We start from the raw sequence: 144,179 nt of genomic DNA, 5'->3' as shown, positions 1-144,179 counted from the left end.
TACCTACTAATTTTTAGTTTAATTTTTTTATATAATTCTAATTAGTCAAGGCTTCTATACATTTCTCTTATATTTATGAATGCTTTGAAAACATTTTAACAGCTTTAAGCGGCTTTTAATATTTCAGACTAATACTAATCTTATTTAGAATAATTTATACCTATCGAACTATATTACTTATGGATAAATAAATAATTGTTATCATAATAAATATATTTATATTATTTACTTATTAATTTCGATTTTATAATATAATAATTGATAAAATGTTATTTGGAAATATGGTGGATATACCAACTTCGCTCAAAATCGTTTTTTTTTTTCATACAATGATTTTTCATAGAACATTCCCCTACAGTCTACATAGTAACTAACTTAATAATACGTTACAATCGGCAGCTATAATATACGTACCTACATTAAGTTACTTATCCAAATGTTTAAATTGGCATTTTTTCGTTTATAATATTAGTATATTGTATCCTGTATTTAATACTATTTTTTTTTTTAGGAGTTAGAAAAGAGTTTAAAAGGAAAACTGGGTAAATTTTTTTACGTTAAAGTGGATTTATGTTCGGAAGAAAACATTTTGGAAGCTTTTAATTGGGTAAAGAGAACATTAAAATCTATCGATGTACTGATTAACAATGCAGGTGTTATGAAACAAAGTGATTTATTAGGTAAATTGAAGTACAATTATACAATGATTAAATATATCTACAGATATTTCAGTCATCATAAGCTAAGTTATAGTAGATATTTATTGTTACAAAAATTCAAAATAATATCATTTAATTATTTATATGAATTTTATTATCATAAAATAAATAACAAATCATGATATCTGATATAATTTGATTAAATACGTATTTGCAATACTTATAATATAAATACAATATAATAAATAATTATATTTTGAAATAATTTTTAATTTATTTATAAGTTATTTAATATTTAAATATTTGTTGAGAAGTAGATATCAGTTATAAATTTATGATCGGTAGTTTTGTATGACCAGTATCAATGAACTAATTAATTATAAAGTTAATAAAAATTGTAACCACCATAAAAATTTTCAGGAAAAACAAATGATTGGAAGCAAATGTTTGATACTAATGTCATAGGTCTCAACATTTGCAGCAGGGAAGCCATAAAAATTATGGAAGAACTCAAAACCAAAGAGGGCCACATAATAAATATTAACAGGTAAATTTAATATAATCTCAGAGGCGGGCTAATAGGTGAACAACCGCCCCAGAGAAAATTGTTAAAGTAACCAGTATTAATCTTGTTCATTTGTACAATAAACGTATAGGTATGTAATCTTATACGTATATGAGTGACCTATACTCATTTACTTATAAAAATAAAAAATAATTACATTTAAAAATAATAATTTATTGATTTATTTTTATTTAATATCATTATTTATTCTTAACATAAAATATTTTTCATCAATGAATAACTTTCTTTTACTTCATTTAGTATTTCATCAAAATCTACATCTTTTAGAAGTTCTTTTATAAAACTCATCGTCAATAGAAATGCTTCTAATTTTTTTTGTTCAATAGAAGAACATAATTATTTTTAATTTGCTGAAGCTTCTTTCACAGTTTACAGTTATATTTACGCCACTGTATGTATTATTAATAATTACTTACCTTTATTGGCGTTGTAGTTAAAGAAAACTCAACTGACAACTTTTGATCTTTAAAATACAGTTTTTTTTTTGGTTTCGGATCATTTCCAATCATTTTAAGTTCTGCTGCACGTTTTGATTTAATTTGTTCGGCACCACTTTTCACTTTTTTAATACTAATTTATTTATATTAGGTAAAGAGTAAAAAAATCAGAAATTAAAAACATTACAATGGTACTTATCATTGGATTCAAATTTAGCACTCCTATATATTATAATAGTGATCCGTACGGCACATAATGTACAGTTGAGACACTTGACCTCGCTTTTTTTATTTATGTCATTGTAATTTCCCTAATATTATATGTATATCATTTCGATATTTCTTTTTTTTTTTTTTAATATTAGGATCTATGAGACTCAGAAAGATACCTAAACCTCCCTAACTCTCGTGACCAATTCGCCTCTGTATAATCTTATGCATTAATGAATATATAATCGTATAAATGTTAATATTTTTTATAATAAACAAAATCAAGATTTATATGTATTACTCATATAATTCAGAATTTTAGTGTTATTAGTTATTATAGTTTACATTTAGTTTCAAAACAATAATATATGTATTATTAACTTATGTTATAGTATTGGAGGTCATTACCAATTTCCATTTATGAAAGACATTGCAATTTATACCGCTACCAAACATGCCGTTACTGAAATTACAGAGTCTTTAAGAGAATTGTTAGGCATGAAAAATTTGCCCATCAGAGTCACGGTAATTTCTTAGTTTTTAAGCTTATTTACGCTGTATAAATCGTTATACGTATCTTATATCCCAAATATTATGTCTATCTATTTAATCTTAATTATTAAAATTTAAAACTCAATGCTATATAATCGATATAAATAGACTATATTATTGTCTATATTCATTAATTGGTTGTAAATTATTTATTGGATACATTCGTTAGTTAGATAATATTTTATAGGTTGCGAGTGGTGAAATTAATTATTATTTCGTGATGGGCCATATTTATGATAGATATGTAGATGTATAATATTTTTTTTTAATAACCATTAGAAAAATATGAAAGTAATATACATAACTTTATTACATCTAAATCATTTTAAATTTAAAAGTAGCATATTCAATTCCCACAGTATTTTTTTTTATTGTTTTAATTTTAATATAATATCTGTAAAAATTACCAATAATATAAAATATTCTATTTAAATTCAAAGTGAAAAATTAATATAAAAAATAATATTATACATTTTTAAATACATAGTTTTAGTTGAAAATGTTTCTTTCCAGAGTATCAGTCCGGGTGCAGTAGAAACCGAAATGATTGAAGAAGTGAGACATTTAAAAGAACAGAATATGTTGAAATCTACTGACATCGCTGAAGCTATCATGTATGCGTTGAGTGTACCACAACGTGTTAACGTAAGTCGAATATAATTGTTTTTTTTTTTTTTTTAATTGTTAGTACATAAAATATTACAATAGATACTATATTTTTCGTTCATCAACTAATCAGTGTGGTTAAATTATTAATTTTGAAATACTTTTAATTCTATTAGCCCATTTTATTCACCTATATATTTAACTTAACTTATTATGAATATTAAAGTTAATAGTTTTGAATTTATTATTTATTATTATTATTTAATATTAGGTACCAGCACCTACTTATTAAATTGTATTGTTTTATGTAATCTTCAAAAATAATTTCCATTATATTATTATTCGAATTACACGGAGTATGTATATGTGACATCACCATCTCAACCCCACTCATTTGAAAAGCTAGAAAACTTTATTCACAAATATTTGGAAGAAAACCAGAGAATTTGTTTGGAGTGATATTATCTCAGTTCATTCATGGTTAATTATTTTACATTCATAAGATATAACTATTTCATCTACAACATACTCGTAACTTAGCACTTAATTTGTATGTATTTGTACAACAATGTTCATGATATTATATTATACGAATATATTTCAGTAGAAATTACGTTTTATAAAAAAAGACAGTCATATCACTCCCAGTCATATTTTAGTGTATAATTTTTATGAATTTACCGATCCTGATATTTGTATTCCACATCTTCGGTTGTAAATATTCGAACCCCCACCAGCATGGATGTTTTATTCTAGTTTTTTGTTTCCATAATTTAGTATAAAAAGTACAGATAAGTGATAAGTAATTATACCGAATATTATGACCATAAATTAACATTTGATGACATCTTTTCTCCGCTCAAATGAATACTCTTATACATCTAATAATTTTCTTAGCTCCTATACTAAATGGAACCAACTATAATAGGTTGTTTTATTCAGTCCCAATATTTAATACATATTTTCATATTTATATGTTTTGATTTTTATAGATCGCTGAAATCATCATACGACCAACAAAAGAAAATACATTAGCTTTCATGAAGAGCACCATGTAAATATGATTGATAAACATCTATATATATATATATATTATGAATAAACAATACAATATGTAGTATGTATTTATCGTATGTATAATTATAGTTATAATTATATGTACTTATCTTCTTTATGGATATGCTTTAATACACCTGGAAATTTTATAAATGCCGAATTTCTATCATACTAACTTCACTTATGCCAGCTATAATATCTATTATAACACTTATCACACATTTTTATTGTATGTAATAACTTTGTGCAACAGATTTTTGTCTGTCAAAATAAAAATAAATATGATATAAATATATTCAATATAATATTATTATATTATTTAAGAAACCTATTAGACTAAACAAAATATTGTAAACAATAAAATATATTTCAAACAAAATAATTAAAATTGTTATTTTTTGTTCATTTAAGTGCCTACCCGATTTTGTCATTATTTAAACATTAAACTAGAAATATCTATAAACAATTTGTGATTACCTGTGTATTTTTGACATATTTATCTTTCTGTGAGTTAAAATTATTAGAAGTCTTGCATTACATTTTCAATCTTTTACTAATTATTATATTAAAATTGAAAAATTGTATGAATTAACTCCAGAATAAATTGGGAATTTTCGAGATTTTGAATAACTTTGAATTAAAATATTAAATTATGTCTTTAAAGTTTAGACTTGAATCTGTTATAGAATTGGTAACTACAACTACAGAATATAGTTTGATTATGTGTCGTGTTTCAAAGAATGTGTATAGTAAGTAGTGACTAGATAACTCTAGTGAGAGTTATTATATGCAATATTATATTACATTATAAAAAAGATTTTATTAAACAATATTGAACTCAAATTGCTCCAAAAATACACTTATTTGTTAAATATATTTAATTTGTCTTGAAATGTTAACATTTTATTTTAAGCTCTTGATACAACTGCAAATTTTCCATTCTACTTTTTTATTCCAGTTTTAAAATTTGTTCTTAATTATAAAAGTGTTAGAGCAATACTTATTGATGGCCAAACAACGACTGAATATCAATTCTGAATAAATCTTATTGCTCATAATTGAACTAATTCAATGTCAACCCAACATTTATAGTTATTTATTGGTCGTAATTAATTTATAGAACGATTATTGATGTTCCTGTTATAGGTACATACTTATTGTTTTGCGTATAACGATCTAGCAGAATCTGTGGTGTCAAGTCACGTCCGTTAAGAAAGGCATAGGTTAGAGCCATAAAATGTGCCCAAATGTTCAAAGCAAAACCGTTTAAATCTATCATCGTGATTTATGATTGATATCACATTTAAAGTACCATGTAGATACTAATAATCAGGTAATATTCAGGAGAGTAAAATTGGTTTGAAATAATAAATAGATCTTTTTAATTATTAAATACAGCTAATGTTTTACAACAATATTTTATATAATAAAGGTTATATGATATTAAATATAATATAATATTTAAAATCATTGTAATATTCCACCCAATTTTTTAAATTATAAATTTACTATTAATTAATTAATTAAATGTACCAATTAAAATACTTCCATTTGAAACATATGCATTGATAACTAATACGCGAATAGATTTAAATGTTTTCTTTGCTTAATTAAAAACTTCTAAAATATTTTGTTCTTAGCATACATCAACTTTAATATAATAAAATATATTCAGTTTCATTTTAAATCGTTTTCTAATTTTTGTAAAAATATATTAGATCACTTACACAAATTACATGTATAGGTACTTAATTATAAATTTAGTCGTTAGTTCTAAAATATTATTAATTTATTAATTTGGAGAAGTTACTCTAATATATACGAGTATTATAGCTGTTGACTGTAACTTATCATTGAGTTAGTGAATTATAAGGGAAGAGTTATATTTTAATTTAATGATAAATTATTGTATACAACATTACAACAGTATCTATTGCTATTATAGTAATTTATTTTCCACGGGTACCTAATATGCTAAGTTTAATTCATTTAAATAAATAAAAAAAATATAACATAACTACTGTATATATAACTATATATAACTGTTTACTAATATTTTATACAATATAACTATAAGTTGCCATGAACTTATAATTAGTACGTACTATGTATACAAGGTAAAAATAGTTTTAAATACATTTTTATAATTTTAAAATGATTATAGTACCTAATGTAACCCATTGTAATAATTAAAAGACTCAAATTACGTAGAGAACGTATTACATTTTTTTTTGATTAAAATTCAAGTAAAATATCTAAAATCTTTATACTTCGATTAATAAGAATTTTGTCAAATATTATTTTGTGTAATTTAAACATAAAATATCTTTACAGAATTTATGATAACGTATGCATTTTGACATAATTTATTTCTCTGAGATAAAATTATGAGGAATTTTGTATTACATTTTCAAAGTTTTGCTATTTTAAAATTGAAAAAACTATATTTTCAACAGCAAAATAATTTGCGAATTTTTATGATTTTAAATAATTTTGTCAGCATTAAAATGCAAACCCTTGTGAAAAATTGTGTTTATCAATTATCAATTTAATTTATCAATAAATAAAAATAATAAAAATTATCAATTATACATATTATTCATTATCAAACATTTTACCCAGTTAGGTTAATGGATTTTATCAAAATTGAAAAAGCTTTCATTGGCTTTAAGAAATTTAAAATTAAGTAAAAAAAAACTGTATTAAGTTTTTTTACTGCTTTTTCAAAACACTAAGTTATTATTATTTTTTTTTAATTGCAAAATCTATGTTACTCATAAGTTATTTTTAAAACTGGTTTAAAAGCATATTTTTAAAAATAAATTGTTTTTTAATTTACAGGTTTTTATAAAATATAAAATACATAGTATATGATATATTGTGCAGCATGAACTGGAATTGTGCTATTACCAGTGACAGGTCACAGGTAATTGCTGTATTTCACCAAAGCTAATTTAAATGCATTCTCTCACGAGCTATATGCATACTTTTTGATATCACGCATCTGCCTCGTATCGATATCATCGTGGTAATGGTTATATAATTACGAACTTGGTAATTAGTGTCTAATTATTGCAATTAGTAACACACTTATCATGACACTATACGTTCATATATATTAATCCGTTTTGGACATTAACTTTTAGCATCCATTGAATAAAGGACGGAAAACACGTTTCTTAGAAAAAATATTTACTATTCGATGGATGAAAAAAGATCAGTCATCGCATGTTCCAACGCTTCGACCGACATCAAAATTTACAATTTTTATGCACTCTTGACACATATAGGTACAACTAGAACTTATCATTAAATAGTAATAAATACCTACATAATTTTACATTAGCCAAAGTATCCAGTTACGTACACACATTATTATTGCACTCAGTAAGTTAATCAAAAATGTCCATTCATTTGCATCCAGTGAAAATTCAACTTTAAATCCAATACACAAATTATGTTATGTATAACATGCGGTGACATAAAATCTGGTATACACATCCATTATACATTAAATCGTGATCATATTATACTTTTTATAAAACGCCATTATATTCGGTCGTATGCGGTTAAATAACATTTATTTTATTTTTTGGAAATGGGACAAAAAAGACAAAAAAATACCAAATACCGTCGAGTCAACAGTTATAAATCCATACGATTCGACAAAATCGGGTGACCTGTCATTGGCATATTTGTTTATCCGCCAAAACGTTCAGCATATTTTTACATATTATTGTCGGCGACGAGAGGCTGGACAAAAAAATTATAATAAAACTAGAATTTTTTGACCATTTGCCGGGTCCGATCACTATATATTATTGTTATGGTATCTAGCGTTCAGACTGTGTGGCTGACGTCGAGGACTCGCGGTAAAGGGGGTGTCCGAAAAATGACCCTTTTTGTCACGTTCACAACCCTTTGCGATATTTCTGAACACTATAATATATATATGTATATAAATAATAATAATAAAAATACACACGCGAGCGTCGCGTCAACTATAAATCGGTTGTCATCGACAGCGTGGGGAATTTCGGAGAAAAAACACTATACAAAATACTATATATTATGTATATATAAATTATAATCTATGTACGATAAAGTGTATTAAAATGTCAAATGTCAAAATATAAAATGCATAACATATTAATCATCGATTTAATGTAGCGTGCAATACCTACATATTATGTTTGCAGACTCGAGTTAAATTATGTACATTTAGTTTTGTTACACCCTTCTAAACGTCGTAATTAGTATTTTTCAGAATCGTGTAAGTGCTGTTTTATTTAATGTTTGTTTACAAAGATAAATGTTTTCAACATATTTTATTAACTTTATTAATATTTCAATCTAAATTTCAGCTAAACATTAGAGAACAAACTGGATTCTCAATAATTATCACTTATCTATTATCAATTAATTAAATTCATAATCATAAGCTATAGCTATTTCATTATTGCCTGCTAAAACATTATATTATGTATAAATAATTGGCCTTAAAATTTTAAAAAAACTCAATACACTATGTATAAAATAAAACACTATAATAATGACTAATTTTAAATTACCTACTATGTAGGTAATGTGTGACAAATCTTAATTATAACAAATTCACTTGCAGTATACAATATACATGTTTTAGTAGCAATACAAATATTATATTAGAAGCGATTAAACAGCTATTATGTGATCCAAATTTATTTTTTCAAACCGGCATTTTAATATTACAATCTAACCAATGGCTGAAATTGATTAATTTAGGTAAGTATGAATTTCTATGAAAAAAAATATATATTAGTGCAATAAATTAATCAACTAATTTTAATCAAAGTAATAAAATTAGTAGAGTCTTTCCTCAAAGATCATACTTTTGCATAGAAGATGAACAATATTAAATCGTCTCCACTTAATGTCTAAAACCCCTCAAGGATCTTGCATAATTATCTCCATTTCTTTTTAGTATCTACAGCAAAGAAATTTGGAGGTACAACAATTGATATACAAATAACCTATATTTTTATGATACCAATTGTTCTTTTATTCCAACAAAAGGAAAACCAGATAAACATTAACATATCTTGTTGGTTAACTTCAAAAATTTGTGGCGGTACTGCAGTTTAGTTAAAATTTAAGTGTAACACACCCATTTTATTGCCACTTCTATAATAGTAGTGTCACAATTTGTATTTTGATGAATTGGCCATAAATATTTGGAAAGCCCTTGCACTATCGACATAAAGGCAAAATAGTGTGAGTCTTATATTATAGCCTCTAGTTGAAAATAAAGTTTCTTCTTCAGATATTATTCTATATCAATAACTTTCAATTTTTTATTTATTAATACTAACACATATAATATAATTATTGTTTTGATTTAGAAAAATCAAATTCAAATCGATAAATTATTTTTGCTTTCTATTGGCAGATTCATCAGTAGTAAAATATAAATATATTATATTGTTAGATATTTATTACCTACACTAATATTTTTTTTTATTTTTCTCAGTTGAAAATTCATGAAAAAAAATTAAAATCAAAAAATGCAAGGCGAACAAGATGGCACTGGACGGGTAATTAAAGTGAGTATACTCTGCAGGGCTATTATAATAATAATATTATATACCTATTACCTATTTTACACATTACGAGTAGTGTCGTTTTAGAACATTATAATTTGTCGAGGCACCGGGATATTTGATTCGAATATCGAACGTATCACGTGATCCCTAAGTATATTATATATCTACGTTCTATACATAATATCGTAATATATGCAGACATAATATTACGATATTAACAATAATAATAGGTACCTATATAGTATTATTATACTGTATACCTAGTTAGCGGCCGGGTGTTTTACATGCGGTTTAGCAGTGCAGCAGGATATAGCGCGCGGCGTAGGGATCGTGGGTATGCATAGCAGGAGATCTCTTGGCGGGACTATTACAATACACATATATTATTATATAGTCGCAATGCACATATTAATATATACGTATATTCATCGTACGATAATATAATATACATGTATATAATAGGTACCTATATAGCCCTATGCGCGGGATCGAACAATAACCGACAAAAATGTATATATATATATACCAACTGCAGATATACCTATATAATAATCTATTTAACATTATACATTATATATACATATACGCATAATATCGCACGCGTATACATGTCGCCTCGTCGGGGGATATATTATAACTATATAATAATAATAATAATATATTATGTCCATATACATATACACGTAATGTGTGTGTGTATAGGCATATACTATACTTATATATGTATATATAATATTATGTACAGTATATGAGGTATATGTATACAATATATATAATATACTTACACCGGTGCACCGCAGGGGGGAACTGGGTGGAGTTTGGCCGGGTAAACGCGGTCGGTGATTCGACGTGGCCCCCGCCGCCGACTTACTACCCCGCTAGACGTGTATACGTGTTACGGTTATTATTATTATTATTATTATTATATCATTTCAGTTTAATAGTCGCGTATATATATAGAATAGAGGTGCGTGCTTTACATTATACGCCTATGCAATATATATATATATATGTACTGCTCACCTGAAAATTATTTTATATTATGTACGGCCCGCGAGCGTGTGCGTTATTGTTCCGCCAAAATACAAAATACGAATATTATATACGTATATAAAGTAATACAATGATAATAATAATAATATATAAAATTATATTTACAGTGTGTGTGTGTGCGTGTTTGTGTTTGTAGAGCCGCCGCGGAAGAGGTATATATGTATACTGTGTAAGAATAAAATATACGCGTGCTGGCGGGGCGGGACTTTGCGGCGTTTCGAGAGGAGGAGCTCCGGGCCCGTCGCCGCGCCCGCCCGACCGACGACGACCGCGGGTCGGGCCCGAGAGACTCGACGTCGCCGTCCGGGTGCTGTGTGCGCGCGTATCCGCCGGCAGTAACGATGAGTTTGCCCAGCGGTGTGGACATGACTGCTGCCCTCATGTCGCAGCATCCCGCCGTACTCGGAGGCCTGTCTCCCGCGTTCTTCTTGCAGCGAGCGTCCGAGCGGTACCAGCGAACGCCCAAGTGTGCCCGGTGCAGAAACCACGGTGTCGTGTCCGCCCTCAAGGTGAGTGTTGTCGCTTGTACGCCTACGTCTAACAAAATAACCGTATAACGTTAAACATGAAGTGCTATACTTTGTGCGGGGCGAACGCAGCAAAAAAAAAAAAATTTTCGAAGGGGGTAGAATGTAGACGGTGGTCTGAATCCCCCCCGCGTTTAACGCGGACTATGTGTTATAACGTTAAGAGTGCATTTTTTATTTCCCCAAAAACGAGTGTATTCTTTAATTCGTATATTATATAGGTAGAAGGTACACGACATTAAACTCACTTCATGTTTTTGAACACGCGTTGCTCCTCGCACAGTCGCACGTGTTTACGTTTGTTACAATATATTTTCAAATAATTGTTTTCGACATTTAAATTATTATACCTAATAATTTACGAACAAAAAAAAGACTATTTGAGTTTTAATAAAAATGAAATACAAATTGTATTTAATGTGTGTAGACACCGAATTAAAAGTCAGGATTGATAATGAATTATACGATACCACTGTATATAACTCGCATATTGTATATATATATTATGTCATGCGTCCGATTATACCTTCATTACAAATAGTACTTTATATTTTTTAAATATATGTGATTATAGTTGCGCCAATAATTATATTATATACTTCTTATGCGAACAAAATTTTTGATCATGTTGGTGGTCTTCACTAATTTATAAGAGAATTCTTTCTCATCCACCGTTTTTTTATAATAATACATTTAAATAAATTTTAATGATTGGATTTTTAATCATACTAAAATGGCAAATAGTATACCTATTATTACTTAGTTTTTTTATGATGTTGAAAGAGTGTTCAAACAAAATAGTAAAATAGTATATGATGTACAATAATTTTTTCAAATGAAAACTGATTATTACAAATTGTTAAGAATATGATTTTATTGAATATTTTGATATTTATAATCGAAATCCATATAAGTATTTTCTGAAATGTTAAACTTCAAGTACTTAAGATAATTAGCCATGACATATCGACATAATACAGATTAAAAGGTATGTTTAATAGATTTAGGTGTTTATAATATAATGGTATATTAATATTAGTATTTCATGAATATATATATATATATATAATATAACCACTACTGTCTAAGGGCTATTATACCTATTACACTTAGTACATAAAGTTTAATAACACAGAAATTGTTGTAATTAATCTTTTTTTAAGTGAGAAGTAATTGAAATGTACTAATATTTATCTATGTATATATATATATATATATATGTATAAAATCCTTATAATAATATTATTGTAGAAAACATCATAATTATATATAAGAACATAAATGTACTTTTAAAAAATATAAAAGTAATCTTTTCAGAGCTAAACTTTGAGTTAATTTATTTTTATTTTATTATTGTTACTCGTTATTCGACTAATAGCAGTTAGTCTTTTGGCAAGTTTAACCGTTTATTGATAATTTACTCAATATCGATATGTATTGGTTACATTGTTGCATATTTGCATAAATTAAAACAATTAATTTTGTAAAGCTATCCATTGAGGTTGGTAGTTGAGTTATTAGTGCACGTGATATAAGGTGCACACCACACTTGCGTTTTGTTATCATTCAGTAATTAATACTCATAATTAATAAAATAATAAATAAGATTATTATTAACGAATAGTATATAATATCGTATATATATATATATATATATATATGCATACATATATATATATATATAATATATATATATATATATATATAATATAACCACTACTGTCTAAGGGCTATTATACCTATTACACTTAGTACATAAAGTTTAATAACACAGAAATTGTTGTAATTAATCTTTTTTTAAGTGAGAAGTAATTGAAATGTACTAATATTTATCTATGTATATATATATATGTATAAAATCCTTATAATATTATTATTGTAGAAAACATCATAATTATATATAAGAACATAAATGTACTTTTAAAAAATATAAAAGTAATCTTTTCAGAGCTAAACTTTGAGTTAATTTATTTTTATTTTATTATTGTAACTCGTTATTCGACTAATAGCAGTTAGTCTTTTGGCAAGTTTAACCGTTTATTGATAATTTACTCAATATCGATATGTATTGGTTACATTGTTGCATATTTGCATAAATTAAAACAATTAATTTTGTAAAGCTATCCATTGAGGTTGGTAGTTGAGTTATTAGTGCACGTGATATAAGGTGCACACCACACTTGCGTTTTGTTATCATTCAGTAATTAATACTCATAATTAATAAAATAATAAATAAGATTATTATTAACGAATAGTATATAATATCGTATATATATATATATATATATATATGCATACATATATAATATATATATATATATTTATTTTATATTATATTAGTAATTTATTATTAAATTATAAGTATAATTACTAAAATAAAACTGAATGTAATTTATATGAATTGTCCATGTTTTATTACTGATGATACACGATATAACATAATATACATATGCATATTATATAAATCACTTAAAGTTATAAAACATACAACTTATGTAGGTACTCATATACTTTTATACTCTATAAGTGTGTATAAGAGAAAAATATAAAAACAACTCTTCAGTGTGAATACGATTCTAGGAACATAAATTAGAATATTTTTATCTCACTTTTATTAGTGCACATTTAATTAACTTCAAAGAACCACCTATTTATTTAATTGTATTGAAACTAAATTTATAATGTTCTGTGTTTTTTTTTCTTTTTTATTAGCTTTTAGTTATACTATTACAGCTCAACAATTATAAACAAAAAAAAAAACATATCTAGATAACAATAAAATATTTAGAAACAAATTTTTTTATTTAATTGTATAATAATTTGCAATTATAAATCATTTGCTTTTTTTTATATGTACATTTAATTATACTGACAAAACATATTTTGGTTAATTCATTTAATATGCATAAAACGTATGGCAATTTGACGTAACACAACTTGTAAGATTACATGTTTTATAAAATTATCATGATTTTGTACATTTATGTTTTTAAAAAACTACGAGTTGTCTTTATAATAAAAAAAAGTTTATAAATTACAATATTTGTAAGTTTAGGTTTTATTAAATAATTATAAACTTACTTATTTGCGTAGGTACCTACTGATAAAAATTTAATTATTCTTGATATTTTAAATATATAAGCAGAATCATTAATTTAAATAATGTATACAGGTATTAATTTTATAATAATGATATACTTTTACTATAAAATATGGTAAAAAGTTATATTAAAAATATATGTAGATTACTATGCTCAAATATTCTTTACAAGAGGTAAAATCCTTTGATGTAAAAGTATAACTTAGTTGATAATAAAAAGGTTTAGGTAGTCTCTTGAATATTTAGATATTAATCTATCTGTTGATCTTTCTTTTTCTGAACACATTTAATTTATTTATGCCAACCGATGCGTATCATACTAGGGTTTTTATCAGGTTATGGCGATTTAGTGAGTAGTGACTTACGTTGAATGTTCGATAACTAAAAACGTTTCATTGTTCATTAATGAGTTAGAATCTAGAGTATATGAGTCTATAATCTATCCATCTGACCTCGGTCAAATTAGTCATTTAAAAATTACTTATACAGATTTATATTTTGATATCTCACTTATAAATTTGAAATGGGATTTTCTGTAAATACTAAAGGAACTTATTTTGAAACTAGGTATAGGTACACATAAATTTAATTATGCGAAATTCATTTTTAACATTTTAAATGACAATGCTAAAACCCCAGAGAATAGGATGGTGAGTTATTACTTTTTACGCTAGGTTTTAGACTATTGTATAGTCATTTCTTTTACAGATTATAATTTAAATGAAACAAAAAGTTGAATGTTTCGGATGTGTAATAATGTCATAATGTAACTTAAATAATTTTGACTTCAGTTATTGTAATGAATTAAACTTCGGCGCTTATATTTAAATGTTTAATAATAAATATTAAATTATCTACTTATAGTTATTTATAAATATTAGTGACAAATATATCAAAATAATTATTTATTGTATAATGTTCAAACTCCCAAAAGTGCATTGACAATCATATTATTATTATTTATTAGGTATTCACGCTAAAATCTATTGATAATAAAAATAACACTTATGAATTCGTTAATCGTTTGATCTATAATATTTAACATGCATATTCATAATAATAGGTATGGAAATAAAGTAATACCTATAGAATCAAAAAATACAAATTACAAATACTATATTTCATTAAATTTATAATACTACAATATTATTACTTATATACGATATATGTATTTTATTTTATTAAATGCATGTTTTCATGTATATGAATGACTATTGGTTTTTAACCAAAAATGAGGGGTTACAAAACAAGATGGAAATATGGAAATATAATTGGTGATTGCTATTTTTTAAGTTTCTCACATTGGTGATAATTTCAAATCATTAACTACTGGTGTTATGTTTAATAAAATATATTATTACACGTCATTACTTAGTGGACTAATATTGGTTCAACTTTCCATACAACTATTTAAATACTAAATGTATATAATAATATTGCATAACTAATGTTTACTTGTAAATATAGAAAAAAAGTGTTTGCATATTAATATAGTATAGACAATTTGATTATCTATTATTTATAAATTCTGTTTAAAATAATGTAATTACTAAGTATATAAATATGCTTTGAAAAAATTCTTGCATATTATTATATAGATAAATTGTTTTATTACTAGCGGTATATTTTGTACACGTTTAAAGTATCTATACCTATTATATTAAAAGATATATAGATGAATAAAATTGTATTTTTTGAAATTCGATCAATCCTGTGTTTTATTAGTGTTAGAAGTATTACACATTATTGATACTATCTTACTTTAAAATTAAAAGTAATTCGATTTTTAAACATCAACGCATATTATTATGTCTATATGAATTATAATGTTAATACATACTATTATTTTATTATTTAGGGACATAAACGCTACTGTCGTTGGAGAGATTGTGCCTGCGCAAAATGTACTTTGATAGCAGAAAGACAGAGAGTTATGGCTGCCCAAGTAGCTCTAAGACGACAACAGGCTCAAGAGGAAAACGAGGCCAGGGAACTTGGATTGATATACCCACCACCATCGTCGTCATCTTCAGCTGCTGCTAGATCAAGTCCAGGTAAAATCATACAATCTTACCATATTCCTAAACTAATTTCATACTTGTTAGTCGGTAGAAATTTATTGATTATTAAGCTATTGTATATATTATATTCTTAACTTATCCAGTAATATTTTTTATTTTATACACACTTTATGGTATATTTCTAATAACCCATCTTTTATATAATATAATATAGTCGTCATTATCAGTTTATTTTGATAAAAAATTACATATCAAGCTAATAATATAGTATACTAAGTAATTGCCACACATAGTTTTTATAGAAATTAGCAAAGGATATTATACTATTTAATCATAGGTTATCATACTTAGTAAAATAGAAAATAAAGAAAACAATTATACGTAATGTATTATGTTTCATTCATTTATATGCTTAACATTATTTAAAAATAAATATTTACGTGGAAAAATAAGTCAATATCAATGGTCCATAACTATATTGGCCATAAATTTTGTTTAGAAATTTACTACAAATGACAAAATGATAAAAAGAGTGAGAGTCCATGAACCATAATTTTATATTATGGCGTATTATGTGCAGTTTTCGGCTATTCGAAATTTCTAATTACATTACATTTACATACCTATATACGCATTACGCACAATGGTATACAGGATAAAGGAATATATTACTGTTTAATTGACGTCTGCGATAATATTTTATGTTGCCAACCGAAGGAAGTATATAATAATAATTATGGGCTCCGTCGATAGCGAGGGTGGCGCGAGGAAAACAGAAGACCCTGTTTATGACTGTGGGTGATGTATATGGATGTACACACGCCGCACACATAATAACCACTAGTAACATTATCCGAATTCCTCTTTTATTGCCGCAGAATTCTTCTTGACCTCAATTGCTTGCATTATTATATTAAGTATATTATTATATACGATTTTAACTCACCCCTAATCGTCTTCATTGTTTAGGGCATATTATTATATAGGTGTGTGTACGTATATATTATATTTATTTATGTATGTATGTATGTGTGTATATTATATTATTTATAGGGAAGGGTGTTTCTTATTAAGAGGCGCGTTGTATGTGTACGTTCACAATGGTGGCTAAGAGGTTATTATAAAACAACGCACACACAACTTAAACACAACTACCAATTAACCTCTACTCTTTACCCTCCTTAACTCACTTTAAACTTTTTGTTAAACAGATAACATTGTATGGATATTCCAAAGACGTGGTTTTACACAATGTTATCTTAGGAGTTTAAATGCTTGAGCAGTTATTTGTGGGGTGGAAAGGATTTGCAAAAAGTGGTAGCTAAGTAATTGCTTTTACAGACTCAAATTTTGGCTTTCCGCAGATATTACATGATAAAACAATAATATCATTTGAAATGCACTTGGTCACAATATTTACCCACTGTATTCTTCGCCGAGATAGTGTTTTTTATTAAAACTAAAAATAAACGAATTTAAACCGTAAATTTAAACAAAAGATGGGGAAATTATAAACGTATATATTATATTAATTGAGTAGTTGAATATGCCAAGGGTGGCGTTACGTTTTTTTAACATTAAAAGAGCAGTTATTTAGGGTTAAAAATCGCAGATTAATAGAAATGTTTACGACTACGCAAACGCTATCTCGATTTATTATTTTTGTTAAAAATTATTACTTAAAGAACACTTGAAAACGAAACATAATATATTGTAATTAAAATAAAATACCTAATAACTAATATAATAAGCTAGTTTAAGTATGTATAAACATATAAAGTTTTAAATAAAAGTTGTACGCAATTATATTTGTGATAATTCTATGCAACCATGTTATATTTTGTTAATCCGTATTTCGTATAACTATGATATATACCTAAAGTTTCAATAGAAGAACTACACGTAAAGTTTATTATTTTAATTATCAGCATTGGTATCTCTGAAATTAATTTAAGAGAATATTTAATTAAGAAATAGTTCAAAATTAATTAAGTATAAAGTCGTGATTTTTACTTAACTTTTGGAAAATAACGTATTAAAGTATACTTTTATTTTAGTCATTTTATTTTTTTTTGCAAATTGTTTTCGCTGATAAATAAAAAAATACATATATAATAGGCATATACATAACAATAATGTATAATGTAAGTTTTCTAATAAATTGTGTTTTATATTTTAATGCACTTTTTTCGTTTTAACTTGGTTCTGTAAACACTAAGGTACATAGCAGTGGTAATAATAACGGTATAATATTATAAGAACCGTTTTTAAAAAAAAATAATAACTTTCAAGGGTGCGTTAAACTCGTTAAAGTGCCGTTAAATTTAAAGTTAGGTATATGTATATATATGTATATAATAATATAATAATAACAATATTGTAGTCTCGATGGTACAGTATATTATATAATGTACTAAAATACGGTAGGATTGAAGGAAGTTGGGTAATTGGTTGTGATTGTAATGTATTATAATTTATATAGTTTTGCGTAAACAATTGTATACCGCCGTCGAGTGTCCCCGCAAACGACTGCACCACCGTATATATACATGTATATAGTTATATATATATGCAAATTGTACATGAGCTGTTGTGACTTAGTGACTTATGCATATGTTTATAATATTATATATAAACGTGTACATGGTGGTAATTCACCTTTGCAATTAATATACTTAACTATGTATACATAATAGTATATATACATGTATATGGTTGTGCGGAAAACAACTGCAGCGCAGGTACCTATTTAAACGTTTCAATAATAACGAAATCCCGCAGGCGAGTTTGTACAATAGAGATTTTGTATATTATGATGTACTCGGGCGATTCACTCCGCACTTATGCGGTATACTGCACCCGCGGTAAAGAGGGTTGTCGGGCTTTTAAGAGCGCGATCGCCATACTAGACATATTATATTATAATCCAGCCACCCCCGCGTGTTTAAATTGATCTCCCTCACTCTCTCTCACTCTCTCCTTTCTCTCACTTGTGCCTCCGTCCATCCATTTCGCGCACTATTCGCCCTCATATAGCCCTTCCGTTATACCTCGTCGATGTGTTATTTTTTCAGCCGTAAAAAAATAATTGCCGCATTTTATACATGGCCTATATATATACATATAAATACAATATACATACATATATATACATGATTATACACTCGAATATCTTCGACGAACGTTGTATTATTTAAAATTTTATTTTCCACCACGTACGCACGCATAATATATAAGCCTCGAAACGATACGTATTATTATTATTAATTTTTTTTTACCATTTTCCAATAATATAGTGTATATAGGTACACGTTATATTATATAAATACAAATGCTACGAACACGTGATTAATGATTCGTCAGTAATAATTATTATTTTTAACCACATGTATTATAATATACGAGTACCTATGTGCACATAAATGTTGTACTCGTCCGTATAGACATTATTGCATGTTATGTGTATACACTTTGTTTTTTTAAAGTGTACGTGTACGGGTCGATTAAGTCGTACTCTATTATATATAAGTATTTGTTAACACAGGAAAATTAAATAGAAGTAATAATATAATTTTATGACCGCTGTTTGTACAGTACGCCATATTATGGTCTTGTCACATAATGATATTGCACTTTTCATATGATTCTTTCCTTAACCTTTTATACTCACTTCCGAACTCATACACCACCGAATTAATTAATTGAGCGATTTAAATATTATGCCGATTTTAGACGAGAAAAGAGCACGTCTCAGTTCGGAAGAATCCATTACTGCAAAACACGACCAAACGATTGGAACACAAGATCAAAACACTCGAAGCCGGTCGTCCAGCGTGTCTCCGAACGCCCCTACCCAAGTAACATCTACACAGTTTGCCGCAAAATTCAACAGTCCAACGAGATCGGAGGTAAGTTTCGATTTTTGTTTATAGTATAATATCTTACATATAATAGTAATAAGTTATTATTAATAACTATACACTATGTGGTAGTTGCGTTATGACATCATGTCCTTGTATAAATATAGATAATTATTATTTATTGTGATTATATATGTATAACATATGTTCCTTTCATTGGGATAAAATTTATACGATAAAGTGACAAAACTTATGTTAATGTGTGAAAGGCGGTTATTTAGAATGAGTATTTTAAAATAACAGATTATGTTTAATTATTGATAATCATTCATCATTTTTACTTAAGCTTTTTATCGAAAAATATTTTTTATTTGAATTAAAATGTCCTTATATTAAATACGGTCATTTAAGTATCCTTATCCTTCTATGAGGGTTTGAAACAAAATCATAGTAATCTTAGACAGAAAACTGCTGTCTCAATTTTTTTAATATAACTACACATTATTATTTAAAAAATAAAATTATAAGTGTTGTGTTTATGAATATTCTAAAATTTAATATTTAATTACCCCGTCTATATCACTATAATATGTTATCTATATACTTAAATATGATTTAATAGGTGGAAAGCAACGAGAGCAGCAATGAAGCTGCACCGGAAAATCTGTCGTTGCCCAAACGAAGAGATTCCAGTTCACCGACCGAACCCGACCGTTCTCGGTTGCCATCGAACTATCCAAATTTTTCCAGTTTCCTGGAAACGAGCGCCGCAGCTGCCGCAGCAGCAGCCGCCGGAGTTAACTCCGCTGGACGGTCGGCCGTCGATGTCCTCAGGCGCGTTTTTCCGTACAAGAGACGAGTGGACATCGAAAACGTGCTTCAGAGGTGCAACGGCGACGTATTACACGCAATAGAACTCATGGTAAGTACCGTACTCATAGTATATTATATTGTAGGCAGCCGTTATAAATGACACTGAAATTCTACTTTAAATTTTGGGTTAAATAAGTGTTGTATATTGCATAATCAGATAGAAATTATTTGAAAATCAACACCCTATACCGGCAAAACGAATATTAAATTATTTGAGCGGTAATCCATAACTGACCGTCCACAATGCACGTCCTGTGAATACTTTCTAAGCATATACACAACATAAGATAATATGTGCTCAAAGGCACAATTAAGTTTTAAATGCATAACAAATTAAGAGGGAAATATTATAAACTGCAGTATAATAGAGTCATGCGTAAAATAGAAATTTACTAGTTTTAAAATATTTACTCATTATATATTAAATTAAACACATAATGTTATTGATATTATTATTACTCTTTTAACAATAATTTTACGAATTTTTTAATACACTTAGAAATAATATAAATCGCCGAAATTCCACATTTAATGTCAAATAACTCCTATTTTGTTTTCAAACCCTTTATAAAATTCATTCACGATCGTTAAACATTTATGTTTCGGCATAATAGAAAAATATGATTATGGAAAACGTTTAGGCGTTGTTCAAATTTCATTCGGAGTTGTAGAGTCGACCATAATATCAGTAGCTGACACATAAGTATTATAATAGTAAAGAAATTATGGGTTTGTAATACAATAAATAGTTTTATCGTCATCGCACAGTAAAAGAAATAAATCTATACGAAAATATAAAAAATGGAATTGATCGAATTTGTTGGTTTGTGGACAAGGGCAATAATAATAATTTTACCAACTTTTATTCTGCGTGAAAGATTTGCTGTACGGTAAAATAATAAACGTTTTCTAATTTTTAACATTTAATTTATCATAATTTTATCCGAGAGATAGTCCATTCAAACATTTTAAATATTATTTAAAATTCATATCATAGATAGGTATAATGTCCTTTGCAGTTGCATCAGCGTTATATTTTTTGATGATCTGTTATAAACTACAACTTACAATGTCATTTAATTGAAGTAGAATTATAATAATAAGTCAAATGTCTGATGACGCGCCCATAATAATATTGGCAATTATCGTGTTTTACCATTCTAATAGCTTTCGTCCTATAGTGATGTAAATGCTCACAAGAACCCGATTTTTGTCGCTTACTCGAGCAGTCGAACATAATATTATATTATTTCATTTTTATTTACGGTGTTTTCGAGAAGTTCCCGCTCGTACCCTTTATATTGTACACGTCACATTATGATATATTATTTACATTGTCAATTCTTACATATGCGTACCTATCCCATACGGTTTATTTTTTTTTTTATACACGACACAATAATATTATAATGATGTTAAAAAAGAAAACGCATTTGGGGTCGATCCCTTTTAACTCGAGGCCATATTGTAAAAAATATCAGTTCCTAAGTTTAATGTGTACACACTATACATGGTGTATTATATTATTGTCGTCGTATTCGCTCGTACACAGTTTTACTCGTGTAAAACTGCACGTTAGGTTAGGTTAGGTTTTTTAAGAGATGGAGGATGGATAGATAATAATTTAATATCTACTACGGCCAATCATAAAAAATGTGACAGCCTTTTTCGGGCCTTATAGGTGAGTGGGTGAAATATTAAACTCGTCTATAATCTCCTCTTAAAAATCATTAAGGTCGCCATATTACCATTGTGGTTAATGGCGGAAACCATTGTGTTGACTTACAGATTTCCATACGAAATCGCATCTTTTAGTACAGTGTTTTTCAAACTTTTTGCAATGGCGATCCATAAATTTGATCGAAAAAAAAATCAAGTATGCCATAAATAATTTAAGGCTAAAATAACCGTAATCGTAACCACGAGTCGCGACCCATCAAAAATATTCAGCTTACGGTTTGGGAATCGCTTAGTTAGTTTAACATCGACTGTTAGGACTTTCTAATCACTCTTTGTCTGTCTGTCTCAACTTTCCACCCACAGACAGTACCGATAGGCGCTTACCGATATGTCGATATGTCACGCATAACACACCACCCGTACGTCGCGTGTTTCAGATGTGTTCTTCGGATCAGCTGCCGTCCATGGCGCATCCGTCCCTCATGGACTCGCACTCGGCGTTCTCGCCCATGTCCGCAGCCGCAGCCACGGTGTGCACGGCCGCGGCCGCGATGACGTCGTTTCACCACCACCACCATCAGCAACAGCAACAGCAGCAGCAACAGCAACAGCAGCAACAGCAGACGCCGCGTTTCCTCGCCGCGCCGATTCACCACTATCTACAACCGCAACTACACCACCTCACCACCGTTCACCCGCACGCCATGACCTACCAGTCGCATCACCTGAACCAAGCGGCGACGTCACCGCGGTCGCCGTCACCAGGTTCCGACAAGACGTCGTACTCGGACTGATGCTAAACGCACATGTAGCAGCGCAGAGTCCGCATCGTCGTCACCCATCCACACACACACACACATCCATAAATTTATCCATCCGACCGATCCACTAAAGCGTACGTTAATGTTACGACTGAGGGCACGTAAGTTTTTGACGAGAAAAAAATCCGATAACAATAATAATGTTGTTATTTCCGGGGCGTGAAGGCGATGGTAGAGTCTCCGGAAATCTACTTCCTCCTTCTCATTCGCCTTGTCTACATCGATGCGTATACGACGTAAGTACGTCATTTAACAACGCGAATAATATTCATCTATTTTATTTAAAGATATATCATTCGTGTATTTTCGAAATCACTTCCTTACGTTGCGTATAAAATCGAACGCGTATACTCCGAAAGCGTTATAAACGACGAACTGCTGCCGTAGGGATGAATGCATTATTCCGAGTCGTTCGAGTATCGCGTAAAACCAATTACGGTCTCTGAATAATTTCAACGCGTGCAAATCTTCCTCGAGTACCTACCTTTTATATATATATATACATGTATATTACAGTACTTATATTACGCGTTTTGTAAAATACATTTTTAACAAAAGTTATTACATTTTTATAACAATTACGTCGTGTACCTTATACCTAAATTGCATTACATATAGGTATATGATTGCTTTAAGAAAATCGTTTTTATAGTTTTAGTGTAACTATATATATTTATATAATATATAATGTATAAAGAAATAAAAATCAGCTAAATGTTTGTTGTACATGTGTACGTAATATTATAGAAAACCAGTTGTAGCGTTCAATTGAAATATATTTGAATAATTTAAAATGTTCGCCATCTCATTATATAAGATAATTCTTTCAAACAATATTATTATCAAATATATTATAGCTATATGTAATATAAAATAAAATAATATGTACATTTATATATTATTATATTGTATGCTGCCACACACACACACACACGCTTGAAGTTAATTGTTCAAGTCCGCAGTGTTGTGCCCTGTGTTGTGCGTATACCGACGACATCATAATAAACTGTGTATTGACGTATTACTAATATAAATGCACAAAATATAGCAATATCAATATTATGTCGAATGTAAATAATTACATTATATAAAACTCAATATAATTAATATTATATACATTTATAAATTTAATATTATTTTAAGCGCCTATTATTATTAAAAATCGTGTTCGGAATTTAGCCGTAGCACTTAAAAAATATTATTATTATTATAGGATTCTACTATTTCTACGTTATTTTTTATTTTATTTAATGAATACAAATGTTTGCTTATACTGTGTTTAAAAACTGTTTTAAAATTTAAATAAAATGTAGTATTGACTATTGACGTTTTTTTATATTCGTCCCCGTCCCATTTGAAATCCGATTCCGCTGGAGTGCAACACTGGTCGAAATCGACGTTGTTATTTTTATATTGGTTTACTACCCCGTCGTTCATGTCTACACATCATATTATTATTTAGTATGTTTCGTATATAAGTAATTGTACACCGACATTTTGAGTGTGTCACAAATCATCAAATATATTAAGCACTCAAATACGAAAGCGACGTTATTAAACAGTATAACTGATACAGAAAACTTTTTTTTATTGCAAACATTCAAATATCAATTTAAACAACAAAAAAAGTCAGTGTAACAAAATATCGAGAAGGTGTCGATTAAATTTTAAAATCGAAAAAAACGGATGATCAAATACGGTGAGTTTAAAAGTTTATTTTCAGTTGATTATAATATAGCGTGTGCGTTATTCGTCTGAATTCTGAACAAAACGTTCAGAACAAAAGTCGAGTGAAAATAATTCAGTGACGTTTCCAAAGAACGGGGCAGCCGTATTATTGTATTATATAATATATAATGAGGACACGTGCTCATTTAAAATTTTAGGTTTTCATCAGTCATCACAATTTCATATCTTCGCACAATGATTTGTATTAAATTCAAAAATCCAAATGAATATATAATATAATTATTATATTATAGTTGTATTATAACGAGAACCCTATAGTCATAAATCGTGTGTAAACTGTCATATCTTATATTAACGATATTAACAGAAAACCATTTGCGATAAATTTTATAGTGTTTTATTATAAATTTTAAATTTTAAAGAGTAATCATAAAATAGCGCGCAGGTTGTTAGGGTAAGAATGTTGACTGCTATGTGAACTTTTTCCAGGTGTACACAATTATATTGATAATACATATTATGTAAAAAAAAAAATAGCATTGTGCGTAGTGCGTACAACGATATAATATGTATACTTAATTTTACCATTAACATTTGGTGCTAAAACAAATATGACAGTTATAAATCATAATATACATTCAGATATCCTTTGCGTAAAGACTTCGAAGTACATCTAGTCATTAAAGTATTATGATTCGTATAATAATTCAAAATTTATAAACAAAATTATTTGTTTTATATTGTGACATTATATAAAGTGATTTACGCGTGCGTTCTAAACTGATGTACTTATGCATTTTATGGTAAGATCAATTAAATAAATGTTACCACCTCGATCTGTCTTGAATGATTTTCAGAACAGAACTTTATAGTTTAAATAATAAAGTAGTAAAGTTTAAATGTGAAGGTACTTGAAATGTTCTCTGACTACTCTACCGATATGTCTGCGCATTCTGTTTAAGTGTCTTATCCAATTTGCGTAAAATTGAATACCCCATGAACAGTATAAGTTGGTTGGACTAAAATGTTCAATATCGACACTTTTTAGTACAATTTTTTTTTTTTTTTTTTGGAGGGGGGAGAACTATTAGAACTGTCGTAACACGTAGGTGGTAGGTGTATGTGTGGCATAGATTTGTTTCTATAACTCCCCGGTGGTCAGCTATTTGGAACTAGCAACACTGGTCGTTGCTTACACGCAAAGCGTGGGCACAACGATAAGTGTAGACATCGCGCCACACCAAGTCACTAATACACATATATTTAAAGAAATTATAATTATATATATATATTATTAAATATTTGGCAAAATATTAATATATATATAATATATAAATATTTTTACAAAAAAAAAAAAAAAAAACGATTTGAAAGATAACAAAATCGTAAATATTTAAAAAATAATAATTTTTATTAAGTTGTTGGATTCCTGTAAAATTTTGAACAGTTATTGAGTTAATATAACTATATATTAATATATTATGCTCTGCGAATAAAATATAAAACGTATAATTTTACAACAGTTTTGTTTCATAACGCTTCAAACACAACCAAAAATATTGTACATATTTTTGAAATCTATTATTATACTGGAAATAGTTATTACTTTATTATAAACTAATAAAATAAAAATGTTTAAAATTTGATTTAAAATTTTGGAAATGTAATACAAGATTCAAAATAAGTTGTTTTTATCGGCATTTAAAAATATTAAAAGCACATGGGTACAGTTTTAATTCATATTTTTTCAAAATCATCAAAATTTTGAAAATATTTTGTAATTAAAAATGTATAAAACGTTCAATTTTTATAGTTAAGGCTTAAAAATGTAATACAGTGTGTTTCTAAATTCAGCGGGGACTTGAAATTTGTAGGTATATTGTATCATTATTATGTTTTACTATACTAAAAGACATTTTCAAAATACATAGATTCATTTTAAATTATTTCTTATTTATACCGTATTAATAATATTAAAATAAATTACTTTAAAAGTAATGATCATTGCATTTAAATGCATCACATCTATTACAATGACTTACTCGATAACGATGTACACTCGACATAAATTGTGCAGCAGAGAGGTTATCTAGTTTTCCATTTTTTTTTCAGTTTTAAAGATGACCAATAAAAACAGCCAATTTGATTGTTACACTGTATGCTGCAATGAAACATAAATTTGATCATTTGAGTATCATCTGTTTACGTTAAACCACATTTTAGTATAATAAATATTATTTTAGGTTCCGACTTCTTTTACTGATGTTCACACTGATGTCTTTTTCTCTACAAACTAACCATAATTATTAAGTCATTTTACACACCGTTCTCCCTGTAAATTTTAAAATTTTAAATGTATGCGACTCATGTTTCATTTGTTTTTACCGTGTACGTGATAATGGTTGAGATATATAATACGTTTTTTTTTACATTACGTATATATATACAACCAAACTAGTATATATTATTCTGTTAAACAGTATTGTTAAATTACTGAGTATATATAGTGGTAGTGTGAAAAGGGGGCGAGACATTACACGTTTGCAAAAGCGAAAATTGATAATGACAGGGTGGAAAAACCGGAGGTGTTATCTGCCAAATTAATAAGGTTTCTACCTTGCGGCGCGGTCTATGAACTGGATGTTCCAATTACACCACAGCAGACTTGTCAAAGAGTATCCACAGACCCTACCCTGCGGGGCAAATAGACGTGTCAACCGCAGTGGAATATCAATTTTCTGGGTACATGCGATTCAATTTAAATCTGATTAACTCGTGCACCTCTCCCCCGTCCTCCGTGAAATACATTTTGAAAATACCCAATGTACTATATATATTATATATTATACTATATCGGTGACGAAGCAACTTCTCTTATTTTTTTCCTCGCGATTTCCATTGTTATCGTGATACCGTTTTTCAATTTTCCTCGACACCTCTTTTGTCAACATTATACAATCTCGCACCAATGATGAAATGTTTAAGTGGTAAATGCGAACTTATCCCGACTTATACATATTGTAAAATAAATTTTAATATATATATATACATATTTCTCGGTCCGTGGGTTTATTTTTGAGTTTGTCAAAAAATAAATTAATAAATTAATATAGGACTAACCCATCGTCGGGAGCTAAATGGGAATCGAAAAGACAAATACCTAATATTTTCTAAGTGTATTTCGTATTATATGTATTTTCTAAATACTGGTTTAAAATTTAATATTTATAAGGTATTTAACTGTATACAACTTATAACAATATATATTATACATATATAGATACTATACATGTATTTAAAAGTGCCATGATATCGATATTTGTTTAATATTTATTTAAAATCATATTTCCCAAATAAAAAAGGTACTTTTTTTCTACAAACAACAAATGCACAATATTTTTTATGTAAGCTGAATATATCATAAATAATAAATTATGTTTAAAAACTCAATTCTATAAAAGCCTGCATTATACGCTGTTCGTTTGTTCAAAATAAATAACATTTTTTCAGAGTCCATCGGAAAGTATACACATAGTTATAGTAATATCACTTGACTAAAACAATTGACTAATGGATGGTTATAACTCCTATATTACCTGTTATACTTGAATAGATGCCTCGTTGTTATTACATAATCCTACCATTGTGCTTTGGTTCCGTTATTATAGAATCTCACTGAAGTGTATTTAAAACTAACATTGAACCATTCAATTTATTTATAGAACGTATATACTATTTAGAGAAACTTAATGTGGCCGATATATAGGTCATAATCCACCAAAAGTGTAGGTTGTAGATACCTTCTCTTTACCAGCGATTGAGATACCGAGTGATAGTATAGATTCCACCAAAACAATAATTATAATATTAAACATTATGTTTAGTATATCTACTACTTAACTACACAGTTAAATATTCTATTTTTTATTATACTTTTATGTGTGAGTATAAAAAAAATATTTTCATAAATAATTTCGGTACTAAGATACTGTACATTTATGTTCAATGATATAGTTTTAAATTATGACACAGTTAACTCAATTATATCGTTTTTGTTTTTAATAATTTATTTTATAATTGATGAGCTATAATAGTTTTTACTGAAAGGTAGTAAAGAATATAAAACATATACGAGTATATGCTTATTAAAGATTCATAAAATGTAGGTTACCTATACTTAATTAAAATAATTATTTTACCATGCAATGTTTTATTTTATTGATTTAAATTACACAATTTCTAATTTATTATCATTTTTATGACCTCACAATTTAATACAACGTTTTATTCAAAGTATTCTTCAATATTTAGTTATTTTAACTATGGCTAAAAATCAAAAATTCACAAATTATAACAATCATTCTAAGTATTATATTTGTAAAATGTATTTTAAACATGGTTTTTACTATGTTTTAATATTTTATTTCTCAGACACTATTACACGAAATTCATAATATGTATTTATGTCGTAATAGTTGACATTTTTATAGCTACTAATTATTATTTATGTGAATCTGAGTCGTTTCAAACCAATATTAATTATGTGTTATCAAAGTATCAAATATATGATGAAAATAAAGGATTTGCTTTATGAATCTGATATTACTAAATTATTTAACTTATAAAAGGAAAAATAAGTTAAAAATTCCAAGAAAAGTGTATCATTTAATATATATCATATATTATTATAATGTAAATATATACAAATATTTAGACTATCGTGGGAAAGATTAGAATCAGATTATTTCGATAGTTCAATAAACACATTAATAATTAATAAGTACCATAATGTAATAATTAAATAAACATAAAATCATAGTAAGATTTAAAAAGAAACAAATGAATCATCATTATTATATCTTATTTGAAAAAAGTTATGTACTTATGTTCTGTCGACAACTATTTTGACCGTTTCAATTAAATATAAATGATAATACAATAAAAAACTCTACCTAGAATATTCAACTCTATTCAACTCTCTGCTCCACTCATGAGAGTTTAAGAATTGAGTTCAAGAATGAATTTATGAATAATTATCTAATTTTATTGACATAATTACTTTATCTTATATAAAAATACAACATGATATTTTGATTAAACTTGTAACAAAACATAAATATATTAGTATATGACTATGTATTAATTAATTAATTAGAGTCAAGTATGAACTCTGAACGAGTTCTTTTTAACTTTTCCTAGTAAATATACTAATTTGTTCATGAGTTAGAACTGCATAGCCAAGGATCTATAACTGTAGCTTCACAATACAGATACGTAGTAGGTTTTCAATTTAAGTGGTTGTTTTTCATAAAAAAACGTATTGCAGAACAAATACAAAATTGATGTCGGTAAATTATCTCTCTTAAATAACCTATAAATAATTTATTTAATAAAACAAAAACAACAAAAATATGGGATGGGATGGAAACCCGATTTATGTGGGATAAACATGGTGTTTCTGGACAAACAATAAAATATATATATATTATATTTGCGCGTGCATTAATAGTGCTCGTACACCAGAAACTTCAATAGCAGGACAATGGATTTAAAAAAAAGATCGGTTGAGACGATAAATCAGAATTTAATTAATCTTAGATTTGTGTTCACAATAATGTAGTGTTATTGTTTGTTGTGTCGGCCACGTGGCATGGGTATAACAACGTAACTGCGACGGACGTTAAGTCGCATTTAAATCTATCCTTTACTACTTGAAAAATTCCTATTCAAAATCAAATCACTCTGCGTGTGTCCTGTGTCACAGACATTCACCCTTCCCTTATTTCATCGTGGCAACGGTCTCCAATTAAAACTAATTTTAACCCCTTTCGGTCGGTTTCGTTTGTAATAAGGTCGAAGCGTATATAGATACAATGGTGATAGGTGATATAGGAGTGATCATCCCCCCTCCTCCAAAATTCAAAAATAAAACTTAGTATAAACTCATATAACGCATATAAACAAATACGCCGTTACTATTGTCGAAAATCTTATTTATCATATAAATTTATCTTTCTTTAAAATGCTATTTTCGGATGAAATATCTACTGCGTTTTTTGTACGAAATCGCTACTATACACAATATAATATACTCACTTTTAAAATACACTACACAGTATGGAGAGTTACATTCATATTATGTGTTTCATCATACAGTCTAAACATTATGGACTATAGAGGAACATGATTATGCGTTAATAAACAGTTGTAGACTGCTGTATGCAGCTATAGTGCGCTACTTAATAATACTTAACATAATATATATTAATATATTAATATAGATATATACATTGTTTGTCTTCTACAGTACGCCGCTCATGGGTAGGCACGGGTAGGTACACGCCTTAATAGTGTCTAACTTTCCTTAAAAGACCACGGGAATAAATTAAAAATGATTATGTATACATGTTTTGTTTTTTAATACACTGTTTGCTCGCCACTTGGTTACACTTGGTTACTCTGCAGCGGACGGCGTTAATGGCTGCGCAAACACGCGCGGTCCAGCGCTGTTTACTCAGGTATATACACACACACGGCGAGGTTTAGAAAATGTGTTCATTTTTAAGCAAACGCGGTACCTACATAGAAGCAGCAACGGGTTTTTTTTTTTTGTAATTTTTTTTCTCCTCAAACAATACAAGCAGCATCCGTATGGAGATCGATCGGGGCTTATTACGTACAGCAGTCGAAGACCATCGAAGATTTTCACAGTTGTAAGCGTGCGTTAGAATAACTTTAACTGCGCCTTGTACGTCATTACTTTTCTGAAATACTTTACGTATCGTTTGAATAAGTGTAATGATTCATACCTAGTCATAATAAATACAGATGCATTTTCTCGTTCGACAATATACAGTGTAGTATAACCAGTGCGATTTTTTAAGTCTAAGTAAATTATGATATATATTTATTATCTTATACGACCACGAGCTACACGACCATTGTACGTGTTGTTATATTATTCATATTATACCAAACACATTTTAAACATTTGCAATAATATGTATCTTTATTCGTTCCAGTATTAATTAGCGTCGACTTGAAAACTAGAAATAATTATTAACAATACCACTCGTATAAGTTTCGAGTCATAGAACTAATAATTGTAGGTTTATTTTATACAAAAATAAAATAAAATGTGCATGCGTCATATTAAATTAATAACCATAAAATGTACGTGTGTAATGTGTATAATAAAACTTCTGACGTTTTTCAACTTTGAAATTGCATTAGTCCCAGAGAAGGAAATAGCGACAACCGTAGAATACATATATTATATTGTAAATAAAACATTTAAGTATCTGTACAGTTGCATACACGAACAATGAGGAAACTTGTTATTTTTTTTTTTCAAATGTTTTCTATAGGGGACAAAAGGCTTGTCGTCGTGTATATTTGTGGGTAGGTACACCTCCTTATAGACTATGGTTAAACGTCTCAAACATATATGCACGCGATATAATATTTTATATCATAAAGCATTTTACAGAGGGCAAAAAAGAAATCTCCGGCACAATAAAATGAACACACTTGAAATGTTATGGATCGCTTGTATAATATATTATATACGTGTATACTGTGCATCGTATGTGTATATGTGTCATCGCTAACAACCAAGATAGATCTTTTTGAGTTCTTTTTTTCCTCCCCTCGTCCAAAATGTAATTGGAGAATGTACTACATCGCATACGTCTACTAAACATGCAATAAACGTCGGCGGTCCTTTTGGTAACTTATACGCCGAAAAACACAATATTAAACCATTTGTACTCAAATTTTGGAAAAATATATTATATTGTGACTGAACGTATTTTCCTTCTGCCGCTTCGTTTATTTCCTTCTCGTCATGTGGAATCATTTTTTTCTCGGTTTGAACACATTTACCCTATATACGAGCATATCATTATATGTTCATAAGAACATCTGATAATTCCATATTATGCACACATATTTTATTTGTATACGTCTGTATATTATATAGTTATGAATATATAAAAAAAAAAATGAGTGGCAGATGAACTGACGAAGGTCATTGTGAAACAAGCAAAGTTTTAACCCCTTTATTTAGAGTGGACAAAAAAAAAAGTACAACGTAAAAAGGGTGCACTGTGTGTACACATATCAAATTATATCGTGTATGTAGTTATGGTTTCTAATGGTCAGATATCATCTATTTTGTAGTGAGTCGGTACTGCCGACGTTCGTTTCAATGAGTATCTGGATAAATATTTAAAAAAAATTACCTTTCTTATTTTCAACTAAACCATTGTGGTTTACCTATAGAAATCGATTTACCCAGTGTCACAATAATTATGATATGCACTAGTTAATCGGGTGAGAAAAATTCTTATGATTAAATATTAGGGTTTGTGATTATTTCTAAACAAAAGCGGATAATAATATAATATAATATGTGTGTTGTAGTTAAATTATAGACAATTAACTATATTATTCAGTGTAAGAATGTTTTATTCGTTTTCAACCAGTTATGACGTGTTACATGTCTAATCGTACGTATAATCTCCAAGATGGAACTAAACGTCTTTGTTCGTGTGCGGTTGGTTGAATAAATTTTGTAAACAAAAAATAACGAAATAACAAAAAAAAACATTTCTATAAAAGTCTATCAGCAAACGGTATCCAGATAATGAATTTCGTAAAGTAACAACAATATTTAACTACTTGTTATTTATTTGTGCAAGATAGAAAATTTATATAATTTATTGCTACAACATACTGTTTGTCAATATACATTAAATTTAAGAAAAATCGCCTCATATTACGTATGTATCGTTGACCACAATGCAATGAAAATTGAGCTACAAAATCGTGTAAAGTGTAAACCTTAAAAGTAGTATTATAATTAAAGAAGAAGATTTTCACTTATAATCTAGACAAAAACTGAGCTTTAATTATAATTATCAACATCGATCGGATTGTACGCTCGTACTATACTTTACTCTTAACAAAATTTGTTGAATATGGCAAAAAATAAAAATAAAAACTGAACAGAATATTTTAAGCTATATTAATAATTGCGCGTTCTATAAGATCTATACAGTTTTGACGGTAATGCCACGCATAACAATATGATCACGAGCTATAATAATAATATTATAGCTTAACATTTGATTGACATACGCGAAAACGAATAAACAAGAATTAACGTTTGCCAACTGTTTAAATTCGTCGATTACACAACGAACATCGAGAGTCACAATAATAATTATAATAAGTATGATGCCAATACGCGAATTTAAATACAGTGCATGTGTTTGTACTGTGTAAAGGGGTAACTCTCGGGGATGATAATATAGCTCCACCGCATACGATTATATATATTATATCATTATTATTACTATTAGCAGTAGTGATGATCGTTAATTTATTGTACTTGTATATAATAATATTATATACTCGCAGAACAGCTGCTCGTTATATCATCCCTCTGCTGCGGCGTGCCGTCAGCTCGCCTACCCGCCACAGTGACATCGGCAACTGGAAATGTTTCATTTGGATTTTTTTTTTAAATTTTTTACACACCGTCTTTGCGCTGCGATCGCGGGGCAGAGCGGGAGGAGCAGAGACACTCGAAAGAGCAATCACGCGTATGTGGGCACGTTTTTTTTTTTTTTTTTGATACTCGGACAGAAACTTTTATAACGAGCGCACTTGAACCCGCGCACACCACATTATACTTGTATCTCGCCTTCACGTATATATTATATATACGCACACACAAAACGTATATAATAATACAACGTGATATTATAATGGTTGTGATGCGTGTAGTATTTATTTATATATGTTTGTGTGTTCGTATAATATCTGACCCTCAGCGTAATCTGTCCTATATATTATTATGATATTATATTATAAAATAGTGTGTACGTCACGAGTACCCATAGGAGCGCAACAATATTATAATATATAATATTTATATTATTATTGTTATTGAAATGTTCGTTGCTGGCCCGAGTCGACGGCGGCGGTGGAAGGGTCACTGCGTATATGTATGTGTATTATGCGACTGTCGGTGGCGGGGATACGATGTATATAATATCGGTAGGAGGAAACACGCCAATTCAAAAATCCGCGGTGGTTTGTGTGTGTATTGTCGAGTGTCCCAATAAAACGAGATGATGATGATGAATTGCGGTCGTGGATGACAAGCGGATAGGTACTTAAATATGTATAGAGGTAAAAGGGTCTCGTTATAAATATGTGTGAGTGTGGTGTGTGTGTGTGTGTGTGTGTGTGTGTGTGTGTTTTACTTCCAAAAGACACAGACCCGCTAATTTTTACACGACTGTATAATATAATATTTTATAAGTACCTTAAAAAATTAGAAGCTTTTCGACTAAGAAGATAAGTGAATTTTAAGAACCGGAAAATCGTCTTAGCCACGAGTAGCCACCACTACTATATAACGTAAGACTTTGTGCTCTGTAATGATCTGTGACGACGTTTTCAGTAAGGAGAGAGGTAAAATAACTTTAACGATTTGTAGAAAAATCGTAAATACTATACACTAAACTGTTAGCCCGACTTTACATAAAATTAGCGACTACCTTTAGGTACTAAAGTTTAAAATTATGTTGTGAATTGTATACCATATAATAATATCATTCATGTAATATTTTACAGATAAAAATTCCACATAAGCGACCATGCAGTATAGTAAATATTAATAGTACATAAAACTAATTTCCAAAGTTAAATTATAATATTTATTTTTGCGCTCTATTCTCGTAATTTGTATAAATACCAAAATGTTTCGATTTTGTAGTAGTTAATAAATTGTTTTTAACAGTTTTATGTGTTTGACGGTTAACCTTTTTAACATTTTAACCTGACTTTTTACTTAAAAAACGTTATAATGCTTAAGTCAAGAGTGAAAATATCAAAGCTAAATAGGGATAAATTACAATAATATTGTATAATAGACGCTACGAACCTTTAGTTGTTACCATGTGTAGCCCGATTCAATTTCATTTGATAATAATATTTACTCGGAACTTCATAAAAGCGTTCTTAAGTAGCCATTAAAGTTTTAAAATATTTTCTTTTACCGAATCAAAGTAATTTGAAGAAAACCGTTCTTTTGTTCAACGCTACATAAACAGGTTTAATTGCACAATAAATGCCACTCTATAAAAGTTACACGGAAACGTTTATCGGTGGAAAGCGTCTCAATTGAAAAATGAAAATAATAATTATATTCAAGTATACTAATGTACCTACTCACGTACTGTAAATGGTTTATTACAAATACAATATTATATGCACATATAATTATTTAAGCGGCACGCAGTAGCAAAGTAAAAATGGCGAAAACCCGTTTGATATTTCTTGCGATAAATTAACAGACTTCCACTCTGTGAAGGCGGGAGCAGGGATTATATTTATAATTTAAGGCTCCAGTTACTCATGTGAACGGTATATATGAACAATATTATATTTATATAAATATACATGGATGGCCATTGTGTTTTTCGGTTTATATATATATAATAACCTGACACAGAAAACTAAAAAAAATACTGTAATTTTCACCCCATGTAGAGCGAACACAAGAAGGTTTGGAAAATATGAAGATAATATAAAGCAGGAGAATCCTAATCCTAAAATAATAATCCAACCGTTGAGAAGATCTCATTTGCTTTGGTAGTAGGTATAGTGTGCAAAGAAAAAAGTCTCAAAAATGCATCCAACGAAAGTTTAGCAAGGAGGAATGAGATGGACAGAGGAAAATATATTTGAATGTTTGGTTTAAAGGCCGTAATAAAAAAGGGAAGAAAGTAGGTGAACGCTCTGTTATTGTTCTTAGAGTATCGAGTAAATCTCGTCATTAGAAGTAAGACTAACATACTCACTGCTTTATAATAATATATGTGTTAAATTTGTATGAAATTTGTATGAAATGATTTAAATGATAAATCGTTGCATACGAAATACGGTTCTGGGAAAAAAGGGTCTGTCATCACTCATCATCTAGTACTGTAGTATATAGTATATAGTTATGATATATGTTTATATTGTTATTTAAGTTATTTATTTTATTTAGTACAATACAGTTAATACAATTTTTCCGAAAAAAATGCATTTTAAAATGTCATTGTTGTGTATATAACATTATATGTTAAAACTTAAAAGTTTTATCAAATTCATATGAATATTTATAAATCATAACAAAATAACTAAAATCCTCATTCTTCGTTTAAGACAAAATCTTTAAAAAATTATTCCTTGATTTTTAGGAAATATTGAAATAAATTTTTTGTGAAAATTGCATGTATCCCCCGTTATTTGTTTTTAAATTTAAACAAAATATCAAAAATCAAAATTTGATTGATGATAAATAGTTATTTTAGAGTTATATAATATATTCAATATCGTAACTTCAAATGCTAAAAAAAATTATTATAATTTTCTAATAAACTATTTTTTTATTATTATTATAGGTAGAAAACTTATAAAATCTTATATTAACTTTTCAAATTTTAGATATAAAAAGAAAAATTGTTATGAATTTCGATTTACAAATAAATTTGTAATTGTTCTTATTGTTTATTTATTTATATTTTAAATACTTCATTAGGTCTAAAAATACAAAATAAAGCTCTAAGTGATGTAATCTCTAACAAAAGTTAACCTTGAATAATTTGAAACCTTTTCAAGTTTTTTCATCTTTAACGACCGATTTAAATAAAAGATCAAGTAATAATGGTCTTGTAACAAAGTATTCAATCAATATTTTATATGACGTGGTACGAAAAATACCAACTTTACCTTAATTCTTCCTACCAAAATCGACTATTAGAGGCCATTGATCATTGATAAAAACTGAGCATACAACAAAAATTTAAATCATACAAATACAGGACTCGATTCCTTAAGGATTATTTTTATGAAATTTGTTTTGTGATAGGTACGGTTTTATTCTATAAGGCTCATTGTACAACTTGATGCATTACTTACATAGTATAATGTATGTACAATAATAATCCAGTCCTACTTTTGGCGGTGACATAAGCAGACCACATGTAAATGACCCCGGACCGCCACCCCCTCGTCTTATATAATATATAATAATATGTACGTAACGCACCAATAATAATAATAATAATATAAGCTCGGTTCTCTGTGTCCGCGGTGCAGTGTATATATTTATACACCACGGCGTTAAGTGGATGCATCCTTTCGGAGAGGACGAGAGAATCGCGGTGTACGTATATACGTATATATATATATTTACATAAACACAATAATATATTATATATACATATAATTTAATACACACATATACATATAACATAATAATATATATAATATGCATATATATTATTTGTGCACGCGCGCACGCGTGTGTGTGTGTGTGTGCACGCACGGGAACAAAGGCCAATAGGAAACCGTTTAGAGAGAGGAACACAGTTTAATATAATACAAAACACAATGCTGCTGCTGCTGCGGCGGCGCATTCAATAGAGTCGAACACACACTATGCTCCTGGCAGCCACTGTTATGAATCACTCCATATATACAAAATTTATACCCTGGTCCTGGTTCACGGGCGGGTATTATATAGTTTAATTCTAAAACAATCCGAGACAATGGCAGACCTAAAACTGGCTATATGTTCTTGGCACAATAGCCCTCCCTCGCCACACCGCCGTCACCGCGCTCCCGTTTCTGTGCATATGTATATAATATAATATATATATATATTATTATATTATTATTATTATTATAACCACTAATGCCCAGACCCGCTACATAACACTCCCACGATACGCACATCACAACCCCTTCGAGTTTCGTTTCTTTTCGTTTTATTATATTATTTTTCTGTTATCCGCCGCCGCAGAAAAAAAAATAATTTTAAAAAAACTGTATCGTTGTCAATAGCAGCAGCGAATATGTCCCGAGGAGACGTGACCGATTCCGTCGAACAGGTGAGTTTACGGTACCCCTATACGTATACGTATGGCTATGAAGCCGCATCGCAGAGGTATTATATTATCATGTATAACGCAATCAATTCATTTTGGATTTATCGTGTTATTATATGTTTGATTAAAATAATAAAGGTTCGTACAAAAGGACTGACAATTGTCGTCGAAATGTTTTTGTCCCGTGTGAATATTGGTCGCTTACAATAACAACTGCACTGCTGTTGTACGAACTACGTTTCATTTTCTGAAGACGGTTTTTTGATTTCAGTATATTACATAAATGTATTTTATTTTTGTTGGACGATGTGTAATGACTTTGATAGTTTGATTGCCTATATTATAATATTATGTTTGGACGATAGACGTGTCTAGTTAAAAATAGGCACATCTGCGGATGTAAATGTTCACAAATATGAACAATTATTCAACAGAACGAAAACATACCTATAAAAGGTAACTGATGTGATTAAACGAACAGAAAATTATTATTTTATTTTAGTGCCTGTTTTGCTCTCCATAATATTGTTTGGGCGATATGCCACATGATATTTACCTACACGTCCTTATATCGAATAATTGAATTTTCAATATCTTATTTACAAATGATGACTGAACGAAACGTTATAATAATGGAGGAGGACTGCAGAAGGGTTGAGCGTTATTAATGTTCAATAATCTTTTATGAGATGTGCGATTTTAAATAATTTTAAAAGCACGTAGAGGAACGTCTTAGATACGACACTGAATTATAATAATTTTAATTAAAACCAGTGACAGGTTTTTGTTCATTAAAAACTGCCCAACATGGTGAAACTCCGGAATGAGACCGATATTAATTGGAAATAGATTGCAATAATCATTCCGCTCTGGAACGGTATTATATATCCTCATTTTTGATCGCATTCCCCAGCCGTCATTAGAAAACCCCCATTACGATTCTTGGTGCTTTTAAAACGTGTTTTTAATGATTTCTTTCTCCGACTAAAGTTTAACAATATTTTTTTCTACACCCGAGAGCCAGATCGTGTCAGACACGTGATCCACTTCACCACCCCTTACCACCGCAAAACTTAACCTGTACCTTATTTTAATTGTTTTCATTTAAGGGTCCCTCAAACCCTTGGAAACTGCGCATATAAACAGTCTTACCACAAAAATATCGACAGTATACGATGTACTCATTATAAAGGATTATAAGAGCGTTTTTCACGAAACATCAACTATATAAGTACTTTGAATTTTTTTTTTATCGTTAATATATATATATATATGTTTACATGGGTGTGTATTTTATAACACTATTATAATTTCACTGATTTTGATCACAACCTTAAATATTTTATTTTATTTCAATAATAACACATATAAAAATTCTAAAATCAATATAAACGGTCGTGTATTTTAAGCATGTATATTGACATTTATACTTGAGTATTTCATATTAATTTATTTATTTATGCTGTTTTTAAATTTATATTTAAAGCAACTTATATAAATATTTTTACTTAAAATGTTTAATATGTTTTGTTTCATTTTTTAAATTTCATTTTTTTATCACCTATAAATGAAAAAAAAATTTATTTTAATTTTATTTATGGTATGATTTAAATATATTTATCCAAAATTAATAATACAAAAAATATCTGTAAAACAATGAATTTACAGTAATTAATTGATATTAATAAAATATTCATCGATTGTAAATTGATGGTATTATTTTCTATTTAAATTATTATATTTATTACATAGAAAATATTTAACATACAATATTATGTATTAAAAAAATGTATATTCTTACCTCTTTATTACAATACGGGTTTTACAGTATTTTCATAAATAACTTTTTGAAAATAATACATAAACAGATTATAGATACAAGTGCATAAGGAGACTTAATCCCCCTCTGGCAGTCTAGAAATTTCAAACTTAATCAGTTGTTATAAGTTTGGTTAAATGTTTTAAATGTTTAACCTAATCCTCTGAGAGACTAATGATGACCATTTCTATAAATCATTTTAATGATTATCGTTACTTTAATAACCATTATAAAAATTGAAATTAATTGTTTCATTAATGACAATAACTTACATTGATATATTATTTTATATTTATACTTAATTTGAATTCTAAAATATTAGTACACCAATCTAATAATATCATATTATACCTACATTTAATCCCAACAATCGGAATTCAAAAATTCCCTGCACTAGTATTTTTTTTTTTTACTAGGGATTAAGGCTTTTTGGAATTTAAAAAAAAAATAGAATAATTTATTTTATTCAAATAAATTTTTGACTTAACTTCGTATTATTTCAATAGCAGATTGTTAGAATCACGAAATTAATCATAAATAACTAAACATTTTTTTTTATTTTAATTTTAAACAATTTACTCAGATAATAAAATATAAACATATACATAATTATTTTCATTACCTGAATTTTAAGTATAGGTACATATTATATAACTAATACGTGTTATAACTAGATATACTAGGTATATCAAAATATATAAAATAAAAAAAATAATATCGAAATATATTATTTTAAATTTTACTAGTTTTACTTAGAAAATAATTGTACAAACGAAATGTATCTATCATCTAATAGCAATAGTAGATTGTAAGTACTAAAGCTAAAAAACTAGGATTCGACCACGTTAAACTTAACGAGGATCTTACTGAAAATTTTGATTGTACATCATGTATTGAGAGAGTATTTGGTATCTTTTATTTAGATAACTTTTAATTTTTTTAGGCGCCTATCTTATTCATGCATGAACACATGCATGTAATTTTCATACACATTTTATAAATATATTAAATTTCATCTTGATTGGAGTATGATTTTAGTAAAATACTAATATTATTTATGCAATGAAAACTGTCATACATTTCATACAAATAGTTAATATTTTTAAAATGGGTAAAAGTAGTAATAAGTATAGTAGGTATATATAAATAACTATATAAGAAATAATAACACCAATAATTTTTACTATAAATATTACCAACTATTAGACGTGATTTTTTATTCAAAACAACTTCAAGAAAATTTCTTTACTGTTACTATAATATTATATAATATTGTATTGACAAATAAATTCGTTTTTAAAATTGTTCTATACAAATTCAGCTTGACTATAATTTAATAACTAAACAAACAATAAGGGTTCGATCGTCCGGACAACCCTTCGATATAAATGTTTATTACAACAAGAAGATCATAAACAATTAAGTTATTAGACCATCTAATTGTATATTGTTTATGTATATATATATATATATTACTCACCAGTCAACAGTGACGACAGCGTATGTACTACCTATGTTAAAGTCATTGAATTCATACCAGCTGTATGGCCGTACTATATTGTGCTTGAGCTAAATGATTACAACCGTGTTTTGGAGTGGGTAGGTCTAAATTTTTCTCTGCTCTCAATCATTATTGAAAATGTCTGCCACTTAAAACGTCGTATATTTTTCAAAAATAATTATATATAATATATAGATATACATTTAATTTTATTAAAAAAAAAAAACATGTCAGTTTGTAAATGCTGACATTCCACAGATTTTATGGACGAATTACGAGTGTCCATATTTTTATTGATTTTTATTATTTGATTTCTTTTGAATTGAGAAATCATAATAGAACATTTGAGTTCCACTGATTTTTGGTGAATTTAAGGAATGTTAACGGAATCGGCGATGATGCTCTATTACTCTTAACAGCTGATGTCTAGTACAATTTTTCTGTTGAGTTTAATTCTAAAGAATTATCAAGATTTAATAATGTAATTGTTGAAGTACGAGTATAATGTTTAAAAAAATAAAGTATTGCAAATATTTGTATACATACTAATTTTTCAGTTAACATTTAGAAAGATTTTCGTTGAGAAAGTTTAGCAAATATTGAATACATAAACTATAGTAGGTGTTAGAATGTTAGATAATACATTGGTAATAAGAAAAATAGTAAATTATTCCCAAACAATTTAAAAAAATAAAAATTGATAAAGCATTTATATATAATTTGTATGTTAAATGTTATTAATTAATATCTTAGGATAATATCTATAGGATAATATCTTCGTTTGACGTTTTCATGGACCAACTAGATGGGCGTTTAAGCGCCCGCCCATTTCGGAGCATTGAATTTAAAAAAAAAAAAAAACAACAATTTAAAAAAACGTAGCTCGTTGGCTATTATTAAAACATTATACCGTATTAAATAAAGACGTAGTTAAATATAATTGTGTAATGTGTATGTATAATATGTGAAATCCCGATGGGGTATCTTTGTGTCCGATTCGTGTTCGGATACAATGGGATAATTGATATGTTTGCTGCTAGTGCTGCTGTTTCTGTGGTTTTTCCAGTTGGCAGTTATATTGTTTAAATTGAAGGAAAAAAAAACAGAGCTGCCGGAAACGCCTACCGAATAATAATAAAAATTATATTGTACCGTCAGACCATATTTTTGAATGGAGTTTATGAAATAGAACAAAAAGTACACGTTTTATTGTTTTTTTCTCTTTTTTTTTTCTGTAAAATAAAATATCCGATTTACCATCGTGTATCGTCTTACCGCGATTGTAATAGTCCCCGTGAAACAGTTCTGTTTTAATCGATACGTCCGGTATGAATAGAGAATATTATTTCTTTTTTTTTTTTTTTTGTACCCAGATTTTCGACAGCGATTAACGATTGACAGTTTTGTTACCACAGTCCACTCGGCCGCAGATAATAATCGTACAATGACAATATTATTTTATAGTATATAATTCAACGCGGTGACACGATAATAATATAATATAATATATAAAAGTGGAACAACTGTCATCGATGTGGGCGCATCGGTGAAAATCATATCGATTCCATCCGTGCTCTGAACCTTTTGACTCTGCAACCATTCAGTTTCCATTTTTTCTATTCTATTTATTTCATTTTTCGAGTGTATAATATAATATATCGACTGCGATCAAATTACGCGTGCACCCAACGATACATACACATAATACGCTGTTCATTCACAGACAGAAATCATTTAATCGTTAACAAATTTCGCGTATATATATAGGCATACACAATGCGAATTCTTGCGGTTATTTAGTAATATAATATGTACATCAGTATTCGCTTAGACACCTACATTAATAAATTATTATACGAAAAAAAATATAATACAATTAAACTATCTAAACTATAAAAATCACTTGACCTACTATTTTTTTTTAAATATTTGGGGTTTCTGCGCAGTGCGCATAACAATTGATTTTTTTTTTTTTTTTGTTAATACAATTAAACGATTGTTTATAACAAATACATTCGAATCATTATTACACATCGGTAATAAGAGATTTACTTAAAACTCAAAGTCTTCTTAAAACTTATTAGACTTATTTAAGATATAAAGTATAATGCTTATTAAAACTTAAGTAGTTTCGCAAGTTCCGTTACTTCTATTGAATTTGTTAACATATCGCAGCTTATTATTATTCGTTTAAAATTAATCGTGCGCTAGCAGTATGTAAAATCAAATAACACAATTCACATAATGCAGTCCTCTCAAGTAATGGAAGAGAGGAGTCTTCATAAATAAAAAAAACTTACTTTAATCGATCACAGAAACATTAAGTGCATCGTACATGGACAATGGACATATGTGTATCTTACATTCTTACATACATTATAATATGTGTGTAGACATACTCAGAAATATAGTTATCAATAGTTCATCTTTAAGATTAAAGAAATTATTCAGATAATCAAAAAAATCTTCAAAGCTTTTTTAGGTACAATTAATTATCTATTAAATATTACATAACTTAGCAATTATATTTTATTCAAAAATAGCATTGACGAAAAAAATAATATAAATGAAAATAAAAATATCATTGAAAACATACATTTCTTATTTCACTCAGATATTATGTATTTACGAGTAGGCAGTAGAAATACATGAATTAGTCATTATTTTATTTTTATTAGGATATAATTCCGTACCATCTATAAATGCTTAAATAGTTTTGACAATACTAAAGGAGAAAATATAAAATGTTAAGGAAATAAAAATAGTATAAATACAATATTATACTATAAAATATACTATATTTCAATATAATATTTAATAGAAAATATCAAATAATAATTATTATTTTAATTACAATAATTATGTAGGTGTATTATACCTTGCATTAAAATTGAAAAATATTTAGTATAAATCCAAAAAAAATAAATTATGTTCATCAATTTAGAGGTAAAAATACATTTATTTTTGTATCGCTTATAGATATATTACATCTTGTGTTTATATAAATAGAATCCAAAAAACAAATAAACATGGCAAATTGAATTTGATTACCGCACCGGTGAACTCGAAAGAGTAAACAAATGTCACTGGCAGATAGCCGCTCCGAAACGTTTTCAAACACAGTTTATTTAATAATTGAAAACTTACTACAGTAGAAGGAATAAACTAAAGGGAAAAAATGTTGTGTCAAGTATTCACGTTTGCGATTCATTCAATTCAGGTCCAACAAAAGACCCAATTACAGACGGCCGGCCACCTTAAAATGTTTAAGTGTATAAACAACTCCCGTTATACAGCGCAGTAAATCAAATATATTATTTGCGGGGTGTTTCTTTCAGACGAATCGATGAGGATGATAATTAATCATGATGACGAGGAGAGCCACCCTCCCAGAGACGAACGACGGCACAGCAAGTGTTATAAGCCAACGACAAAATGTCATAATAGTCAGTAATTTATCAAACAGAGATCGTGACAAGTTATAAAAGTCTAATATTTTAAATCGACGATGACTTTTTTTCATTCATATATATTAAATGAAACATTTGTAAGAAAATATTCTAAGCCTAAATTAAACTTGAACTGTAAAATATTTTCCGTGATTGAACGTAGATAAGTTATAATAATCTAATCTAAATATAATTCTTGTATTTTAAACTCGAAATATTTTAGCTTGTTCGATTAAATGTATTTTGTGGAGTTATTATAATATATTTAATCCCTCGTTTTTTTTTTTTTTAATCCGCATTTATTATTTGTATGCGAATCACGAGGAACGCATTTATTCTTCAACCTGTCAATCAAATATTACTTACTATAACGGAACACTAATTTGCTAACCACATTTTTTTTCCTATGTATTACTTTAACAGATGATCGGATAACAATAAGAGGTCGATTTAAACGCTCTTATCGTTTTACAAGATCATCCAAAAACTGTTTGTCTAAATAAACGTAATATTTTTGTTATGTATAGCGGTAAAAATGAAATTTAATCTCATTTTAAAAACATCAACAATAACATATTTCTTATATCGATACTGGTGAGAACATATTTTATCAATGAATTGATTTAATGGCTACGCGTGTACGTATAAATAAATGCTAATAAATCCTTACATTTAAAAAATGTGAAAAAAGGTTTCAAATTAAATAATTATAAATTATATAATAACTAGCTGTCATCCGCGTGCTCCGCTCCTGTGGATAGTTGTTTGCAAATTGTGGGGCTGTTTCTTTGTCTTATAGTTATTTCAATCATAAAGTGTTCATACCTTATACCTACCTAAAATAATAATAATTTAAGGTGTTTATAAATTTTCATAAATACCATTACTTATAGATAATAATATAGAAAAATTCTCACATTAATATCATTATGCTTACACTCGGGCAATATATTATATAATAATATTATAACGTCGTTAAATGAATAGGTAACAATAATTATAATTATTATTAAACAACAACATTATTCTTGTGGATTTTCGCATCATACAGCCAATCAACACGCTATTGAATTACCATACTACTTTTCTGTTGGCTATTATTATTACTGGATGCGTTTTAACCTATCTTAACTACTCGAGTCTCAAGATTAAGTACACCAGTCGTAGTTAAAACGCAATGATCTATACTTCAAACCCCGCAGGACCGTTTAAAGCACCGGCCCGTTGTCACATCTCATATACATCGACAATAATAATTGATTCATCGTCGATTATGTATACATATTCTGAAGTGGATCATGGGCAATTGCTTAACTAGGTACGCTTTAAAAAATTATTTTAATATATTATAATATACATACATACGTCAAAATTCAAATTTTACAGGAGAGACACAAAACTTATTTTGTATAACTTATTATGTTTTCTTTTCGAAATAAATGAAACAAATACACACATACTGTTACTACAGGAACACGTAGATATGTTTTGTTTTCACACCAAACAGTGTGTTTAGACACAAATAACATGTTTCTGTAAAAATCTGAAAATGTCAAAAAATTGGACATGTTCCCTAACAAAAGTGGTACTAAAACCTCCAGTAAACCGTCGAGTATAATGGTAAAAAATTTGGTAATGATACATTGAACGGTGTGGATTTGTATGCATAATATAAAATCGGGATTTTATAGTATAGATTATATCAATATTTTTCTTCTAAGGTATGCTCAGAGGTTATTATTTGGAATATTACTTATGAATTAGACTTAATCAAACTATTACATAGTAATCACTTCATCAATTATCGAAAAACTACTACTGACAATAATAATAATAATAATAAGATCAACAAAATTGATCAGTTCATGATGTCACCTGTCATTTAATAGTGTAATAAAAGAATTAATATTTACTTATTTTATTATAAAATATGTATTATCAAAATTACAATATTTATTATGTAAATTTAAAATTTATATCTTTATTTATTATTTTCCCTATTTACAATTTACTTATGAGTTTTTTGTAATTTATGTTGTAAATAAATATTAAACACTATATTATTATTTATTAAACATAGTTACAGTTCCTAGCATGTTTAAAAATGCTGCGGTGTATACTGTATAATGTAAATCTATTGAATAATATATATAGTACGAGTATAATAGATTTTAGTTTTAGTAAATTTCGTTAATATTGTACAACAAATAATACTATAAATAACAATTTTAACCTGAATTTTTATTTAATTAAATATAGTGTATATTATTGTAATTTTATTTTATTTAGTAATTTAAATACTGTAAAATTATATCAATGCTTTCAAATATTTTTCAGTCACAAATTACAATTAGTTTTGTATACGACCATCTATTGTGTGTATACATGTTTTTCGTTTGGTATACTTTTGTAATATAATAATGTATATATTTGAATATTTTCATTAGATAAATATACTCGTATAATATATGCTTTTAATATACCTTATATATTATTATACTTTCTTAACTACTGTAGGTATTTACTGAAAATGTCCAATAAAAAAAAAAAAACATATTCGCCAAAAGAAAGCATAATAAAGATAGTTTACGGTGTATAATAAACCAATGTATTATATAAGTGCATATTGTTTATATCTATTTTGTAAAATAGGTACATTCATTTTATTCATTAAATCGTTGTGCGATTAGTGAATGACAATTAATGTCCCCCTTATTGCCAGCTATGTAAGTATTTATAAATCATTAAATCTTATATTATAAAACGAAGTAAGTAATATATAAAGAGTATATTACTGGTACGCGACTACGAGCTATGTGCGCTTTTATACGTCACTGGTCACTATACAGTGATGGTGAATCCATAAACAATGTATTGGAAGATTCAGCGACAATAAAGTGCATCGAGAATTCTGGATGAATGGCTTAATAAAGCTTAAACATTATTATTTGTCTTGGTATCTTCGACCCTCCACGGAGTATTATCGCCCGATGTGTGCGTGTGTACAATATATTATATACATACATTATACACTCTCGCACACTCACCAATGACCCTGCAGTAGGTGTTAAATTGAAATTAGTAATAATAGGAGAAGGTGGACGGCGGAGAGGGTGTCTTATATTGGTCGAGGGTGACAAAGCGTAAATATCTCTCCGGGTGCGTCGTCGTATTAATAATAATAATTTGGAACGGACGCCGCCACAGCAGGACACGAGACTTGGAGACAATGGGAGAAACAGCAGACTACCACTACTATATACAGAGGGAGCTTTTGTCAAAAAGGGACAAAGTAGGTATTCTTCCCTCTAACCTTCCACTCGCTCTAACTCACTCTCTCCTGCGCTATTTTGCACTCTTTCTCTCTCGCTCTCTCTAACTCTTCGAACTTTATATAAAAGCTTTCGACAAAATTTATAATAATATATTTGCTGCGAAATTAATTCTCTCCGCGGCGGTGGAAAACAAGGACAATAATAAGACTCAGTACGTGGGAGGCGGAGAGGCAAGGGCAAATGTCTCCTTTTAAACGGGTGTATATAAATTAATTGAAAATTCTTCCCTGCCACGATGATTCTGATCTCTATTGAGACATTTAAATAACAATAGCTCTGCCCTGGTTGTCGAGTCCTCGAATAACTTTACTGCTGCACCCTCACCGTCACCAATATAAAATACGAATTCTATTCCCTCTTATATAAAACGTTTCGCTCTCTTTTCTTCACCCTTTCTCCTGCCCCACTCACACACTGTCTCTTTCTCCTATTCTTACCCTTTTGCTATTGCTTCTTCCCATAATACCTACACATCGAAAATCAACTCTTTTTCAGCGCGTACTTTATTTTACTTGTCACCACATAATATAACCATATTATACAATATATTTACTAATATACCTACCTTTGATCAATTCATAAATCATACACTACTCTATATTTTATTTGTGTAAATATAATTACTATTATTACTTATTGTATTCTACTCTAGTACAAAAAAATAGTTTTAAATGTATCTGAAATAATTTGGTTGGATTTTCAAAAAAATTTTTAATTTTTTAATAATTCAAATGCAATAATAGTAAAACATATATATATATTAATGGGTATTGTGATAATTTAGTACATGAGATTTCCTAAAGATACTGAAAGAATAATTCTTACATCAATATTATTTTTTGCTATGAATTAAATGAAATATTTATGTATAATGAAATAGCTATATAGTACTTACACAGACTATCATGTATCCAATATAAGAATGTATCATTCATCAGTTTATTAATTAATGATATGATATAATATATATGTACTCGTATAATAGTATATATGTAATTCTTTAGAAATTAGCTCCCTAAGTCAATTAAGCTAATTTATACAAGTAACTCGATTCCTGTGTATTTAATATTAAAATCTCAAATATTTAGTACCTAAAGAATTACAGGTCAACTTATATTTTTTTATTTTTTAAATTGACAAAAAAAAAAAACCTTTCAAGTTTTTTCAATGTCTTAAAATTATAAATAATAATATAAACATATAATATAGTGTTTAAATATACTGTTTTTTATTTCGCATAAATTTGGTTTGGATTCCACAATAAAATGTCGTTCTATTTAAAGCAAGAATATAAAATATTAATATGTCATTTTATCGGTCTGTTCTGGAAAGAACGAGTTATAAGTGTAATAGAATGAATTTCTAGAAAATGTGTAAATTTGCATATATATTTGTACGGAGTATATGTTTCAAACGCGAACCTATTTTTTTTTTTTTTTTTTATTACTGTGACGGGTTATAAAAAGCAGAGGGTCGGATATTTAAAGGGTTCGCCAGACAGTATCATTGCAGTGGTAATGGTCTGCAGGCAATAAAAAACACTCTTGGTGATATTGAATCAAATATCGTGGTGAATATTTCTCGGTAAGTCGTGTTTCGAGTTCGGGAAAGTTTTACAGCGTTCATTTCTTGGCAAAATATCAATTTTTCAACTGAAAATTCAGTTGAAAATGTTTCCAAACAACAACTTTGCCTATAAAATAACTTTATTGAAAAGTATTACCATTTATATTTGTATTATTTATACTTAAAGTTTTAGTACTAAGTATTTAGTACACCAATGGTAAAATAATGCAAAAAAATTTTCACAACAAAATGATACTATATAAGTTTTCACAGTATTTTATGAAAGTTTTCTTTAATAAATAAGCTGAGAGAAAAAAACAATTATTAAAAAAAAGTAGAAGAAGCCTGGACACATTATTTCCAGATACTTTCATATTTAGTCGAAAGTTGGATAATTTCGAAATGATAATAAATTATCGAGCTGTTATAGCGATAATATAAATTATATACTAAATATAAGCGCTATATTAATATTATAATGGCCTCATAATTGGTATTAAACGATCAATGACTATTAATTTATAAATTTATTGATATTTATGGCTTATGAGCAAATATAAGGTAAAATTAATAGTCTATAAACTAAAAGGATTTATAAAAGTGTTTATATTTCACTCCTTAATGTCGTATTATAAGATATATTTATGTATATATTATAATATACTATATATGTACACCACAGCGGATAACGTGCTTAGTTATACGCTTATACGTAATACATACATTCGAACCATTCGATATTTAACGGTTTTACTTTTTCAAGACAAGATTATTAACATTAAAATACGTATACTAGTTTAAACCCTCAGCGGAAGTTTATGGGTGTATAATGATATTGTATCAAGTTTGTATGCTCTCTGTATACATGACAGTGTCAATGAAAGGGTATAATGAGTGTTTGCTACAGAAACGCCTAATTTTCACACCCTCCAAAACACGTCGTCATTATCCGGTTTGCCTGATGGTTTTTGGTTACATTTCGAGCACGCTCTCGAGTCTCGACAACCTCCGCAGTACTTAACACTCACGCATACAGTAGTTGAACGAGCGAAAAATTACGTATTCATAAACGAAATGGTATACATAATATCACATCGAATAATAAAAATGTAATATATATTTTAGGTAGCATTATTGTGATTGCAGCTGTACTCGTACCCGTATACTGACCAACATAATGATAGATAATATTTTCAGATAGAAATTTACAATTCGATAAATTTCGAGTATAGTAATATATATATTTTTTTTAAATGTTTGAAACCTATTGATAAAAATAAATTTGAAAATTTAAAAATTTTCAATTTTAATATGTACCTATAATTTTTTTTTTTTTTATTCTAAACGTGCCACATGTTTGATTAAACATAGTAAATGTAGCTTATTTATTATTGTTATCTTATAAATTGTGTTAGAATCAGTTCGATTTTAACTGAGAATTGTTTTATTTTTCAGAACACTTAGAATATAGAAATTATAGTGTATACGTGTATATCTTACACTTTGAACGTATTGTCTACAATATCTATAGTAAAATATAATTAAAAATTTTAATATTTTATACGCGAACAATGAACATCGTTTAAAATTTCACATTTTCACCGCGTGTACTGATAAACTTCGCCTAAAACGAGTGATGATTAATCAAAAATTACGTTAGATTGTACAAAACGAAAAAACCACCCGTAATCCACCCTCTTTATTCAATAATTCGTTTACAATTACTCGGCGCAGGGCCCGCGGGTCCAGCGCAGCTTATTGGGGAGGGTCGTGATGGTTTTAACCGCGGGGCCGTCGTCGGAGCAATAAATATTATAAACGCAATACAATATTATATAGTAACAACGTTGTATCTCGCGGGCGGGGAAAACAAAAATTCAAACATAAATTATAAAATATAAATAGTACGACAATAATAATAACGACTCTTAATGCGCGTCTGCGCGTGATCACTGTCCTCTGCAGTAGATTTACCGATCTCGGATTAAAAAACTGTACACACGCACACACATATATATGACATAAGCTGGCCCGTATACTACCGTCGTTGTCCTTCGCGAGGGGATGATGACGACGACACGTTACTGTAAGTGCGGCGGGCTTTTAGGAATTCTGCGTCGACGCCTCCGGACGCACCGTATTATATTATAATTTATAATACACAATATTTATCGATGTATAGGTACTATATTTTTTTTATTATTATAATTATGACGGTGCCTATGGCACATGTATAATATTTTTATTAATAACGTGGCCATTGTTGTGTATAATATGTATGTATATATATATAATGTGTGTGTACTCCACACTCAGTCGTATTACAATGTATACGTACACTGCTGCGTGCTAATATGTTACGGGCTCACTTTTTTTTTTCCATAATAGCTTTTGTACTCTGCGAGATTATTTGCACGCGACCGTCGCGGTGCATGCCGCCGCGGGCGGGGCGCGTAATCCCTTAGCGTTCATTATATTATTATTATTATCGTATGTACGCGTAGGTATGATTGTGTGTTGTATAGTATATACGTAGCGTCGACCCCGTAAATGCCTATTTAATCGCAATAGTTTATTATTCCATTACGATGTATAAACCTATAGTGCGATATGACTAAATCGAAGTAACGACGGTACGAATCAAAAGTCATATTTTAACGATAAACATATCGAATAAAATATTCGCGTGATATTATTAAATCGGTATACAGACGGGTCTTATTGTATGAGATGTACTGGCAAACTTTCGAGATGTTAAAATATTTATAACCGTATCAATCGTCATCGTATTATCCGCGACTAAATACGTCAATAATTATTCCACGTGTTTATTACTATAAATATGATTTTATTACGTAATGTCGTAAACATTGTAGTGGAGGTAGATAATTTATTTAAAAATATTAATGCGCTCATATTGTTCTTGTATTATCTTAGTTTACCTTTATAATTTTATTACATTACACACCCACTTTTGCTCATGGGCCAGATACTAATAAAATAACGTATTATTGTGCATAACGAAAACAGTTGAAACGAGTGGTCACTCAATTTTATGAACGGTAAAATAATATCGATAAAAATTATATAAATGTACCTTGCCAGTACAAATTATTGGGTAAATTTACCGAAATTCAACCTCTACATTATTTGAATAATAAAAATAATAATATAATCATAGTTATTAAGTAACAACTGGCAAAACAAATGTACATAAGCGCCCGCAGAAATTTTTCTAGGAGGGGGCAATGTTAGAATTTGTTATATGATACGTAGTAATTTATCTTGAAACATTCAATTTAAAACATATTTTTGAAAAGACAGGGGGGGCAAATGCCCCAGCTTTCCTGCCTTCCGGGCGCCTATGCAAATATATCGTTAAAACTTAAGTTTGTATATAATATGTTATATCCTATCAAAACACTTTCTTTTCTTAAAGTTTCTAAATAGTTTAGATATTATTTTTTATTTTTATGAAAATTCATTGCGAACAATTTTCAGAAGCAACAAAACATTATGTTAATATATGAAATAAGATTAAAATAAAGTAGGCGTATTTTCTATATACTATTATATTAGATATTCCAAAAGTGTCATAAATGATAAGTCTATCTGCTTCCTCTGATTAAATATGTCTCATATTTACCTTATATTTTATAAAATATGTCATATTTTATAAAAAAATATACACTTACAATATTCCAAACAAATTCTCACTGTAAACTATAAATTGCAATTACACATTTTTCTTCAATGCTATTTATTGTACAATCGGTACCTAATAAAGTAATAAATAACATTAACAATAATCAACTTACTGAAAAAGTTTATAAACCCCTTAAATAATACAATGAAAACATATCAACGTATGAGTTTTAGTTGCTTATTATAAATACTAAATAATAAATGATACTTATTTTCAAAGTAATATATTTTTTAATTATAAAAAAAAATTGTTTTATCTATTGAGAGAACGCAACACCCACATGTGTTGTCTCCATCTTACAGGTGCGTATCATAGCCAATTTGCGTTAAGCAAATTACATTTAGCTCCGTTAGTTTAAAAATTAAATTAAATCGACTTCTTATGAAACTTGATGGTAAGAACATTATCTGTATTTGTATGTTGAGTTTTTTTAATTTGTTATCATGTTATGCGTATATAATACAGCGTAAATTAAAAATGCTCATAACTCACTTAAAAGCTGAATAATCGTAAAAAAAATCAACATACAAATACAGATAATGTTTTTACCATCAAGTTTCATAATAGATCTATTCATTCTAATTTTTAAACTAACGTAGCTAAACATTATTTTATGAGTATAATTTACTAGGTATGTTACGCATTTATAGGACAAAGACAACACATGCGGATGTTGCGTCCTCTTAAGTATATTATTTATTACAAAATACAAATGTCTGACTAAAACTATATTTTAATATTATTGTACAATATCATTGTTGAGTGTATTATATATAGGTATGTACATACCTAAAGAGTGTCATGATAATATAATATACATATGTTTTTTTCTATAAAAGAATATAAGTTTGACATTCATTCAAATAATGATTAGCTATTTTTAAATTACATAAGATATTTGGGCAGATGTTTATCAAGATTTTAAACGGAAGTACCAGATTAAACCGACTATGAAATCACAAAATATCATAAAAGGCCAGTTTTAATCGAATGTAGGGGGAAATTATAGTTTCGAAAGAACTACTCTCTGCGGGACGTTCACTCTTGTACCAAGTACCCTATTTTTTGTACTATATATCGACTAAACGTTATTTTCTCTCCATTGACATACATTTTTTTCTGTTAGAATATAATTTCTGATGGTTAAAAATAGGGGGAGTTAAAAGTTCCACGCTGGGCACAACAAAATGGCGGGTATTACACTCTTTTGTCTTGTATGCTCGGTTGAAACAATAGATTTGTTTTTTAGCATTGTGAATATATTCAATTTTAGTGAGAATAAAAAAAAAATACCCGTTAAAAACACACCCTCCAAATTTGTATGGAAACAATTGGAAAGTTATGTTGATCAGAAACTCCATAAACACTTTAACTTGAACGTCGTTTGAAAGTTTTGAAATTTACCCGGAAAAGTTAACAAAACACTTCTAATTATAATTAAAACTTAAAATCGTATACTCGAATTGTACTGTAGAAACAATAGATATTTGAATTTTCCAACTCATTCGTAGATTGTAAAATATAATAAATAACTCATCAAGAGTTTTATAAATAATACATACTAACATACTTATAAGCACATATCTATTTATAATTTATGTAAATTATACAAATAACTATTTTGTACATATTTTATGTATACAATTTAAAGCTATAGGTACTATAAACTATATCAAGTCGATATTATATTATGTCAGCTATCTGTGCATATTAGAAAAAAAATGTTGCACTTATTTTTAGTAGTAGATACTTATACATAATATATGAAAGTGAAATGAAATAAAATATACAGTCGTTTAAAAAAAATTAGTCCTGCATTTAAATTAAAAAAAAATCTAATACTATTTTGTAATTTTGTAATAGGTTAGTAACACTATTGATGTTTTGTTGCAAAATGTATGATGTAATTTTTTTGGTCTGCATAAGTAGTAAACATGAATGGGACAATTGAAAAGAGAACAATAATATAGTCAATTTGGTTGCTAGGTATATACCGAACTTATTCTGTATAAACAATAAATTAAACTTTGAAGTGAAAAATACTATTATACGATATCTTAACAGATACGTTTAAAAAAAAGATGTAGGAACAGAGTAAATAATTATTGTAAACAAAATATTTGACATTTAGTATTTGATAAGATTTAAAAAAGATAATTAATATTATTAATCTATTTTTCCCCTATCAAATAAAGTTCTTTATAATATTACAGTACAAGCAAAGAAATAATTAACTATTATTTTAAAATATTATGGAATTATGCATTCGACTTACCAAAATAATTATTTTAAATGATATCTGAATTTGATTTGAATTTCAATGAGGAATACAAATTTGAAAGAAAATAGTACCCAATACCTATACACGAGTATATCTAAATTTTACATATTTTATAGAAATTTCAAGAATTTCTATAGAACTTAATCAAAGAAAAAATTAGATTATAAATTATAATTTTTAACTATTGTCCGTTATTATGAACGACGTAGTTTTAAAGATAATTTATTTAAAGTATAAATAAGACAAGGAAATTAAATATGACACTACAGCAGTCTATAATAAAGTAATTAATTATTACTTACTGATATTATATAGGTACTACAATGTACTTCATAAATATCTTCTATTTAGAAAAATATTTTTGCTAGTTTAATTTATACGATTTCATAAACTCTGTATTCTGTTAAAACTGTTTTTTATCTTGTAAGAATGTATAATGCTGCACAGTCATCCTTATTCATTATTATTCGCGGTATCCGGTTTAACTATTTATTTTATTATTCGGCACATACTTACAAAAGTTTCAACTTGACCGCATATAATACCAACGAGTATAATATAATTATGTATTATTCAAAAGGTAAATAATGTATTGCAATAAACAAAATATCTGCATTGGGATATTATACGTCTGAATGCGCAACTCGGGTTTTCATAATATATACCTATATATACTTATACTAACTGTAACTGTTATTATATGAAAATCCCGCCATGTGCGCTTGTGCGACCCGCACGCGCCTTCCTCTCGATTAACGCTACACTGTAACGTTCTCCATTTTGTTGCCGTTCATTGGTCGGATTTATCCCCTCGCGGACTATATCATAAAATAAACCAACCCCTTTCAAACAACTTTGGGTCATTGCATAAAACAAAATCATCGTACAAACTACGGTGCACCAGAACGCGAATGCCAAGTAATGATATTCACGAATAACAAATTAATACTTCACATTGTAATGTATATGCCGACCAGTGCCGCAAGTACCATAGTAGGTGCAATCAGTGCAGTGACATACTGCTCGATGTACCTCAAATGTCTATAATTTTATCTCTAAGGATTTAATATCGTATACGTTTAAAAAAATATATGTATACCTCACTCTATCAACAAAAAAAACTTAAAATATGTATATTTTAAAAGTAATTATAATATTTTCCAGCAATTTCTATAATATTGTTATTAAATATTATAAGACTACTCACTTTATAATTTTTAATAGTTTAAAACTTAGAAAAAATTCACGAATTCGTAATAAAAGATATACCTTCCGACCCGCTGTACAACGTCTTATTTAGGTCAGAAAAATGTTGACACAATAATATAATACGTAGTACTACTTGCCTGTATATCATTTTAGTTTGCTCGTTAAACGCTGTTTGCCGAAGTTGCCATGAACGACAGCCGACAATAAAAAAAAATACTAGACGATATACCCGATTCGGGGTGGCCCATATGCTTGCAAAACGTCGATTTCAAACAGTGCATTGCCATCCCTATGCAAAACCGTCATCGGTAAGCCACGAATCATTATTACTGCAAAATAAAAACGATGTAATATACATTTATACAATAGAAATAATGATTATGTTATAAGTTCGTTCCTAATATATGAGTTTGATTCCGCTTATACGATCGTTTTAATTGTCTTTGATGATCATCTTGGACTAAATGTGCAATTACAACATATAAATATTATAAAAAACGATCGTAAGACAAAGAACTACATTGAGCCCTCGAGAAACTGGTGACGCGTTTCGTCGGACTTAAAAATATGATAAACCTCACTTAGTTGCAAACGTACAATTCCAAATTCGATTCACCGTGATACTATCATACCGTACAACATGCGTCTAAACACTACACACGTGGTCAGCAATGCGAAAATCGTTTAAAAGTACGACGAAAATCACATTTTTATCGGACTGAATGACTACAAATGTGATTTATGAACATGCCCACCCACGACCATAGTATAAGTCCACATTAGTGGACATAAGTATATAGTGCTTTTTAATAGCTCGCGGTAATATTTTCGTTATCGACTTTGTATCCACTTATCATATCCTATACCTAGTGGTGTGTCCCTCGGAGGAAAATTAAGAGTTATATTCATATCGATTGTGCATTTTTTTTTTTTTTTTAGCAACCTATAGTTTTTATGTTAGAGTTGTTATTGCGGATTATAGTTAATACCTCCATCTCAGGCAAAATCAAAATTATATTAAGCAGTTAGAAGTATATATTAATTTTCTTTTCTAGTGAACATTAAGATTATCTATAGTTTTTTTTTTTTTTACAAATACAACGTATACTCTTTATCCGTGAACATGTAATCTGAGTTTTTAAATATTAACAAGAAAATCCTTTCTCCATAAAATGATGTATAATGAAAAATATATGGAAACTGCTATCAACAGGTCTTGACAGACCCCATTGATTTTAAAAATTAATTTTTTCAAAATGCTTTTTATGAGTATAAATCATACCCATGAACATACAAGTTAAGTTTTGAAATTCATACAACAATCCTTCGCTTGTAAAACAGAACAAATACAAAGAATGAACAGCAACAGGTCTATAATAAAAATTGACTTTTTCGAAATTTTCTGTTTACGAGTGATAATATAAACTATAAATTACGCCATTCTATAATCTAGGTTTGAAATTTGCAAAATACTCCTTCCGTCTCAAAATTAAAATTACATAGAGCGGAAATCAATGAGTATTATAATTCTACCATTATGTTTTCTAAAATATTTCTAAAACTAAAATGGTTTGACTTAAAAATTTAAGAAAATGGAAGTATGCAATTATTGTCCTTCCTATCTAATTTTTATGATTAGGTTGATATTTTGAGAATATCTGACTAATTGGATTTTTTGATAGAAATCATTTTTTGTTATTCATGAAATCGTCATCCAATTATAAATTATAATACTTTTACTTAATCTTTTTTCACTTATCCGTCTTGGTACAAAATAAAATCACCACCCACTGTGCAATAGAATATTTCGGCGATGTTTTTACAATGTTAATTTGGACGGGTCAAGTTTAAATCTGAGTTGTTAAAGTATTACTGTAATATTTAGAAAACACCATTTCAAGCTGATGAAAAAATCCCGGTAGCTGGAGCCGCCGAGATGACTAAGTCGACAAATAATGTAGTAGATGATGAGTCGTCGCTGAAGACGAATTTCTATGGCAAATTGCGAAACTACAACGTAGGTAACTGATGTATGTTTGGTTAATGAAGTGAATGCGAGGTCGTAATTGAGTCACAAATGATTAGGTCTATTAATAATGAAATTATGAACAACTATACAACTAAAAATTGATTTTGTATTCTAATTAATCTGGTTTTTTTCAATAATTTTTATATTTATTTTGTAGTTATACGTGTACAGAAAATATCAGAATAGACAACAACTCGTATGCTTCGAGTGTTCCATCGATCATAATTGTTTGTTAAAAACTCGAACTCTTAAGTCTAATAGTTTGAAAAATCTACCAAGTGTACATATGTACTGTTGCAATTGGTGTCTTGTTGGTCTGATTCTCACATTTCATTATATTGGTTTATAATTTGTAATTTAACTAAAACAGAAATGAAACTAAAATCTATAATATGCTTCTATTATTTATAAAATTATTATTTTTCAGCCAACAAAACCTATATTTTACGGGAAATATAAACAAGCGTTAAACAAATTTTAAAATATTGAATTTCAATTATGAATTTTGTTGCTTTTAGATACTTAATAGGTAGGTGACAACGGAAAGTGCATCAGCATACTGCATAATCTTATATAGGCTATAACATAATATCTTTTATATGATATATTAATGTGTAGGTTAGGTATATAAAAATAACTGAACCTAACATACAGTTTGGGAGCTGGTCGACAATGATTATAAACACTTATAAGTAATAAACACATTTTACGTAAATATATTAATATTATCGTTTAATGAGCGTATTTAATATGTACATGAATGTATATTATACGAGTAATATACAGTAATATAATATAACATTATATAGTACTGTTTTATGGAAATAAATAATAAAACCATAACGTTCAAATGCGTTGCCGTGCGCGCGTTTACGGTATACTTATATTATAATATAGTATATTGTGATGCTGATGGTTTGCCGATGTGCCGTTTGTTCTGTTGGAAGTCACACGAGCGCATATTATACGTGTATAATAATATAAAATAGATAGATATATATATACGAGTATATATAGGTATATGTGCGAGGAACAGTCCGGACGTAGTGAAAGACGAATAGGATTCCGGATATATGCACGCGACTGCGGTGTATGTATATATAATATATATTATAATATATGTATACGTACACACACTTTATATACACATATTATATATTCCTTACCGTCCAAAGGTGATATATTAAAATCGTTTCGGTCCAAGAATCTCCAGAATGTTTGAATAACTCGCAAATATAATAATATATATATGTGTTATATAGGTATTAGTGGGGGCGCATGTGTTCGCGAAACCGAACTTTGGATATAATACACATCATATATTGCGCATTTTATTGCCACCTATGCGAGCGACGAGACACATCGTTTAATCAAACTCCGCCGCCTTTAGACGTACTCTACGTGTACGTATATATGTGTAAAACAGCAGACAACTTTATAAAATATATAATATGTGTGTGACTGTGTGAGGACTACAACCGCGTGGTTAGACGATATTTGCATGCACGGCAGTACGCACGGAAAATGCTGTACTTATACGTGTTTCAGACTACCGCCGACGACTTCTTTAAAAAAAAATATATATATCCTTACTCCTGACTGAGACTAATATATAATAATTCATGTAGATCCTTATAGCACGCGTTAATCATAATGAAAGTATATTCCTTTGAGTGACGCCTATTCACTCTATTATAGCTCGACCAGGAAAAATAATTAAAATATTATATGATGTTCAATTGCTTAGTACACTGCATATTGTCTTTTGCGAGTGTGTGTGTATGTCTTAATTTATTCTAATGTATTCAAAAACATGAATATTTGAAAGAATTAAAAAAATCGATTATATTGATAAAAAAAAAATGATCATTACTGACTTCAAAAATTCAAAGGGACTTCAACAGGTAATTTTTCCAACAAATTAAGAATAAAGAAGACGTTAACAAGTGGTTCCACTACCAGTACAACCCTTTTAGTCAATTACATAAGCATGAAACGTATTAAAAATATTTTTTTAAATTTAATTATTGATGATAAGTTTGTTATTACTGTACGTCAATAGTTTTCATTTTTATCTAAAAAAAAAAAGGTGACATTTTAAAAGTTAATTAGTTAAAAAAAAAGCTTAAAATATTGTAACTTATTAGTTATTAGTAGGGTTTGGATTTTAAAGCTTCTTTTTTATATATGAGATAGAAATCTAATATTTATACATAATGTATTCGGTTGCGTTATTCTGATTCCAAATAAACCAATTTATTTTTGCTTTTTTTATGTAAATGTTTTTTTCAATTATTCTAGCTGTGAATTTATTATATATTTATTATGCTATTGTAATAAAAAAAAATAATTAATAAGAAATGTAAAAACCCAGAATACGGATTTTTAATTATTATTGTTTTCGTTATCGGATTGTTTATTAAATGTATTAAACGTATAGATTATCGATCTACATAATATAGCCCGCAGTTCCTATACGGTCAGTATACCTATAACATCGATATCAACCATTTCAAAATTTGAGATTTAGTGTTTTAATTTGAAACCTCTAATATGAAGTATGCACCGATCACCTCATTGAATGCAGAGAGTTAGTTTTTTATGTATAAAAATATTCTGTTGGACAATAGTCAGCTTCACTGCTGAAAATCTAGGAAAATACACGGTATTCTTTTTTTAATTTAAATTAATATTCAAATTTTTTTTTAATCCATTTTTATAACTGTTGATATTAATTCTTGGTCATGTTTTTTTTTTTTTTTTTAAACATAAATATGCTTCTTTTTTAAAACAATCGTGTCCTTTTTTAATTGCTTATTATGCTTTAAAATCCGAGCCCTAGTTATTAGCGTTATTAATTATTATAAAGGCACCATTATAGATTCAGATTAAATTATTCTATAGTAAAATTTGTATGAATTAAACAACAATTATTTTTAAAAGTTTTAAAAAATATATATATAATTTTATGATTAAACCATACAGGACAATAATTAATAATTATTTATTACATTTATTGTGATATTAGATTTAAAAATAGTCATAAGTTTAATTAATTTGAATTGTTTCTTTTCTTATTATTATTGATGAGCTTTTTAAGTTTGTATGAGAGAAAAAATGTATACAAATGTATGCAAAGTATCCCCTGCCATGATTAACTGTTAGGCATCACTTCAATCGTAATATTAATATATTATACTAACCACTGACCAATAATCATAATAATTTATTTTAAAAACTTAAAAACGTTTAATTTTCAAATTAGACCAAATTTGGTTTTTCAATTTGAAATAACAACAATTGATGTATTAAATTGTATGTCATTGATGAATTTTGATTTTTTAGAATTATATTAACTTTATGTTAATTCGTAAGTTTAAATAATATGCAATTATTCAATAAATATTTAAAATGTTTAATCACAATTAATTTTATAAGTGACTCGCGTTTTTAAGTAGTCCTATAAATATTAACTAGGTATACATCATAAGGAGTATGAAGGAATAGCACGTGCATAAATCTATACCCTAACTATAAAAAACTAAATTTGCTGAAAATTAATTTTTTTATTTAATTTAATAACGTCTACCTAATCATAGTATTCTAAATTTTAATAATCATAAAATAAATTACTATCCTGTGTCATGTGACGCAAGTGAGGCGAGTGTCCAACAATTATTAGGTATTAATCTAAGACCGTGATTATTAGTCTTCGTATAGGTACTATTTTGCTTTTCATTGGTATCATAGAAGATAATGAAATATTATTATCTACGGTTGGAGTCTCATTTCATTTAAAATAAATTTATGTGGCGCCATCTATCACTGGTTAATACTACTTTCGTTTTTTTTTTATATTATGTTTGTTCGTTTGCCTATATTTGTACTTCTAGGATTACAATATGCATCAACAATTAATGCATAATTCAATTTCTTTGTAACCTAGGTATTAAATTTTATTTTATTCATTGCAATGTATTGCATTGTACCTAATACATAATTTAACGTTTACTATTCTACCGTTAATTTTTATTTTTATTAATTTTAATATTTATTCTACTACACACGATACTATATAATAATAACTGTCAATAATTATTTTTCACTATTAAAGATTAATAAATATTATCGAGCCCCGTTTGTTGAAACGGAAATTCATGCATGTTTAACATGATTTTATTGTAATAAATTGTTTTTTATAGTTTTTGAATGAGCATATCTGTAATGTCTGCAAGTTCACTAGAAACCTTAATAATATAACACCTGGAAATATTACGTTTCATCTAGTCGACTACAATTCACTCTCTAACCTAACCTATACGGATTTTCCACATTATCCACGTCAAAGCACGGCCCAACAGCTTACCATTTTATATTTTGTACGAACGAGTTTCGTTTTTTGACTCGATCTGTCCGCACACAATACCGTGGTCTCGCGACCGAGGTCCCACGACTGGTCCCAGATTAATTTTTTCTGGTTTTTTTTTGTCAAACTATATATAACACTATGTCCGATTAGATGAAATCAGCTGAATCCCCCTCCGCCCACCCACACGGCGTGGAGTGGAATATAAATTGGTCCTGCGGTTACCGGCCGTGATTGTGACCGTTTAAAACGATTATAATATATACGGACACGATCGCTAGACAATCCCGCCGCAGTCGCGAATATTATCCGTGCCCGTTCGCATTGATGCGATACGACGGAGGAGCAGCAAGTCCGACGCACGTACAGCGATGGCCGATTTCGCTTCGGTTATGCAAACAGTCGACAAGCCGGGGCCGCAACACTCGCGTCCGTCGGCCGACCCCCGGGCGACGGAGAGCCTCCAGCACGACGACCTGAGGCTGTACAAGGCCCGATGGGTAATACTGGTCGTGTACATGCTGTACTCGATGGCCAACGCCGTGCACTGGATACAGTACAGCATCATATCCAACATCACGGTGAAGTTCTACGGCGTGTCAAACTTCGCCATAGACACCACGTCCACCATATACATGATCGTGTACGTGCCCCTGGTCGTGCCCGCGTCCTGGGTCCTCGACCGACTGGTTAGTGTCGTATATTGCGGTCATTCGTCGTAACCTTACCTGCAGGTGGCGGTAAAAGGTCGTCTAGAGTCTGCTCTTGCACAGGTGGTCGTTAGTTTTATCGTTGACTGTTTTGTTACTGGCAACGATTGAAATGTACGTTAAAATACTGCAGTCGTCGGTGCAGACGACGTAGACGTCGAAATCAAAAACTCTGTTACCGTCGTCCGGGTATTACAATAGTAATAATAGTTGATAATATGCTGCGAGTTATCATAATATACATATAGATTATAGATATACTATATTATATCGATAGAAATCTGACGATCGATTATAACCGTAGAGACAGTTGACGACATTTCCACCCCCTCCCACAAATTGGTTTTAGATCCTGCAGGGGTGAATGTGCAATGAAACGCGTGTTTCATATCCGTCAATAAATATTATAATTTATTGGCAAATAGACCAGGAGCAGATTTAGGTATGTGGTGGCCTGTGAGCGGAATGCATTGTGAGGGTCTTTTATACATAAACAAGAAAATATATTTTTTTACTTATTAAAATATCATGTGGGGGCCCCTGGGCTTCAGCCCACTCAGCCATCCCCTAAATCCGGCCCTGTGATATAATATCCGAGGAAGCACCATCGCTGTTGGAAATTACACATTTGTCAAAATAAATAATAAATATTGTACTACCTATTAATGTGTTGCAATTTAAAGTTATTCTAATCATAGAAAAATACTCAATATACACGCATGTACACATTTAAAAGCTATATTTTTGTCATGCCACTAACAGCAGTATATAATATGTATCATTTTAGTATAAGTCATGGGCGCCCATTGAGGAGGGCAAGATAGAGCACTTGCCCCCCCCCTGGACAAAAAGTATTATGAACTTGTAGCTCAATAAATATTACCATAATATTATTATTATCTTTATTATCTTACATTTGAGAATTTTTTTATTTTGACCCCCCCCCCTAAAATGTTACCTATGGGCGCCCTTGGTGTAAGTTTGTATTTGTATTCCATTACTCCCTCGTTATTTACAGTGCAAATATCACATTCTCGGTTTTTAAGAGTTCGGTGTACGTTTTAATAGATAAATCTGCCTTATTGGTATATTTTTGAAATCTTGGAGGTAGATATAAATAAAAACTGATTTAGTTTCTGGATAGATCATCGATATTGATATCGATATATGTATATAGAAGTGTAGTCCAAATATTGGAGCTTTATACATGCATCATACTATTATATACTCGTGCACAGGTGTAAATATAGTAGCTTTCTCTTTCAAAAAAGTTAGTCAAGTATTTTTGCTACGTGTATACCAAACTTTAAATTTAATGACAATCAATTTAAAATTAAAGTACTACACTTTTGACAATTTATTCATTACAAATGCTTGTAAATTTTGAAAAAAAAAATGCTAATATAGACTTATATATATGATACTGTAATATAGCAAAACTCTTAATGTATATAATAACCTCATAATATGCAAAATATCTACTATTATAATTAAATAAATAATTATTGTTAAATAGTTGTAATTGTTGTATATAAATCAAGTAAGAAATCTTTAACTTGACATAAACACGAACTAACTGTAGACCCTTTTTAATGATGGCCTTTCTATAAGAACAATAAATTATGGGCGCACATTAAATAGAATCAAAAACTATGTGATATCACGTGGCTTGCTGCACGTAGGTACCTTGTAAATATAGACTATAGTCCAAATTTCACAAGGACAATAAAATAATTTAAATTAATAAATTAAATGATGTCAGGATTATCAATTGACTACACAATATAATTATTAAATTACAAACGTTAATTTAATTCTACGTATTATTTGATAATTGTATTAGTTTATACCTACTTGTTTTCAGCTCAAAAATAATTTAAGTTAAAAATACATTAACGTAATTTTATTATTTAAATAATCCTATGGATATAAAAGTACACCAATCCCTATGTAATAATGAATTATCTTTAACAATCTCTACATTGGAATTTAGATTCATATTATCTTATATTAAATTATAAGTACATTAAAATATGTTATACAATCAGTTCAAATTTTACTTAGGCGTTTGCTGTTATGCCTTTTACACCCGATATTGTATTTAGTAGAAATCTGAAAAATTGAAAGTATTTCAAAATCATAAAATAGTTTGATCAATAACAAATAAACGCAAAACAGATTGTCACACATTTGCTTGTAAGTTATAATTATATTTTAGGGTCTTAAAGTAACGATGGTGTTGGGAGCTGCTGGCACGTGTCTGGGCGCATGGATTAAAGTTCTTTCTGCTGTGCCGGGTCGATTTTTGATAACGCTGCTGGGACAAGGTTTGGTGGCGTGTTCACAAGCATTCATACTGAGTTTACCTTCCAGATTAGCAGCGGTTTGGTTTGGTTCAACCGAAGTCTCCACCGCTTGTTCTTTAGGAGTTTTCGGAAACCAGGTAAATGTCTTCATCTATTTAAAGACAGATATAAATGTGTAAAATAGATATTAATAAAAACCCATGAATAAATGTATAGTACTTAAATTTAAAAATATTTTATTTTATCATAAAATATATTATTTGTGTAGTATCATGGATTGTAATTTTATTACAAACTAAATAAAAAATGTTTAAAACATATTTAGAATACTGACAGCTTAAATAAATATTTATAGTTGTTGTGGTATAATTATTACTACGATAACGTACATCAATCACTCTTGACTTGTCAAATATTCATAAATATAGGGTGGTGTGAATCTTCGTGTTTTAGTGAAGTTGATAATATACAAACACAGTGAAAAATATAGTAACTTCACACCCTATAAATACTAGGTACCTATTGTATTAGGTACTATATTATAATACAATTCATATAACAATAATATAGGGTATAACATAGACACATAGTTACCTCGTATGCTCAATAAAAATGTGTCATTAATATAAAACATGTAAACATATGGTTATTTCGTCGGGATCAATAACCTTTTTTACATCTAAACTGGTTAAATATCTACAAAACATATCAAAATCACTTTTTTTTATGTATATAATAAAATTATATGATGAAATAATAAAATGACAAAGTCGGCCATAAACAATTAATTTTACATTTATTATTAATCTATAATTCAACAAATTTAATTTTTGGAAGTAGTGGACGTAGCCCATTCGGTTCCCTTTTTACAAAAAAAAAAGTCAATTTCCAAACGGCTCACGTCGAAAAAGGTTTTACGAACAGTTTAAATTACAAACGGCTCCGGTTTTTTACAACATAAATTCATTCTCATTCCATACAGACTTAGGAATATCTCAAAAGAGGTATGATTAAAAATGTATTGGTGTACACTAAGTAAATTATAAAAATTATATAAAAAACCATATAGTAAATTTTAGCGTTAAAAATATATGTATATATGTAAAAGTATAAAAATCATAAACTGAGTAGATTTTTTAAGCACAAATTCTCATATAATCCATTACCTACGTGTTATTTAATTTGATGAAAATTTGTCAATGATGTTTCTAATGATCTTCTGCAGTTTTCGATTTAAGTGTATTGACATGACTTCAAACTTTAATTTAATTTTTTACTTTTTTCGATGAGAGACCTTTGTGAATAAGCAAACAATGAACGAGAACCGTTTAGGATACACTGAAATTTTTGAGTGAATTAAAATAACAAATATCTACCGTGCAAGAATTAAATTTAAAAAATGTTCATTATTGTTCGAATTGGACAAAAATATTTAAAATAATAATTAATTATTAACAATATAATAATGTTTAATAAAATGGTTAAGTATACAAGAATTAATACCATCACCTTATTGGAAATATTAAAAACATAATGAAGCTTGGTCTAACCTTTGTCAAGTAATAAAAAAAATTATTTAAATCATAAAAAATTTTGGGATGTTGTACTGCTGTATATATATATAAAGGTAGGTGTTGTATATATCTCATCATTGAGTAGGTCACTGTTGTACGATCACATAGAAAAAATGATGATAATCGCGGCCAAGTAAAATTATTATAGTTATTATAGGTTATGAAAACAGTCAATATAGAGGACAGTTTGTACAATTTCAGGTAGACAAAATTTTGCATTTTACATGATTTATTATTGCACATTTAAGTAAATAGATAACTCTATAGGTGTTATTGTAAATTTCTAACAAAAATAAACAAATAGTTATTTTTTTTTTTTTTTTATTTATTCTTCAAGAAGTTCCGTAAGGGTTAGCATGAAATAAGGTAATACATAAGTACCTATATATTATAAATACTTAAAATTATTGGTTTTTAAAAATAATGAGTTTGTGTGAACAACTGTGAGTTATATAAACTTAAAATACAATTGATTTTGTAATAGCTTTATTTTTGTAATTTTATATTTTTGAAATATTCACTGTCAACTGTAAGTCATGTATAAATTTGAAAGTTAAACGTATGAAAAATTACTTGAAGTAATTGTGTACATGTTATTATTTTATTTCCATATAGTGTACTGTGTACAGACTTCGTGAATTTTTTCAGTGTCCATGTCATAAAAATCAAACAACAAATAGTACAGTGTCCGTTTACCGTAATGGATGCTTAAATTTGAATTCAATTATGATAAATCATTGTAAACGATGACAGATGATTCTGAACGGAGACGGACTATTCGTTTATAGTTTTTAATACATTTATATTCCTATTAGGTTAAATTAATTTTAAAAAAATAGCACATCATAAATATTGAATAATAATTATTATAATATTAAATTATAAGTTAATACTTAAGTCCAGTAGAACAGAGTGATTTTGTGAAGAAGTTCATGAAATAAATTGCCTAAAATTAATTAATAAATATTTTACAATATTTTATATTGTTTTCTAGTAAATAATATTTTAAACAATGGCAAAATGTTTCTAGTCCCTGATACGAATTGTAATTTTATTATTATTTTTTGTTTAAATATCTATACTTTAATCGAAATATTAACAAATAAAAAATTGCGCATAACTGCATAAGTACTTAACAGGGTGTACATTTTTTGTAAGGACAACTTATGAAAAATCTTGTATTTAACTTTTAATTAAAAAATAATTTGTAAATTGTTGTGATATTGTCAAAAACATCAAAAAATTAATTTTTCAAATTTTAAATATTATATATTATATACAGCGTTATGATTTAAAAAATCGTAGAAATAGTTTTAATTTTTTTATTATGACTTTGATAACAATTATATGTTATTCTAAAATGAAAAATGTTTGTCACCTATTAAATAACTTTAATTTAATCTTAAATTTATAGAACTTTGAAGATCCGAAATTTCTGATCATCCAATTTCAATTTAACAATTAAAACAAGTACCTAGTATAGTGATTATAATAATAACCCAAGTGGTCCGACTTTTTTTAATTAATTGAATATAAATTTTGTCTCAATTTAATTGATTTTTTTAATATTCTATAGTATAAAAATATATTTTTTATCAATTACTTTTTTAATAAGAATTACATTCATAGATTAAAAAAAATAAATTATCTATTGCCGCCAAATGGCTAAATAATATTGGTAACTAATTAGTACCTTCCTGATTTATAATAATTTATAATACTTCTAATAATAATACGTGTGTAATTTAATCGTCAAAATAGTCCATTTATTTTTAATAAATATATATTACTAAGTATAAAGGTCCAATATGAAATAAAAATAAAATATCTTGTTTATTCTATTATAAACCTTTAACATATACACAACAATTATGCTGCGATTACAAGCCAGACAACATCCTGTTTATCTAATCTAGTAAATATTTAATTAATTACTCTAAAAATTATAACAAATTGAAAGTATAGGTACCTACCATTTGCTATTTACATTACTTCTTAACTTTACTGCATAATCTTCCAGTACCGTTATATAGTTATATTTTCATAAAGGAAACTTTGACAGGATGTTACCAATATCAATAATTTATGTTAACGACATTGCCCTCGTAACGGTAATGTATATCTGGTTAAATTAGGTCCATTTATATTAAGCCATGAATAGGGGGACAGTTTATAGAAATGGATCCACATAACTATAAAAGGTACACCTAAGCCGCACTACCGTATATCAATAACAAAACCATAAAATATGAAAAGCAATACATTTATATTGAATGCATGTATGGTTGCCTATTAAAATTTAATTTTGTCATCGATTTAAAATTATATGAAAATATTATTAAAGTAAAGCAATTCAAAATATTTTTTAACTGTTTTAAATTTATCGATAAAACCTGTAGCATATGCATTTTTATAATATCACATAAAATTACAACTTTTAAATAGATAATTTAGAGTATTGATCTCATAGACATTTGATTTATTTGCTTATTAAACTCACGTTAGTCACACATCATGTAAATCTTGGGTAAAAGAACAACTAAACAATTAACTTTTAAAATTTTTTATTACACTATGGAATAATAGATATGGTAAATAACAATTATTATCATTTCATATTTGTACCATGTATGTATGTTTCATCAAATTGTTATTGTGTTTTTTAAAATGAGCAGGACAATGGTTTTTTATTTATTTATTGTGTCAGAAGAGAGAAACACTTTTTAAAGCAATAGTTTTAATCATTAACTTCAAGGTGAGGAGGAGGTGACTTCATTTAGTAACGAATAACAATAAAGATTTTTCACAAAATATTTTGACTCTTGTTTTTTTTTTATAGACCTTTGGAATTCACAATTATTTTTAGTTTTTTTCAATTTATTTATGATCACATTTTTATTTGTAAGTAAAATTTAATCTTCATAAATCGTAATTTGCTCTTACGTATCTTATGATGGAAAACATCAAAAATACAAAGTTTCAAAATTGTATAAAACCATTTTAAACATACATATCGTAACCATCGTTCACAAAATATATTGAAAATCCATACGCACATTTTTCTATTAAAGACATTTGAAATTCAAATTTGACAAAATTGTATGTATAGACAAAAGTTGACAATTTATCTTTAACAGTTATTGGTATATCAATATAATTATATTACATATATCAAATATTATATTATATATTTTTACTAATTTTAAACTTTTTATACTAAGGCGTTATTTAGGTATTTATTTATGTTTTAATATAAATAAATATTGCAGTTTTAAGAGTAATATTAACTGTAATGTAAATAATATTATATACCTACGTCCTACATACAACTTTTGTATTATTTATATTATAATATAATAATAACTAAACAACTAAAATTATTGGTCAAAATTTAATCTATTCAATTTTTTTTAGCTAGGAGCAGCTCTTGGATTTTTAATTCCGCCAATGATAGTGCAAGATAGCGATAACTTAGATGAAATAGGATATGATTTATGGAAAATGTTTTTATCATTTGCTATTTTGAATACTGTTGTATTCTTTTTAGTTATTTGGAGTAAGTAGTATACTAGTATTATACACTGATATGTGAGAATTTAAAACTAAAAAAAAATGTTTTGTTCGTTTAGAGTTATTGTTGAGTAAAATTTTTCAAATTGAATAATTTATTTAAATTGTCTCAATACAATTGTTATACTATTTTAGTCATACAAGCCGAACCACAAATAGCGCCAAGTAATGCTCAAGTTGTACAAAGAAAAAAAAGAGATGACCCGTCAATATTACAAGATGTATTCATGAGCTCAGTTAAAGAATTGTTAAAAAATAATGGTTACGTTTTATTACTTATATCTTACGGAATTAATGTTGGTGCGTTTTTTGCTATATCAACTTTGCTCAACCAATTTATTTTACTTTATTTTCCGGTAAGTAAACTAAACATAAAGATAACTCATATTAATATGGTGCATTTATCATTTAATTTTAGGGCCACGAAGAAGATGTCGGACGAATTGGCCTCACGTTAGTGTTATGTGGCCTAGGTGGTTCGATTATATGTGGATACATTCTAGATAAAACACATCTCTATAAGTAAGGCACCTATTATATAAAGTAAATGTAGGTAACATTTTATCTAATATACACTTTACATCATTTAATAGTGTTGAAACGTTTACAATTAATAATGTTGATATTAAGTACCTAGTATAATAATTACTCGATAAAATTTAATCATAAATTAACCTCGTAATACATGCTCTAACCTCACGTTATGATAATTTATCAGTAAAACTCAACAACTCCCAAGAAATCAAAATATTGAAAATAATTAATCATAATAATTAATTATTAATATTTGTACTTATACAACGACCGGCTTTGGATAGTAAATAATCCTTAAAAAGAGCACGTATTAATGAGCAATTAAAAACTTATCTCATTCGGGGAATCGGAAAAATTATACAAATAATATTTGAAAATGATCATATTTTATTTAAAAATAGTAATTTAAAATTGAACACAAAACGATTACAAATTTCATGATTTTATAAAAATTATATAAAAACAAAACTATAAAATAGTTAACTTTTCTATTTTGTCTGTACGATGTTGAAAAATTGATTAATTAAAAAATATAATTATTATTAGTATTATAATATAGTTATAAATTTATAATATACATGGTATAATTTAAATATATATTCAAATAAAAATGTCATAAGTAGCCATTACTCCAAAAAAAAACATCATTGTAAAACCAATACTTGACAATTTACATTCTTCACCTGACTCATAATCTAAAAGTACTTACTTATTATTATCGCATATTTTAAGTAGGTAGATACTTATTGCCATTTTTATCTTGTACCTATGTATTGAACAATATTTAATTTTTTTTTAATATTTAATATTTTATGTTTACATAAACTAAATAATATTCGAAATTTATACCTTAAAATTAAGTAGGTACAATGCATTTTTATTTACAAAATTAATATTAAATTTAAACTTAAAGTAATATGATTAGAATTGTAATTATTTAAATAATAGTAAAATAACATTGATTTATGTTTTTAATTTTTAATAACTTTACTATGGCTATTTTTCTAAAAGAATATCTGTAGTACTTTTATACCGTATCTACTACATGTCAATTGTCATTTAAAAATTACTTTATTATTATTCAATTTTCATAGATTTTAATAAAAGAAGATAGACCAATTTCTATGTATTCAACTGTTACACAAACGATTAACAGAATAAATTAAATAAATTGTTTTATTGATATTTGATTGTTATCTTTTTTAATTTAATTTTAATTAATAATCAGTAATATAAATTAATTATCATAACATTTGTAATTTAAAATATTTCATTTATTCAAATATTAATAAAAACTATAAATAAATATTTATCAGTAAATCGTTATAGCAATGTACCTATACTTTTCACACGTTGACAAATTAATGAATATTTTACATTTTTACGGTAAATATTTGACAAATGGTCACTTTAAACGATTAAAATGATCACCCAAGTAACCTAAAGTAAAACAATAATATATTTAAAATATATTTTTTTTTAAATCTCTTATCTTTGACTTTTGTGGATTTATTTATAGATGTTTGGCGCCATAGTATATCTGGCATAATTGACATATCTATAGTGCATACTGCATACCTACCTGATCTTAACATTGCTAATCCAACATGGATGTTACCTACCTATATATTTTATTAATTGCGCTGTACATTTTAATCGACGATTCGTGTTTACAGAGAGACGACCCTGATGGTTTACGGCAGTACTTTGATATCTATGTTGATCTATACGTTCAGTCTGTCGCATGGTCAATCTATTTGGATAATATACATTACAGCTTCATTATTGGGGTGAGTTTGGCTGCCTAGTATAATATATCGCCATATTATGTCGTATCTTAAACAATAAAGCAATATCAATACTCTGCAATAAGGATACTGTGTAACAGTATATTGAAGAGTGACGTAGTGTTCAGAAATCCCCTGCAAGTTTTTTATTTTTCTACTATAGTCTATAATATACTAATATATAATATCTAATACTAATATGTATACTTAATATTTGATTGGATTTTAGTGATTTTATAAGAATATTAAATATTATGCGTATCATTAAAATGCAAATTATATAAATGTATAATTACAAAATAAAATATGATAAAGCTAAAGCTAAAGAGCAAAACTGTTTTAGAGGGATATAAAAAATTAAAACTTGCAAACTTTTTTCTTCTTAAAATAGGTATGCAGATAATTATTATTTTAAATACTGCTTTATTATAATATAAACTACAGAGCAAAGGTATCTGATGCCAAAAATAAATATTAATCAATAGATAATTAAGTAACTGTGATTGTTCCAATGTTTGAATATTAGATAGTAATGTTATTGAAATATTATTAATCTTCATTCATTCGTTTGTTGATAGGTAAGGAATTCGGTTCAAAGCATGTGTGAGGTCTTATCTTACATATTTAATTTGTATGATAGAAAATAGCTATAAGTATAAAACATTACAACATTGTTACACGGTATATTACTCAGTGGTATTACCGCTGTGATAATTACCAAGTGGTCTCATGGAGTTTGATGTTACATTTTAACTAAATATTTTAAACTCACACTTAAAATCTATAAAAAAATTGTATATCTAAACAGTAAACATTTGGTGTAGGTTAAGAGCTACCTGTATCTCAATTCAATAAAATTAAATAATTTTTCGTCATTTTATCTTCATAATATTTTTTATGGTTTTTATAATTTTAATAATTTAGATTTAATATAAAATTTTAATATTTCTGTTCATTTTTAATAAACAAAGCTCGTAACATTACTACTTATACTTATAACTAGGACTCGAATCTAAAGAAAAATACTTTATTCCCATTTTTTAATAATGATTAAAAAATTTTTTATAAAAATGTATTCCATTTAATTTCTAAAGTAATATTATATTTGCTATTTATTTTATTTATTATCAATTTTTTATTTTTATTATTGATCATATAAACTCGTCAACCATAGTTATTAGTAACAATTTAAATTGGGTAATTTATTATTTTTACAAGTATTTTTTTTTTTAAATACTACAACATTAAAGAAAATAATGGTTACATTGTAATTGTATACATATACTCGTACAACTAGTTTTCATATTATTATTGGATTAAATTTTTAAGAAATTGTATCACCTTAGTGTTCTCTTCGGTTTTGGATCCCAATGCAATTTCAAGGTTTAAATAATCATTTTATCATAAAAGTTTTATAGATATCGATATGTAGATACAGTACAAATTGATAAAAGCTTGCAGAGATAGAAACACGTTGTCGAAAATATGGTTAAAATTACATTTAATGGGCATACTTTATTATCGCTGTTAGGCGTAATCGATAAAGTTAATTTAGCGTTTATCAAAGTACCTATGTATTAAAATGTATTCTTGATGAGTAGATCGTAGATTTAAGATTGTTCGTCAGTCCGCATTCGTCAACAACCGTTTGGTTATTTTAGTGTTTTACCACGTTTTTTTATATTATGGTTTAAATAAAAGATAGGAAAATATCAAATGAATCACCAACATTTTAGTTAAAAAAATAACAGTCGATGATGATTAAAAAAAATATTAATTTATATAATATGTATATTATATTTGCATAAAATACGCACTAATTATCCATTGATGTCAAAATACAATTTTCTGTGTACAAAAATATTTTAAGCCCAAAAAGTTAACGGTTTTCCAAGTGCAGTATAATATGTCAGTGATTTTTTTTTTAATATACAAATTATGTAGTTAAGTTTGCGAAAACCTATACATTTGTTTAATACATTTTTAATTTTTTTATTTTCTTTTTTCTCATTTCACGTGCTTTATCTTTTGTTTATGTTGTCTTCAAACCCGAAACTTACTTGTAAGTTTACAACTGCAAAATATTAGAGAAAACGCTGGCCTATTATCCGATTAAATAATATTATACATTTTGATAATTATACATTTTACCTATACAAAATAAAATATTTGTATAATATATAAATGTTCATGGTACGATGTATATTATAAATCTTTTCGACCATATAATATGATATACTTGATATAGGTTGTTTATGACTGGATATCTACCCGTCGGTTACGAATTAGCCATCGAGTTGACGTACCCAATTCCCGAAGGCACGTCCAGCGGTCTATTGAACGGTGGCACCCAACTGATCGGCTTCATCCTGACATCGACTTACAGCTGGGTGTTCAGCACCATGGGTGATTTGGCGGCCAACATGATGATCGTCGGATTATTGACTTTCGGGTTCTTGTTGACTATATTCATACCGACTGACCTGAAGAGGCAGGCCGCACACAAAGCGATCGAAGACAAACAAAAATTGGGATTTGGACTTTGAATAATATAATATGTTATTTTATAAGTAAAATATTCCATCGATTCTTCTATTGTTACCGGATTCATTTATTGATGTATTCTATTTATTTTTAATTCGTTTTAATTATATTTTATTATTATACTATAATACTGTGTACATATATGATATATTCTTATTATTATGAATTTATGACGAATAAACATGCATACAAACGTGCCCGTGGTCACAGACAACCATCATGGTTTCCCGTACCGAATTCATCGAGCAGATAATATTATAATACATAGTATTCATAATGATTTTATGTATAGATCAATAAATATATTATTTTATAGAGATCTGATACCTATACTCATACTATTCGTGGCACTAAGTATTGTTTCGTTTTCAGTTGCTCCCCTCCATTCGCTTTATATCGTCCTACACACTACTCGTTTATACGACCTCTAAATCCAAAAATTACTGAAATTCTTCGAATTGTTAACATCTTTAATCTTCAAACATGTTTTTGGATAACCCGATCAGAGGGTAAAGATTTTATTTTGAATTGAAAAAGTGAAACTATGTGTTTTAAAAATTAAATAACACTTATAATATTGTGCATTATATTTATTTTATTACGAGTCCGAATAGTTTATTAACACGACTTATTCTACTGTATGATGGATTAGTTAAGGCTTTTTGACTCTATAAAAAAATAACAAGCATACTAAATCTCTTGGTAAATAATGATAATTGATTTATAATTTAATATTTTGTATAATGAAGGTATATTTAAAACTTAAATATGTACATACATCCGGTAAAACAAACAATATTATTTATCATTTACCTTTAATTGTTTAAAAAAACCATTTATTTACAATATTACATAGTAGGTACACACATATTGCTATAAGTAGGTTTGTATCTTCTACCTACATTATTATTTATTATTTTCAATATTGAAATAAATAATTAATATACCTATAGTTTTTTATCATATTATTGTCATGTTTAATAATATTAATTTAACCATATCTGATGGCTGATTATAATAAACTGTAAGTAATTTCTTACTAATAATTATTTTTAATTATTTGTGTTTAAAAATGAGGAAATATAAAATAATAAGACAGTTTTATTTTTATTGCAAAACTGCATTTATTTAAAGTACAGATTAAATATTATATATTTTAAATGTTTATAAAGAATAAAATAATTAACTAATATATTTTTTATTAATTCGGCAATGAACTGTAAATACATTTTTATAATTATTAATTAATGCATAATTATTTTACAAATATTTTCAGAATATATTTTGTAACAGAATATTATACATTAAAAATAAATAATATTTATACGATCAAATATTATCAGAAGAAACAAATCATAAATTTCTTAAGTTTGAAAATATTGCATTTTAATTTTTAAGAACTATAATAAATAATAATTATTAAAAAAAAAAATATAATTTCTAAATTTATTAAACATTTAAGAAAAAAATTATTGATATGATTAAAATAAACTCGTAATCATTATTCAATATTACTTAATTTATAGATATTTTACGACTCATGAGTCAAAAGCATTATTTTATCTAAAATTTAGATGTATAATTGGTAACATTAAAGATTTCACTATGCTATATTTTTTATTTTTTATAATTTTAAATAACTTATTCTTTGGACCTATCTACTATTATATTCTTTCTAGTTCCTTTGTATAACTTGTATAAGTATAATGTACTTACGTTAAAAGTATAAAGGAGGGAATAAATTAGTGTTTTTTACATATTGAATATAAAACAATTTTCCATTAATTTAAAGATCAGTTTTATAACCATAATAATTATTATTTATATTTTGTTCAGAACACAAAAGTGTTCATTAGCAGTTAGGTATTTCTTTCTTGGGATTCTTTAATGCGATAATGCAATAAAAATGATGACAATTTATAAAAATAGTTGTTCTTAAAAATCGATTTTTTTTTAATAGCTGCTAAAGTGCCAATTTGTTAATATGTTTTTGTAGTAGCATATCAACATTCTATTTTAATGCATCCTTTGTTTAAACCACAAGTTTAAAAAACGACGAAATTCTTGAGGTTTTGGCATCTTGTAGTTTATACACTACAAAATAAGGATCTATACCTATAATATCGTAACCACGTAGATATTCAATAAAAAGTATACCTATACCATTTATAAGATACGTAAAAACTAAGTTCTACAAACAAATTAATAAATTTATCACAACTTGCAAATAAAAATTTTTAAAAAAATTAATATATAAATTGTACAAAATTGTTATACAAAATCAGTAACTTATAAATGAGGATAGATTAGTACTTAGTAGCGTTAAAGACGATAAATTTATGTTTCACTTTAACTGGCATTTTTATATTATAAACAATTACTCGTATATATTAATATTTTAGTTTTAAACTTAGTCAAGCTCAAGTATATAATATTTTTGATTATTAATAAGAATTGTTTTTTATTTTTCGAATTATTACACAAAAAATAATTGCTTTAAATAATAATTTAGTAATAAATAATCTTAGATGATTTCGAAAGTAGTAGTCGATTTTCAATTTTGAGGGTGCTTTTAAATAGTAAATTGAATCTAGTATTTTAATTTAAAGTTAACAAAAACTCCCATTATTTTATTTTTTATAGTTGGCAAAAATTTAAGGTAAACGAGAGTTTTTAAGCAAATTCAATATTATTATTGAAATAATTGTTTTGTAATTCATGGTTACCTTAAAGCTTAAAACAATCAAATTTAATTTTTAACTAGTTTAATACGGTTCTTAATAGCCAAGGTTGACGAAGTATAAGGTTATATAGACTGACAGATCGTTTTCGCTAAGAATCGTTTTTCTTATACAATGATGTATCATTGAATTCAAATTTAATAAATTTAACACACCCATAATAATAACCCATTCTACATCTAATGCATAGAAAAACGGTACCCACTTGCCTACCTTTTTTTTTTATAAATTATAATATTAATTAAATCAAATTAAATAAAATGTAACTTGTTTAATATATAGAAAATGAACCAAAAATTTAAAAATTTAAATTTAGGATTTGATTTAATTATTTATTATAAGTTATAAATTATAACTTATAAGATCATTTAGATCCTAGGTAATAAATAATAACTAATAAGTTATACCTAATAACTTATTATCAATTATAAAATATAAACCACAACAAAACTATATATTCACATACAAATATAATACGAGTACAGCTGCAGAGTATATGGATATATATGTATACTGATTAGTGATTACTGATTACTGATTAATGATAATTAGACAATTATAGACATTACTGTTACTGCATAAAATATGCATAATAATGCATGTGTGCATATTGAACAAATATTATGAACTTGTGAACCGTGCCATAATTCACTTTTTTCTTTTTTTTGAGCTAATGATAATCAGAAATTAACACTATGTAAACACCTACAAATACATCACTATATATAGTATTAGGTATATACATCGCTACGATTTATATAGTATTAAAATAGGTGCCTTTACAACAAAAATTATTTACAACTTTTAAAAAAGTACTAGGAATTTTCAACATTCAACTCCTTAAAGTATCATCTAGAATCTAGATTCTAGATGATTCACTTTCTTGACAAAAAATATATATTTATGTTGAAAATTTAAGCATTTTTATTGCTCCAAACAGTAATAAAATTTTTAAAAATATATACAATTGTCGCTCTAATCAATATCTAAAGTTTAGGGAGTAAACGATAATCTTTATGCAAGATTGTTTTTTGAAAAAAAAATCATTTTGGGTTTTTTATTGATATTAAAAAATAAATAACTGAAAACAAACTTAAATTTTACATCAAATAATTAAATTAAAAATGTTTACATGTGGTACGAATTTAATACCTAATTTAAATTAAATCAATCCAGTGTTTAAAATGTGTATATAGACACTCGCTATATTCTATTATACTGCACAGTACACACACGTTTTATTATAAATTATAATTATACCCTACCCATCTCTCAAATAAAAACTAATGAATTTATTAAGTATGTTCAATATAAAAATTTACTTATTCACGTTTCTATTTTACTACCTCAAATCTTTATTAAATTCATTTAAACACTTTAATATTTATTTTTTATAACAGGAACAATTATATATAATATAACACATAAGTTCTAAATCTAAACACTGCTTACTACAAAAATATGTATGAGCTAAAGGCTAAAAATCAAAATTGAAAACAGTATTCAAATTTTAGGAGTAGTTTTAATCATAAACCATAGTAATAGTGTCAATGAACAAAATAACTTCACATATTTCTATTAATATAGTTAAAAATTGGATAAATAATACTAAAATTTCGTTATTACTCCATGGTTGTAATGTGTTTTCAAAAAATTATTTTAAATATGTGCTTAAAAAGTTTTAATTAACTTTTAAAAAACCATACAATTATATCGTTGTTTTTTTTGATTTTTTCAATGAATTATACATTTTGGGTTTAGATCACGGTATATAAAACCTATAAATAGATATATAATTTGCAAGCAATATTTTTAATTTTATTAATCCTTTAGGATAGAATTTAAATTGAATTTGTCTTTAAACTACTGTATAGTATAAAGTATAGTGTACCATAATATCTATATATTACACTTGAAACAAAGTATTGTTTTAATTAAAAAAAAAAAAAAAAAAATGTTTATAAATTGTTGAAAATATGTAAAACATTACAAAATTAACTTTTGAAAAAAACATTAAAAAAAACTATATTTTAAACGAATACTACTTTATTTTTTTCCAACCCTGAATTAGATAGCCAATATTAAATTAATATATTATCATTTTTACAACGCAAACAATTGCCATTATTTAACAAGCGCTTATAATTATTTAAGTTCTGCTTAGTCCACAAAAATAAAACGTGCGATAGTCGTATGATGTATTAATAACTATTTATAACTTATTTGTTACTATATTATCGTAAAATTTAAAACCGAGATATATCAATATTATGCCTAACCGTGATTGTTTCTATCATCATTGGATATAATTCGTATATAACAAGCTAATGGTTTTTTAACGTGGTATTTCTCGGTTCTTAGATTCCTCTTTGGTTACCTCAGTAATAAATTAACACGTACAATGTACATGTTGAGTATTTTAAACTATTATAAATATACTGATATTGCAGTAAAACTACAATATATGTAGTCGTATGAAATTGTTACGATCCAATGTGTTGAAGGAATATCAACGCAAAATAAATACGTAGATGGTTGTAAGTACAATGATTTTCTTAATTTTTTAGAACTTTCAAAAATATAATAATTAAAGTATAAAATATAGCGGTTGATGTTACAATCAGCCTCTGAAGTGCCCATATATTTCTAACCGTCTCTCGCGCTCTTATACCCAGCCTTAATATATACTTTACGATAAATAAAAATGATGGTGGTTAGGTGGTTAGGTTATGATGACCCAAGCTAAAGTAATATTATTGTTCAAGTACCCATAATATACAGTTCAGTATTTAAACTACTGATATCCTCTTAGTTGATTTCCGATTTTCGCGAAGACGTGTGTTTATGTTGTGTTAACGGCCCTATTGCGTATGATATTGACCTTCAAGTGAATATCTATTAATTGCCTGATTATATTTGTCGAACTTTCTGCTCGAAATTCCCTTGTGAACTTGTAGAGATGTGTTTTTTATATTAATGTTTTATTATAATATTTTGCAATGGGTGCTGTTGAATACTTGCTTATCTTATCATAGGCATAGTTAGCGGGGGGCTTGGGGGGCTTAGCCCTCCAGTCTGAATCATAGCCCCCCAGTTTGAATCATAGCCTCCCAAAAACTCGTTAATGTCCACCCCGGGAAGGCCTAAAGCCCCCCCAACAAATTTGACCACCCTACGCTTATGTATCTTATCATCATGCCTTACTATATTATAAGGCTCATTTTATTTAACATTTACGGCGATCGTATCAACATAATAATGAAAGTATGAGACACATTATACACTTTACATAATCGTGAATCTAATGTGAGACGTAAAAAATTAAGCTATTTGGTGCCATAAATTAGTTCTGATTTTGAACCGACGTATTAACACTAATCATTTAATCAATTAATGACAAAATCTTTTTCGTATAATACACTTTAAATGCATACACACACACACACATGTATATAAATTTATATATCGGTCGTGCATTATCAGTAGATTACACCTATTTAAGCAGGACCTGATTTACATGAATGCGCATGCAATGCATGAGCATACAGCCCCCAAATTTCTAGGGTCACCTTACTACTATATGTATAAAAAAAATTATTTTTCAATGCCCAAATAGTAATAATGAACGTTCATTTTCTGAAAAGTGTTTAAAAGTATTTAAACATTTATAAAAACTATCGTTTTTTTCCTCTTTAACATAAGATAAATTAAACTCTTTGTCATAAATGAAAACCAATCATAATGTAACAATAGTCAATAATAATGAAGACATTATTGCTGAATTCGCAATAAAAATAAAAATAACAAGAAAAACATGTACCTATTGTATAATTACTTTGAAAAAATAGTTGTGATTTACGAATAAATTTGTATTTGGTTGTAAGCTATAAATAATTTGTTTGTTTAAATATTTCCCTGTTTTTAATTTTTACCAATCTTTTTAGGTATAAAGGACCTCAAAGTGAACAGGGCCACCTCTATTTCTGTAAATAGTAGTGCCTATAGTCAGTGTAGCTTTCACTAATAAAATTGTGGAATGAAAATCATCGCGAGAGTAATGAACCCGTCTTCGATCATCGGTCATCAGACTAGACTGACCAGACCAGACCAGAACAGTAAACGACCTTTAAACTTATAAGTTATAACATACTTACATACTTATTTATAAAATATAAGTATAATGAAGTACAGCCTTACAGACAGGTACGCTGTAGTCACGTGATGCGGCGTAGTATGGCCATGCGTGTATTGTGTACTCGTACTCGCATAATCGTATACACATATAGTTGTGAAGCTCGTCCACTACGCGTCAAATGAAATACACACAATATAGAACAATTTCATAACACGAAAATGCGTGTCGCGTGGGTACCATTACCCAACAACGTGATTTCGAAACGGGCATCGAAACAGTGTCTGTGTGAGACACGAACCCCTGCACAGCGGTCGCAGTGCGTACTGCGTAGGTAGAAACATAATAGTAGAGCGTTATATTATTTATTATTTGTGTTATCTTTATTGTTACTTTATAATACATATGTATGTATATTGTCATAAAAGAATAAAATTCATACAATATAATAATATAACCTAGTCGCTCTGATACCACGAAAACGTGTGTTTTTTATATATACATAGTACCCTAATTCTACCCCTCCACGTGGTGGAATCGTCGAAGACAGACGAAACAAAATACGATGCGCATTCCGCATTTCCGTATTCCGTTTAGTGTATTATTTTAGAGTACGTCGTACCATCGTTTTTAGTCGGTTTTGTGATTTTGATTTCTACGTATAATATGCTAAGTCGATTTATTGACGTGAGTACGTTAAACTCATCGTCATCGCTGTATCGTACACCGTACTAGTCGGTACACTTACGACTACAACTGTCGTCATTATTCAATTTGGTGATGGATCGTAAAGGTTATTCCGATATTTTTTTCAATTATTATACATATAGGTAATATTCATAAAATATGATCCGATTTTCAAGGTGCAATGACTGATTGCGACTACGATACAGTAATATATTATTATATTCTTCGGGTGAAATAATGCGATAGTAACGCGTACAACAGCGGTAGGTACAGATATTAAATTATATTTTTTAATCAACAAGTCGCGCGATTACGCGAGAACGAACGAGTGGCGAACCGCGGAATCGCTGCCGCCGGGCGAGTCGACTGCCGTCTCTACCTGAACGGGCCGGCGAGCTGTAGCGCGCGCATCCCATCGAAGTCCGCGTCCAATCCCGAGACGCGGTGCCGATCGGCAGACACGCGACGTCATCGATTCCGCCGCCGCGCCGCCGCCGCCGAACCGGTTTCAGTGTCGTCGCCGGAGCCCGGGAGTCGGCAAACGCACGCCGCCAGTGGAGCACAACATTGGGAGAGCCTGCACCGGTCATCACGTCACCCACAACGCTGCAGCGTCCGCCGGAGTGCAACGGAGAACCGGTATTTATTTTATAATTTATACCTAATAATAGTAAATTATATAATAATTGTAATATATTATTGTCGTCGTCGTCGTCGTGTACGCGTTCGCAGTCTGCGTAAATCACGCCGGTCGTTCGTCTCAACATCGACAGTACTGTTCCGTCGAACGCCACCGGCTTTGGACTTAACGCGCGCACGCGATATATAGGTGTTAAATTTTTATTATTTTAACGAGGTAAACAATTAATATTTAAAATTAAAACGTTATTTTCACTGTTTTGTACACGATAATAATATTATTAGCGTACCTGCTTCTAAAGTCCCGTATCTCTCGGGTACGTCGATAATATAATGTTTTATTGGTTTTTATTCACCGACGATCCAAAAAAATTTTTTAATTTTTATTAGCATACATTTCGTACAAATTGATTTCGAAAATCCGTTGTTATCACGATACCGGGTAGGTACATTGTATATGTAATATGTGCCTACTTTTAATTATAATTTTGGCATACTGTGCAGTACTGTAATTGGTAATAATAAGTTATCACTAATAACTGTTCGATAAACAAACAATTTTTAAATACACAAACGAATTTGGCGTTCAATGAGAACGCGTGATTTTATAGATGATGATAATGAATTATCAACAGTAAATACTAAATAGCAATGATGCTCGGTTGATACTGTTTGATAGTCGAATTTCGGGCGAGACGTTGCGCCGTGCAGCGGACGCGTAATTATTTTTAGCGCTTCGAGTAAGACTTTCTGTGTCATAATATATACCTACAGCGCCACCGCACTGCTCTCGGTGGGCATAATAATATATATTATTGTTTTGCTTGTGCATGCTATTATTTGGTTCGTGGTGCGCGCACGCGGAGAATTGTTGGAGACGCCACGAAAATTTGTGCCTAAAATATGTAACCGTCTCAACATTTAGTGCTCCTTATACCTCCAAAATTATAATAACGATTTATGGTACAGTTTTCAACGGTTTTATAAATATTGACGTCTGTTGTCGCGATAAAATTGCTGTAATTTATCGCGTATCTTCGTCTCATGCCGTTGTCTATAGTCCGCGAATGTGCTCGTTTTACGTGCGAAATGTTTAAATCTTTCTTCCCGACGAAAAATGGACTCTAAACCATTTCCAAATCGAACGCAGTCGTGGTACTGCGTAGCAACACTCAGGGCTCGGTGAACGACGTCTTTCACATCGCCACCAACGTACCGTACCTACAACTACCCTTCGATGTATTAGTGAAAAAAAAAATTACTCCTTAGAAAAAAAGTTCGTATTAAATACAAAAAAACATCTGATAAGTGATAACTGTGTGAACGTAAAACGATCATATTCTATATTATACACCGACTGGCCAGTATTATGTAAACATATATTATGATAATCAGACACGATTATTATACTTACCTATAATAGTAGGTTTTACCTATGACTCGAGTGATTTAACTGGTAGTTTGATTATATATTTGAAATTTGAATCTCATACAGTGTATTCAACGATAGTTGTTCAGCGCTCTACGTTGGTGGTGGTTGTGGTACACGGCATTCATTATTAAAATGTTGATCTTCGTGAGTAATTTGTTAAGTTTATTTTATTTCTTTGGTGGTTTTAATTATGAAAACTATTTGACTATCGTTTCCTTAATCCTTTGGGTTTAGAATTGTTTTACTGAAGGTATACAGAAAACCAAGTAAAAAACTTTATTGATATGCAGGTTTTCTCTTATTTTCAAATTATCGCGGGACAACTAATACTTTTTATAATAAACGCATGTATTTTTTCTTATAATATTGTTATCAATAAACTATAATGCTTATCTGTTAGGATGACAAGATCAACAAACCGTAAAAAGATAAACGAACAACATATTTTTACACTATTTGATCGTAATTTGGTTATTATATTTAATTTATTATCTATAAAAATGAAATTCCTATATAGAATGGTTTACTAATTTATCTTTCTACGTATAATAGTACTGGACGTGGCAATTAAATATTTTTTTCATTCTATCCGAGATAATGGTACTTATTTTTAATAAATTTTCTAGTCTTAAAATTTAAATCCATTTAATGGTATATAGTTTATAAACTCATTCCTCGCCTTATTACAAAAATATATTAAAAATTCTAAACTTAATTTATAACGTATATTAAAAGATGTAATTCATTTAAAGAATAAAATATTAAACAATTTATATTTTATTAAACGGTTCATTATTTTATTGATTATTCAAATATTTTTAAACAATATATATACACATTACGACATTAATTTTATTTCATATTTTATATTATTAAATCAATATTGAATAAAGTGACATTTAGTGAATTATAATCTATAAATTTATAACATGTCAACGACAACCCTGTTGATAATAATTATTTGTATAATTTATAATTTTGAATCGTAAAACTAATAATTTGTTCTTAATTATCATAAAAAATGAAAATTTTAATTTAAAAAAAAACTGTATTATTTATAACTCCAGATATTTTTCTATTTTGTAATTATCGATATACCTACCCAGACTTCACAGCCTATTTTCTACAAAATCGTATATTCTTATACGTGCAATTTCTAAGATATGCAAATCAAAAAACTATGTATTTAAATTATTTTTTTCAATTTAATAATACAACAACCTTTAATAGATTACTATTATAAATACCATGGAATTATTATAGGTAAATAATTGAAAATTTAAATTAATTACATGTATATGTTTACTATACAAATATCGATAAAATTATAAATTTAGAACAATTCACAAACCCAATTTAAAAAGAAATCAGTCGAAATTTAAAATAAAAATTATTTATTAGTTAAATAATGTCTAACAATGGGTCATCCATGACCACGTGCGATTATAGAATCATGTGATGGAATATAATATTATGTTTCTTGCACAATATGGAGATTGGAATATATGGAATACATGGAGATTTATCTACATCGTAGTTACGAGCATTATCTAAATTCTAAATGATAGTTTTTATTTATTTTAATTTTTAATCATCATTATTTTAATATAATATGACCAAAAACAACTTTTTTGTCTTAGTAAGTAATAAATATGTAGTTTTCAACATTTTTCAAGTGTATATTTTTATATAAACAAAAACTATAACTAACTATTTTATTAATTCTGTAAGAATTTTAATTGATGTGCTTAGTTCATATTATAAACTTTTAATATGACTTGCACAATTTTGTATCTATGTATGAACTATTTAAATTCATCCAAAATCATTATGAATGTATGTAAATATTTAATATAATCTGTGTGATAAAAACTATTAAATATTACAATTTTTATTTCACGCATAATGTGCATAAACTATAGAAATCAATATTTATTTAATAATTTAAAGTTCACGGTTTAGTCTCCTGATTATTCGTCCTGATAATTTTACAGTGAATAATACATGGTATTGCAAATTAACTGCACGGAAACTCCTCCCATAAAAATTGAATTAAATGAAGGTCTTTTTTATAATACGTATGATAATAATTCATAAATTGTTCATGTTTTACCATTTACCCACATTCAAATTTGAAGTGTTTGCATCCGTCGAAATTTAAATCTCAATTTAAAATTTTCATCTCGGCGTTACGGTGTTGACCGTATTTCCGTCTATTTGAGTAAAATAAAATATATCCTTTGAAAACATAAATTACTTTTTATGGTTTGTCAAAATTACATATTGGTTACTAATGTAGTCTAACCACTTAACCAGTTTTTCAGACCAATTTTTAATTATTTACTAAATATTATTCTTAATATTTTTTTTTTTTTTAATTAAAAAGTTATTTAACTTATTAATTTGTCAGAAATTAACCCCATGATAGATGAGATGAAATACGCTTTTAAAATTAATTAAACTAACTACTCTAAGTGTTGAAGTACCTACTTTTACTTCATTATATCCAAATACATGATGTACTAACAACTAAAATATATTATCAGCTTAACGCCTAAACATCACATTTAAACATTAACTGAAACACGTTAATTCTTAAAAATCAATAAAATAATCTCAATATGGATTTGAACTTCGAGGTCAACAGCTTATACAATTGAAAATAACAGAAGTCATCCATCACACAAAGGTTTTGTTTACGAGTGGCCGTTGGCCGATGCAATTGGCTCATCAATGTACATTTCAACATTGCACTTGATTATCTAAATGTATTTATTCTCTATGCACTTATAAAATTATAAATAATTATATACCTAGAACCTAAATTGTATATTGAATAAAAAATAAAAATACCTATTGAGGTTAGGTAAATTCGGGTAAATTATTTCAATGATGATTAAAAATTGTATATGTGTGCGTGAGTTGATGAGTAGGTACTTTATAATATTATATCATTAAGTACTTACACAAAACACACTCAAATGATTTTATTTCAAACAATTAATAGATAATAATATGTTGTAAGCCGTGTGTTATACAAATTTAAATAAGTGATTGATGACTTTTATGATATCTAGAATTTTATTCGTTTAATAGAATATAATTTTATAAAATGTATATTTTAAACTGAAAATAGCTCCAACTACCTTTCAGACGTAATATCCTAATAGTAAATTAATGTTAATTCAACATAATTAATTGTTTCGTTTTTTAAAACTATTTAAGTATTCAAATATCAGGTTAACTATATCATTATTAATGATTTGTATCAATAATATACATAATATAATGTATTATGAAACTTCCAAATTCCAATGCAAATTTTTATACTTCAAAATCTAGTATTATCAATAACTGGTATGTCTAGTAGGCATATACGAGTTTTAGATATATTTTCTTTACACTACGAAAAGGAAACATCACCCAAAATCTTCTTTTTAACATATTATTCTATAAGCGATAAGTATAAAAAACTGAACAAGCTTTACAGAAGAGCAAACCACATAGTGTTGTATAAATAATTAATATGCATCGTTGCATCAGAAGTGGCACGTATTTAAATATTTTGGGCCTATATATAATGTATAATATAGTATATATCTTCCAACTAAAAAACTACTTAATAGAAAAAAAATAGAAATTAATGAAACGTATTTTGAAACTGACAATAACATTATATCATTAAAAATATATACTTGCATATATTAGAATAAGGCATTATATTTAAACCAATAAAAATTAAGTTAAACACTTACTTCGGTATAAATATTTTCTTGCAAATCTCTAAAAATAAATAGCTACCAATTGATTTTTTTCCTTAAATAATACATTTTTCTTTGTATATTATATTTTATTATATATATCAAATTCCAGAGTTCTGTCAATGGTTGATTTTCTTCACTTGTGTTTTGTCTCGTGAATGTATGCCTCATTACCTATATATATTTATTAATATAGAGCGTATAGGTACATTGTGTTTTTTTCTAAATTATATTTCTAAATACATATTATTCAAGAAAAACAATTCGAAACTTGTAGAGTACTTTTTTCATAAAAAGATTGTTCTAAACCTTACTTTATTATTCATACTTCAAATAAACGAAAACAATGCAACACAATATTGGGGGTGTAACTTATAATAGTTTTTTCTGCGAGTCGAGGCTATTGTTTTCCTTTATTATCAACCTTTACTATTCAATTCTATAAAGCATTAATGTCGCAAATAGAAAAATTATTTTATTGACTGATTTTCTCTGTTTTTAATAATTATAATAACAGAAATAAATGGTATATAATATAATATTGGTATAACATAAAAGTTTAAAAATGATTGTGATCAAAAATCTGCAACATGCTGCTTTCTATAGTTCTATTAATTAATTGTAATTTGTAGTTAGATATAATTGAAAGTTTAACAAGTAATTTAATAATACCTATGAGTTAAATCACGCACTATTGCAGTTTGTGCCTATATTTAACAACAAGAAACGTTTACAAAACAATAACGCAAATATAAAACAAGTGTATACCCCTAATATCATAATATTATGTACCTATATTATATGTTTTTGCAATGTTACTTTAAATTAGTGCTTTCTTTAATCGATACCACCAATTTCTTAAGTATTTATATTATATTATTATATTACAACTTCTTCACTTTTCATCGACAAGTTACATCTATACAAAACGGTATTTTAGAGATAAATTAATACTTACTACTTATTATTTGTTTTGGAATTTACTAGAGTATTCTAATAGGTTATATTGTTAAATATTATACTTAATTAATTATTCATAAATATCGTATAAAATGTATTTCTATATTTTTTCTAACAAAAGTTATTATGTTATTATAGCTCAACTGCTCAACAATCGCATGATGAAAATAAAATATAAATAATAAAGTAAATATATAGGTAGCTTAATAGTTACAGATTTAAATTAACGTAATAAATAGAGTAAAAAGATAAGCTAATAATTATGCAATGTTATAATTACATAAGAAAATTACTTTTGACCGTCAATAATTTGAGTATTAAATAGCTGTTGTTTAAATAATGTATAACAAAAAAAAAAAATTGAAAATACTTATTCGATGTTCGGATTTAAATAGATAAACTATATTATATTCTACTTAAAACCCAAAATTAATGGAAGCTTATAACAAATTGCTCTGATGTAAAGTATTGAGGAGACGTTATTCGAAATGTTTTTCTTTTGGATTAGGAATATATTTATGGCAGTTAAATAATTATTTTCATTTTATATTGAATCATTTTTTTTTAAATAAACGCAAATCAATTAATTACAGTAATGTTGACAAAAAGTAATATTGTAGTAATGTAATACGCCATAGAGCGGAGGTGTCAACCCTGACTCTCACTGAAATTTCAAAAAAAATAAATAAAGATTATGCATTTTTTTGTAGAGTAAAAAAGTGGTTTTTATAACTAAACTTTGTGTTATTTAAGTATGAAAATGTACATCCTTAAACTCTTCTCATTTCCCCCCCCCCCCAACAAGAAAAATTGTTTTGCATATTATGCGCCTGACATACGTAGATTACTCAATATGTCAAATAATACAAAATATCTAAAACAGAATTTTTAAAAATTTGTTAACAGTTTAATATTATATTGTAATTGAACTATGGCATCGAGGTGAACGGTTTTAAGGAACAGAAATCATGTCCGGCGGCACGATGGATTGCGTGGTTACCGGAAATAATAATGTACAGCCGATAGTCACAGAATGTAAACTTTACAGAAGACGATGGCTAATGTTGATTCTATTTGTCCTCTGTTCGATGATCAATGCTGTACAATGGATACAGTACAGCATCATATCTAATGTGATTATTAAATTTTATGACGTGACAAACGTTGAAGTGGATTTCACATCCATTGTATACATGGTCACTTACATACCACTCATATTCCCGGCATCGTGGATTCTAGAAAAAAAGGTAAATATATAATCCATAATTATTTTAAGTATAATTGACAATACGATCGATTCCAATGATTCATAGGTATTCAAAATAACAATTAATGAGGTTAATACTTAAAATATTTTGCAATTTTTAAAAATTTGTTTCACTTATTATCGACGATTCCGGACAAGATATAGACTCCTTCACTGTTTGGCTCACTATTTGCTCAATAAAAAAAAAAAATTTGACTAGTTTACAATAAATTAATATCCATACAATAATTACAATATGTTTTTATAAGTACCTCCTATATTAGTTTGTAAAAATAATAGTCGACATTTGGTTTTCAAATAATGATCAATGATCTTAATGTCTACATGGTAAAATCACGTAAATTAATTAATAGTTTCACGAGCCCTTAATTATACTTTAATATTGTGTATTAAACTATTAAAGTAAAATGCAGAAAAATAGTTTTTAATTCGATTATTCATTGACAATCAGGTACATTTTGTTTAAATTTTATGAAAATTATAGTTAAGGAATACCATTTACTGTTTTAAAAAAACTCCTAGCTATTAGGCCTGCAAAGGAGACAAGAACCTGTCTCCAACTTAAACCCACTCATGTACATTGGTGCAAGATTGTGATAAGTTCTATAATATTAAATTATAAATTTAAAAAAAAAAAACAATTAGGCTCGCATATTCTAGATGAGTAGACATATAGGACGTATAAATAACTAATTAATTATTATAAATATTCATTGCAGGCCTATATCCCATACTTCTTTTTACAAAAATACTTAAATACCTATATATATCTTCAAATTAAAAAACGATTAACTGCTATTTGATATAATATTATATTACAATTAGAGCCCGAACTATATGCATGGTTTTCTAAATAGTCCGAAAAATAGCTTGGTAAGCTACAAGTCTGAATTATAGATCCGAAATATAAAATTGTATTTTGTATGTTTTTGCATATTTTGTCATTGCTTAACATGTACTGCATATTTCTGTATTTTACGATATTTTATTGCGTATATACGGTTTTTAAACGCATAATATGTAATATTTTGCTTATTTTAATTAAAATAACGTATTTATAATTATATTTAGTAGTTATAGCCCATGTAATTTGAGGAAGTTGTTTTTTTTATCTTATCTGAGACCTTAATTTAATAAATTATAATTATTTAATTGAAGTAATTAATTATTTTTTTATTATATTATTTTATTAATTATTCATTTTATTTACTTTAATCTTAATTCCTTCTTCATTGTCTTATCGGGACAAGTGGTAATCTGTTATTGAGTAGGTTTTCGTGAATCATATTATATTAGTCAAGTTTGTCGAGACTCGGGATCCAAGTGCGCGTAATTTTCATTCGATTGAATTTCTTTATATTTAAAATGCCGAAAATACTATAAAAAATAAATCATATAAATATAGTATATAGGTAGTTGTATGTAAACATATAAAAAAATAATGAAAATAAAATACTTTTTTTAATCGAATTTTTTTGCATATTTTATAGTGCATATTTCTGTGGTTTTTAGAACATATAAATCCGGGCTATAATTATAATATATATAAATAATATACATAAATATATAATTAGCGAACCCACTTAAAAAATAGTGAAAACACAGGTTTAAAAAGCCAAGTTTTGGATCTCAGATCTGATAAAACAATTTCTCGATTTTTGTGTTTTTTCTTTCATTCGACCATCGTTTTTAAACGCGTTTTGACCTGATTATATAATAATATTTTTTATAATATTGTTTTATTATGTTCGTTTTATATAGGGTCTTCGTGTAGCCATGGTAGCCGGCTCATTCGGCACGATGATCGGTGCCTGGTTTAAAGTCGCGTCTTCCAGTCCAGACAGATTTTATATGACCATGATCGGTCAGACGATTGCGGCTAGTTCGCAAGTTTTCATATTGAACTTACCGGCACGTCTGGCAGCAGTTTGGTTTGGCCCGTCTGAAGTGTCTACAGCGTGTTCAATCGGAGTGTTTGGAAATCAGGTAAAATCCTAATTTATATAATATTAAGTGGGTACAGCTAATAAATTTTAGTTTGTGTAGTACCATTTAACTACTGTAAACGTAAAAAACGATGTGTATTGTGTACAACGTAATTGATTAATTAACACATGATTTTTTTTCAGTTCGGTATAGCTCTGGGCTTCTTGCTACCACCATTACTGGTTCACGACAGCGGTGATTTGTACGACATATCCTCGGGCTTGTCAAAAATGTACTACTCTACAGCCATAATTTCGACATTAGTGTTTTTATTAATATACTTTTGTAAGCACAAAAAACTTATTGATAACATTTTTACGTCTCAATCAGTCGCCCTTTTTAACCTTTTTTTTTTTTGTATTATTTTTAAACTTTGGCTCGTTATTATATTTTACAAAATATTATTATTTTGCTTTGTGCTGGTGTGATTGGTGTGAACAGTGTGTATATTAATAAAAATTATATAATAATATATTGTCTTTGTCTACACATAGCGCGCATCAAATACACATGATAATTTATTGTACCTGCGCTTCGTTTTACATTAAAAATATGTTGTGATTTTTAAACTTTTTCAGGAAGTTTCGTGCTATAGTTAGATCTTTAGACATTTTAAGTCCAGATAGAACTTAAAATACAATTTTTCAACTTAAAAATGAAAAATCATAACCATTCTTTATAGGTGACATACAACATTAACGACATGTTAATTTTCTAAAAATCTGTCACACCAGTATACCACCTAGCAATTAGCAATAACCGCTGCAGTAAAATATTTTCATTAGCACCAGCACAATATCTCATATTATAATCATCTCATTTGTTGACAGTCGTCAAGTCATCCCCTCCATTACCACCAAGTTTGGCACAAGCAAATCAGAGATCGACCAGTAACAACGACCCAAAAAACTTCATTAAGTCTTTATTCAGACTAATGAACAACTATGGATTCCTTTTGTTATTAGTGTCGTATGGCATAAATGTTGGTTCGTTTTATGCCATTTCCACCCTGCTCAACCAAATTATATTAGTATATTTCCCTGTAAGTATTCAGAAAACCTTTATTCGATTTCGTTTATGAAATAATTACCGATGCTTAGTCAATTCATTGGTATACTCATAAGATAATATTATGTACCTATATATTATAATTTATAACAAATAACAATTATCCTGTTATAGGACAAAACGGTGGACGTTGGCAGGATAGGTCTATCAATCGTCATTGCAGGAATGGTGGGCTCAGTAGTGTGTGGTTTTGTTTTGGACAGAACTCATCTTTTCAAGTGAGTTTATTTGTTTACCTATATGATATCACTGTGAAATTACGCTAATATAAAATATTTTAAACATTTAGAGAGACGACTTTAGTGGTGTATGCTTGTTCATTAGTCGGCATGATTGTCTACACGTTCACATTGTCTTGCGGATACATATTCGTTGTGTATCTGTCAGCAATCTTACTCGGGTACATAAGTGAAAAAATAAATATTCATCATATTTATGTGTAAACAAATAACAAAATATAATTTCGTGTTTATACATTCCCAGGTTTTTTATGAACGGTTATTTAGCGGTCGGATATGAATTAGCGGCCGAACTAACCTACCCAGAGTCTGAAGGAACATCGAGTGGAATGTTAAATGCAGTGGTGCAAGTATTTGGCATAATTTTCACATTGGTTTATAGATTGATACTGGATGCAGTTGGAGACAAGAAAGCCAATTTATTTTTGTCCGGAACGCTCGTTATAGGAACATTTCTCACTGCCATGATACCATCTGACTTGCGGCGACAAGCGGCTCAACAAAAGAAATCTTTGGTTAATTAATTAATGATAATTTTACAATCATAAGTAATGTATAATTGGCTCAAGTATTTGTAATTTATTAATACAACACCAATATATTATAAAGTATTTAAGTATGTTATATTTTAAGGATCTGATGATATTCCATTTTCGCCTAGAAAGGAATTAAAGTTTAAACCTGTAAAGATTCCGTATTTTAATAAAATATAAAGTATTTATTTTTCATTATTGAATTTTTTAAATATTATATAACTATATTATTATTACTTATTATATTATACTGTTATTTATCATTGTAATAATTAAAAATTTATTTTTCACACAAATTTAACCTCATATAAAAATGTTTTTAAAAATACCTAACTTTAAAACTTTTTTACTCAATTTAGGTCTCAGCCTAATTATTTGAGGACGTATCTCAGTCTCCAAAAAAACACATTTTACACCACTCAGATAAATAAATTATTATTAATTTATTTGTTTATTATTTGTTGGAGTTAATAAGCTGACAATATGACCTATTTAGAGCCAAAATTATAATTTTGAGGACTTGGCACAATAATATTTTAAAATTGATATGTATAAGCGTGAATTGGATGTAGGCTAACTGTAAAATATAACCCCCTTTCAGATATTATAATTGATAATAAATGTAATTTCTGCAATTTTTTTTAGGAATCATAAAAAAATTAATTTTTATTTATACTGACTATAAAATTAGTAAAATTATAGATAATTAAAAGTATTTGGGGGAAAAAATCTCGTTTACTTAGGTATTTTTTTAATCTAATAGACGATACTTTACCAAAGTTCCAACCAATTTTTGTTCACGTATGACTTTAGGTATATAGTACCTATTTCTAAGACCGCCCAGACCGTGCGTATGACTTGGGTGTTCTAATTAGTGATCACGATAATAATTGATAACTTATAGTTATGAAACCGATTAACCATGTATTATACCACTAAAATACTAAACTGTTGACTGAGGAACAAGGAGAATTAGTTCCTTTTTTTTATATAGGAACGAACTAAACGAATTCCTATTTCTATTAAACTGCTAAAGGAACGATGAGTTGAACAGTTCCTGTATAAAAGAAACGTTAACAACGCTAAGTCTAAGGATAATATAAATTATAGACTTTAGTCTATCATAGTATCATCATAGCTCCCAAATGACCAAATAGCAAATCTTTCACCTAATATGTATTCAGTAAGTACATAAAATTAAGCAACCAAAAAACCATCTCATACGAATTTCATTTTAAGTATAATAATATGTATTTAGTATTATCCATAATATACTGAATTGGATATATAATAATAAAACTACATTTTGAAATTACAGTCTTTTATTCAGTAAAAATATTATAAGTACCAGATCATCTCTATTTGTTTTTTTTCTAATATGAATGTTAGAAAAAAATAGCTGAATTAAATTAACTTAGAAGTAGGTATGCAATGATGATTCAGGATTAAGAATTATAATTTATAACTAACTAGGTTATACCTACTTTTAGTTTTTACATATGACTTCTACAAATCAATAAATGCTCTTTCAGATTATTTAGTCAAAGTTTAGTCACATTGGAATAGTTAGAGGAACAAAGGTTATTAGTTATTACTAAGGCTTGGATTTTAAAGCATATGCTTCTTTTTTTTATGAGATAGAAATCTAATTTTATTCATAAATTTGTTTCTTGTCATTCTGATTCCAAATAAATCAATTTATTTTTACCTTTTTTTTTTGCTTTTTTCAATTATTCCAGCTATGAATTTTTTTAAGTTTATTATACCTACTATTGTAATAAATAAAAAAAATAATAAGAAATAAGAAATGTAAAAACCCAGAATGCGGACATTGAATTATTATTGTTTTCGTTATCGGCTTGTTTATTAAATGTATTAAACTGATGGATTATTGATTTGCATAACCTGCAGTAGGTACGTATACGGTCAGTACAGTATGCATGTAACATCGATATCGACCATTTCAAAATTTAAGATTTAGTGTTTTTAATTTGAAACTTCTTATATGAAGTATGCCTGGATCACTTTGGTGGATGTAGAGTTTGTTGTTACACATAGGATTCTGTCGGACAATAGTCAGTTTCAATACTGAAAATCTAGGGAAATACATGGTAATTAATTCTTTTATTGAAAAGAATTTAAATTAATTTTTCAAATTTTCTTATTCATTTTATAACTAGTCCATGATAATTTTTGGTCATTCCTTTTTTTTACTTATTAAAAAATAAACATGCTTCTTTTTGGATTTTTTAAAATAATTGTGAGCTTTTTTAGTTGCTTATTCTCCTTTAAAATCCGAGTCCTAATTATTACATAATATGTACAATTGTTTATATTTTTGTAATACTGAATGCCAAACACCACATTAGTTTGTACATTCAAAACGTCAAATTCATAAAAATTGTATTTTAAATCTCAAAATATGGATAATAAAATAACCATGAAGATTAGAGATTATCTCTAATCTTCGTGAGAATAACTAAACAGATACCAGAAATTAAGTATTACAATTCACAAGCTTAAAATTGAAATGGGATTGATTGAGCATTTATAATATTATATTATATAAAAATACCAACAAGTTGAGAAATATTTTTTTACCTAAAACTCTTTCAATCCAATATTTTTTCCATTCTCTAGTATTCATAAATTCTATACATTCTACAATTACATTTTTGTGAAAATCAATACATTTTTTTTATCATTATTATCACTAAACAAATAATAATGTATACAATTTTAAAGAAAAAAGTTAGCTAAATACACACTAACTACTATTGAGCAATTATGTATTTTGACTTATTTACATTAAATATTTAAAAAAATTCTTAATCACATACTTTGAAATAGTAGACTGTTTTAACACGGCACTAGCCATGTCGGGTTATTATAGGTATTTTATTTTATCAATGAATAAAAATAAATAAATAACAGATAGTTTATATTAAATATAATACGTGAAATATAAATTAATAATTCCAACATAATATGATTTTTTTTAAGTATAGACTAACTTGTTATGTACACTGTACAAACCTTTACATAAACAATACATTGAATACAATTTTTTAGTCAGATACATGTTTTTTTACATATATACCTAACTAAATATTTTATAATTAGTTCATATTACCATTTTCTGGTTATTAATTTAAAATTAATTAAATACCAGTTACAATTTATACTCTAAATATGATTCAAGTACATTAGAAAATGTCTAGCTAATACTCATAAAAAAACATTTAAAATAGTACTACTGACTATTTCTGTATTTCGATACGTAACATTTTATAATCTACAAATCTGAAAATGTCAAATATGTATAATATTATATTAATAATAAAGGTATTCATAAAAATTAAGATTTTAATTCTGTTTGGAAATTGTTGTTTTATTTAATTTGTAATGAATATAAAATGGAGAATATATCAAAATATTTGTCAATATTTATAAATAATAACTTTTAAATCAACTTAGATTACTAGTATTTTTCAAATAATAATATATATAATATTAAATCAGTATAAATGATTCAGTGTTTTTTTTTTAATTTGTTGACAGTTTCAAAAACTTAAATTAATGAATGTATAAAAGTTGAAAAATAATAGCTAAACATTTAAAACTTATACTATGATTAAACTGAAAATTAGGTCACACTTTTTAAGAACATTTAGATTTTTTTTTTTTGTTATAGAGCAATAAATTAAATATTTTAATTTATTTATCAAAAAAATCTCCTTATGAAATTGGTTTGATCTTGAAGTGCAATGATATCAATGAAAATACAAAACATTTTAGATCTTGAACTAAATAGTAAAACGTTCTAAGGCCTTCTGGGTCCTTGGATGTGTTTACATCTAATAATGATCCAGTTTTAGAAGTGGTAAATGATATATGTTCATCATCAATAACAATCTCCAACTCTTGTCTACCAACTCTGTCCGGTGGTGGCCATAGCGCATCGTCTTCATGCATAATCTCAGAATCGGAAACAATCCGTTTGAGCTCATCAATTACTGGTTGATGAACATATACCTCTTTACGGATCATTGTATCATTTTTGTAATTGGAATTGTTGGCATATCGTAGTTTACCATCAGGACGGAACTCAAACTCCAAAAATTCATGTCCAAACTTTCCTAAAAAATTAAAATATTGATTTACTTATAGAACTATATTCTTGTTTAATAATATACATAGTATTAATTACATAAACTTTGTTTTTTGAATACTAAAAAAGTAATAATGCCAGTTATAAATGTACAGAAAAATAGATAATACATTTTATATTGAATACATTTTCAAAATACTAATATGTTAATAAATATTAAATATATTTGTCTTCCAAATAAATTATCATAAAATCAATTGATACCGTTGTATGATTGTGTGTATCAAAAATTAATGTACATATTAAAAAACTCACACATATTTCACATGACAATAAAGTTAATAGTTCATGTTAATGAAATATACAATTATAATGTTTAATACGGTTAAAAACAATGTTATGATATCGAACAAACAATGTTATCGCTACAACAGAACCTATGGCTGTCGTGCATAACAGATAAAAAATAAAAGTATTTAAACATTTATAACAGTTTTATTATAAAGTCATATCATCATCATGTGAACTACAAACATTCCACTATTATTATAAGTCTTAACAGACCAACCTTGACTCACAAATAGAACTGGTAAAATATTACAACAAGTTTTTTCTCAAATCTTAACAGCCAACAGTAAGAACGGTTGACATTAATTTGAGACCAGTCACTTTACAACAACGAAGAAATATTTCTATTAATACATTAATAAACGTCGGGGAACAGAAACGTTTTTTCAATATCGGTCGGTTTAAAGAAGTCTGCCGACAAAAATGCGAAGAAGAGTCCTCAACAACGTACCTTTGTGTCCAATGTAATAACGCAAGTAGAATTCTCCTGCCATTTAAGCGCTGGAGAGGAACAATTTATGATTTTACAGTCTTCAGCACTCCTTCGGCACACAAGTCGAACGATTGTTTCAACACAAGCTCAATATGTGTTCATCTGGACAGTATTTGTTATTAGCTGAAAACGCCGATCGCCGTAAACGAGGTAAATCGGTAAATAAACTAGCGGCCGCAGAGATATGGGAGCGAGCAGTGCTGCCGACCGATAAAACGCTCCAATTCCCGCGGCGGCATTCGCCTGCCCGACGAGCTGGTAACGTCGTCGTCGTCCCGCACGAGGACGTGATCGATACAGCGAGCTCGCGTTTCCTCCATGCCACCCGTACGCGGCCGACGATTGGCAGCGCCGTAATTCCGTGCTCGCACACTCGCGCACATGTACGCACACACACTAGCGAACGACTACACGTCCAGACGCACACCGTCAGACCGAGACGCCATCTTATGGCCAAAGTGCGTTTATTTGTGTTGGGCCGACGTACGTGACGGATACGGTCAGCGTGATGGTGGCGGAAGCGTTCGGGAAAGTAGCGTAAAATCGTCTTCGGGCCAGTCGGTGCACCATCGTCCATCACGGTCGCATCTCTCTCTATAGTTTTTAGTCTCGTTGGTCGCGCGTCGTTTGTTTTTTGTCGTTTTTAATCGTTTTCCGTTCTCCGGTTCGTCGTTTCACCCTAAAATGTCGCTATCGCTGCCGTCCGCGTTTCGATCATCTCCGTTCCGATCGTCGGTTCGGTAGAGAGCGTCGCGATTTTTTTTCTCAATATATTATATCGTCGTCGCGAGTCGCGGTGTGTGTTGTGGCGCGCGCCAGCCTAGTGCGACCGTGTCCGTCTTCGGTGCGGTTTTAGTGCATTGTTAGTGTCGTTCAACAGTAGTTTTAAACGCGCACCAGTGTCATCCCGACATGGAGTTGCGATTGCACAGCCCTGTGGGCGCCGAACCCGTCGTCTACAAATGGCCTATGATCATAGGCAGAGGATCGGTGAGTAACGACAATCACGATAATAATGAAATTAGTATCGCGAACGGTGTGATGATGATGATACTCGTCCCGGGACGGCAGGGCTACGGATAACGAGTTAACCGCTCGTCGTGGGGGACGGCACGCGAAATGAGATAACCGTTTTGCAAACATCAATAATATTGTGGTCAACAATATAATAGGTATACACCGTAACGACGAAGACGCGACTGTTCCGTGTGATAATGTCGATTTATGTTGTGATGGCGGTTCAATGAACTCTGTCGTACACGTCCCGATAGAGTTGTATTGTGTGCGTGTGCGTGTAATGCGTAATGTTCTATTCGATATTATGATAGCATCATACTCGTCCGTTCGGATATCGTTTTGAGGTATTCGATTGGGGGTTTTTTTTTTCGAAATTTGCCGTCGTGTGTCGAGCGCAATATATTTGATTTTATGAAAACCCGCGCTCACCAGACGACTTGGACAATATAATAATAATATTGGTAATGCTAACCGTGATAGGTAAACGATTCTACCGTCGAAACGCACATGAAGGTAATCATCATCCGTCGATAACGATTATTATTGATTGTAATGACTATTTTTGGTCAACTCGATAGTCATTAATACTCCATTCTTAGTGATAATATTATCGTAATGTAATAATTAAGAAGTTTTTCTGTTATTTGTTGAATCCCGGGTCGTTATAGTAGTTATAACAATTAACAGACATTTAACAACTCGCGATTAAATGAGTTATGTATTTTTATGGGGTAGGATCTCTGGCTTCTGTGAATTTGCTATTATCGTTTCCAAAACCAATAGTGTAATTAATAGGTACTAAAATTACTGTCCAATATTAACGATGGTATTCTTTTATGTTTTAGGACAAACACGATGGTGCACTGGGAATAATAGAAACAATAAAGTGAGTAACAAAGTAACAATTCATTTTTACCTTTATAACTTGCTATTTTTAATTGCATACGTGAGTTAACATATTTTTCAACCGTTTGATATTTTTAATAGTAAGCATACGTTGTGGTGTAATGCAAAACGTTTAGATTACTATCATGATAAAATCTTTTCTTTTTTTAATATAATATTAGAATTATTTATACAGTACCTATTTCATTATAACATTCCCCTTTTAATTATCAAATAATCAATGTATTATTTGTAATTTTAATTTTAAATATGTGCTGTTATTTATCAATAAAACTAAATAAAACTTATTTTTAAGTTTATTTCTATCTTAATTAATAATATACTCAACCGTTAATTTAAATATTTTAAATATACTTATTATTAAATACATGTTGATAAATGATAATATTTCCAAATATATATTGTGTATTTATTACAACTATGTTATGTAAACGAAGACTAAGGTTTAAGGTCTACGAACACAACTTACTCAAGGCTATATTTCTATAACAGATTTAATATTAATACTGATTCAAGTAATTTAAATATGAAAAGATGTCTAAAATTGACTGTTCTAAACATTTTATAAACAATAATGCATCATTTAGCAGAATATTATTATCTACATTTTAGCTGCTATATTTGTTACCCGCATTTTACTCATAATTATTGTCAATTATTGTCACTTGTTCAGTATACATACCTATTTCTGCTGTAATGTTTTCACGATTTTCTTCGCGAAATTTATTAAAAACAAGTAGTTGTATTGTTATTGTATTGATTATACAAAGTATCGTCTAGTTAAAAAGTTCAACTACTATAATACATTGCCTACCAAAACCGTCGAAAAAAAGTAAAAAACCAGGAAAGCCCGTCGTTTTTAGACGCGTGTTTATAGAATTGTATAATTATTTTAATTAATGGCCATAAACGCGGGAACGGGTTATTCGCAGATTTCCGATACGTTGACCTTGGGCATGATTTTTTACACACTAAAAACAGTTTTTGTGTAATAGCACTTCCTGTCAAATACTTTTCGTGTAATTTGTAAAATTCGGAAAAATTACACTCGCAAGGATATTAATTTTTCCCATGTCCCCGACCACTGCGTGTAATTGTATAGGAACGGTATGGAGAAGGAGATCATTACCGATTTATTATAGACACAGACTGGCAGTTTAGGAGGCCACAAACCGGTTGTATCATCGGTTTAACGAACTCTGCCATAGGTATTGCTATTATGATCCATCTCGTGTGGTGACGGCATTTATATTTTTGCCGATCATCGCTAAAATATTATATATTATTTTTATCGCACTTGTTCCTAACCGTAATAATAAATGTATTTATAGGTACGTAATGGACGATTGTTGATAGTAGTAAAACACAGCGGTTCCCAAACTGCACACTAAGGGCACCTCGAGTACTTAGGAGTTAAGGCACCACGTTCTACGGCTCATAATAAACAATTTAGAATTTTTTTTCTGTTTCTCATACCTGTGCGGTATTCACAGCGGAGCACTGCGGCAAAAAAAATTTGTAAACCGCCGGTGAAACATAATATTATATCCTATTTTGGAGTTTCTATAAGACACCGCAGCAACTTCTTTTCATTTTCTTCTGTAACCGGTTGGGGGGTCGACATCTTGTGATATTTACGATCCCTTCACGGTAAATCCATTTCCACCCAAACTATATCTGTAACGATTCACATTCCGATTGTTTGTTTACCCAATACCTACTACAAATATTACAATGTGTGTACTAGTTGGAAAAAAAGATTATGTTATCGAACAGCGTGCATGTGGCCGTATGTTATAAACTGTATGTATAACATATAATAATATACATTGAACGAAAATTACGTGCTGGTCGCTGGACACGCTGTGGGTGAAAAAGGAGAAAGACGCGCACAAGGCACAACAATAGCACAGCGCGTACATTATTCGATATAACAAAAGAGGAAGAAGACCAAAAAAAAATTCAAAACGAAGAAGAAACCTTGGTCGGGAACAACCGGTGCTGATGCATTTTGATATTATTTCACTCCGCCCCGTTCACTTTTTAACCGGTACAACGAAATCGTATGTGCTGTGTTATTTTTTTGCCTCCCGTTTTTCGGAGCGTACGACAGACGTTTTTTCCTCGTCGTCGCGCGCGCGCGCGCGTTCGTGTTTCCTTCTTGGCGCACGTCGTTCAATCGTTTTGCCGGCCGGCCGGGCAGGAGAGCGATGACCGTGGTTGCTCGGGGCCAATAACACTTCTGGCATCTTTCAAGGACACGGTTTGGCGGTTACCCCCCTGATCAACCGGATTCGTGAATAAAAATACGAGATTCCTATTGTCTGGTCGACAAAAAAAAAAAATAATTTATCCTTATATATATATTATTATATATTACTGTGGGTGGTTTTGCATTTTGACTGGTTTTTTGTTTTGGCGGGCGCGCTTTGAACCAGAAGAGTCCGTCCCGCGTTCTTTTACGTATTTTTCGTCTGCGTTGGAATTATATCATTTTCGCAACGGCTACGATTGGCTCACGAACGACCGTACAGATAGCAGGTGTAATTTTTTTTTGTTTTGCTGTTCTTTTTGCCTGTTGGAATTATTTACTATTTCGTTCACCAAAAAATTGTTATTAAAATAACTATTGCGTCAATGAAATAATTTTTTTAAAAAACAATAATGGACGTTGTTTCAAATAAGAACCTGGCTTAAATGTATACAATTCTTAACTAAACATTCTATACGAAACGAACTAGATAATACTTCCTCAGACGTAATTATTACGAATAACCTCGTACACCTACGTGCTAAACAGTCGTCACGTGTGGTTTTACTTTATTAGGTTTATTCTTATTATTTTTAAAACGAAACATTCAATGAATATTAATGAAGTTCGTAAAACATATATTTATTTTATATTAAATAACTGTATGTAACAAAATATTTGTGATAAATAAATTACTAATCAGAATCAGAATACTAGTTATCCTAAGGTTAGTCGCATTCATGTTAATCAATTATTGGTTTTTTGTTGTGAAAATGTTAAAAAAAAAAAATAATTAATTTCTTTAATTATATAGATGTATTGATTTATTATCATCTATAGGGTCATCTATAAAAATAATTTTCTCTTCTAATAATTTTACAACATAATTAGGTTTTTAAAAAATATGATAAATACAGTTAATTGTAACTAATTAAATTATAATATGTGAGTAATTGTAAAGTCTAAACTATATAAAAGTAATTTTTCTTAAACACGTTTGTTCTCTATTAAATTCTATATTGTAATCCTTAACTGGTTTATAATAATAGTAGTCATCATTCTATTTGATACAACTGTCATTCCATCTTAGCATTATTGCCTTAAATAGACAATAGTATAATTTTCAATGATAATAGGTGCTTTTCAAAAATGTAAGTTAATTTAATCCACTAATATTTTTTTATTGCTATGACCTATATTAGTTACAGATTATTGTAGATTATACTCTAAAATTAACAACTTATAAGTTAGAAAAAAGCATACTTACTATTTGCAATGAATCATTTTCGAGTGTATGTGAATATGTTAAGATAATAATTAATATTTTCATTGACTTATTTTAGTATTTACTTTGATGTTTTTGTCATTGAAAATGTATATAATGTTAAGTTTAAAACATTCAAACATCACATATCCAAGATTTTCTAATGATTCAACATTCCTAATGATAAATATGTAATTAGTAATTAACAAAACTAAACTATTTACATTCGTGTAAATTAATAGTTTATTTGATTATTTTTTTAATCAATTTCTAAAAACATTACTATTTGAATAATAAAGCTATTGTATTTAATTACACTTCGTTGAATACAATTAATAATATTTATATAAAACTTTATACCAGATATTACACTAATAACAATCCATACAATCCTATTGAATGTTTATTGGAATAACTAATACAATTATTATAACTTAAGTGTAAATAGTATAAAATATAAACATATCGTGTTTATTGTTTAGTTAAATTTCTCTATTATTCTTATGTAGTATCAAATTTAATACAAAAGTGTTGATGTACACAAAATTTATTGAGATGTATATTTATCGCAATTTATTAACATTTTTCTTTTGATTTCTTTTGGTCGGGGGTTAAAAGCAAATAAAGTAAATAAATAGAATTTGTTAGTTGAAATCAAAAACACATCTATAAAACTGTATGCTTAATTTAAACATGTTTTTTACATTACCCAATTTTGTCTTTTGATACTTCTCAATAATTTACTAATATTAGGATGACACTTAGCTAAAACTTCTTACTAGTTTTCGTATTCAAATCAAATGAATAAATTTGTATTCCTTTTTGTTACACCTTAATATTCTTTATCACGTCAACAATTGTAAATCTAGGTCAACTGATAAATATGTATAAATATTTAAAATAATGAAAAGATAAATTATTATTTCATATTATATTTTATAAAATTCACGTGTAAAATTACACATGATTGGGCTAGGCAAGGAAAGATTACCTAATAGAATTACTTGATTTTATAATCTTGTTTCATATTTATTTATAGGTAGACTTTTCAATTATTATTTATTTGTTATCACTTTATCAGGTATACATATTATTAATTGTTACTTATTACTAGTACATTTAGGATTATTAAATATTAACATATCCATTTGGTATTACACATATATATTTGTTCATTTATTCATTCAGATCTATGAAAGATGTTAATTTTTCTTCGTCTCGACGATTTTTAACAAAACAAGAATATTTTTATGATAAAAGTAATACTAGAATAACATTGAACGTCGTTTACTGTTAAACGTGTTTAGTATCTGTTCACGTTCAGTTATAAAAAACGAGTATTTTCAACCAATTTTAATAAACGTTTCGTAATATAATAACGTGCGAATAGACCGTTTAAAATTGATATTTTCTTGGATTTAGTTATGAATTTGTGATTTACAATTATAATATATTAATCACGTGCTTCAAGTCTTGCATTACTTTGAAACAAATATAATATTATATTACACCATTTTAGCCATTGCGGTTGTAATAGAAGTTTTTAAAATAAGACTAGTTTAACTGGACAAAAATCTTCAAACCCCGTGGACAGTATTTTCGCGTAATACAAAACGATTGTATTATTGCCGTATGTTTTCATTTAGTGAAATATATGATATTCTTTTTATCATTACAAGCTAACTGGCAACTGCGTTCACTGTTGCGAATTATTATTGTTGTTGTTGTTTTCTTCGTTGTCGTCGTCGGAGAAATGTCCTAGAAAACTTCTCTCCAACGTCGTGGTTTATAACGGTTTTTTCTTTTTTTTTTCCCGTGCAACGAACGCATTATTACTATAATATTATAGTAGAGAGTGCAGTGGCACCTGTACTCTGCGCTAATGGAGGTGGTGGCTAAGTCACTATACACGTAGTTCGAACCGGTTTTCTATGTTTCGTTACATAACGGTCCGTGGTCACAACTAACAATATACATATATAATAATAATAATAATGGTAGTTATTATGGTATTAATACAAGTAATACTAATAATTATATGTATATAATATCATACTCGTCCGCATCGGCGACAGGTATAATCCACCACCACAGCCGCGGACGGGGCGATTACCACAGTCGCGACGATTACAACGATATTGTTTTATTTATAATCAATAATAACACATCGATTACAAATCGTTCATCTCGTCGCGAGAATGGAAATAGGGGGGGGAGTCGTTCTACTCAGTCATCGTCGCCTCTAACCGTGTATGAAATGAAATGTTTTGAGTTTATGACTTATGACGTCGTATTCGAATCGATTTATCATAATAATATTGATATTATTAAACAATGCACTGGGATGGTCGACGTTCACGAGTATCGTCGTTACCTGCCCGGCCAGGCAGGAAGCAGTGAAACCGTTGAATTGTTTGTTTGCGGGCCTGTCGAGAGAAAGGAAATCACGAGGTCACGCGCCTAGCCCGCGGGGCCGTAATCGCAGGATGAGCACTGGCACAACACCACCACCAGCAGCAGCGCGAATACGCATATATTTTTGTTATTTTACATTATCGATCGACGGCGAGGCCCTCGACCTCGGCGCTCGGAAGTGTCTGCGGACTGCCGCCAACAACCCCGGACGGTTGCGAGCGTGTACGACGACAATACCACCGTGGCCGCATTCTCGGGTGACGTCACGAGCGTGTGTGCCGTTCTGTCGGTGAGGGTTAAAATTTCCCTCCAACCCCAACCCTTACAACGCGATTGCTCGTTTTTGGTGCTCCATTTCGGTGATCACACGAGTATTTTCGTCTTGTATAAGGGAAGTAACGTTTTGTTGTTTTTTATCCGATTTGCGTATTTTCCAAGTCGACGTTTTCGGCCGTTCGTTACAGTTCTGTTTCCAGACAAATTCGTTCGAAATATCTAACCCTCCCCGCTGGTCGTATTTTATTGCCGACAGATGGTAAAAATCAAGAAGAGATCCTTGTAATTTCCGTCGCTCGCGCTCTCTCTCCCCTGCAGCATTGGCTGCACTATGTATTGTGTATAATATCCCGTCGATAATGTTGTGTGTATTCGCTTGTACGTATAAAACGCGGTGCATATTAAAACTGCGCGGCTAATACCATTGATTTTAGACGAATAAAACCCGTTCATTTGGTTATCATTTTAAAATCATTTTAAACTCCATCTCTGTATTCTCTAATCGTTTTTAAATAATAATGATGATATGTATTATAATTATAATTAGATTCGGTACTACAATTAAAACTGTTCTCGGAGAATAATTTATAGTATCTATATTTATAGTCTGGATAATTGAAAGTATCTGTTTTCACATTAAAGCTAAAAAACTAAAAGAAAATAATATTTGAACTTATGGCTATTATTATTTCTTAGTTTTAACTGTCATGGTTTTTTTGAGTGCATTTATAAAATGCATTCTTATTATAGAAATAAGAGTACATTTTTAAATAGACTATTTTTTTACTGGTGATTTAGCTAGAATTTTTTGAAAATGTTGTTTACAAATACTATACACTGAAAACTGAAAAGTTTTTAAATAATTTTAGTATTATATATTTTTTTTCGTTATTGAAACTGTTTATAACATAAGAATTAAAAAATTATTATTATTTTTTACTATAATGTAGTGTATAGTACTTTCATGTAATACGTTATATTTAAAAAAATAATTTCCCGCAGGCAGAAATGTAAAAATTTTACCTATATTTTAAATTTTTATCCATTTTAATCTCAATTGTATATTTAGGATTATCATTTTATAATTATTTCAATAACTTGTAATTTTATAATCATGTATTTAAAACAAAGTTATAATCACGAATTTTATTATAATTACTATCAAAGATTATTTTAAACTGCTATTCAATGTGATGAATAAAGGGTGACGATTACAAATTATTATAATATTATGTGACACTAACTAAAAAACCTGTGACCTATGTACTATTTAGTATTGATACTTATTGCACATGATATTAATGTATTGTAATTATTTGTATTCCTTCTACATATTTTTGTCACGTTAAGTATAATTATAAAATGAAATAATAGCTCACTGATGAATTTATTTTATTTAACTTAAACAATGTAACGTACCACGTGTCTCGATAGTATGCATAGCAAGTTAATTAAATATATTTAGTAGTTACTTGCCTTCCGGGTTTTTAATATATTATATTTTATTCAATGTCACATGTAAACTCACCTGTTGCTGCAGTTTATGGCTGGATACATTCATCGTGAATAGGAATTATATTTCAGAAAACTATTTGCTGAATCCGTGTTTTCAAAATTATCATCTTATACAGTGCATTTCATGTTTGAACATTTTATTTTATATAGAGCATTTTGTAGCAATATGTGTATAATATAGTATATTCTTTTTATATATGGTTGAATTATGGATACATATAACCTAATATATAATAATCAACGTAAACGAAATTATTTTGAATATTTTACCCAGCACTAGTCAATAAATATATCATGATTCGTATACTAGTTGTTTGAAACTTATATTTTTCTTGAGAATATTCTAAAAATAATTTTAATGATTATTACATGACATAGTTGAAAAAAGTATTTTTTTTTTACTATTTTGTGGTTTATTGTTGATAACATTTTTTCAAAATATACTGCGCAAATCACTGTTGCAAGGACAACTTAACGTTATCAGCGTCATAATAGTTACCGATATTAATACTTAATACTGTGGAAAGAGGAAAAAACCTCTTATAACCTTGGCCTCGATTACATATTATTATTATTATGCATTTGTGCACCAAGTTCACAAACTGCAGTAAATTATAATTTATAAGTAAAAATAACAATAATCTTAATAATGTACTGATATTGATGTTATCATAATATGTTTAATGTTTATTCATACATCAATTAACTTAAAAATAATACAGCCTTGTTTAACTATAGACACAGTATTTCGATAAATATTCAAGTTTATGATGATTGTTTCTATTATTTAATTCATAATCACAAACCATTTAAAATTTTTAATTTTAACATATCTTTTTTTTTTTTTTTTGTACAACAGTATACCTTTTTTATTTCATTTTCTTTAATGGAATACTTTTTCAAAAGTTTTGAATTTTGATACATGATAATCGAGTTTTGAACGATTTGTTGTTATTTGTTAAACATTTAAAATATTAATTTGTAGTAGATTATATAATATTTACATTAATTCTTCGAAATCCCACTGTGCTACCACTGAAGAGTAGACTTTTTTTTTACATTAATTTTAATTAAGGTACAATCTCTCAATTTATTTTCAAAAAACATAATGAATTGTGAAAAAATAGTTTATATAAACATACTAAAAGTTAAAGGACTCATCACTCATTCAATAATAATACTTTTGGCATAATTTTTCTTCGATGATTTTATTTAAACTTTGAGTACTAAATAACTAATTAATTACTCATTTGAAATTTTGTTTCTATTTATCAAAGCTCACAAAAAATATCCCGCTTTTTTAACTTAAATTATATTACATAAAATCTATACCTAAACAATTTATTCAATATGATAAGCATGTTTAAAGATTTACTTTAACTTCAAAGAGGAATGAATTTTAATTTGTCATTATTCACAAAAATTTTTTTAAGAAATATGATCGTATTAATGAGTGCCTAAATATGAAATCGATTTTCTTTGTAAGAATTTGTGTTGTTGGGGATATTTATTATTTTGTATCTAATAGCTTAAACCTATAATTTATTCATTATTTTTTTTCTTATAGATTGGTGTCGGATGATTTCCCTGACATGAAGATCCCTCTAGAAAACAACATACTTTGCAACTACGACACAAAATCGTAAGTTATTACCCATCTTGTTTTTATAACCATAACCATTCATGTCATTGTGTCAATTATCCAAAACGAATTATTTATTTAAATATTTTCTGTTGTAGATACGATAGCATGAAGTCATTGTGCGACAGGTTCAACAAGGCTATTGACAGCATGGTTCAATTGGTAAATAGAAAATTGAAAAAATATCGATTTTTTCCCTACGATTTGTATTCAAAGGGTTGTATTTTAAATGGGTGCCATTTGTTGTGGGGTGACAAAAATATAGGGTGTTCGTATTCATCAAAAGTGCATACGTGATCTTATCCTTCTAATAAATAAGCGATGCTTACAGTACTTAACTATAATTTATCGCGGGGTTTTTACAGTGTTGCCAAATTTAAATGAAAAAATCAAACTACTTATCAGATTAATATTGAAAAAACAAAATAATTTAATAAAGGTCTATTTTAAATGTTTATATCTATATATACATATTAATAAAATATAACAGGTGTAATATTTTCTATTCCTAAGCCAATCCATTTTAACAGTTCTTGTAATAATTATACACTAGACGAGACTCGACTTCCTTTATAGTTTTAATCGACAAAATATTTTATATAAAATTAATTCAATAGATCGTGATCATGAACAGCAGCAGCAAGCAGCTGTTCCCTTCTATCCCGTCTCTGGTATACCCAGCAATCCCTACATTATATTGTAACGTAATTTACAACCTGCGTACTTGGCAGCCCCACCTGCCTTGCCAGATGTATGTTAGGGTATTTATATTTCTCCTTATTGTATGTTTCGCTGTAAAAATATATACAATATATTAACAATATGTTGTTGGTTTATAGAATATTATATTTTAAATTTTTTCAAAAATGTTTGTAATATTAAAATAAGATTTTCTATTTGTGTATAATACACTCTGATTTCGGCCGTTGAAAGAGTATAACATTTCCTAATGTATTTTCTTCTTTTCTAATCTAAGATATATTGAAAAAAAATATGATAGCCTACTATCATGTACAATTATTAAAAATAATAACTCTCACCACGTTGCTACATCACTTAATTTTATTATTTTATTAATTTAACATCACTTAATTTATTTTATTATCATTATGACTTATATTAAAAAACTTAAAAAGTAATTATTTAATTCGAGAAAGTTTATAAACTTTATAAAATTAAATATTAGTCATTATTAACTTCTATGATCTGTTATTAAAACATTTATTCTTTATAGAATAAAATTTAATTTTAAATTATGAGTTAACCCGGGAGTAAACTATAAGTAATCCACATCTATGCAAAATCTAAAGAATTGGTGAATGAAGTATTCAAGGGGCTAAAATCATCTAACTTCCTATAATTTTTTTTTTCAAATTCAAATATTAATACGTCCTGGTAAAAAGACTATAAACATAAAAAATTATTAATATTTATATTTATAAGTTTATAGGTTAAATCTTAATCAAAACTACTTCATTTTTTCAGAATAAAGGAACTTCATTACAAAAATTCAGTAAAAAAGCATCTAGAACTCTTCTCAGACACATAATTCAACAAGTTTATAATGTTTCTGTCACTGACCCTGATAAACTAAATCAATATGAACCATTTTCACCTGAAGTATGTATTCTGCTAAACTCATAATGATTGACTTTGTTTAATGTATCTATTTTTTTTTTTTACTCTTTAGGTGTATGGAGAAACATCCTTCGATCTCATTTGTCAAATGATCGATCTGATTAACATTACAGAAGATGATATATTTATAGACCTTGGATCTGGTGTGGGGCAAATTGTTTTACAAATGGCAGCAGCCACTCAATGTAAAATCTGCTGGGGTGTTGAAAAAGCTGATGTCCCTTCTTCATACTCAAAAGTAATGATATACCTATACAGTTGCCTTATGTGATTAATTTTTAAAAAAAAAATTTTCATTTTAGTTTATGCATTTAAATTTTCAAAAATGGATGTCTTGGTATGGCAAAGAATGTGGTCAATATCAACTTGTTAAAGGCGACTTTTTGAGTGAAGAACATAGGGAAAAGATAACAAATGCAACAATCGTATTTGTGAATAATTATGCATTTGGGCCACAAGTAGATCATATGTTAAAACAACGATTTGCTGATCTTAAAGATGGAGCCAGAATAGTTTCTTCGAGATCATTTTGTCCACTTAATTTTCGAATGTCTGAACGCAATTTAAGTGGTAAATAAATAAATTTTTTTTCTTTTTTTTTTCTTTTATTAATTCATTGTTATTATTTTAAAAGATATTGGGACCATAATGCATGTATCAGCAATGGAGCCTATAACTGGTTCAGTTTCTTGGACTTGTAACCCCGTAAAGTATTATCTACATGTTATTGATCGAACAAAGGTAATTAATATTTTTTAATTTTACATTGCAATCTATGCTTTAATGGTTTTATACTTAATATTAACCATCAGTATAATATAACCATGCACTTTTGTTGCATATTACTTTTATACAGTGTACTCCAACGAGCAATACCATTATTGATCTTATAAAACTAATACAATGTTATATTTTACATCTATATTTCACAACCTTGTTTTATTTATTATACTACAATTATTCATTGATTCGTATTATGTTAAGCTGGTGTAAATGTTATATAGTTTTTCTTTATAGATATCATTTAAACCTGTAAATAATATTATGCACATCTGATATAAACATTTCTTTGAGTTTATTCAAAACAAAAAAAAAATAATAATTAGTTCAACTAAAGAAAACTTTTAGAAAATTACTTATTGATATCAATACCAATTTCACTAACTTTATAAATGTTATCAGATAATAAATAATTAATTTAATAAATGATATTTAAAAAAAAACCATCTGGTTTTTAAGTAGAAGATAAATTTTATTTATATCTTTGTAAAACCGAAAATGTCCATCTAATTTAATCCCTTTTAAAAGTTATAATTATAGTAAATTGTATTTTGTTAATGATTACATTTTATTGTGCACTACATGTTGAGACTGGTAACGTATTAATAAACTATTATTTGTTTTAATAAACTTTAATTTATAATTAACTAATTAAAATAACTACTACATAGTTGTATAAAATACATATTTATTTATGTATATTAAATATGTATTGATCTAATTTTAGTACTATTTAATTTTTACTTAAATTTATATTATTTTTTATATTTAACTAGGTGGTGAATATTTTCATTATTTATTTATATTTTGTTTATTATTTCAAAGTTTATTTATTTCATATTATTTTTTTCTTTTAAACGGTATTTAGTAGTTTTTTAGTAAAGTTTTTTTTTTTTTTTAATGTCAACAGCTCGAGCGGTATTTTACTCAAAATAAGCCTCCCGTTCCAAAATCAAGGGTAATTAAACACCAAAATGTCTATTGAGTAAAATTAATGTTTTTATTTTTAACAGTTATGACTTATGAAACATTTATTTTACTCATTTAACTTTTTATTTTTATTTTTTCAATCTGCAGTATTGTCCACTTATGAACAGCATTCATCGAAAGGACATGCAGTTTTATTTTTTAATAAATTTCTAAAGTATTATTAATTTTAGGTGAATGGAGATAAACAAAAATTAACAACTCCCATTTCTGTTAATAATTGTTCATCTGATGATACAGACTCATTGTTTAGTACTTTAAATGGCGATAGTGTTGATGGAAGTGCTACAACTGGATTGACATCGGACAAAACTATAACGAACAACAATGGACAGTGTGCATGGTCAGATTTAGGTGGGCATAATAGTGAGGAAGAAAATGAGAATAACGCAGGTACTTTTGTGGTATAATCAAGAACATAATAGCATATTTTTAATGAATTTAACTTATGTTTACAGACAATCACAGTAGAACTACTCGTAAAGTGATGAAGCGCAACACACCACGGCGGAGTCGTAGTTTCAAAATTAGTCCTACTACATATTTAAACCGATCACATTCTGAAACAACTGTTCCTGAAAAAAAGACTGTGGAAAAAATTACAAAAGGAAAACGAGTTGTTTCTACTAATCGCAAACAAAAGGCTAAACGAAAGCCACCAAAACGCAATGTTAAAATATCAGCATCTCTAAATTTATTGCATAGTGAAACAGTATTAAGTACTACACCAGAAGTATCGATGAGTATCAAAGAACCACCAAAAGGTTGTGTTGATCACACTTTGACTTCAATTACGGGAGTGGGAGCTGGATATGCAGCTACTCATACTGAACTTCCTCCGCCCACTGGAGATATTCCATACTCATTACAACTACTTTTAGATGATTATAAAGAAGGTTTTATGAACATGATTAATATGTTTAAGACCCAGAAATTCCGCGAAGATGTTGAAGCACAAATAAAGATTGAAAGGGTAAGAAAAATAATAAAACATTATTATTATCATAATATGCACACTAACAAATCAATTATTTTTTAGGAAAAAAAACAAAACTCAAACATGAAAATAAATCAAATAAAAAAACAAATTGACCATCTAATTAAAGATAGTTGTAGTCTATTAAAAATTCGTATGAAAGAACTTGATATTTATCCTACTAATACTACAGGTGATGTTTTAACAGCTGCTAAAGTAATTGTGTTGCGCCATAAAGATCTACAAACTAAAGTAGCTAAAATGAAAGGCGAAGTAAGTTGAATATTAAACTATTTAAGTCTATTTTTCAAAAAAATTTTAAGCAAAATAATTTATTTTATACTTATTTTTGTAGACAAATGTGTTGGAGACTCAACATTGGGACTATTACTGCAAGAGAGCTGCTGAGGTAAATGCTATTGGTACTCCAGGACATTTATTAACACATCAAACTGATAACTCATCGGATCAAGAAATAAACACTCAACGTTTATTAATGACAGAACTTATGGCTAATCGAAAAAGAAAGCATGCTTTATCTACGACTATTGAAGGGGTAAAATCTGAGATTGATAACTTAGAAAAACAAAATACATCAAATAAGTTCAATAATTCTTTGGTGAATCAAATGTGTAACAACAAAAAATCAAGAATTCGCTCTCAAGATTGGCCTGAAGTACCAGATATAGCTAGAATTGATGAAAAAAATCCAGAAATTCTAGCACAAAAAATATTAGAAACTGGTAGACAAATTGAAGCCAGAAAAATAATTGAAAATGGTAGACAAGTTGAATTATCGACACGATATCAACGCTCAAATAAAATCCATAATAGAAACTCATCAGATACCCCACTTAAAGTGCCTTTTTATGATGAACATGTCAAAGATCTCATTACAAATGCTTTAAATGAACCATCATCTAAAGTACCAGATTATACTATTGTATCACCTGCTAAAGTTGCTTTACGAAGGCATTTATCACAGGTAAAGTAAAACAATTTATATATCATGTGCCATATTAAATTTTATATTTACAACTAATTTGTAATATTGTTTTTAGGAAAAAATTTCACCCAGTCCACCAGTACAGCAACAAAATGTCATAACTAGAACAATTGGTGATGTATTGAATAACGAAATTGAAAGATGTTTGGAAATGGACAGACATAACCGAACATTAGAAATAAGCAATCAGTCAATAATTAATGCTGTTGTACCATTATCCATGCATAATAGAAATAATGATACCACCCAAGCTATAAATCATACATTGCCTTCAGAAAAACGTTCATTTATGTACATACCATTACCAAAAGCTGAACTCAAACCATACCAAGAATCTTTATTTAGTGATGATACTCCTCCACCTCATTTAACCACTCTCAAAGAGGAACCTGTTGAAGGGTAATTGTTGAATACTAGTTAAAAAATAAAATAAAATAATAATAATTGAATACTAATTAAAAATGTTATGTAATTTATTAGACTGGCTGCATCATTGCACGATCGACTATTAGATAATGATGGAGACGATAGTAATGGTGATGAAGGTTTGTCATTTAAAGAAGAAAAGACTGAATCCGACACTCAATCACCACATAGAACACTCAAACGCAGCTCTGAATCACCTGGTCCATTGAATGCTAAAAAAATGACACCTATGTCTGACAGACTTCCATCTGAAGAAGGTATTTGATTTTAAGTACTTCATCCACACTTGTTTTAGATTTTGGTTTTGGCGTGTAATTTGAATTCGTTTTCACATTCAACTTCCGAATAGATGTTTTATTTTTCTATCAGACAATCGCCTGATTGTTTTAATGTTGTATTTAGCTTGGCTTAACCTACACTTAAACATTTTCACAGACAGAATATTTATTGTCTTGTAAACTGTATTTGTTTTAATAATTTAAAAATATTAAACAGTGGTGGTGGCCATGTGCACTTCAAAAAATAATTTTTATATGAGAAAATTAGATATTTTTATATTTTAAATTTTATACTATTACTACTACTACTTTTATTATTATAATTATTATTATTATCATTATTATTATTATATTATCATTATTATTATTATTATTGTGATTATTGTGATTATTGTTACTATTATGAATATTTTATTGTTATTGTTATTATTACAACAACAAAAACAAAAACAACAACAACAACTACTACTACTACTACTACTACTACTACTACTACTATTACTACTACTAAAGCTACTATTATTATTTTTATTATTTTTATTATTATTATTGATGTTATTTATAGAATAAACTTAAAACCTATAAAATTCAATAGTTTTATCTCGACTGCTCAATAGCCCAACTTTTAAAAACTCATTGTCCTCATGTTTTTAATACTCCCTAATACATGATGTAGTCTATTATACAATGTATTATTTTACAAATACTTTTGATCATTCTTACTGCTACAATGATTGTAATTAAAATATTTTATTAAATTTTTATAATTTCACAATTATTTTTTACTATTATTATCAATACAAAGAAAACAACTTTCAACCAAATACTAATGATTCTTATGGAGTAATTTATTTACACTCATTGCATGTTTTGCTGGTTTTTTGTTGCTTGTCACGCTTATTAATTTCTATTTTAGGACTTAATACTCGTACTCTAAAGTATGCTGCAAGAAGTATTATTTAGCTGTATAAATAGAGACTTTAGCTGGCCTAATGGAATTGGATTACATAGTAAAATATTAAGGTGAGTGCACTGCATTGCGTTGTACAATACACAATATTATATTTTGGCATGTTTATGTTGTTTGTACAAAGTAATTATTTTATAAAATCTTACTTTTTTTTTTAATGGTTTGGTGCAGCACGTAAAATATTACTATAAAAATATATTTTTTAAGAGGTACGTCGGCATTTGTTCATTTTACAAGTGTGAAACAGCATTTTACATTTAGTTAAGTAAAAATATTAATGTAAATTTATCTATTATTAAATTGAAGTGAGAACATATATATATGTATTAAACACAAATTTTTACAATCCTTGTGAGTTGTGAATGAAAAATTTTACAATTCTTTGCTCATCTTGATTAAAAATGAATTATTGTAAAAATCTTATGTTCATATACTGATCATTTTCGTAGCTTAAAATGTAAAGGTATCAATTTACAATAATATTAACCTACTCAAGCAGAAAACTAAATGTAAATTTGTAATGCATTTGTAAGACTTAGATAATAAATGCAGGCATGGTGTCCTCTTAAATATGAATAATATTTTTTAATTGAGAAATTTGTATGTTTGTTTTTTTTTTATATATACAAATAACTATTAATGGTGTTTTAATCGTAGTTAATTCATTGTTAAAATCATAATATTCTATTCAAGAAATTAAAGTACACAATATTTTTATATTATTTTACTTGCATGTCCGTTATTAAAAATATGTGAACATAACAAGATCCCTTGTATTTAGTTTTATATTGATACTTTCAAAATATATTATTTAATATATAAAATAAGTTGAAAAGTAATTTGATTTTTTTTTTTAAATAAAGTAATCTTGGAAGCCATATTCTTGAAAATTTCATATATAAATTAAAATTTGCATATTGAATATAAAAACAGATTATATATTTTCTAAAACAACGCCTCTTAATAAATATATCTACTATACAACCATATTTTAAATTATAAAATATGTTTAAATAGTTTTCTTAACAAATTGATTAAAAAAAAAAAAAAATACTTTTTACATAATTGTATTTATATGTTTGTATTCCTGTAATATAACAATACATTTGTTTATTTAGGAAACAAATGTAGTGTTTAATATTATTGCATGCCTTTGGCTAAAATCTATCTAAACTTTCCATAATATATTCTATACATTTATAAAAAAACCATTATACTTACAATATTTAACAATATTAATTTTAAAAAACAACTAATTATTTGCCTGGATTAATCAATAATCTGAATATTTTAATCACAATAATGTAACTATTGGTTTTACTTTATTATTTTAACCTTATTTTACTAAAAATATGTCTACTTTTAGATGAAAAATGGAATGATCGTATTCGTGAAAGATTTGATAGCTTGGTAACATTTGCATCACTAGAGTTGGATAAACGGCGCCGTAATAGTTCAGATGCTGCTGCCGCTAATACCAGTCCTGATAGTGGTATTGGTCATGGTGATCCACCGCCTGCTCTACAGCCACCACCATCACCGTCACCACCATTTTCACCAGCACCATTAGATGGACCATATAGCCCTGTACCTGCTCCTACAGTGACTGCTCCAAACATACCATTAAGATATCAACGTCATACTAACCACAAAAAGAAGTCTTTTCGTGATAAATATCGATCCACTGGACCTAAAGCAAAAACTTGGGCTGCCAAATGGATGGACGCTGAAATTCAAAGCACAAGCAATTTTTTTTAATACAAGTATTTATTTTACTAAAATTCCTTTTCGATAACCCTATTAGTTCAAATTTAATATTTAACATTGTTAAAATAACTTTTTCTCACTCATAACAAATTTCAATTAATATATTATATTATTTGTTCTTCAATTAAAAAAATTAAAAATCCGAATTATGTGGTAATTTTTCTTTTTTAATTCAAAGTGGGAATAAATGTTATTTATTATGATTAAATCATTCGTTCAATAAAATTAATATTCTTGACTTAAAATCAGTAATCTAGATTTTTTTAATACAGGTTCCTTGTTATTGTATTTTTCAACAGTACACATTTTTATTTAAGAAAAGTTAATAAATAATAATTATACTTTTAATGAATTTATTTTTAAGCAATATTTTTAACTGCCTTAGTTTGATTTGTTTACTGATTGTTTGATTATCATCATTAACTAGTATTTATTATTAATATTATTATTTATTCTTTTCTTTCTTTTCTTTTTTTTTTTTTTTTGTTATCCTATTTACTGACTAGAATAATAATTAATCAAATAAATAATCTATTCAAAATAATTATTCTGAATAGAAATTAAGTACTTAACATTGTAAATAATTTAAAAATGTGTACAGTAAGTAAAATAATATTATTTAGGCATCCCAAATACCATAGAAATAATGTGTTCTTTATTGTTTATTTTAATTTTTTTTTTATCATTATTGTTATTAGTATAGGTACTTATAAATATATTTTTTTGTCATAATCGTGTCTCCTCTATTTTATTTATTATTTTTTTTCAGTATAGCTCATCACTGCCTTTATATAGAGGCCCCCATATTTATAAATATGTACCTATAGTTCTATAAATTAACAATTAGTATAAACTATTTTTTTTTTTTTGTAAATGGGGGAACTTAGACTTTTTTCAGACATCTTTTTATAATCAATTTTTCAAACTGCCACTCGTTAAAAGTGTTCAAATTTAAATTGTAAACCATTTCTTTTTTTATTATTATTATTGCAATTTGCATTATTTTTTGTTCCTAAGTTATTATATAGTTCTCCAATTTTGTACAGAATATTTTAGTGGACTTTTTGACAGATGTTATTTATTTCTTTTTATAATATTATTAAGAATATTGTACACGAAGTACAAAATTATGTTACGTACTAATAAAGTATTGTAAATATATGTTAAATATTATATTGTTTTGATGGTACATATTTTCGTTTTTTAATTTGTTCTATCATATGTTATACATTTTCTTTGAATAAATGTATAATTTTATTTTCCTATAATAATTGAAAATATATTCTTAATACAGCAGTTCTTAAATTGTTTTGATTATAAAACTTATATTCAGTGTTTGAAAAAATTATAAGGAGGATGCAAAAGTGTAAAAATATATGTGCTTACTCGAATATTAAATGTCTTATTGATTAAAATATAACTAAAAAAGGCACGCTTAAATATTTTTTTTAAAGAAGACTTGGCTTAGCCCCTTCTGCATCCCCCTCAAAATCAAGCGCTGCATGGTAACCAAGTAAATCTTTGCTCCCACAAGAATCACAAGACATGTTGTAATGTGTTGTACTAATAAATATATACATAAACACTATTTCAAAGTTCTCCAAACTTTTTGTCGACCCATAAATTTAATCTTTATAGGATACGCAACCTCCAGCTAAAATAAAATTAAGAATGCTATATAAATACGGTTAAAATAACCGTAATCGTAACCGCAAGTCACGACCCATCAAAAAAAATTTGCGACAAACATTTGTATAATCTATTATTTTTCAAAATAAATTTAAATACTTATAAACAAATAATTAATAAAGTAAAATTTTGTTGATTAAATAAAAGTTTTAATTTGATTGTTATTTATCGGAAAAAAAATGTTTAAATTCGTTGAGAAAGTGAAATTATTTAAAATCCCATTTTAGTTTGAAGTATTTTTATTTGGTGACTTTAGGAAATGACTGGTTGTTAAAAGATTTTTTCGGGAAATTTTGTCGTTTCCATTAAAGATATTTGATCACGTCTATTTTTTACTAAAAGGGATGTATATTGTTTATAAATATCATTAATAAATACGTCCTAACGTCCCGTTTTGGTTTAGAGACGATCCCGCTTTCGAGGTAAGAGTCCCACTGTCTCCAATGTACACAAAAATATGTTCCGTTTTGAAATAAATGGCGATCTGCATTGCACTGAATCAAAAAAAAAAAAGGGAGGACGTTGTATCTATACATTCTACATATTAAACTTTTATAATATTTCATTTTTTTTTCAAAAAAATATTTATACTATGAAACATAAGTCAAAGAAAAAAAATACATATGTACTTATGATATTGACAATATTTTGAAACAATTGTCTATACTCATCATATACGTCTATATTTAACAAATTATATGAAAACGAAATAAAAATTTATATACGTAATGTAATTGAGTATTCGAGTATACCTTTATATTACATATTATAATTTATAGATCTATAAGAGTTTTTTATTTCCATAATCTAAAAACATTACCCTTATTATGTATCCATTATTTTAAATAAATTCTTGTGTGCATTGTCGTATTTCATTATTGTGTACATTCACATAGGTATTTGAATATCGCTTGATTTGCATAATATGAAAGATCAGAAGCACAGTTTAGGATTTTTATGTCAGATTTTTCCATTCGGTATGTATGCTTTGATGTGTCTATACTTATATTGCGTAGCCGTACCTGCGGCTACCGCAATCCAACATTTTTGGAACGAAGATGAATTTTGTCAAAATCTTAATGCAAAATATGTCAATAATAGCCGTGATGTTAAAACTGTAAGTACCTATGAATTAATTAAAAATGTTACGACCAATGTAATTATAGATAAATAATAACCACATTAAAAAAAAAAAAAATACTTATATATCGTATCACCCAATTTAATATTTTATTATAGGTACTGCAAATACATTATTGAATTTTTTAATTTATTAAAAGCACAAGTTTTGTATGAAACAATTTAAACATCATATTTATAAATATTATTTGATGAACTATAGTATAATTCCAAACTCGTATACGAATTCCATTATATACCTAAATTATTTGTTTAACTATTTTACGTATGAAACATAGAACTTTTGGGGGGTGTTTTTGAAAATCAGTTATTGAAAAGTAGAGCTTTTTTCAAATTCTTTTGTACCCATCGCGTCAATATACAATAGGTATAATTTTATTTTATTTAGAAATCCTGTTTATGTATTTTTATTTTTATTCAAATTTTATTATATTAATTATTTTTATTTGTTAGTATTACATTTTTATTACAAAAACCAAATGTTTCAGGGGGTGTTTGAACACCCAAAACACCCCCCTGTGTACGTCCCTGAAAACCACATTTATGGATATAATCATATTTAATTAAATATAGGAATTGCCAAGTTCAGTTTTTATAACTAAATTTGAAGTAAAACAGTATTGACCGAAAAGGGAATTATAAGTTTTGACGGAAATGAGGACCACCCTTAAATTTAATTCCAATTAAACCGCTTTATTGTAACGTATGCTGTGAATATAATATTTTTCTATATATTTTACGTGAATTATTACACAACATACTTTTTACAAAGAGTGAAACGAACGCAAACGTATATTTTAAGAATATTTTAATAACTGTTCGATATTGTACCTTAATTTTTAGACCAATGTTTACAATGAAAAATTTAAAGGCGAGTGTCGGCACGAGGTTTCCAATTATCATTAACTATCATAATCGGCGTAATAATTGCCGCGACTGATTTAGGTACCTACCTATTTATTATAGTTTTATACCAACCATGAGGCATCTTATTATAATTTATAGTTAGGCATTTGTATAAAATATGTAAAATGTTATTATATGAAATGATAGGATAGTAAATATTTCTTTAAAAATGGATACATGACATCATTACTGGATGATTATTAATAAGCACTACCTATATTGTAACTGTTCGAGCTGGACTTTTAGCTACGTTGTCACTTGTCTGTGGTATCGTAGTGGTGTCGTATGGCTTTTATGGTATTCTGATTGGTCTTATTGGTAACTTCGGTTTTGTTATTTAATTAATATTTACCAGGAAATGTCCAGATTTGGGTGATCTTAACTTTTGGAAGTCGGTAAACGTCATAACTGTAGTGAACTCGGCTTTAGCGTAGGTACATATATAGCGACAACATTAAATATATTATATGGATAGTGTTGAGTTTACGACAATTGGTTGTGATATAAATTAGTCGTAAGTAGGTAGGTACTCAAATATAATATATTATGTGTACTTTAGGTTGATAAGTCGCAAGTCTTTTGGTCGTGATAACATTGTTTAAGAACGGCATATACAAATGTACAATAGGTAATTATTATTTTATACGCATTATACATAATATACATATACCTAAATGTATATTGCGATATCACTACCCGGACATATTTTAACGAATATTTGAAAGGGATACCTTATAAATGTATAGTTATTTTTTCATAATTCATTATGATTTTTAAGAAAAATGACGACAAATTTACCAATTTATATTATTTGTAAAGATTTTTTTTTTTTATAATTTATAACAATTCAAAAACATGCATTGCCCACGTTTTTTATTAATAATTTCTATGATTGATTGTTGCTCATTTTACATAACATTAACACGAATACTTAGATATGTATATTTTAATATTTTTTCTCAGATTTATCAAAAAATATTAGCAAATACTCAATATTGAATGTATCCCACTTAGAATATAATGTATATACTATACACTGTATGTAGTATTCGTATGACATAGTATTAGCAGGCCACACGATTGTACATATTATGTATGGCCTACGCGTAAATATACGTTCACTTATATTATATTTATTTACACGCTATTGTGAATAGGTATTTTATTATTGGAAAAATTGGCATGTTATCAGTTGGCCTCGAACTTCAAAGTATAGAAAACGATATTGCTCCTTGATGTATTTATATACGCCTTAGCTTTTATAACCATGCCTATACCGCATTAGTGTATAGGTACACCTGTTCACTTATTTAAAGACATATGGTTATACATTATCATTTTTTACAAATAGTTTAGTGTATACTTACGAGTTAAATCATATAATACATATGTATTCTGTAGTTTATCGTATAGCTTATATAGTATATGACTATACCTATACTAAAAAGCATAATGTTTGTCAAATTTTCTTTGAATTTGGCTTGTACTAAATTTGAATTTCAAATAAACAAATTTAAAATTTATATTTGTATTGCACAATATATACCTTGTTTACATACGCTTATTGTAATATAGAAAAATTAAAGCAAAAATTTAACTTGACCTTTACAAAGATTAGGTAATACTTACCTAGTGCGTGTACTGTTTATCTATACATCAATAAATCCCTTTTTATACATTTATATCTATTCAATCAATATTTTTAAAAATGCATAATGGATTGAAATATCGAATTCACCGTCACACTTGTCTACACATTGTAGATATGTACATTGTATAATAAGTAGGTAATATCTTTAATCTACAAGTTTACAACATTTTGTATTTGTCTTAAACCGTTTAAACTATAAAATAATAAAATTCACGTTAAAACATTTCAAATCTCCAAAATAATTTTGCTGAGATCCGGTTTTAAAGAAAACTAGGTTTCGAGTAAAATTACTCACTATTTAAGCATTGTAAATTCTTTAGAAAAACAATGTTATAGTGTACAATTATACACATTCAGTGGTGCCGAACACGTATGGTTAGTAGGGTAAAAAAGCCCAGAACTTTTTTAGGTGGTGGATAGATACTATAGATAGGTAAGTGGGTGACTGCGCTTTATATATTATAGATATTTAGATATTATATAATAAAATAATGGCCCTTGCAGTCGATGTTTTAAGAGATCAATAATATATATAGTATACAACTTTAAATAAAAAAAAAAATGATAATATAATTTTTGAGAGAAGATTTCAAGTTTCTGTGGCTACCTATTGACTTTTTAATTACAACAACTTTCCAGTGGGTGGTGAAAAAAGTGGTTTATGTTTTAATGGCCCGAATACATCAAAATTTAAATTATTTTATAATTACTGTTAGCCAAACTTATAGAAAATCTTGTATTGAATTTTCAACTCTAAGCTGCTTGTACAAACATTTTTATGAATTATACCTACAAAATAATTTACAAATATTGATGATTTTGACGAATTTTTGTCAGTATTTACGACTTATACTTTTTGAATAATAAATATTTAAAATCATTTGAGGATAAATCGTTATGGTTACACAATTTCATAAAAATTTAAAATTCAAATGCACTTAAATTTTTTCCTATAATGATATAGGTATTTAAAGTTTTATTTGAAAATTAATATTTTTAAGAAAAAATAACAAATTACTATCAATGCATATAAAAATATCGTAAATTCATAAAAATATAATAGGTATAGGTAGTTAAGGACTTGAGGTCAAGGCTCGCCTCTCTGAAATCATTATAATATAATATTAGTTATTAATACATGATGTATTTTTTTTTATTTAATGAAAATACCTGCAAATAATATGTCTATAGGTATATTATAATTTTAAATTTTAATGGTATAAATGATTATAGTTATCCTATACACTAAAAATTACTAAATTAAAATATATGGCAGCTATAGGATATTTTGAAAATAAAAATATAATTTAAAAGGTAATTTATTTCTTTTTTCAGGCAAATATCACATGCAATGGTACACAGCCAAAAAAGGTATTTATATTAATTAATAAATTTCATTTGATAAAATCTGTGAACTTAATAATTTACTTATTACTTTATAAGCACATATATTTTCATTATTTTAAGTTCAGACAAATAAAGCAGTAAAATTTTTGCAAGCTATCCCATTCCACTACACTCCACTCAGTCCACTCATCAATTCATTATAAATTATTATAAATTAATAAAAAGCTATTCGTTCAATATCCAATGATTACAATAAGCCTAACAAATGCATTTATTTTTTACTTAGGTATTCTGCATCAAACCATGACAAAAAATAGGTTACTATTAAAAAAATTGCATATACATTAAACTTTTTGAAAGGAAAAGTTCATAAAAATTTAATAATTCTTGGAATAAATAATTATTTAAAAAAAAAAAAACACTCAGTCTATAAATAATATTTTATATTACTATAATATATAAAATGTATATTTAAATTTCCAGATGGCGTAAATATGTTAGACAACGTGCGATTTTTGTGTCGTGAATTTGATTCTCTTAATTACATTTGGATCTCGAAGAATAAAGTTGACAATGTCAAAATACTTGTGGAATTAATATCATATGATAAAATGGACATGCATTTAATATTGGAGGTAATTTAAAAATGTTAAATTTATAACAGATACAGCGGGTAAATCGATATAGTTTAGTTGTTCTAATGTCGAAAATCGAAGTTGTTACATATATACCTACCTTATATTTCTTATCCATTATGTACCTACCTACTGAAGTCATGGAAATAATTTAATGATCCATATATTTATTTATAGGTATTAGGTGTGTAGTACTGGTATGCGCTACTATTGAAGCATAGCAAAAAAATCTTCATTTAGATATTTGTGGACAATTTCCAATCAGCAAAATTGTGCATTTTTACTTTTATAGTTTTTTTTAACTTCACATTGGAATGAACAGCCTTATTATATGGTACTCACTATCAACATAATAGTTTCAATAATATTTACAAATTAGAGTTAAAGCCCAAAGGTTGATATTTAATATAAATAATAATTTTATACCTAAGATTATTTTCCTAGAATCTAGACAAAAGTACCTAGACACAGAAAAAAGGATTATATACCTGCTTTCTATATAATAAACTATTTATATGTTTTTAAAATATATTTAAAACAGTAAAGTATATCAATACCAAACATATTATACACAAAATTATGGTAAAAAGCTTATTCACATATCACGTATTATATTTATACTACCTACTTTCTAGATTTTGAACAAGTACCTATACTATACTTACTTTAAAAGTTTCTGTTTCGGTTTGTAGTGGCTGCGTACCGTACTTAATTGCGGGTGAATAGAAACAAAATTTCGAAATAAGTTTCATTGACCAATAACTACAATCTAAGTATAACTATATTTATAAGTTGTTGATGTATAGTAAATTGGTTATGTTATGAAGAATCGAATTTAATTGAAAATTTTTTACTTCCATAATAATCGTCGATAAAAAAAATTGATAAGAGCAAAAATTATTTTACCTCCAAAAAATGTGTATCAACTTTGTTATTATATGGTTCTCATGAACGAAATGTGATAACTCCATTTTTTTTTTCAATTTTCGTCATGGATGTTAAAATTAAGTAACGTAATTATCAATCCTGTTTAACTATAATTGCTTAATTTTTATATTTTTTTTAATTTAAAAATTTTGTTTTCCGGGCGAATAGAAACATGCCAAATGTGTACAAGTCAGATCCCCGCAACAATGCAAAATGTTGTTGTTTATATAATTATGTAATTAAGTAATTTGAACAATTTTTTTTTAAAAAAAATCAAAATTATGTTTCTATTTAGTCACATAAGAGTTGAATAACAAATTCTATGAAAACTAAGCAGTTGTTTTTTTTCATCCACATCTGCGGGTGAATAGAAACATTGTACTTAAAAAAATCTATAAAATTTGATTTTATAGTTGGGTAATTATTGAAATTTCTATCATGTAGTACACGGTGAGACCTAAATTTTGTTGTAATTCACAGCATTACATTATATTATTATTACATATTTTAGATCCAGAGATATAACACTACCTGAAAGGAGTAAACCTGTTTCTATTTACCCACAAATACGGTATACTTAAATTTATGCTATGAATTTACTAGGTGAATAATTCATCGCACATTCGTCTTAACAATCTAAAGCCAAACACCGCATACGCTGCTAGATTCCGGAAGTTGGTCAACGGTACTACGTATCACATAATGGATACGCCGATCGGCAAGACGTTGGACAAAGGACAAATGTTAGGCTTGGTGCACTCGATTAAAATTTCCAATTTTACGATGGAGACCAATAATTCTACACTAAACACATCACTTGCCTGGACGCCATCGGATGGTATATAATATGCACAACATAAATAAATAATATAATATAAACTATATGCGAGTCTAGTACAAAAACTCACGTGTCCTAAATTCCTAATCATAATTAAGTATTTAAATTATTAACATAATAATATGTTATGTCTATGGATTAAGTCGATTAAAAGTAGATTATAATATTAATTATACATAACGATAATACACACTAAATAATATAACAACGAGTATAATATATAATAGTTAATAGTTAGGTATATCTATTTTGTGGTTATATACTAAACTTATATAGTATTATATTACGAGCAATTTCGAATCGATGGTTATATTTATAAATTGTATACATAAAAACCTAAGGTATAATTGATAAATCATAATATAATGTCATTTGAATATTATCTCTTTGATACAATGAAAACTAAAAAGTACCAACTATTATAATAATAAAAATATTATTTTCCGGAAAAACAATTTGTTTTTTACATTCGGACATTCCTACATAATTATTATCAATTCATGAAATAGTTTTTGAAATTCGTATCGTTTCCTTTTCAGTTTTCTTTCGTGTGAAGGTCAAATTTTATTCTTTTATACATATTTGTATATATATACGAGTTCTTTGAAATGATTATAGATATGAACTGTCGCTACAAAATCGTTTACCACGGGGGCCGTGCAAATGAAAGATTGAAAACTCAATATGTAGACGTCAGAGAGTCGAATTCTGTCAAATTAAACGGTTTGATTCTGGAAAGAGATTACACGGTCGCAATACAGTCGTACTACAGAAATAAGTCTTTGATCATCACTAGCGAACCGGTGGAATTCAAATTCACGACGCCGTCATGTCTGGAAATCAACCAAATCATCGAGGACTTAGTGTTGGACTTGTGCCGTAATTAATAAGTTTATACAATTATACAATTATACATTAGACAAACAAGTAACATAAGCGAGTAAAGTAATTACACAAAATAAAATACAGGACGCTTTCTTGTGACACTGTGCTTTTTCACATCTAAAAATATGTTTTACTGTAAAAATAGCATCATAATAATACACTATACTAATCTATATAAATGAGTGATTTTTGTTTAGCAGTTTTTGACATTTAAGTACCTACCTATACCTATTAGGTTACCATACTATATAAAATATGGTTTGTGAAATCAAACTGTATTAATCAGTAATCAGTATAGCGGATGCAAAGCTCAATTTTGGAACAAAATACATTCTGTCCATATTATCATTACACGTATTAAGATTTTCCTCTGTGGCCTGTTATAATCATTGATGCTGTCATCTTTGATCTTTAAACCACCACTATAAATGTGTTTACAATTTTTCTAGATTAGAATAGAAACTAGCCCTACGAGTTGGTCAATTAAAAAAAAAAATTCGGTTCAGGACTCAAAATTCGGATTATCGTAACGTCATGGCACTATCACCCGTATATTAGAGTATAACTAAGGCCCGGATTTAAATGTCCTTCAAACTAAACAATATGTCCTAAGAAATAGCCAAAAATGACTTTCAAAAACGCCTTGTAATTTTTTTTCATACGATTTTACAATTTGGTAATTTAAAATTAAGGTATAATTATTATTTTATTAAAAAAAACAAAAACGTTCCACAGTCAATAATAAAAATAAGATAAAAATTGAATCGAAATAAATCGAATACAATCGACAATTAAAAAACGCGAAATAAAAGTTTTAGCTTTGAAGCACTCGTTACACACATAAAACGAATATTATGTATACGAAAACAATTTTGTCAAAGACAGACCAAAAAAAAGACGCACTTTGCATTGAAATCCGGGCCCTACGATTAGGTACCTGCAATCGCATATAATATGTACAGCAACCTACACATCGATTATGCTGATATTATTATAAGAGACCTTTGGCTTGTACACAGTGCACATTAAATGATGTTTTTATCGCGCAGCCCCGGAGACGCCGTACGACATAAAGCTGTCCGAAGCGCTCGGCGTTTACGAGGGCAAATACGACGTCCAGGTGCACTGGAAGATGCCGAACACGACGGACGGCCGGAAAGCGGACTACTTCGAGGTGAAGCTGGGCGACGAGGCGAAGAACGTGTCGGGAAAGGAGTACGCGACGACGGTCCTGCGGCAGGACGCGGCGGAAGGCAACGCGTCGGCCGCCGCCGCCGCCGTGGCGTACGTGGCGTCGTTCGAAAACGTGTCGCTGAGCGAACGGTACTACGCGAGCGTGCAAGCGTGTTCGCCGGCGGGCTGCAGCGACGCGACGGTCGTGGAGCGGCCACCGAGCCCCGACGAGGACGCGACCGCGGCCGACCAACGCCGATCGCACTACCTGCCGTGGACGGCGGCCGCGCTGCTCGTCCTGTTGGCGCTGTGCGCGGCCGTGGCCGTCGGCCAACTGTTGCAACGTCGCGCGGCCGTCGGTTCGGACGGCGGCAGCAACAAGGGCGGCGTCGCGTCGGCGGAGGGTTACGACATGACCATGCTGAAGGGGCTGGACGACGTGGACGTGTTGCTGGACGACGACGCGGTCACCGTGTCCGACGTGTTCCTGGGACACGGCCACTTCGGCGTGGTCCGGAAGGGCGCCCTGAAGACGGCCGACGGCCGGGTGTGCTCGGTGGCCGTCAAGTCGCTCCGGGACCGGCCCAGCGGCCGGGACCTGGACGAGTTCCTGCGCGAGATACTGCTCATGCAGAAGGTCGGCAAACACCCGAACATCGTGTCCATGATCGGATGTTGTCTGGACGCCAACCGTCGGTGCATGCTGGTCGTCGAGTACTGTCAGCTGGGCGATTTGCAGACTTATCTGAGAAAGGTGAGATTACGCACACATCGCACTGACCTATAACGCACGGCTCGGCGCTGACCTTTCGAGACGATAAGCCACTAAGGCACGTCATCCGTATACATAGTTTTCATTGTCAGGATTTAGGATAGGAAGACGATTGACACAATTGCAGGTACGTGGCATGATGGGGGTTTCTAGAGTGCGTCCTAAGAAAAAAAATCTCATGTTTTGACGTATAGCTCGAGTGCGTCCCAGTTCGTATACGAAGGGCCCGGGGCACCACGAGGAGCCCCAAGCGGTGAACTGGTTTCAGGTTTACACCCCAAAAGTATATGATTATTATTATTTATTTTACCATTTTGGCCTACATACAACGATTTTTTTTTATTATATATAATGTTGGAGCGAATGTACTAAATTTATATTTATGACGTTATGCCTTTCTTGTGCGTAGGTCAGCATCAAATCGTGGTACGCCAACGACTTTTACGTTGGCCGGACGGATCCATCAGAGTTAACCGCCGTGTCGGACAGCAAGAGAGTCGAATTGCTGCAAGACGTGTCAGGTCCGCCGCCGATGGTCTTCAACAACTGTTACTTGTACCATGGTGATGAAAACGTATTCCTCACGGTGGACGACTTGCTGCGTTTCGCCAGCCAAGCAGCCAATGGCATGGTAAGGAATCAGTTTCTATTATTATGTAGGTACCTACAGATATTTATTATTATTTGTGTCGTTTTGATACCTACGACAACGCGATTTGGACAGCACACTTTACTCGTCGACAGACATTAGTATCTAACGGTATAATATTTTGACACGAATTCTAGATGTTTTTGGAAAGTAACCGAGTGGTGCACCGGGACTTGGCAGCCCGGAATGTATTACTCAGCGACCACCGCACGATAAAGATTTGCGATTTTGGCCTTAGCCGGGACGTATACGAACAGAACCTCTACCAGAAGTCGAACCGTGGCGACCCATTACCAGTCAAGTGGATGGCCCTGGAGTCGCTCAAATATCAGCTGTACACCACCCAAAGCGACGTGTGGTCATTCGGCGTGCTTCTCTGGGAAATCATGATGTTGGGAGGGTCTCCATACCCGACGATAAGTTCGTCCAGGATATACGAAGTATTATGTAGTGGATACCGTATGCCTAGACCCACTTTATGCTGTTACAGTTTGTACGAAGTTATACTAGCGTGCTGGCATTCCAACCCTGCCAACCGGCCGAAATTCGGTGCGATCAAAGACGCAATCGACAGTATAAGAGAAAATCAATGCTCATAATGTCATAATCACACATTTATACCAACTTATAATTTTTTTTTAATGATTATATTATAATATATTATATGATTTTTTTATTATAATAACTTTTTTTTAAAATATAACATATAAATTAAGACCTAAGTGAAGTAGTAACAATTAACTTGTTACCTCAGATTTAGGGTCTTTAATAACTAATAAAGATGAAGACGAAACAATTTGGGATAGGAATGCGTGTTGAGCGGGCGGATATGGTCGTGCTAGTATTTCAAGTTTAGATGTCATTTTAAAACAACCTTGAGAAGCAACTGCAGCATATAAGCGAATAGCATGTGTCGCTGATACTGGCAATAAAAACGGCTTTGGGTTATTAACTCCGATCCAACAGAAATGTTCATCATCAATATCTGACCTGAAAACAAAGAAACAATGAATTAGATGATAGATAAATATTTAAAATAAATCCATTCAAATGACAAAAACAACAATATTAAAATTTCAAAACTCAAAATAGGTACCTATATTTTTTACTATATTATCATACCCTAATTACAGCGTATCTTAATAAACATTGATTAATTATTATAAATTATATAATTATTTCTTATTCAAGTTATTGTAAGTATAAATTTCACATTACAATTATACTATCTTTTTGAAGAAACACGTTTTATTATTTAATAAAAGTATTTATAAGAAATTACACATCAATTTTGATATTTGTAAATTATCATTTAAAAGAAAAAAAAATGTCACTACATCACCAATTTTTCAAATTCAAAATCTATAACATATATTTTTGTTTAAATTTTATGATACTAAGGTTATATTAAATTATATTAAAAGTTAAGAGATATTTTTATTTTACTTGAAAAATCGATAAATACCCAAGAAAAAACAATATATATTTTTGTTACTTACTTAGAACAGCTGGCTGTGTTAGCATCAATTTTAACTTCAATTTTATGTTCAACACTGTTCTTAATTATTATGAGTACAGGTACAATACACATTCTAAAATAATATACAAATATAATAACATTTGTATTAATTGTTATAACTTAGAACATTATTATTTATTATTTATTAGTAATTAAAAAAAAAAATTTATTTTAAAATCTTACTTTTTATCAACAAAGGAATGCAAAACAGTACTAGGATGCGAAAAAGAAATATTGAGCAACCGATTCATTGGGGACTCTAACAATCCTGTTAAATCATTAGGTAGAGGTGTCCCATCAAATGGATGTATATTCCGATCAGGTCCAAATATTTTTAATCTCCCTATTGGCTTAGCAATATTTTTCGATGCATCTAAACAACCAACTTCAGGCCATGCAACACTTAAATTTAATTTTGTCAAAGAAACCCTGTGAATGCCACATATAATTCTCAATTGATTTGAATGATCTTTGATTATTACCTGAGAATAGAATAATAGATTTAAAAAAATTGAAACACAATAAAAATAAGAATATCATATTACCTGCCATAAAATGGCTAAAACGAGATCAATACATTTCAACACCTCTGTCTGAACTTTATGTCTATCAAACTTTGGCATTTTGATTTCTTTTGATAATGATTTTGTTATTGAGACAAATTTTTCACACATATCAGTTTGTGGAAATTGTTCATTATCAAAATTAATTTTAGAGATACCACTTTTATTTGTTCGACAAGCTTGTAAGAATAAATGGCATGACTGTTGTTGATCCAAATCTTTTATACTTCCTTGAGGATATACTTTTTTAGATAACGTCCATTCTGGGCTGTACAAGAATACTTGTTTTAATTTTACCTGTTCAACTTCATTTCCCTGAAATTATGATTTGATAAAAACTTAAGTTCAACTGAAAGATAAAAAAAAGTAAAAAAAAAAAAAAATACCTTATATAAATTATGAACAATTGTTTTTAGATTTAGTGTTTCACTGTTTTGATTTGCAAGTAGTGCTGAAGCAGATAATCTAACACAAGGTTTTGCTGTCATAAACCAGCTAGCCCTGCATAATTTATACTCTTGTTTTTTGGTTTCGATTTGAGATTCATAATAAAATAACAAGTCGAGGCTAAATTTTTCTGTGTCTGGACTATTGAAGCAGAATTCTACAGATTTTTTTGAATTTGGAGGGATTTGCAATAATAAACTTCGAATTTTTTTGTTTTTGCAAGAATGATTTGATTCTGAGAAAAATGAATCTTCAATTGAAGTAGACACATAAATTTTATGCAATGGTACTACACCAACATTTTCTAATGTTAATCGTATTATATTCATTTCACCAACTAACGTGTTAATTTGATTTCCAATAAAATCAACCTAAAACCAAAAAAAAAAATAAATATACAACAGGTTTGTTTGGCATTCATGTAGCAAGTGATCTACTGTTATTTTCTAGTGTAATAAGAGATCTACTCTATTATACTAGGTATAATTTGCAAAATTATAATCTAAATTACTCAATTATTCCTTTATACTATTTATGACTCAGTAAATAGAATAATAAGAATTATCAATCTATTTATTATTTTAAACTTTAAAAACAGAAAAACAATTATGTACTTGTTTTGTTTGAATATAAAAGGTTTAAAGTAATGAAACTTTTATGCAAAAAAATAATGTAAAATAATGTATAATCATAGGTATTGCAGGGTTTCAGGTTAGGTGCTTAAAATGTTTCTTACTAAAATGACTAGCAAAATTAAAATTTAATATTATTATAATTAATATGTAATTTATAGTTAATTTAATTATTAAAACCAATAATGAATATGTAATTATCATGATTCATGACTCACTTTTATTTTTTACACAAAAAATTGGAAATTTTAACTAATTTTTTACTTTTTAAATACAATTAGAGTATCATTTTAAATTGGACACAAAATAAAAAAATTAATTTACTAAAAATCTACCATAATTATAACTCATAACTTTACTCATGAACATCTTCCTCATTTTATTAATTATAAATCAACTGTTTTTGGGACACCACTTTTGTACTTATTATTATTATTTTTTTATCATAGTAAAATGCGTATTTTTTACACATTTATAGAAAATTTCTCAATGTGAATAATACGCAAAATAAACACAAATATATATATATATTTTTCTAAGATTTATAGAGCACATGAAGTCCCAAACACTGATTATAACTAATTGATAATAAACAGTTTATTTATAATCTACCTTCATTAAAGAAGTTTGAGGTTGAACATTGAACTGTATAGGACTCAACATCTCAAAACGTTGCCAACCATTTATTACTCTCTTGACTATGTCATCAGTCATAATTGATGGAATCAATAAGCTAAATTGAACACCAGTTATAATTAGAGTCCCAGTACTTTTAGTTTTCAGTCCAAGAATAACCTGATAATACATAAGAAAATGTTTAAGAATATAATTTAACACATTTTATTTTTATTGTAAGCTACTTGTGTTGTACTGGAAGGTGCTAAAAGTAGTTCATCTAGCACTTGAGGTTCTACCAAATGTAACTCTTTATCAAAAGAATATGTTAATGATAAGTTTTCAATGCATAAGGATATGTTTAATGGATTTGATAATGTCATTTGTACTTGCACTAATTCTGTTAATACAAATATACATTGTACATTATAATATAAATATAAACCATGTTAGATTACTATTTTCAACTCAATAAAAAAATAAAAAATCTCACCATCCACATACAATAACTGTCTTATTGTATCATTGCTACCATAGAAAGCCAAGGTTGGCTTAAATATTAATGGTGGAATTCCACGAGCTTCTGTAATTAAATCTTCTTCCATTTTATGCCACCTAGTGTCCAATAAGTCTTCATCAAAACTAAGTTCTTTAGTTATTATACTGTCTGCATTCAACAATATTTTGATTTTTTTCTGATCTATGAGAGGTAGGGCTAAATCGATGACCGACGAATCATTTTTCTCTGCTGCATATTCCTATAAATGATAATCCATCTGAGATAATGTAAATGTGTAAAATACAAATTATTATACCAATTTAATGTTCAAATAATCTCTAAGTATAGTGGACTGCTGTTCTGGTGGTTGACTTGAAGCTCTTGCCAACAATTTGGAATATGCTTCAGAAGCTTGTTTCATATGTTTTAAAAATGTGGCTTGTCTACCGATAGCTGTCTGTATATGGTCTTCTGCTAATATCCAATGTGTATCTTCAAAAACCTAAAAAATGTATAGCAATAATTAACACTCCATAGAAAAAATAAAAACTTTAAGAAAAAAAAAATTATATATTAGATTTTAAGCTGGTAATGAATTAACTGGTATGAATAACTTCAAGGGTGGTTATTAATAACAAATTAAATCTAATAGGTACTTTGAAGAGTCAAAAGTCCACATACTTTTCTTTACATGTTCACTGTGTATGATCCTAGATGGAATTATTTAACATTGTTTGCATATTCTAAATGATACCAATTAGCATCATGTACTTGTTATTACATATTTGCATTATAATTTGCTAATTAATACAAAGAAATGAAACTATTAATTTTTGTTAGCGTATCATACAAGTATTTATTTCATAAATATGTGCAAGTCATACATTAATATTTAATTTTTTAATTATTAAGAGTTATTTTTTAAACCCCATTTATTTTTCAGAGTCTTGAGCATGCTTGTTGTGACACAAGTAAACTTTAATGTAATTCTTAACTAACATGAGAATAATTGGGAAAAACTAAAAAAAGAAATATTTATGGAGCAGCAATATTTTATTTAGTTATAATTCAAAAAATGTTATAATGTAAGAATTACATAATATGTTATTATTTTTTATGTACAATGACGTTAGAATATTTAGACCAATTTTCATTTATTTATACCATGAACCAATTTACACTACTCTCTGTACATCTGTTTTAATTTTTAAATAATTTATGCAATATTTTTTGATTAAAATCATTTCACCCTACTATAATAGTTATAAAGATAAATAGAGCCTGGCACCACATCTTTGCTCAGAACTGTTTTTGTATCCAATGATTAATAATTAGGTAATAATGATTAAACCATACGCGCAGCAAATAGTGTTTGAGATTTGGAGGGGCTGAAGCTCAGGTTTATCCATAGATAATAAAGATATGGATAGTACATATCGGTATTATCAGGGGTATTTAAGGGGTCCAGTTGAGGCCAAACAAGTATACCTATATAGAGTATCAATTATCATTATAAAAACGCCTCAATTGCCTTCCCCTCCAGGCACGCGGCCTCAAATATATTTAACATAGGCATGGCCTATCCATATCTTTATTATCTATGGGTTTATCTTGGACACTTTATCAACACAAAATATGTAAAACATCGGTGTATGTATGATATTAGTTTTTTTGGGAGGGTTAAATTAAGCCACCCTACTATTTGCGCCTATGGATTAATCATTGAATTCAAATTTAATACATCTATTACAATATCTTATAAGAATATCATGTTAGGGCGGTTAAGTTTCTCATTCTCATAGTCAGATTGTAAGATCTTAATAAAAATCAATGCCATTTTTATGATAAAAGATTTGGATTTAAAAAATATTATTAAATAATGAAACCCCGTGCATCCAAGTATTCAAATCAATATTAAGAATGGTTTGTATTATTTTATCTAAGTAATTTGGTCTTAACTTTTATTAATGGATACTTAGATAAATTGGTTTTATAAAGAATTAAGAACCTTTCTCCTTGAAAAAAAAATATTTACCTAAACTCGAATTGTAAAATAGTTCTATTAATTTATAAAAATAAATCTACCTGATAAGCTTGTTGGTAACAGCTTAGTGACTGTTTTCTTTGTGCTGCTTTTGAATATCGATGTCCAGCTAAAACCATATGAAAAGCATACTTTCTCAACATTGGGGGTTTTTGTGACTTCAAGAAAGCATATGCTGCCTGTTCTAAAAGTAGAGCACTACGTAAATCTGAGTCTTCATTTGTCATCTGAATAAACATTTTAGCAGCCTCTCCATACATTTCCCGTCTGACAAGTAATTCACAAAATAATATTGTAGCTCTTGTTGCAAATTGAGGAACCCTGTAGAGTATAAATGAACAGTTAAGTATCAAAAATACAAAAACAAAACTTTATTATACTTAAGACCTGCAAGTGTTCAAATATGTTAATACACTCTCATTGGCATATTCTATGGCTTTTCGATTGTCACATACACTAGGACACATCAGTGCACAAATAGCAGCCATTTCAATAGCACCACTATACAACATCCAAGCGTTGTCAGCACTAAAGTCTCTTTTGGCAGTTTGGTATAATGGAAAAGCGAGAGACCAAGCACCCAAAATCATATATAAATCTGCTAAACGCCGAGTTTGAAGTTCAGGTGAATCATTAGTGTAGCTAAATAAATAGTATCATATTAAAATATTATTATGATAATGTATGTTGAGTTGTTTTACTGACATAACTGTAGCTGGTACAGCTGCTGCAGTAGGTTTATTTGTGCTAAACCATCTTTTGGTAGCACTCAAAAGTGATCGACTAACACCTTTTTTATTTGTAACCTATAAAAATAAATATAAATATAGTAATTATCATATTAGGTCAAAAATATTTTTGTATACCGATTCATTTAAAGATTGTATTTGAGATTCAATATAAGGTATTAGTGATCTTGAAACAAAATGTTTAGTCAAATCTCGTATATTGTTATGATCATTTTCATCTAAATAAGCACCATATATTTTTTGAGTAGGAGTTTTTGATTCATCATTCAAACTTTTGTTATATTCTTGTGGACTTAAAGGATGTATTAAAGAACTATCATCAGAATTCAAATTGTTTTCAAATTCTCCACTCTGATCTTGAGAGTCTATACTATCATTTAAATTAAATGAATTATTCAAGTAATCCCATATTCCTTCGGTTAACTCAGTTTTAGGATATTTACACGAATTTAATCTAAGGAGATGGCAACTACTGTGGCCATATGCTGACTGTAATGATTCAATAATTTTATTAGCTCTGAAATAAAAAAGATAAATATTAATCTTATTTCAAAAGTGTCAATAAAATACATATAATTAAATATTTCCTTAAAGTTACTAATATTATCAGAGTTCAAAATTTATATAGCTCTAAAAAATATTTGAAAAATGCATATAAGTATGCAAATCAAAACTTAGTAATTGATTTCACCACTTTACAAAATAAATTTATCTTAGAATATTTACAAAAAAAATGTGTAAAAACAAGAAATTTCAAACTATCATTATTTTATAATATACTCAATAATATAATCTACTGATTAGACACAAGTATGAGTAACCACCTATTTTCAACAATGGAATTTTTTTTTCGATAGCTATATAAAATTAATTAATACACTGTGCATATATTTGTAAGTAATATATTACAAAATAAATGTATACACAAATTTAATTTTTAGTTTAGACTTGCAAAATAAAAATATTAAATTATTTATTTTTAAAAAACCTCCCTTCTCGTATATTTGTTTCTGTATCTGTGTTTGATTGAGATGTATAATAACTTACATGGTCAAATCAGGATTGAGACTTTCGTGCAAAACAACATAATATCTTAATATAGTGGTATGAAACCATTTTGGTGATTGATTTTGATTTGGTAAAATTGATTGTTGAACTTTCTGTGTTAATATTGATACTTGTTCTTCATCAGAAGAGCTTATTACTATAACACCTAAATGTTATTAGTTAAGAAATTATTTAATTAAAAATATATTGAATTAAACATTATAATTAAATTCTGTAAAGGATACACCCTAAAAAATGTTTAGTATATTCATGGTCTGAGACATTTTGAATTTGTAAAAATGTCTTTCTCCATTTCGTAAACCACGGCGTATTTTCAGGAATTGTAATTTCCCGTCCACCTGTTAAATACATTTTTTAATATGTAATAGATTACAGATATTTAAATTACAATAATACTTAATATATCAGTTGTTACCAATTTTAACAGCAATGTTATTTGGTTCAGTTGTTATATTAACAGAATCATGTAAGCGACTTCTTTCTTTGGTGACCGACAAGGGTTGACTGTTCATATTGGAAAACATGATTCGAAGATTTGGGACATTTATTGTACTACCATTGGTGTCTTTGAAATTAACTATAAGCACAGTATTTAAATTAGGTATATATCGTAGTGAAACAGTGTATAGGTATTTCCTGGGTTATCTTACCGTCTGTCAGCCGAGCAAATGGATTGAGCAGATCACAGAAGCTCAGATTGTTTTTACGACACATTTCTTGAGCCTTGTCCGAACACAAGACTGCTACGTGTGGACAAAATATGCCACGAATGAAATCGTCGTCGTCGTCGCAAGCCATTTTTTATTGGGTTAGCCGACGTTAATCAAAAGTTTAGACACACTAAGTGGGTCTGCATAAGAAATGATAGAATTGTGCCGGTCAATGATGTCGCCGCCAGCCGGACTTTACAGTTCAACTTCAAACTCACAATTCAGTCGATTACACTACTCAAGTCTCAAGAGTCGAGGATTTCGACTGCATCGGTGGTTCGGAAAGCCAGATCAGTTAACACAATTCCATATCAGAGATCCAAATACAAAATAATCCGGTGACGGCTATAATGGATAAGGATAACATTATTATGCAGTATTCACTATATAGGTGTATAGAAGCCACTGACATTATTCAATATTATTGTGATATGGATCAGCAGTGTGACGTCATATGCGGTATATCCTAATCACAGTAATTCTGAATAGGTACCATAGTAGAAGTCTTAAAACATATGATTGAAAAACAATCGTATAATATTATCTACAACCGTGGTTCCAATCAATAGAAACCACACTTTATCATTTTTTATTATTAATCATTAATGTATTCATCATTCATCTTTTTGATCATTAACTTAAAATGTCTACACCTTAGAA

The 144,179-nt window shown here is 28.3% G+C and overlaps 8 protein-coding genes and 1 long non-coding RNA gene across 13 annotated transcripts in view; 6 read left to right on the top strand and 3 right to left on the bottom strand.

The window, feature by feature from the left end:
- Nucleotides 1-4,454, top strand: part of LOC114129953 (farnesol dehydrogenase-like) — a 5,038-nt gene extending 584 nt beyond the window's left edge. The window contains exons 2-6 of the mRNA XM_027994829.2: nt 512-680; nt 1,080-1,206; nt 2,285-2,417; nt 2,958-3,089; nt 4,043-4,454. Coding sequence (XP_027850630.1) covers nt 512-680; nt 1,080-1,206; nt 2,285-2,417; nt 2,958-3,089; nt 4,043-4,108 — 627 coding nt within the window. The 3' untranslated portion in view covers nt 4,109-4,454. The remainder of the gene's footprint in view (nt 1-511; nt 681-1,079; nt 1,207-2,284; nt 2,418-2,957; nt 3,090-4,042) is intronic.
- Nucleotides 4,455-10,944: 6,490 nt separating this feature from the next.
- LOC114129952 (doublesex- and mab-3-related transcription factor A2-like) lies at nt 10,945-24,945 on the top strand. Its single transcript, XM_050201113.1, has 5 exons — nt 10,945-11,250; nt 16,227-16,422; nt 20,122-20,297; nt 20,872-21,171; nt 23,240-24,945. Exons 1-5 carry the CDS (start codon nt 11,083-11,085, stop codon nt 23,594-23,596), a joined length of 1,197 nt encoding a protein of 398 aa, XP_050057070.1. The 5' UTR covers nt 10,945-11,082; the 3' UTR covers nt 23,597-24,945.
- A 39,835-nt stretch (nt 24,946-64,780) lies between these two features.
- On the top strand, nt 64,781-77,678 carry LOC126549550 (feline leukemia virus subgroup C receptor-related protein 2-like). The gene is made up of 7 exons (XM_050199026.1): nt 64,781-65,214; nt 67,454-67,678; nt 72,530-72,671; nt 72,821-73,041; nt 73,104-73,207; nt 74,896-75,009; nt 77,255-77,678. The coding sequence occupies exons 1-7, from the start codon at nt 64,897-64,899 to the stop codon at nt 77,550-77,552; spliced, it is 1,422 nt and encodes a 473-aa protein (XP_050054983.1). The 5' UTR covers nt 64,781-64,896; the 3' UTR covers nt 77,553-77,678.
- On the bottom strand, nt 67,124-67,562 carry LOC126549551 (uncharacterized). The gene is made up of 2 exons (XR_007603657.1): nt 67,424-67,562; nt 67,124-67,347 (listed from the first exon to the last, which is right to left on the bottom strand). It is a non-coding gene; the product is annotated as an uncharacterized LOC126549551 (long non-coding RNA).
- Nucleotides 77,679-85,446: 7,768 nt separating the features above from the next.
- LOC114125083 (feline leukemia virus subgroup C receptor-related protein 2) lies at nt 85,447-97,190 on the top strand. 3 transcript variants are annotated; one of them, XM_050199027.1, is made up of 8 exons: nt 85,447-85,749; nt 92,809-93,149; nt 94,931-95,155; nt 95,299-95,440; nt 95,986-96,197; nt 96,338-96,441; nt 96,513-96,623; nt 96,707-97,190. In XM_050199027.1, the coding sequence occupies exons 2-8, from the start codon at nt 92,871-92,873 to the stop codon at nt 96,984-96,986; spliced, it is 1,353 nt and encodes a 450-aa protein (XP_050054984.1). In that variant the 5' UTR covers nt 85,447-85,749; nt 92,809-92,870; the 3' UTR covers nt 96,987-97,190. The 3 variants fall into 3 exon arrangements, with proteins under 3 accessions (XP_050054984.1, XP_050054985.1, XP_027844378.2); XM_050199028.1 differs by lacking the exon at nt 85,447-85,749 and adding an exon at nt 85,946-85,966; XM_027988577.2 differs by lacking the exon at nt 85,447-85,749 and adding an exon at nt 87,166-87,325.
- A 2,729-nt stretch (nt 97,191-99,919) lies between these two features.
- On the bottom strand, nt 99,920-102,152 carry LOC114125096 (protein mago nashi homolog). Its single transcript, XM_027988591.2, has 2 exons — nt 101,906-102,152; nt 99,920-101,134 (listed from the first exon to the last, which is right to left on the bottom strand). Exons 1-2 carry the CDS (start codon nt 101,946-101,948, stop codon nt 100,734-100,736), a joined length of 444 nt encoding a protein of 147 aa, XP_027844392.1. The 5' UTR covers nt 101,949-102,152; the 3' UTR covers nt 99,920-100,733.
- Nucleotides 102,153-102,384: 232 nt separating this feature from the next.
- LOC114125095 (histone-lysine N-methyltransferase, H3 lysine-79 specific) lies at nt 102,385-123,250 on the top strand. 2 transcript variants are annotated; one of them, XR_003592492.2, is made up of 17 exons: nt 102,385-102,937; nt 103,810-103,850; nt 113,159-113,233; nt 113,332-113,395; nt 114,719-114,853; nt 114,924-115,109; nt 115,174-115,441; nt 115,506-115,612; nt 116,562-116,609; nt 116,812-117,031; nt 117,097-117,611; nt 117,678-117,887; nt 117,970-118,599; nt 118,676-119,019; nt 119,101-119,303; nt 120,241-120,347; nt 121,661-121,690. XR_003592492.2 is itself a non-coding variant. In XM_027988589.2 (16 exons), exons 1-16 carry the CDS (start codon nt 102,860-102,862, stop codon nt 122,050-122,052), a joined length of 3,516 nt encoding a protein of 1,171 aa, XP_027844390.1. In that variant the 5' UTR covers nt 102,391-102,859; the 3' UTR covers nt 122,053-123,250. The 2 variants fall into 2 exon arrangements, 1 of the variants encoding a protein (XP_027844390.1); XM_027988589.2 differs by lacking the exon at nt 120,241-120,347 and having other exon boundaries at nt 102,391-102,937; nt 121,661-123,250.
- Nucleotides 123,251-124,579: 1,329 nt separating this feature from the next.
- On the top strand, nt 124,580-135,478 carry LOC114125092 (tyrosine-protein kinase receptor torso-like). Of its 2 annotated transcripts, XM_050199024.1 has the most exons (8): nt 124,580-124,867; nt 128,783-128,817; nt 129,276-129,429; nt 130,960-131,194; nt 131,813-132,073; nt 133,129-134,006; nt 134,434-134,655; nt 134,811-135,478. In XM_050199024.1, exons 1-8 carry the CDS (start codon nt 124,676-124,678, stop codon nt 135,270-135,272), a joined length of 2,439 nt encoding a protein of 812 aa, XP_050054981.1. In that variant the 5' UTR covers nt 124,580-124,675; the 3' UTR covers nt 135,273-135,478. The 2 variants fall into 2 exon arrangements, with proteins under 2 accessions (XP_050054981.1, XP_050054982.1); XM_050199025.1 differs by lacking the exons at nt 124,580-124,867; nt 128,783-128,817; nt 129,276-129,429 and adding an exon at nt 130,183-130,202.
- Nucleotides 135,275-143,934, bottom strand: LOC114125091 (trafficking protein particle complex subunit 8). The gene is made up of 17 exons (XM_050199009.1): nt 143,460-143,934; nt 143,225-143,386; nt 143,034-143,147; nt 142,789-142,954; nt 141,859-142,258; nt 141,698-141,798; nt 141,380-141,634; nt 141,034-141,313; nt 139,265-139,450; nt 138,943-139,207; nt 138,695-138,849; nt 138,447-138,629; nt 137,142-137,573; nt 136,738-137,070; nt 136,376-136,674; nt 136,173-136,265; nt 135,275-135,663 (listed from the first exon to the last, which is right to left on the bottom strand). The coding sequence occupies exons 1-17, from the start codon at nt 143,605-143,607 to the stop codon at nt 135,411-135,413; spliced, it is 3,825 nt and encodes a 1,274-aa protein (XP_050054966.1). The 5' UTR covers nt 143,608-143,934; the 3' UTR covers nt 135,275-135,410.
- Nucleotides 143,935-144,179: the final 245 nt, after the last annotated feature.

Source organism: Aphis gossypii, chromosome 2, assembly GCF_020184175.1.
Source record: "Aphis gossypii isolate Hap1 chromosome 2, ASM2018417v2, whole genome shotgun sequence".
Lineage (NCBI taxonomy): Eukaryota > Metazoa > Arthropoda > Insecta > Hemiptera > Aphididae > Aphis > Aphis gossypii.
Note: the sequence above shows the minus strand (reverse complement) of the source record. Positions and strands in the feature narration are given on the sequence as shown.

Excerpts from the sequence above, each read along its gene's own strand:
- LOC114129952 (XM_050201113.1), top strand. The coding sequence starts at position 11,083 with ATGAGTTTGCCCAGCGGTGTGGACATGACTGCTGCCCTCATGTCGCAG. Across the intron at positions 16,423-20,121 it reads TGCTGCTAGATCAAGTCCAG|ACGAGAAAAGAGCACGTCTC; the intron begins GTAAAATCATAC and ends TGCCGATTTTAG. Across the intron at positions 20,298-20,871 it reads ACAGTCCAACGAGATCGGAG|GTGGAAAGCAACGAGAGCAG; the intron begins GTAAGTTTCGAT and ends ATGATTTAATAG.
- LOC126549550 (XM_050199026.1), top strand. The coding sequence starts at position 64,897 with ATGGCCGATTTCGCTTCGGTTATGCAAACAGTCGACAAGCCGGGGCCG. Across the intron at positions 73,042-73,103 it reads TTATTTTACTTTATTTTCCG|GGCCACGAAGAAGATGTCGG; the intron begins GTAAGTAAACTA and ends ATTTAATTTTAG. Across the intron at positions 75,010-77,254 it reads ATTACAGCTTCATTATTGGG|GTTGTTTATGACTGGATATC; the intron begins GTGAGTTTGGCT and ends TACTTGATATAG.
- LOC114125083 (XM_050199027.1), top strand. The coding sequence starts at position 92,871 with ATGTCCGGCGGCACGATGGATTGCGTGGTTACCGGAAATAATAATGTA. Across the intron at positions 95,441-95,985 it reads GTTTTTATTAATATACTTTT|TCGTCAAGTCATCCCCTCCA; the intron begins GTAAGCACAAAA and ends ATTTGTTGACAG. Across the intron at positions 96,624-96,706 it reads CTGTCAGCAATCTTACTCGG|GTTTTTTATGAACGGTTATT; the intron begins GTACATAAGTGA and ends ATACATTCCCAG.
- LOC114125096 (XM_027988591.2), bottom strand. The coding sequence starts at position 101,948 with ATGGCAGGAGAATTCTACTTGCGTTATTACATTGGACACAAAG. Across the intron at positions 101,135-101,905 it reads TTATTACATTGGACACAAAG|GAAAGTTTGGACATGAATTT; the intron begins GTACGTTGTTGA and ends TTAATTTTTTAG.
- LOC114125095 (XM_027988589.2), top strand. The coding sequence starts at position 102,860 with ATGGAGTTGCGATTGCACAGCCCTGTGGGCGCCGAACCCGTCGTCTAC. Across the intron at positions 117,612-117,677 it reads CACAAATAAAGATTGAAAGG|GAAAAAAAACAAAACTCAAA; the intron begins GTAAGAAAAATA and ends ATTATTTTTTAG. Across the intron at positions 119,304-121,660 it reads CAGACTTCCATCTGAAGAAG|ATGAAAAATGGAATGATCGT; the intron begins GTATTTGATTTT and ends GTCTACTTTTAG.
- LOC114125092 (XM_050199024.1), top strand. The coding sequence starts at position 124,676 with ATGAAAGATCAGAAGCACAGTTTAGGATTTTTATGTCAGATTTTTCCA. Across the intron at positions 128,818-129,275 it reads AATGGTACACAGCCAAAAAA|AGATGGCGTAAATATGTTAG; the intron begins GGTATTTATATT and ends ATTTAAATTTCC. Across the intron at positions 129,430-130,959 it reads ACATGCATTTAATATTGGAG|GTGAATAATTCATCGCACAT; the intron begins GTAATTTAAAAA and ends TGAATTTACTAG.
- LOC114125091 (XM_050199009.1), bottom strand. The coding sequence starts at position 143,607 with ATGGCTTGCGACGACGACGACGATTTCATTCGTGGCATATTTTGTCCA. Across the intron at positions 141,314-141,379 it reads ACATATTTGAACACTTGCAG|GGTTCCTCAATTTGCAACAA; the intron begins GTCTTAAGTATA and ends TATACTCTACAG. Across the intron at positions 138,850-138,942 it reads ACAGTTATTGTATGTGGATG|AATTAGTGCAAGTACAAATG; the intron begins GTGAGATTTTTT and ends TTGTATTAACAG.